Source organism: Furipterus horrens, unplaced genomic scaffold, assembly GCF_987537825.1.
Source record: "Furipterus horrens unplaced genomic scaffold, mFurHor1.1.pri manual_scaffold_11, whole genome shotgun sequence".
Classification (NCBI taxonomy): Eukaryota; Metazoa; Chordata; class Mammalia; order Chiroptera; family Furipteridae; genus Furipterus; species Furipterus horrens.
In genome coordinates, this window is record NW_028327181.1 from 44966883 (window position 1) to 45104666 (window position 137784).

General features: G+C 52.1%; 6 protein-coding genes across 14 annotated transcripts; 3 read left to right on the top strand and 3 right to left on the bottom strand.

The window, feature by feature from the left end:
• Nucleotides 1-24890: 24890 nt before the first annotated feature.
• SHMT1 (serine hydroxymethyltransferase 1) lies at nucleotides 24891-46494 on the top strand. 2 transcript variants are annotated; one of them, XM_090257886.1, is made up of 12 exons: nucleotides 24891-25016; nucleotides 29197-29326; nucleotides 30359-30504; nucleotides 34553-34668; nucleotides 35297-35457; nucleotides 38722-38803; nucleotides 39298-39510; nucleotides 40857-40973; nucleotides 42349-42471; nucleotides 44184-44300; nucleotides 44847-44957; nucleotides 45262-46494. In XM_090257886.1, exons 2-12 carry the CDS (start codon nucleotides 29231-29233, stop codon nucleotides 45432-45434), a joined length of 1455 nt encoding a protein of 484 aa, XP_090114012.1. In that variant the 5' UTR covers nucleotides 24891-25016; nucleotides 29197-29230; the 3' UTR covers nucleotides 45435-46494. The 2 variants fall into 2 exon arrangements, with proteins under 2 accessions (XP_090114012.1, XP_090114011.1); XM_090257885.1 differs by having other exon boundaries at nucleotides 29212-29326.
• A 2941-nt stretch (nucleotides 46495-49435) lies between these two features.
• Nucleotides 49436-58814, bottom strand: SMCR8 (SMCR8-C9orf72 complex subunit). Its single transcript, XM_090292546.1, has 3 exons — nucleotides 58426-58814; nucleotides 55962-58330; nucleotides 49436-51083 (listed from the first exon to the last, which is right to left on the bottom strand). Exons 2-3 carry the CDS (start codon nucleotides 58319-58321, stop codon nucleotides 50630-50632), a joined length of 2814 nt encoding a protein of 937 aa, XP_090148672.1. The 5' UTR covers nucleotides 58322-58330; nucleotides 58426-58814; the 3' UTR covers nucleotides 49436-50629.
• A 258-nt stretch (nucleotides 58815-59072) lies between these two features.
• On the top strand, nucleotides 59073-95235 carry TOP3A (DNA topoisomerase III alpha). Of its 2 annotated transcripts, none has more exons than XM_090257743.1 (19): nucleotides 59073-59507; nucleotides 68709-68768; nucleotides 69658-69731; nucleotides 70504-70579; nucleotides 71300-71408; nucleotides 73263-73406; nucleotides 73558-73728; nucleotides 74355-74455; nucleotides 76332-76406; nucleotides 77563-77645; nucleotides 78695-78902; nucleotides 81660-81845; nucleotides 82053-82182; nucleotides 88164-88277; nucleotides 88362-88527; nucleotides 89284-89427; nucleotides 91355-91477; nucleotides 92480-93159; nucleotides 93454-94536. In XM_090257743.1, exons 1-19 carry the CDS (start codon nucleotides 59328-59330, stop codon nucleotides 93510-93512), a joined length of 2883 nt encoding a protein of 960 aa, XP_090113869.1. In that variant the 5' UTR covers nucleotides 59073-59327; the 3' UTR covers nucleotides 93513-94536. The 2 variants fall into 2 exon arrangements, with proteins under 2 accessions (XP_090113869.1, XP_090113868.1); XM_090257742.1 differs by lacking the exon at nucleotides 93454-94536 and adding an exon at nucleotides 94543-95235 and having other exon boundaries at nucleotides 59074-59507.
• Nucleotides 95236-100752: 5517 nt separating this feature from the next.
• Nucleotides 100753-105827, bottom strand: MIEF2 (mitochondrial elongation factor 2). Of its 4 annotated transcripts, none has more exons than XM_090257936.1 (4): nucleotides 105625-105827; nucleotides 103627-103779; nucleotides 103252-103432; nucleotides 100753-102780 (listed from the first exon to the last, which is right to left on the bottom strand). In XM_090257936.1, the coding sequence occupies exons 1-4, from the start codon at nucleotides 105796-105798 to the stop codon at nucleotides 101654-101656; spliced, it is 1635 nt and encodes a 544-aa protein (XP_090114062.1). In that variant the 5' UTR covers nucleotides 105799-105827; the 3' UTR covers nucleotides 100753-101653. The 4 variants fall into 4 exon arrangements, with proteins under 4 accessions (XP_090114062.1, XP_090114063.1, XP_090114065.1 ...); XM_090257937.1 differs by having other exon boundaries at nucleotides 103627-103783; nucleotides 105625-105685; XM_090257939.1 differs by lacking the exon at nucleotides 105625-105827 and adding an exon at nucleotides 104676-104735.
• A 1231-nt stretch (nucleotides 105828-107058) lies between these two features.
• FLII (FLII actin remodeling protein) lies at nucleotides 107059-120111 on the top strand. Of its 2 annotated transcripts, none has more exons than XM_090257934.1 (30): nucleotides 107059-107174; nucleotides 108886-108996; nucleotides 109296-109367; nucleotides 110384-110464; nucleotides 110753-110838; nucleotides 110973-111134; nucleotides 111384-111487; nucleotides 111851-112026; nucleotides 112116-112273; nucleotides 112937-113021; nucleotides 113421-113568; nucleotides 113747-113883; nucleotides 114039-114251; nucleotides 114518-114697; nucleotides 115347-115429; nucleotides 115541-115615; nucleotides 115904-115987; nucleotides 116096-116267; nucleotides 116816-116920; nucleotides 117007-117198; nucleotides 117545-117733; nucleotides 117880-118019; nucleotides 118094-118337; nucleotides 118492-118646; nucleotides 118739-118799; nucleotides 118886-119014; nucleotides 119094-119200; nucleotides 119295-119400; nucleotides 119529-119594; nucleotides 119674-120111. In XM_090257934.1, the coding sequence occupies exons 1-30, from the start codon at nucleotides 107112-107114 to the stop codon at nucleotides 119806-119808; spliced, it is 3819 nt and encodes a 1272-aa protein (XP_090114060.1). In that variant the 5' UTR covers nucleotides 107059-107111; the 3' UTR covers nucleotides 119809-120111. The 2 variants fall into 2 exon arrangements, with proteins under 2 accessions (XP_090114060.1, XP_090114061.1); XM_090257935.1 differs by having other exon boundaries at nucleotides 113750-113883.
• Nucleotides 120112-120228: 117 nt separating this feature from the next.
• Nucleotides 120229-137305, bottom strand: LLGL1 (LLGL scribble cell polarity complex component 1). 3 transcript variants are annotated; one of them, XM_090257942.1, is made up of 23 exons: nucleotides 137108-137305; nucleotides 133517-133614; nucleotides 131460-131541; nucleotides 131238-131368; nucleotides 129955-130113; nucleotides 129713-129875; nucleotides 129495-129627; nucleotides 129106-129160; nucleotides 128800-128954; nucleotides 128486-128709; nucleotides 128206-128273; nucleotides 127080-127233; nucleotides 126901-127005; nucleotides 126009-126301; nucleotides 125531-125678; nucleotides 125166-125319; nucleotides 123311-123606; nucleotides 122549-122813; nucleotides 122224-122338; nucleotides 121915-122027; nucleotides 121581-121701; nucleotides 121345-121424; nucleotides 120229-120698 (listed from the first exon to the last, which is right to left on the bottom strand). In XM_090257942.1, the coding sequence occupies exons 1-22, from the start codon at nucleotides 137186-137188 to the stop codon at nucleotides 121346-121348; spliced, it is 3192 nt and encodes a 1063-aa protein (XP_090114068.1). In that variant the 5' UTR covers nucleotides 137189-137305; the 3' UTR covers nucleotides 120229-120698; nucleotide 121345. The 3 variants fall into 3 exon arrangements, with proteins under 3 accessions (XP_090114068.1, XP_090114069.1, XP_090114067.1); XM_090257943.1 differs by having other exon boundaries at nucleotides 128800-128933; nucleotides 129495-129630; XM_090257941.1 differs by having other exon boundaries at nucleotides 129495-129630.
• Nucleotides 137306-137784: the final 479 nt, after the last annotated feature.

The window sequence follows — 137784 nt, forward strand, 5'->3', positions numbered from 1 at the left end:
CAACAGTATGAGGTACGTATTTTTAGTATCTCCATTTTAATAGTTGTGGGAATTGAGACACTGACATTAAATAACTTGCCCAGTGACAAAGTGGACAAGAATTTCAATCCAGGATGCCTGCGCCAACTTCTGCACTAAGCTAACCCCGATACCGCATGACATTTCCAATTCCGTTTTGGGTTTTTCACAAGAATGAGGCATAAAATAATTCATCTGTGGTTGCGCAGCTAGCTAGAAGGAGCCAGTCCCCATACTCCAACCTCTTATTTTACAGTGGGGAAATACAAGCATCTCCATTTATGAATTATAAATTAGGTGATACATCATGAAATAGTCATTTGAGACCTTTCTTTTGCTAGACAACTTTACAGGGACATACCTCCGCAAAGAGCAAGGCCCACGAGCCCATGGATAAATTCGCTTCACAAAACTGAACCTCTTCCAGCATATACACTTGTTGGGTTTACTTCACTTCCGCTTCCTCTGTGCTCTGATCCAACCCGAGACCCACACAGGACCCACCGGCCCCCTCTCCAGCTTCTATGGGCGTTGGCTCGGTCCTTCCTGCCACGTGTTGGCATATGACTGACTGACCAGCCAGGGGAGCTCACGACTCTCGGCTCACTGATTCGCTGAAGCATGAGATACACAATCACCTGCTGAAGGTTGGCTCTCCTGTGTCTGCTGCCAGAATACCTGAAGGGGGACTATCCAGAGATGCTGAGAGAGGCAGAGAAGGTGCGGCAGAGAGTTACCTACAAAAAGGTGCCTATAAGACTATCAGCTGATTCTCAAAAGAAGCTTTGCAGGCAAGAAGGGACTGGCAAGAAGTATTCAAAGTGATGAAAAGTAAGGACCTACAACCAAGATTACTCTATCCAGCAAAGCCATCATTTAGAATGGAAGGGCAGATAAAGTGCTTCCCAGACAAGGTAAAGCTAAAGGAGCTCATCACTACCAAGCACTTATTACAGGAAATGTTAAAGGGACTTATTTAAGAAAAAGAAAAAGATCAAAGCTATGAACATTAAAAAGACAACAAATTCACAACTAGCAACATCTGAATCAAAAAACAAAAAACTAAGCGAACAACCAGAATAGAAACAGAATCATAGATATGGAGATCATGGAGGGTTATTAGCTGGTTTGGCTCAGTGGATTGAGCGTCGGCCTGCGAGCTAAGTGTCGCTGGTTCGATCTTCCAGTCAGGGCACATCAGAGAAGGAAAACTCTGACTCCAAAAAACCTCCGCTGCCTTGCGGCATACCTCTTCAGGGGAAAGGCTAAGGGAGTAAACCCCGACAGAAAATCCGGAGCCGGAGTCCCTAAGGCGGTTTGACGTTGTAGTCAACACCGGCAACTCCTGCGGCGCACCTGAAGCCAAGCTGTATTGACTCCGTCTTTCCCTTGGATCCCTCAGCTGCGAAGAGAGGGGGGGTCTGCTGCATGGGCAACAGCAGACCCTCCATATCACCCTGCCCAGGCTCTGTAGCTTCAGCTTCACTGGAGAGGACACTCCAGCGTCATCACAAGATGTCGATTCAACACGGGAGGAGACAGATACCGTGTCACTCCCGAGTCGGACTGCACAACCATTCTCGGCGGTGCAGATAGACTCTTAAGAAGCTACACCATCGTCTCTCGAGACGGACGGCTGCCGACGACGATTAGCTGGGAGGGGGAAGGGGCAGAAATGGGGAAAAGGTGCAGGGATCAAGAAGCATAATTGGTTGGTAAGAAATAGACAGGGGGAGTAAAGAATAATATAGAAAAGGAGAAGCCAAAGAACTTATATGCAGGACCCATGGACATGAACTAAGGGGGGGTGGGATTGCTGGAGGGAAGGGGATCCTGGGCAGAGGGGAGCAAAGGGGAAAAAAATTGGGACTACTGTAACAACATAATCAATAAAATATACTTAAAACAAGATATGGAAGGTTTTGTGGGAATTAAACATTTATTAATATTTGTTTTTGCAAGGCTTTAAAAACGTTTTGGATGTAATAAAAAAAATTTTAATTCTGAAATATAAATGAAGGCCATTGACATAGTCACAGGCCCTGGGTTTGGTGCCAAAAGAGCTTGCCAAATAAAGCAGAGCTCTTCCCGGAAGCCAGGGGCATGGACCCTGCAGAGGTTCCTCCACCTGCAAATCCCTGCAGGGCAGTCCCGTAGGAGGGAGCAACTGGCCCAGATCAGAGGCCATGGACCAAGCTGGGTTCAAGACAGAGGCTGCAGGGAAAGAGGCTCCATCTCAGCCTCAGCAAGCTGGTCAGAATTGCCAACACAAGGCCTGTCCTGTCTAGCGGGGCACCACTGTGACTGGCAATAAACTTTTCTCTATAGGTCAGGCTAGGCTGGGTTCTGCTGCAGTAAGAAATGAACCCCGAATTATTGTTGGTTTACACCAATGAAGAATTCTTTCTTACACTATGTACCCATGCTAGGTCATCTGGGAGCTCCAATCCACCGCACCCACACTCGGTGGCCCAGCCTGAAGAAGCAGCCTCTACATGGGATGCTGACCATCGTACAGCAGAGGGAAAAGAGAACTTGGCTAATCACGCCTGGACCCGTAAAGCTTCTGCTGAGTAGTAACACATGTCACTTTTGCTCACATCTGACTGAAGGCTACTCAGGGTCCTTTGAGTGCTTTTTCCCTGGACTTTGGGGCACTTGTATTCATCTCTGCAATATCTAATTTTAGCGGGGATCCTGGTAAATCAGTATAGCCAAAATCTCCCACCCTCAATATCTGATCGTCCTCTATTAACTAATTGAGTTTCTCATGTCCTGCCATCCCCCAGGTGATGTCTGATCACCCTGGCCTGCCTTCAGCAAGACTCCAGTTAGGAGAGTGACCCTGCTCTTTCCTCTCAGTGGTTTTCCATCTACTCACCCCCACTTCTCCTTGTTGTTAGAGTTGAGCCCAATCTCTCTCTCATGGCAAGACGCCATTGCAGGAGTCCCTACCCTTACCTCGAATGCCTGTCTTGAATAAAGCCAGCCTTACAGTGTTTACAGAATAAATCATTGTTCGACACAGCCATTGGCAGTAGGAAGTCACTGCCAAGCCTGCTGTGGATGAAGCAGGGAGGAGCATGCTCTCCCCTGGGGGACAAGGGTGAGTGGGGCAGCTCATGAGTCACAGCACAATCCAGTTGTCCCCAAGGGGTTAAGTCCCTCACAGACCCCACTGTGAGAGGTGTGTCCTCCCCAGGTCTCACTATTGGAGAGGGGAGTGGGCAAGTCACTTCCTGTGGTCACAGAGTCTGGCAGTGGCAGAGCTGGAGGTCTCTTCTCTCTCACCCATGTTTGATGACATCATGCCTTGGTTCGCAGAGGAATGGGATCATCTTCAGTTCACAAAGTCACCTAACTCAGTGAGGTGACTTGGGTCTCAAAATATTTCTGTTAGGGCAGCCCTTTTGTAAGAGAGGAAGGTAATCTGCCTCAGATTCAAAAGGCATTTTAAGTGTGAATCTTGATTAGTTAAAAAAAAATCACTTTTATCATGGATTTATCTGGAAAGAAACCTGCAATGGCTTCCAAGTTTCCAACCTAGAAGAGCTAGTCTGAACTCATCGTTCGCTCTCCCAGTTGTACTGAAAGGCGGTGCCAACTCCCCTTCAGGTGTGGAAACTGAGGAAGTATCAGAAGGGGTGAAAGAGAACCCATGGGCTGTTCAGTTATGAGGGGCTCGATTGCCCACTGCCGAAAAGCATAACTCCCGATACCAGAGTTTGGTGAAAATGAAAGGAATTGTTTATTTAAAGGTTATACGGGTTTAGATTACTGGCAGGTTTCTGCCGTTGTCCCACTCCCTTTAAAACACCCAAAATATATATAGTCCTGCCTCCCCCTGCCAAACCAGGCCAGTTTCAGAATACGCCACTCAGACATACCGTCTTTCAGAAAAGCAGAAGTTTACAGCTCAGCTTTCCCAGCAGCTCCCGTTCATCTGTGCCTGATTGGGGAGGTTCCACCCGTGTCGCAGTGTTTTTCAGCTTTTAATTCAGAACCGCGTGGCACCTCCTTACACACCCGACCTCACGGCCGGTTGGTGGGGTGCTTCTGCTCTCTTTCAAACCACGTGGCCCTCTCTTGCTTAATGGCTGCCGCCTTACTTTTAAATCCCTGACAGTGGCCTTTGACACGGTGGGTATGGTGACCAGTTGTGGTCACTTGCAGAATTTGGCGCAGGCCCCATAAGCTTTTCGTCACCATTTTATAGTCAAAGCCCCTCCCATCTCCTTGGCACGTGGAGCAGCCATAGCTATTTACATACTAAGAAACTAGGTATCTCTCAGGAAAATATCTGTGCTCCACTGAGCTTCATCCCCCAAATTCTGGGGCTTCTGGCCTCTCTCTTAAAGGCGAATAACAGGTACCAGGGAAATGACCAGCAATAGCCATTAATGTTCATCACTGTCTTCTGATCTTACTGCCCCTCCTGTGAACTCCTTCGATGATGACAATGGCGGGTTCAATCATACAAGTGTCCTCCTGGGCACACTGATAAATTATGTTTCCCAGTTTCCTTATAATGGAGCCATGTGACTGTGTTCTGGATAACGGCATGTAAGTGATTCACACCATTTCGAGGCTTGGCCCATGAAAATCTCCCAAGCTCACAATGTCAGTGAAAAACCAGAGCCTCAGTTAAAGTGGTAAAAACAGGTTTTCCTCAGGAATTGTTGCAACAGGGGAAAGAGACCTCAGTACAGGACTGAGTTCAACTCTGAATACAACAAGGAAAAGTGGGAATTTACAGCAAAGGAGTAGGGTGGATGGAAAATTGCTAAAAGGAAGCATCAGGGGTCAGGGACAATTGCGGCTAAACCCACTGAAATGAAGTCTTGCTAAAGGCAGGCCAGGGTGATGGACATCACTTAGGGGATGGTAAAGGATGAGGAATTTGGTTACAAATCAAGAGTAATCAGCTATGGAGGATAGGGGATTCTGGCTGAACGAATTTTGCAGGACCCTTGCTCCAGCAGGGCTCTGGGAGGACATGTCCAAGAACAGGGCACAGCTGGGCTCAGAGGAAGTTCACTAAAGTTTGGTCAAGAATAGAAGCTTTGACAACAATCTTCCATTGTGTTCTTAATTTTATTTTTTTAAAGTTTTTTATTTATTGATTTGAGAGAGAGAGAAAGAGAGGAATAGAGAGAGAAACAATTTGTTATTCCACTTATTTATGCACTCATTGGTTGTCTCGTGTATGTGCCCTGACCGGGGAACACCTGCAACCTTGGTGTATCGGGACGATGCTCTAACCAACTGAGCTATCCAGCCAGGGCCCAGCATCCTTATTTTTAAACACCAGCTATAAAGAATATTTGGGGACAGTTGAGAAAATTTGAAAATGGATGGGACGTGAGATGATATCATAGAATTTTATTTTCTTGCATGTGGTAATGCCTTTTTAGTTACGTAGGACACCTTTTTAGGAGATTCATGCTTAAGTATTCAGAGCTGACAAGTTACCACAACATCCCAGGAGTGGGATTCAGGTTAGGGCTGACCATCAAACTCACAGTATACAGTGGCTCATCCAGCACCTAATTTACTTAGCAACAGGAAGACAGCAGTAGCTGGATAGAGAACTTGGACTCCCTCATGCAGATTTCCGTGTCCTCCATCACTGCCTGCAGGCCATGTTCTAGTTGCAGGTGACTTTAGCAAAGGGAAGCCACGGATGTTAGAGGAGGTCATCGAGAGGACAGAGCACAGGGTGACCATCAAGCTGAGCCCAGGCAATTGGAGGCTCCTCACCTGCTCCCTTGTGTGTGGAATGTACGCCTCCCCCCGTCACTGTTCCCACAGCTGTTCCAAGGAGGCAGCCTCTAGAGAGGAGGGTGCCGTTGAGACAGTACACATACATGACCGATGCCACGTATGTGTACTGCCTCTATATGAACTTTTAAGATTCTGGCAGGGCAGGTACAAAGACGTACTCATCTTGCGGCACCCAAGACAAGCCACATATGTAAGTTCCCTTGCTTACTGAACATGCACCTTACCAATGTGGGCTGGACTGCCTCTTTCTATTGTCTGTCCTTGCCCTCAGTGCACAGGGACCAGTTAGTGAACCAACAATTGGTGAGTCAGCCAAGAGCCTGAAGAAATGGCCTTGGGAAAGAGGCATCTCTGGGAGAGACTCCAGTTGGGCCCTCCATCTCTGTGTAGGGCGGGGTGGTCCCTATGTTTGATGCTTGCAGACCACTGCTTGAGTACGAGGACGTCCCGAAGACACCAGTTATGTTAATGTGTTTGTTTGAGGATATGCTGCAAAGAAGGGAAACAAACGGGCTGGCCTCCACCGTGGGCAGTGTGGCTGTCCGCTGCTGCCTGGCCCCCGCCACAGATCAGCCTGCTTTGAAAACGCCACAACCTAGTGCACCTGGGAAAGGCATTGGCTCCTGGGATTTACACTGAGCTGTCCCACCAGGCGGGGTAAGTTACTTAGCACCCTGGGCAAGGGGAAGCTGCTCAGCGATTAGATGGTGGTCAACAGCTTCTGGAGCTGCCTCCTTCTAGAAGGAAAATCAGCAGCCTTTGTCCTAGCATTCTCAGCAAAAGTCCCAAGGCTTACTCTGATTGGCCAGGCTTAGTCTCATGCCCACCCCTGAGCCAATCACTCAAGCCAGGGGATGTCAGCACTGATCAGCATGCACTGAGTCACATGCTTCACATGTTAGAGGCAACATGGGCAGAGACCCAAGTAAAGGATCAGGAACTGGGTGTAGCTGGACTCTGGAGGAAGGGGTTCTGGGTTACTGTGAGAGATGAGAAAACAGAGGGAAGTGACTTGTTTGGCGGGCTAGTCCCAAACCACTCAAATGTATTACCTGGTTCTGAGGGTTTATGTGTCCTATAAATCTCCAAAGGGATATTTTGGTCACAGAAAAGGCTTGGCTGGTTGGCTGAAAGCATTAGTGAACCAGCTTCCCTCATGCCCAGCCGACCCGTGTCCACAAGAGTCAGCAGTGGTTAGGTGTTGTAGTTCACAGAGTGACTACAGGTGAAGACAGAGAGGCAAGAAACCAGTCTCCAGTCATTTAGTTTGTTAACTTTAAAATTTTTTTTATTGATTGATTTTGAGAAAGAGAGAGACATAAATCTGTTATTCCACTTGCTGATTCATTTATTGGTTGATTCCCATATGTGCCCTGACCAGGGATTGAACCTGCAACCTTGGTGCATAGGAACAAATCTCTAACCAGCCAGGACAGTCCCATATTCATTGTGCATTCTGCTGTCGATGGGCATTGGTAATTTCAGGTTTGGGGCACTGACGACTAGGGTTACTATGAACATTTTACATGGCTTTTGGTGGAGACATACACACATACACACACACGTATATACGCACACATAATTCTTGTTGGGTGTATACTGATGGCTGGGATTGTTGGGCCTACAGGTATTTGCTTAGTGTGAACAGATACTGCCAAGCCGTTCCCAATGCAGGCGAGCCAGTTCACACAGCCCAGCCCGCCAGGTATTTTCTGTCTTTTCCATTTTACCCATTCAAGTAGGTTAGATTTTGTTTGTGTGTTTTTTTTAACATCTTTATTGAAGTATAATTTACATACTTTAAAATTCACCTGTTTTGATATGTACAATGCAATGATTTTTAGTAAATTTGCAGAGTTGTTACCACCATGAATCAATTTCAGAACATTTCCATCACTCCAAAAAGCTCTCTCATGCCCGTTTTAGGTGTTTTTTTCTTTTTCTTTTGTCTTTTAATACTCGCCAGAGGACATTTTTTCTTTTTCTTTTCCCCATTGCTTTTTACAGAAAGAGGAAGGGAGAGAGAGAAATATCGATGTGAAAGAGAAACATCGATTGGTTGTCTCCCATATGTGCCCGAATAGGGGATCCCACAAGTCTGGACCGGGACCAAACCTGCAAGCCAGGCATGTGTCCTGACCAGGAATCGAGCCCACAACTCTTCAGGTACAGGATGATGTGCCAACCAATGGGGCCACACTGGCCAGGGCCATTTTAGGTTTGTTTTTAACCTCATTTTCCCCCACCACTTTTTGGGCACTTAATTGGTTCCAGGCTCTTTGCTAAGCAACATGAGTGGTTTTTAAAGATCAGTACAAACTTTTCCTTGCAGGTCAGAGGGAGACATACATGTAACCCAATTTCTGTGATTGGGGGAGGCACAGAGCAGTGTGGCCGGTGAGGTGACCCAGAAAGAGTGGAGGGTTTCTGAAGCTTTAACTGCAAATGGGGGGAGGGGGCGGTTGGGGGAAGGCAGGGGATAGCAGAGAAGAGCCTCAGCTTGGCCATCACGAGGAAAAATGTCCCTCCACAGGAGAGCTCAGTTTTCCAGGCCTTGCTTGGGCCTCCCCTTCTCTAGGAGAACTTTCATGACCACGGACAGAGTTAGGGGTCTCCCTTCTTTACCCCCTAAATCTCCTGGACTTCAGTACAAGTCTATATTCCCTCCTGGACTGAGCGCTTGTAAGGACACTGATCTTGGTTCTCTTCACTATGTCCCCTGGGCTATGGCATTGCCAGGATGTGGCACAGAGCTTAGCACATAGTAGGTGCCTGTGGCAGCTTCCTGGACTGCCACACAGAGCAAGACAAACTGGGGGGCTGAAAACAAGAGAAATCTATTCTCCCACAGTTCTGGAGGTTCGAAGTCAGAAATCAAGGTGAGGGCGGGGGCCTTCTGTCTCTCTGAAGCCTCTAAGGGAGGGTCTTTCCCTTCCTTCTGGTTCTGGCTGCCCTTGTGTTCCTTGACTCACAGCTGCATTGCCTCAGTCTCTGCCTTGTCATCCCAGGGCATTTTCGTGTGTGTGTTTCTGCATCTCTTCTCTTGGTTTAAGATGCCAAAGATGCTAGAGTTAAGGCTTTCCCTGTTCCAGGACGACTTGATCTTAACTAAGTATACCTGCAAAGACAGCATTTCCAAAGTTACGTGTTGAGGTTCCAGGTGGACATGAATCCGGGGTGAAGGGATGACACTCTTCCTTCCAGTACCATGCTCAACAGACGTTTTCAGCAAGAGCCTGCCATTTTCTGTGCTCACCCTGGGGCCTGCTGCTGGCTTCGGTGGGACTTTGACAGGAAGGAGGGGCTCCAGGAAGTCTGTGAGATCACGCCTGCTGCTCACAATGGTCCCCTGGGTGTTCAGTTTGAGTTTTGCCCTAGAATCAGCCCCCTGTGGGTGCTTCCAGACCAGTTCCCCAGGGAGGGCCAGGCCGTGGAGGTAGTAAGTTACTACACCCCAGCTTCCCTCTCCTTTTCATTTCAAACACTTCTTAAAAATACACAAATGCCCTGGCCAGGTGGCTCAGTTGGTTGGAGCATCATCTGTACACCAAAAGGTTGCAGCTTTGATCCCCGTTCGGGGCGTGTATAGAAGGCAATCGATCAACGTTTCGCTCTCATCAATGATATTTCTCTCTGTGTATCTGTCTGTCTCTCTCTCAAATCAATGAACGTATCGTTGGGTGAAGATTTTTTCTTTAATGCAAATAATACATAGTGATTTTTATAAACTTAAGAAAACATTTGTTGTTGCAAATGTTTTAAAACATTTTAAAACCTTTTTTTGGTTTTTGTTTTCATTTCAAACATCTAAAAATACACAAATAATGCCTGGTGATTCCTTCAAAACTTTTTTTAACTTATAAAATGAAGACATGTGCAAGGAAATAGCACAAAGAGATAGCTGGTTGCCTACCCCAGTGTCTGTTCTCCCAGGTCAGACCCCCTAATTCTCAGCTGTCGAGTAGTCCCCTGGAGCAGAGACTCTGTTTCCCACTCCCCAGCTTCCCTGTGGTCAGGCGACCACGTGACAAAGTTCTGGTCAATGGGATGCAACAGTGTTCCATGACAGTTTCTAGGAAGTTTTCTCAAAAGACAGCTCCTGGGGGCTCTTTGTCTTTCCAGCTACTTATGTGAGAAACGCTCACAATAAAAACTGGGACACAGGACTTGAGCAGTAAAGCGAGGCGTTTATTCAGGAGTCTGCAGAGCCGGGCGCACCCTCACAGCCAGGAGAATGTGTGCGCCAAGTAGACAAAGGAAACTGGTTCTATAGTTTTGGCTTCCCCACCCTAAAATTGCCACCCTAAAGTGAGAGCGATCAGCTCCTCACCCCTAACGCAATTAGCTCCCCCTCCCCTCCCCTCTCCTCCTTCCCCGTTTCTCCATTACTGGTTACTCCGGAGTTACAATCTAACACGGTCATCTAAATGCCCCTTCTGTGGTTTGTAGATATGCCAGTGCTGTCAACCCTCTTCTCAGAGACCCTCTAATTACATTTGCCCTTAAGACCCTTTAATTACATTTGCCCTTTGTTACTAATGACTTTCTGCTGGTTTGGGAGTCACTATGTCCTTGTTTCTAACACTTAGAAAGAGGAAGCAGTACTGAAGTGTCTCCTGGGAGCATGAGGACAGGAACACGCACTGGGAACGGGAGAGTGGAAAGCTAAGCAGCCTGAATCCTGGGCCTGCAGAGACTCCACAGCACCCCTGGACCCCCACACTCCTGTGCACGAGATACCAACTTCTCTCTGTTCAAGGCAGTTGAATGAGAGTCCTGTGGTTGCTGTAACAAAGTGCCACCGACTAGGTGACTTAGGTCAGCATACACTTACTTACTGAAATATTTCAATTCGCTGAAACGTTTTTGCATTTTTAAAATTAAGGCAACATTGCTTAATAATATTATATAAGTTTCAGCTGTACAACACTGTAATCCAATATCTGTAGTTGCGCTCATCACCAAAAGTCACGTTTTTAATCTGCCATCACATATTTGACCCCCTTTACTCATTGCACCCACCACCCACCCCACTTCCCTTTTGGTACCACCAATCTGTTGTCTGTACCTACGAGTTTGTTTGTATTTTGTTTGTCCGTCTGTTTCCTTTTTGTTTTATATTCCACATATGAGTGAAACCATATGGTTTTTGTCCTTTCCTGTTTGACTTCATTTGACATACTTCAGTTAGCACAATGCCCTCAAGATCCATCCATGTTGTCATAAATACCAGTATTTCATTTTTTGTGGCGCAGTAGTATTTCATTTTATCCATTTATTCATCCTATAGATGCAGGTTGCTGCCATATCTTGGTTATTGTAAATAATACTGCAGTGAACATAGGGGTGCATATATCTTTTCAGTTAGTGTTTTGGATTTCTTTGAATAAAAACCCACAAGTGGAATTGTTGGGTAATATATTAGTTTTATTTTTAATTGAGGAACCTCCATACTATTTTCCCTAGTCTGCACCAAGTGACAATCTTGCCAGCAGTACACGAGGGTCCCTTTTCTGCACATCCTCACCGACACTTGTTGTTGCTTGCTTTTTTATAATAACCATTCTAACGGGTGGGAGGGGACATCTCATTGTCATTTTGATTAGCATTGCCCTAATAATTAGTGATGTTGAACATCTTTTCATGTGCCTGTATGTCTTCCTTGGAAGAGTGTCTTTTCACATCCTTTGCCCATTTTTGCCACAGTTACTACCTCGCAGTTCTGGAGGCCAGAGTTTTAAGTCAGTATTGCTGGGCCAAAGTCAAGGTGTCCACGGGGCCTCATTTTCTCCAGAGGCTTTGAGGAGCACCTACTCTTGACCTTCTGTAGGTCCTGCTGGCTGCCGGCTTCCTTGGATTACGGCTGCATCACTGCAGTCTCTGCCTTGTCTTCATATTACCTTCATTGTGTTGGAAATAAGGACATAGTGACTCCTAAACCAGTAGGAAGTCATTAGTAACAAAGGGCAAATGTAATTAGAGGGTCTCTGAGAAGGGAGCTGACAGCACTGGCATATCTACAAACCACAGAAGGGGCAATTAGATAACCGTGTTAGATTGTAACTCCGGAGTAACCAGTAATGGAGAAACGGGGAAGAAGGAGAGGGGAGGGGGAGCTAATTGCGTTAGGGCGGGGAAGCTAATCGCTCTCACTTTAGGGCAAGGAAGATAATCACTTTAGGGTGGAAAAGGTAATCACTTTAGGGTGACAATTTCAGGGTGGGGAAGCTAAGACTATAAAACCAGTTTCCTTTGTCTACTTGGCAGGCACATTCTCCTGGCTGTGAGGGTGCACCCGGCTCTGCAGACTCATGAATAAAGGCCTTGCTTTACTGCTCAAGTCCTGTGTCCCAGTTTTTATTGTGAGCATTTCTCACACTTGTCTGTGCATCAAATCTCCCTCTACGTCCCCTTATGCAGACCTGTGACTGCATTTAGGGTCCACCCAGATGACCCAGGATTACCTCCTCATCACAGATCTTTAACTTAAACACTTCTTTGAAGACCCTTTTCCCAAATACAGTAATAGTTACAGGTCCCAGGGATTAGGACTTGATATCTTTGAGGGATGTTGTCCAGTCTGCTACCCCACTGTGCTCCGTGTCCCTATTACTTCACTGAGGCTGAGAGGAAATCCTAGTAAATAGAGAGGAGACATGTCAAGGAATGTTCTGACCAGCATTACTTGTTATAGCACAAAAAAATAAAAATAAAATAGGAAATGACCTCAATGATCAGTTGATATAGGAGAATAAACAAATTATGATATTGTGAGAAACACTCACAATAAAAACTGGGACACAGGACTTGAGCAGTAAAACGAGGCCTTTATTCACGAGTCTGCAGAGCCGGGCGCACCCTCACAGCCAGGAGAATGTGCGCCCCAAGTAGACAAAGGAACCTGGTTTTATAGTCTTAGCTTCCCCACCCTAACGCAACTAGTTTCCCCTCCCCTCTCCTCCTTCCCCGTTTCTCCATGACTGGATACTCCGGAGGTACAATCTAACGCGTTCATCTAAATGCCCCTATTGTGATTTGTGAATATGCTAATGTTATCCACTCCCTTCTCAGAGATCCTTTAATTATATTTGCCCTTTTGTTACCAATGACTTTGCTACTGGTTTGGGAGTCACTATGACCTTGTTTCTAACAATATGATATAATATACAGTGATAAAAATGGATAGCTACTGCTATATTTATCAACATGGATAAATCTATTGCAGAGCTATATACTGAACTCTGTGCTAAGGGTTGAGGGTCAAGAGATGAATTGGACCCAGCCCTTTCCCATAGAAGCCCCCAAACCAGTGATGGACCCAGACCAAGAACTAATCATAGCAGCACTGTGTATACACAACAGCAACTTGCCCTGGGACCTCTGGTTGCGCTGAGGAAGAAAGGTCAACTCCACCTGAGAGGTAAGAGGGAGCTTCACTGAGAAGCGTACTGAAGGATAACCAGATGGGCATGGAGGGAAGGGCTTTCCAAGAGGAGAGAAGGCCAAGTACGGAGTTCATAAAAGTAAGGGAAAGGAAGGAGTTGCAGCCAGGGTACCCTCAGGTTCATTCACCAGAAATCCTAACAATAGAAGGGATTTACTGGCTCAAGTGAAATGAATTTCAGGGATAGTTTGATCACTCTTTTTTCTCTCAGCTCTCCCTGCCCCTATGCGTCAGCCTCTTCCATAAACTGGCTTTCTTCCTGACTGTCAGCAGTGACCAGGCCAACAACTTTTCTCATTCAATCCATGGTGGAAAAAGTGTTTTGCACAACCATGCACAACAGTCCTGAGCTTAGCACAGAGCAACCACCTCCGAATTATACCTCCATGCAGCTGTGCTCTGTCTCCATCCACAGCCTCCCCAGCACAGCCCTTCGCCACGTTGCTCTGTGTCTTGGCAGCTGCACAGGCACCTGCAGAGGCCAGTACTACCACGTTTTCAGCTTGTAACTCCTCTTCTTTTTCCTACTCGATTTAAAAGAAAACTTCACAAAGCAATAGTTATAAATCTATGTGGATGAGCACACAATGTATAAAGATTATCTTGTGACAATAACAGTATAAAGGAGGGTAAGAATGGAGCTCTATAGGACCTGAGGTTTTGATAAACATTTGAAATGAACATTAATCTTGAAGACATTATGCTAAGTGGATAAATGCAGACACAATAGGAGAATGAACAATGTGATTTAATTTATGTGTATTTTCCAGAATAAGCAAATGCATAGAGACAGAAAATAGACTAGTGGTTGCCAGAGGCAGGGGTGGGATGGACGTGGGGACAGAGGAATGAGGTACAACCACTAACTTTTCTCAGCAGTGGTAAAAGTTGTGAAACTGGATGGTGGTGAAGGTAGCACAACTTTATAAATATTCTAAAAATCACTGAACTACACACTTTAAAATAATGAGTTTTATGGTAGGTAACTTATATCTCAATTTTTAAAAACTCTATCGCCCTGTGTGTAGCAACAGGAATGTAGTCAGGCGCAAGTAACAGAACAACCCAAACACCCAGAGCAGCTTCAGCCAGGGGTTGGCTCAGGCAGCCTCTCAGAGAGGCAATGGTGCTGCACCGGGTGGGATGCAGAAAAATGACCTGAAGATTACGCTGTAGTTCAGATTCCCATTCTGAGGGTCTGGCGTGGAGAATCGGAATTTTTAACACTCTTCGGGTGATGCTGTTGCTGCCGGCCCTAGGGCCGCACCCCCTGTAGTAAGGGGGTTGTGCTTGTCTGTCGCTCGGTAGCAAACCTGCACCAAGGGTAGGCGCGTAAAGCAACAAGTTTATACTATGCATCATGGTTCTGTGAATTGACTGGGCTCAGCCGGGTGGTTCTCCCGTAGAGTCTCTCATGCTGTTGCAGTTAGATGGTGGTTAGACTGGAATTTTCCAGAGGCTTCTCACCTTGGCTCACCTGTCTGACACCTGACCTGGATGGCTAAAATCACTGGGCGCTAATCAGGACTTGACTTCTCTTCATGCAGCCTTTCAGTGTGACTAGCTTGGGTTCCCTCGGGATAGTCTGACTTCTGACATTGGCAGCTAGCTTTTCCCAGGATGAGTGTTCTAAGGAATAGGAAGTGGAAGCCTCAAAGTTCTTTCTTTCTTTCTTTCTTTTTTAATTCTCACCTGAGGATATTTTTCATTATTAATTTTATTTCTTTTTAGTGAGAGGGGAAGGAAGGGAGAAAGAGAGGGGGAGAAGCATCAATGTGTGGATGTGTGACAGTTGCATTGATTGGCTCCCTCTCCCGCGCCCCCAGCTGGGGACCTGGCTTGCAACCCAGGCGTGTGCCCTGACGGGGAATCAAACTGGAAACCTTGCAGCTTGCAGGCCGGTGCTCAGTTCACTGAGCCACGCCAGCCAGGGCTCATTATTGATTTTAGAGAGAGGGAAGTTGGGAAAGAGAGAGAGCGAGAGAGAGACGCATCAATGTGAGAAAGAAACATCAATTGGTTACCTCCTATAAGCACCCCAGCTGGGGATCGAAACTGCAACCTGGGTATGTGAAACCTTTTGGTGTATGGGATGACCTCCAACCAGCTGAGCCACTAGCCAGGTCAGCTGCAAGGTTCTTAAGGCCTGAGCCCAGAAATAGGCACATTATCTCTGTCTTGGTATTCTCATGGGCAGAGCAGTCAGGGGGCACACTCGAATGCAAGGGAAGATACACACCTTGGTAGGAAAAATTGTTAAAAGATTTGGGGCTATTGTCAATCCTCTGAAAAGGTTCTGATAGCTTTCTCAGGGAGCGGTCATAGGTACTGTCAGCCTGCCTTTGCTCTAAGAAATCATCCAGAGTACAGTTTAAGATTTCACACCAGATTTATTGAAGGAAGAACGGAAAAAAGCGTTAGGATTAAGAAAAAACTCTCGAACCAACTCAAGAACCTGTAGGTGCAAGAGTGGGGGATGAAAGCCCCCCGATTCATTTTGGGAACCCATAGAAGTCCCCTGCCTTCATGCCTGTAGGTGCCATCTCCACACCTTTCTGGACTTACAAACAGTTAGAGTTTACCCATCAACACATTTGGCAGATTATTTACATCCCCCTACTTTACCCCCACCAGGCCAGTCAATATGTGGTGCTAGTTCCATCAGCATTCCTTCAGGGAAAGAGCAAAGTCCATTTTGACTTCCTATGGGAGAGGCTGGGACCAGGTTACTTTGCATACGTCAAAAGTGGGCGGGGGCAGTCCAGTTGCCGCCTATTCTGACAGGTACCCTGCTCCCTGGGTCCTCGCAGCTTCATGACAGTGTGAGTCCTTGCCACCTGGTTTTGCTGTATGTGCATCTGCTGGATTTTGGTATGCTATCCTGACTGCATGTCTTTATGTTGGAATTTGGAGATATCAAACTACTCTCACCACTGCCACCATCATCCAGGACTCTCTCCTCTGAGTTTTATTTTGGATCTGTGTATATATTTTTAATTCCTGAGATGATACAGGCCATCACCCAGTGTGAAAGCCACAGGGCTCACAGAAACCGTAGGATTGTTCTGGCCAGTCAGCCCTTGTCTGCCTCTTGGCTGCATGACCTCAAGTGACTTAAACTTTCTGAATTTCTTCATTTGTAAAAGAAAACACTCACTTTGAGAAGCGGCATTAAGGAAGAGCCGATATTGTAGAGAAGGGGAGTGGAAGGGCCCATGTGGATGCCCTTTGAGCAGGGGAAGGAAGTGCAGGAGAAGATTTAGAGGCAGCACAGCGTCTCCTCTTGGCCCCTCACTCACCTCTGACCTTTTCCACAGCTGAGGATGCCAAGGACTTCTTCAAAAGAAAATAGACTTCCCCACTAAGCAACCGGGAAAACCCAGGCAGTCCTTCAAGGGAAGCGCACCATGAAGAAGGCAGTGGTGGAGGTGGTGAACCAGAGATTCGCAGCTCACAGCCTGCGGGCAACTCAGGCTGCCCAAGAGCTTGTTTCAGAAGTGGGACAGGGGGACCCCCCCGGGGGGGCCTATGACTTTGTTGGGGGCGGTGCAGGGGGAAGAGAAGGGTTTTGTGTTAAATGCCAATAAATGTTCCATCTGGGAGGAAAAAAAAATTTTAAGAGAAAAAGAAGTAGCAGATAAAGGCATTTGGCACATATTAGACATTCAATAAAGAATAGGTATGAGAAAAAATCTAAAAATAAACTGGTTGCTGACAGATTGAAGAGAAATGTAAAAATTGGAGGTCCAGGTCAGATGGTAAGTCAGGCCCCTCTTTCTAGAACAATTGGTAATATTTAACAAGATCTGTACATCTGTTCCTTTCCTTTGGCCTGAAATTTCCCCATATGAAGACAAATTTCAAGGAAGTCATTGCCCAGGAGATAATATGCCCTTTCCCAACAGATATTTTAATACCTCTATTCATGATAGGAAGTAATATGAAACAAAACCCATGATGAGTAAAAATGAAGTCTTGAAAAACAAAGGGAGAGAGCCGGACGGCAACGGAATGGAGGTGCAGAGAGCTCCAAGGCCAGTCCCTCTGCCGAGACAGGTAAGCTGGCAAAAAACGGACACAGTCGACTATTTCTGGAACTCTAATCCAATGAAGAGTGTACAGACCCCAAGGGACTGCTTACTGAAGAAAACGCTGTTAATTTTCAATAAGAAAGGTTTGTGGCGTTTTTCCCTCCCATCTACCAGCCCCCATTTCCCGGCATGGTGGTGGCTGTGGGGCAATAGCCCATGTTCCTGGTGGGACTTTCTGGTGCCAGGGGTTGACTTTGTTCTAAACACCTGTGCTTGTGTATTTTAACCAAAGTGAGTCCTGGGGTACTAGACCAGAGTTTCGTCTTGGTTTTGCCCTGCTCAGGCTACCTCAGCATTCTAGGCAGAGACTGTAAAAGCTTTTAAAGATAGAATAGCCGCAGCCATCTGGGACAAGGGGCAGTGGACAGGAATTGCAGTAGGGGAACTGGCAGGCCTAAGGCAAAGGAGGCAGAGGAAAAAGCTATTGAGTGGAAAAGAGCTCTGAAGGACTGCAGCATATACCAGGTTATTTGGACAACAACGAGCATGCATGCACAGGGCCAGATGCACATGCAGGAGAGATCTCAGAGGACCCTGGGCTTGCACGTCTAATTGACCTTGGGCTCTGTACAAGCAGAAGATGAAGGCGAAGGCAGAGGTCCAGGTGACCTGGCTAAGGGTTATAAGAGCACCCCAGCTGAGATCTAACCTGCAAAGACTAAGAGAGTTTCTTCTTCTTCTTTTTGGTTCCAGGCATTTATAGAAATCTCTGTCCATTGAGACAAAAGAACAAAAAATTTAGTGATGACAAGTGACAAAGAATACAGTCTTTGTGAAAATAGTTTGGAAAAGTTACTAAGAAAACAAATCAACCATAAACAACAGCAAACTCTGGGGAGAGGGCAGAATTGGATTTTCAAGGTTACCACATTATAGTATTCAAAATATCTAGTTTTCAGAAAGAAAAAATAAATTACAGGGAATGTAAAGAACCAAAAATGATGACCCATCCACAGGAAGGAAAAGAAACTAACAAAAACCATCCCTGACAAAGTCCACATGTTTGACTTACTAGACAAATACTTTAAATCACTTCTTTTAAATATGCTCCAGATGTCTGAACAAATAGAGAATGTTGATAAGAAGATAGAAATTATAAAAAGGAAGTTATAGAAATGTTAGCATTGAAAAGAACAATAACTGAAATTAAACAGTTCATTAGAGAGTTTAATGGCAGATTTGAGCATGAAGGAGAAAGAATCAGCAAATTTAAAAATAAGACAATTGAAATTATGTGGCCTGAAGAACAGTGAAAAATAATGAGGAAAAATGAACAAAACCTAAAGGTGCTCTGGCTGGGTAGTTCAGCTGGTTAGAGCATCATCTCTATATGCCAAGGTGTGGGTTTGCTCTCCCATCAGGGCACATACAAGAAGCAACCAATGAATGTATAAATACATGGAACAACAAATTGGTCTCTCTCTCTCTCTCTGTCTCCCTTTCCCTTTCTCTAAAATCAATAAATAAAAATTTAAAAAATGTTTAAGGAAAAAAATAAAAATAAAAGTTAAAAAAATAAAACCTTACACCTTTTATGTTGTCATTCACTGGTTGATCTTGCCTGCAGCTAGATTGTCTAATGGTGATTTTCTTTTTTTCTTTATCCCTTCTATATTCATCAGAGTTCTTCTGCAAGGAAGAGTTGTCTCTTCTCCATTTATTTATCTATTAAATTATTTACTCATGTCAATATGGATTTGTGAATATTTATTTTATTCTTTGAATTATAATCAAACACTATTATTATTTTGTTATTCAAATTGTTCTAATTTTGGTCATTGGGAACTCTTTCAGTATGGTTCCTGTCCTTTTGACATGGTTCCTGTCCTTTTGACATGCCCCCATCCTTTAAAAACTTTTTCAGCACTTCCTTACTTATTGACACCACAAGATTCTCCAGGATCATTTTGCATTTTACTTGTTTCAGCCATGGTATCAACCACTTCTCCAAAATCCAAGAATTCAAGACCTGGGCACTAGGTGTTCATATTATTTTTAATTTGACCAAAACTTTGTTCCTTTGGTCAACAGGTCTGAGGCTTTATTCTTAAGAAGGTTTGACACTGACCAGAACCTGATGTCCTAAGATCTTAATGATTAAGGGAGTGGGTGTGCAGTATGTCATAGCGCTATTAGACTGGACAAAGCCAGCTTGAATTAATGAAAAAGTCATATTAATGAAATAAAATTCCTGTGTGGTTACACGGGCACACAGAAAATGAAGAAACATTTATTCGAGAAAATCTACTAAAATACAGTGATAAAACTAAGTCTGAGATATTTGAACCAAGATGTGCTGCAACTGGAAAAGTCGGCATTCGTGCTGCCTGTCACTACCAGAACCAATAAGTAAAGACGAAGATTGAACCTTTACGGGCGCTTTATTCAGATGCCAGAAATCTGAGAAGATGGCGGGTTATGTACCCTAAAAACCAGTTTAACATCTCATCTCAATCCAACCTTTTCATAAGAAGAAGAAGAGGGTAGGTAAGGGGTTTGGAAAAAGGTTAATCAGATAAGCGTTGCAGTCTGGTGGTGATTTTCCTAGCATTCTTTATCTATTGATCAACAACTCTTTATCTGTGTTATGGACATTCTCTCCCTGGAGCTCAATGGCTCAGATACCATCTCGATCACTTATAGACTCCCTGGGACACAAAGTTGAATTGCTTATTGACTTCCTGAAGTCACATGGGTCGTGTATTCCAGACAGCTTTCCATATGCATTAAACACTTAAGCCTATTAACTCTAACTAAAGCTAAAAGCTTTAACTCTTACGTCCCCCCTATCAGTGCTTCCGCCCTCCTCCCAGGTCAAACAGAAAATCCTACCACACACTGGCACAGCCAAAAGAACGAGACTCCCTCTCTCCCCAGCTCCCAGTCCCTGGGCTATCCTCCCAGGAGGGGCAGGACTTCAGCATGTCTCATCTTGCCCTTAACTGACAGTTGTTTAGGCTGAGTTCTGGATGAGTGCAGACAAGTGGGGGGCGGCGGGAGGGCTTTCTTCTTTCACTCAACTCCCATTTGTGAGACCAAGGCTCTACCTTGGGCCCCATGCTCATGGGGCTGGGAGTCCAAGCTGGGAGTGGCAAGCCAAGAGACATAGGACTATGACCTTTGTCAATATGAGAGCATCCAAACCTGTAGAGAATTTTAATAAGAATTTTATAAGAATTTATTTGAGCCAAAACTGATGATGATGCTGGCAAACAATTTCTCAAGTGCTCCAGAGAATAACAGCTTTGTGGTTTCTTTTATTTGTTTGAAATCAAGGGGGAAATTTAAAGAAGATAACATGAAGGTGGAAGAAAGAAAGGCAGGAATGGAACAAAGGAGAGTTAAGATTACATGCTCCTTGGAGGGTGGTTACCACTTAATTCAAAGGTGTGTTAACCTAGATGCATAAAAACAATGGAGAGGTCTTTCTTAAGGCAAAGGTAATCCTTTTACTAAGGAAGTTATATGCCTGGGCATGACTACCCACTGTGATCTGCCCAGCTGGGAATTGATGATCAGATCACTCTGTGAGGTTACTCTCTGTAGAATCTTTTTTTTTTCTTTTTTGTCCACAAGATAGTGAAAAGACAGAAGGAAATCTCATCCCCTTATATCGCTGTGGAGGTTCAGATGTGTCTCTGTCCTATGCAGATCGTTTTGAGCTAAAGGCAACCAGGACACTGTCGGCTCAAGAGAAATTTCTGCCCTCACTTAACTACCTAAAAGAACTTAAATTAGGGGACTTAAATAAGAGATTGTCAGAGATGCCTTTTTTTACCTACCTATAGGGCAGGGAAAACTTTTAATTACTGAACATCTGCTCTTCTTATCATCCTGCAAGGAACCTTAGGAGCCCCCAAGGAACCTTACCTCATCCTTAACTCAGAAAGACTACATACTATATACTATATACTACACCCTGTCTATGAGCCTCCCATGTATATGGGGTCTCTGACTATCTCATGTATGTGGGGTTCCATGCATATGTATGTATTAAATATGGCTATTTTCTCCTGTTACTCTCACACCACTACCACACTCACACACTTCAGACCCCTTGGACGCTAACCACCCTCAAGGGAGTACATAATATTGTTAAATCTCCTATAATCCAATCCCCACCTTGCTTTCTCCACCTTCATTTAATCTTCCTTATATTCACTCCTTGATTTCAAATACTGTACATAAAAGAAACTCCAAACTGTCATTCTCCAGCGCATTTGAGATCTTGCTTCTTGGCATTGTTGCCATTTTTGGCTCCAATAAATTCTTACAAAAATTCTCTACATGTTTGGACATTCTTATATCAGCATGCTCAAAGTAAAGGAAGTGGAGGGAAATTTCTTCTCTTATTTTAAACTGGGAAAATTAAACCTCTTATTTTTAATTGTATTTGTCTTTACAATTGCCAACCGATGGTTGGCACCAATTCAATGCTAACAGGAATCCAATTTAGGGTGTGGTGAAGAAGAAAACTCTATTCAGTGCCAAAGAGCTCAACTGTGACACAGCAGGGCTGTGAAACCAGCACAGCTCTGAGGCAGCCCTGGGGCCAGGCCTTCTCTGCTCTCTCTGGGGAGACATCTTTGGTGTTTCAGCTCAGCTTGGGAAATGCAGCCTTTCGTGGAAAGGGAAAGTGTGCTCCCAGAGCCACAGGGGAGCTGGCCTATATTGACAGAAGTCCCCTGATCCCTGATTGGTCTATCCTCATGCAAATAAAGGCCCCAAATCCCTGAAGTTTGATTGATTCAATGGAGCTACTCTGATTGGTTGGTGAAGATATTGCAGTGCAGCTCAAGTTGGATGGGGAAAGACTCAGTTCTTTAGTTGAAATGGGATTCCAGGAACTCCTTTACAGGGCTGGCTCCATGGCAGGAACCCAGTGCAGGCCGCAGTTCAGTGCAGGCTTCTCCCTGAAGTGCAGTTTGCATGAGAGGCCCCTGTGTAGAAATGGCTGCCAGGCTCGGTTTTTTAAAACTTGAGCCCCGTTAGCCACCAGGTGCCCTTCTTAGTAGAAACCTTTCTCCGGGTCCACACAAGCGACCTCCTGCTTGATGCTCTAAATCCCAGAGATCCACAGTGAGGTGTGGGGGTGACACGGGGAGCTGGGGAAGGGAGGGAGTTACTAGACAAAAAAGCTGTTTGACAAGATGGTTCTGAGTTTATGGTCATAGTGCTTCCTCTGCAACTTCTTATGGACCCCCTTTCTCTGTCTTTCCCAGGAATTTTCTCTACCACTTTCTAATCACATTAGCCACTTTTATTACATTTTGGAAATTGCTTGACATTGTAAGAGGTTAAGTGTTGTAGGTACACTGAGGACTGAAAGATTAGAAGCTGTAGAACAGATTCTTCAATGACACAGTAAGGAAGACTATTCAAGGGGGGACTCTTTCCATAGGTATAGGGACCACTGTGGGTGAGAGAGATGGGCTCAAGTCTGGATGTGGCTTGGGCAAGTTGGGATGTATAGCCAAGGAGCAGGGTGGGGGTCAGTGGATGGAAAATTAGATGAGGAAACACCCAGGGTAACTGGGATTCTGGCTAAACAGACCAGGCCAGGGTTATCAGACATCACCCAGATGGTGAACTGAGAAGTCCAAGCGGATATGGCAGATGGGGGTTTCTAGTCAAACTGACTTAGCAGCATCCTTGCGAAAATTGGACAATGCAGAGACTAACATGAGAGTCTAAAAGTCAGGCTGCAACGCAGTAGCTCCAAATCAGGGAGCTGCTTTAGTGTTTGTGATATTCCACGGAAAAAAACCAGCTGGTGGACTAGCAGACGTGAGCATACCATTTATTACTCACATTATAGTGGAGCGCCCCTGGCTGGTTTGGCTCAGTGGATTGAGCGTCGGCCTGCAAGCTAAGTGTCGCTGGTTCGATCTTCCAGTCAGGGCACATCAGAGAAGGAAAACTGACTCCAAAAAACCTCCGCTGCCTTGCGGCATACCTCTTCAGGGGAAAGGCTAAGGGAGTAAACCCCGACAGAAAATCCGGAGCCGGAGTCCCTAAGGCGGTTTGACGTTGTAGTCAACACCGGCAACTCCTGCGGCGCACCTGAAGCCAAGCTGTATTGACTCCGTCTTTCCCTTGGACCCTTCAGCTGCGAAGAGAGGGGGGGTCTGCTGCATGGGCAACAGCAGACCCTCCATATCACCCTGCCCAGGCTCTGTAGCTTCAGCTTCACTGGAGAGGACACTCCAGCATCATCGCAAGATGTCGATTTAACACGGGAGAAGACAGATACCGTGTCACTCCCGAGTCGGACTGCACAGCCATTCTCGGCGGTGCAGATAGACTCCTAAGAAGCTACACCATCGTCTCTCGAGACGGATGGCTGCCGACGATAGTGGAGCGCACGGAGGGCAGCTGGTGGGTGGGAGAGAGACCACACCTCCTCCAGTCTGAGGCTCGTTATAAGGGGTCCCAGACAAAGGAGGCTCCTGTCCTTAACGTGCCACCCAAACTACATTACCTCAGTGTGCACGTGCAGAAAGAAAAGGTCAAGAAGCCGTCACAGGGCAAGAAGCTCCTCCCAAAAGGAGATAGGGAGTTACAATCCATTCCCCAAACAGTACACATTCCCTCTGGCCAGGAGCCCCCTGGCCAGCCCTGTCACATGTGATGGGAGAGCCTGTATTGACTCCACACAGGCTTCATTGAAAAAGAGTTCAGGGGAGCCCTGGCCGTGGTGACTCAGTTGGTTGGAGCATCATCCCCTAAACTGAAAGGTTGTGGGTTCGATTCTGGATCAGAGCACATGCCTGGGTTGCAGGTTCTGCCTCAGGGTCTCATACTAGAGGCAATGGAGGAATGTTTCTCTCCCTCTCTCTCTCCCTCCCTCCCTTCCCCTCTCTCTGAAATCAATAAGCATGTCCCCAGGTGAAAATAAAATAAAAATTTTTTAAACAGTTCAGGAGAGCCTGAGTAGAATTTGGTCAAGGAGAGAATCTTTGTCCGCTCTTTTCCCTATAATTGTGCAGTCCCTTGGTTTTTATTATTATTATTTATATTCTAATATTTATTGAGCCCTTATTATGTGTCGGTCATAATGTTAAGTGTTTTAGATCTGTCTGTTAATCCTCCTGACAGCCATGCCAGGCAGATATAATTATCTCCAATTCAAAAATGAGACGTATGAAACTCAAAAGGTGAAGTGACTGGCATAGGATTCCACACGTACAGAGTAATGGCGTTGAAATTCAAACCCACGTTTGTCCTGTTTAAGTGACCCCTGTGCTAAACTGTAAGTAGGACAAAGAAAAAGTTAAATATAAGCAACTAAATTCACCCCCAACGCCGGGGCCTACCCAAGTTACCGGGACGGGCCCTCCGCTGCCTCCCCGGAGATCCCCGCCGCCCGGGCCTGCGGCCAGTCCAGGACCGCCCCGCAGGCCCCTCGCGAGCCCCCTCCCCAGGCCCGGGCTGCCAGGCCCGCCCACCGCCCCGCCGCAGACGGTAACGCCCCCGCACTCTGATTGGGCGCCTCCAGAGGCGGGGCGGGCTGGCGGCGCGCACCACGTGCGGAGTGGCACTCCGGCCGCTGCGGGCTATTCGCCGCTGTGCCGGCTCGGTGGGTCTCCTGGCGGGTGCGCGGCCCGGGGCGCGGTTCTGGGAGCTCCTGCAGCAGTTTGGGCCCAGGAGTCGCCAGGTGGTGCTCGGGATCCCCTTCGGTAGGTAGCCAGCTTCGGGTCCAGGGCCCGGCTGAGCGCTTTCTTCTGAGCGTCTTCTGGCTGCCCTCGCACCCGCTTGGGCTCTGAGAGGCCGGAGGGAGCGGGGAGCGCTTTGTTAGCGCCTGGGTGAGGGGCGGGCGGCGGCGCGGACGCAGCGCTCGTGCCCGGTCACACACAGATGCGTTAGGGATGGGGGCCTCAGCTTAACGCCTGCCGCTCTCCACTGAGCACTCTCGGGTGGAGCTTTTAAAATTGAAGTGCAGCCCTTCACCTCGCTACCGTCTTTACAGCAAAGCTGCGAGTCGAGTGCTATCCTGTACATGTAGCCCCTCTTACAGATGAGGGAGGAGAGACTCGGAGACAAGAGCCGATTTAGGCGCGCGCGACCCTACAGCTGGCAAAATGGCACAGCCCGCAATCGAACCGAGGCTCGCTGAAGGTCGCGCTGCGTCCGCGGCGCGCGGGCAGGTCCCCACCGGGAGGTCCGCGCCTGGCCTGTTGCCCCTGCGCGAGGAGGCGGGCGTCACACCCTGGGGTCCCTGGCCTGCGCCCCGCGCCCAGTGCTCGAGGTTCTGGATGTCAAGTGGACTCTGGTTAGACGCTTGCCATCAATCAGGCAGGTGCTCTGGAACCGCTAGTTTAGACTCTTACGGAATCCAACTTTTCGTTTTTTACTGGAGGGAACGTGCAGTGCGGGTGGCAATTATACTTTATTTAGTTCAGTGTGATGAAGAAGGAAGGGAACTAGAGGTAAAGCAGCCCAGATTCCCTTTATTATGGGACCTTAGACCACTTAGCTCTCTGAGCCTCAGTTTTCTCTTCTGTCGAGATCACAGAATCTGTGTGCGACAGGTGACATGCAACAGGGTGGTTCCACTTGTGACCAGGGCCCAGGGAAGACTGGGAAACCGACGATTTCGGTGTGTCTTCCAGCGGTTGGGGTGAGGGTCACGCCACACTGCAGTGAGCTGCACCCCTAAGCCGTCAAGTTGATGCATCCCACTCGGAGTCTTTGTCTTTCTTACTGTAATTCAGGATGCCCCAGGATATAATAGATAAAATTGACTTAACAGATATAATAGGTTGTATCTATAATTGAACTCTGAATGAAGAATTCAAACTTCTTCATGGTTAAAAAAAAGTTTAATGTGGACTTGAGGATATGGATTTAATGAGGGTATGATTTAAGTACTCCATGTGGGGCATGCCTTGATCCCCAGTGGTAACAGGAAGCAGGGGCAAAAACACAAGTGGGTGGGCAGTTAGAACGGGGCTGGTGGCCTGGGGAGGGTGTGCTGGCCACACATGCACTCTCACCCTGGAGTGAAAAAGAAACACGGTCTTAGAAATAGCATCTTTTGAATAAGGAAAAGATTTGCAACCAGCACAAAGGGCAGCAGGGTGACGCCTGGTGTGAAGTGAGTGAGTCCCAGTGGCTGGCTCACAGGAAGGCATTCCGCAGGCACTTCAGTTGCTTGGTGGTTGATGGTTATGTGCTTTTTTTTCCATTGCCATTTATCCCCCTATAGCCCCCTCTCCTCACTAGTCAATATTTAAAAGAAGCTTCTCTCTGAGATTCTGAGACCAGGGGGCCTATTTTGGCTCTGCTGCTTTTTTTGTGGGCCTACCACCTGCTGAGGTGTGTGTGTTGGCCCACACAGAGGTCTGTGGGTTGCGATGGCCATTCTTGAGTGCAGAGGTCGGCCTGAAGAAGTCATGGGCAAGGTGCCCAAACCATTCACATGCCTCTCCACCTCTGACGGAAATGCAGACCTGGCCCACCCTTGGCAAGGCGGTGCTGCTGTTGCCACAGAAGTGTCTGCTGCATTTAAGTACAAGTGCTTTTACCTTTGTTTTGCAGGGGTGGCTGCATTTCTGTTTGTGTGTGTGTGTGTGTGTGTGTGCGTGTTTAAAGATTTTATTTATTTACTCTTAGGGGGGAAGGCAGTGAGAAAGAGAGGGAGAGAAACATCAGCGTGTGAGAAATATATCGGTTGCCTCTCGCTCACCCCCAAGTGGGGACCTGGCCCACAACCCAGGCACGTGCCCTGACTGGGAATGGAACCAGCCACCTTTGGTTTGCAGGCCGGCGCTCAGTCCACTGGGTTGCAGGGGTGGCTGCATTTCTAATCTTCTTGTGCTTGTGGTAAAATAATGGCTGCTTTGAAAGCCCCAATTGGGAATTTCCTGGTTAAAGATTATTGATTGCTTCTTTTTAGTAGCTCTATCAGAGACTGAGGCGGATCACTGTAATTTGGGACTATGGGACTATTTTATTTAATGAGTATATTTGTCTAGCAAATTACAATGTGTATGAACTTGTATAGGGAAAACTACAGCCTTGGTGCTGTGTTTTTCTTTTACTCTAACTCCGCTACCACACTCAGGACACTCTGACACCAGCTGGGTGGGGGGCTTCCACAAAACCGCAGTTCTGTGACACCAGCTGGGGGTCTCCAGTTCAATTCCATTCTGATAATAACCAGAGTTCATTCAGTCCCGCAAGACCGCCCTCTTTCAGATGTCAGTCACATGGAGCAGGTCCCCAGGTTACCCACAACTTCTGTCCAACTTGGCTGCAAATCAGAAGTTCCTGTGCCCCCCTCCTTGAATTCCATCATTTGTTAGATCAGCTCATAGAACTCAGGGAAACCCTTAACATTTACCAGTTTTTTAAAAGATACAATATAGGATACAGGTAAACAGCCAGGGCAGGGTCTGGGCGAGTCCTGAGCACAGGAGCTTCTGTCCCGTGTAGTTGGGGTGTGTCACCCCGGCTTGTGGTTGTGTTCACTGACCTGGAAGCTCTGTGAGCCCCCTACTGTTGGGGTTTCACGGAGCTTCCGTGCACGGGCATGACTGATTATTAATCCATGTCCATTCCCTCTGGGAGAAGTGGGGGCGGGGGCTGAAGATCCCAAGCTTCTAATCAGGGCTCGGTCTCTGGCAACAGCCCACCCAGGAGCCACCCGGAGTCTCCGCATCAGAACAAGGTGCTCCCGTGCTCTTATCGCTCAGGAATGCACAAGGGCTTTAGGAACAGAGACCAATATGGATTTATTATTTCACAGTGCTCTTGGGAAGTGGGCTCTCTCATGATTGAATCTTTCTTAACTTCGATGTCCTCTCCTGGGAGAGGCCCCTGACAGCTGTGCCCAGCACCCAGCCCATGTCCTTCATGGCACTTTGCTCATTCCATCCTTCTGCATTTAGGGCACTTGTTTTGTTTGCTGCTCGTCTTCCCCATCAGGGAAGTCCCTTGAAGGCGGGGCCCCAGCCGGCCAAGTTCACCACTGTGTTCCCACTAGCAGTGCCGGGCAGCACGGAGAAGTCCTCGATAGTAGTTGTCGAGTGAATCCATTTTGGGTGAGAACTTACGAAATTGATGGAGAACTACAGAAAAGCTGCCAACTGTTTTGATAAGGGAGTTTGGTTCCTGTAAATATTTAAACTTTCCCACTAAGGGAGATGCCACTGATCACCAATTCTTGTTCTTCGTAGAAACATATGTTAAGAAATACACATTTTCCAATATTTTAATGGGATGCAGTTTTCTGACGAAAAATACCAACACGCAGATCTGAACTATAATTTTTATGGGGGGTTTATAGTTAAGCAGGTGCGAACTTTGACTCGCAGTTTCTGTAGGAACCCTGTGGGTACTTAGAGTGTGTGATTTGCAGTTTTGAGTCTGACCTTCATGGCCAACTTACTGTGCAGCCCTAGGCTACGATACTTTACTTCTCTGAGCCTCATTTTCATACCGGAAAAGTGGAAAAAATAACACTTGCATCAGCAATTCATTTGTTCAGGCATTTGGCAAATATTACTTCATGTCTGGCCGCACTGGATTCTGTGGGAGAGTTAAAAAAATAAAACATACAGTCCTTGCCTTCAAGGAAGTGAGATTAGTTGGAAAGATAAGCCATAAAGGCAGGCCAGAGCTTTCTGCTGGGTCAGGCTCCTCAGGAGCAGGGGCCGTTCTCATTGCTGACGGGATAAACAGGCGGAGTCCACAGTTCAGAAAGGAACCGAAAGTCCCGCACAGTGTTTTCGCAATAGAATATCTTCGTGTTTACCAAGCAGGTCTGAGGGAAAGGGTAAAAAATAGTGTCAATCCTTTAGCAACTCAGAGGACTAACAGGTTTCAACGGGCTTTGACTAAATTTCCTGTTGGAAGTTCTTCCATTTTTAGGCAACTTGGAACCCGTGCGATGGCGACTGCTGTCGGCAGGAGTAACAGGGACACCGACCTGTGGTCCTCGCACGACAAGATGCTGGCGCAGCCCCTGAAGGACAGCGACGCTGAGGTGAGCTTTGTGGGGTCTTCGTGGGTGTTCTTAAAGCAGAGTCTCTTATTTACTCTAGTTATAATCATAACGATAATCATCAGTATAAGAGTGTCAGATGTACAGGCAGCAGCTCACAAAGTGCTGAAAGCCCTTCCAGGGTACGTTTAAGTACTTCTGAGTTTCTTCAAAGTGCAGAGTGCTGTGCTGGCTGCTCTGGAGGGGGGCGGGGGGGAGGGGGGGTCACTGAGCTGGGACCCTTTTGATACAGTTCAGAGGAGTACATTTAGACACCAAAGCACATTTTATCAATTTTAAAAAAAAAATAAATTGACATTTTATTGTAAAGTTGGTTATTCACATAATCTTTTTTTTTTTTTAATTAATTTATTTTTAGAAAGAGGGGAAAGAAGAAAGAGAGGGAGAGAAACTTCACTGTGTGGTTGCCTCTCACGCGCCCCCAACTGGGGACCTGACGTGCAACCTAGTCATGTGCCCTGACTGGGAATCGAACCAGTGACACTTGGTTCATAGGCCGACGCTCAGTCCACTGAGCCACACCAGCCAGGGCTCTCAATGTATTTTTATAGCAGCTTTATACAGAAGATATCATTCAATTACCAACAAATCATCTATTTAAAGTACACAATTCAGTCGTTTCTTAGTGTCTTTACAGTCAATGTTAGAGCACTTCTGTTCTCCCACAAAGAGACCTTGACCCCATTAGCAATTGCGTGACCAGACTCCCAAACCACAGGCAACCACTGGTCTCCTTTCTGTGTTTACTTTAAGGAAGAGAAGCAAGGATTAAGGTTTGGGGAGGAAAAACTTGGTGCAATGTAGAAGTAAAGATAAGATGGCATACAATTAAAAATTAGGTGAGATACTCATTTTGAGTATATTCTGGGTTTGGTTATTTGGGTTATGGTCAGTGTCTGAGGGCAAAATATGGCTCTGTAACAGTGGCTTTTCTCTTTATTAGGTTATTGCTTTAATTAGAGTGAAATGTTGAACTAAAACATCCAAATGTTTAGTGTCTTTTTTTCTCATCAGGTTTACAACATCATTAAGAAGGAGAGTAACCGACAGAGGGTTGGATTAGAGCTGATCGCCTCTGAGAATTTCGCCAGCAGGGCAGTTTTGGAGGCCCTCGGCTCTTGCTTAAATAACAAGTACTCTGAGGGGTACCCCGGCCAGAGGTATGTGGATTTTATCAAAGGGCTGCTTCTGACTTAGTGGTGTGAGGTACAGAAGCCAAACCACATGAGGACTTCTGCTCCCTTCCTGCTCTCTGATGTGACGTTTGTCTGACGCTCAGCACGTGATAGCACGGGTACTCTGGGAGCAGCTGGACTGAAGGCCACTTTAGCAGTCCCTCTGGGGGGTTTCTAGAATAGCAGGCCAGTCCATAGAGGAGAATGGAGCTGCTGGACAGCTGTCCAGCCTCTGGAAGAAGGTCAGTAAGTGTGCAGAGTGATGTCTTGGAGGGTGGTGGTTGCTGTTTCAGGCGTGGCTTCAAGTGGCTTCCCACTTGAAGCTGTCGTACCAGAAACCGTTTCTGGGTTATTACAGATGTTGGGTTTCCATATGCAGCGATTTCAGTGAACCCTGTCACCCTGAGAACCATGGGACAGTCTGTTCCTTTTTTACTGTCACTGTCAGGCAAAGGTGATGATTACAGAATCCAATGGGTGGTTTTTGCAATTGTGTATGTGCGTGTCCCGAAGGATGCAGAGAAAGAAGGGCCACCCTCGGGGCTGAACTGGTATCGTCCCCTGAAACACCCTGAAGTTCTCTGTAGAGGGGCCGGACACCGGACTGATGCTCCAACAGCTTACCTCCCTTGTGCTGTGAATAACTACCCTTTGCACTGTGTCTTGACGAGCTCACTGGGTGTTCTCACAACTCACATCTCATTTGATCCTTGTGGCACCCCAGTAGGGAAAGTGGTGCTGTGTTCCACATTTTAAAGATGGGAAAGCTAAGGCTCACTAAAATTCAGTGACCTTTCACGTTTGCACATGGGGAGCAGGGCTGGGACTTGAATCCAGATGTTTTCAAACTGTGGTATGACCAAAAATATCTGGTCTTCATGCCTGGTTTCTGGTGCCTGAGCTCCTAAAACTCTAGGAATCTATGGTGATGGGAATGTCTTATTATTCATGACGAAAATACCTGAGTTTATGCTACCAAGGGGACTCTGGGTGAGCCCCTAGGTGGCATCAGGGTTGGGGCTGGGAGCCAGAAGGGCAAGGCGTAAGTAGAGGGCTGAGTTAATCACCAGCGGCCAATGGTTTGATCAGTCACACCTCATAATGAAACCTCTATAAAAACCCAAAACGGGGAGGTTTGGAGAGCTTCCCAGTTGGCGAACCACTGAGGTGCTGGGAGGGTGGTGTTTCTGGAGCCGGCATGGGGGCTCCGAGCCCTTTTCCCCATTCCTTGCCCCATGCATCTGACCAGCAGTAGTAAGTCAAGTGCTTTCCTGACTGAGTGGCTTAGGTGAGTCACTGAACCAGAGAAGGTGTTGTGGGAATCCCTGAGTTGTCAGACGGAAGTGGGAGCAGCCTGAGGGCCTGAGCCTGGCCCAGGAGGAGTCTGACACTCACTCCAGGTAGTGAGGTCAGAATTGAATTGAATTGTAGGAGAGTTGGTGTCAGAATTGGTTGGTGTGAGGAAAAAAACCCACGCATTTGACATCAGAAGTGTTCTTGAAAGGGACCAGGCCTGGGGTGGGTCTGCCTCAGGCTGGTCTGTACTGTGTGGGCTCCTGACTTCATGTAGGAAAGATTTCACAGCACTAGTCCAGGTGGCTATGAGGGTCCGATTATTAAAGTTGGGGACAGTGAAACAAGGACGGGCCTAGGATAGAAGAAGCAACAAGGGAGACTGGGCTGCCTGAGCTCACTGGGAAGCCAGAGAAAAGGGGCCTTGGGGACAGGTTCGGGAGGTTGGCCCGGGATGAGCTGCCACTGCCCACTGCTCCTTGGTTGCAAGTCTGTGGGGTCCCTCACAGTTTAGGAGATGCTCGCCTGTGGGGGAAGAAAAGGGGAGAGGGAAAGGTGTGGGCATGCTCCTGGAGGGAGAGAGACTGCGGGGGCACTGCGGGTTTGGAGGGCTGGGAGTCTTGGGCGGTCTTAGGGAAAGACCTCAATACAGTATTCATCAGCTTTTCTGGGTGTGTCCTTTCAGGGCTGTGGGTTCCACTGATTGGTCAGCACCAGGGCAGGGGGTCTAAACCACATGACCAGCTATATGCCAGGGAAGGAAAGGCCACTCTGGGGGCGAGGTCTGGCAGCAGTTTTGCCCGGTGCTTGGCACCCAGGACCTTTCGCCCCAACGACCTTCTATATCTGGCTGTAAATTGCTCAACCAGTTTTCTTAGCTGTTTCAGTTTCCCCATTCCAGCTGCCAAGGAATTTTCCTAGCTTCTTACTAACCAGCTTCATTGTGAGTAAAATCCTTTCATTTCCCCTTTTTCCTTATTATGGTCAAATAGGCACAAGAGAAAATTTACCCCTTTTAAGTGTACAGTTCGATGGCATTAAACACATTAACAGTGTGGTGCAACCATCGCTCCATCCATCTCCGGGACTTCTTCATTTTGCGTAAATAAAGCTCGGCACCCATTAAAGAGTTACTCCACCAACAAGCACATGAAAAAGTGCTCAACATCACTAACCATTCAGGAAATGCACATCAAAACCACAATGGGCTATCATATCACCACACACCCATTAGGACAGCCACTGTCGTAAACAAAGGAAGTGTTGGTGAGAACGGAGAGGAACTGTAACCCTCGAGCACTGCTGGTAGAAATGTAAAATGTGCAAGCCACTGTGGAAAACAATATGGAAGTCCCTAAAAATTAAAAAATATAATTTCCATATAACCCAGCAATTCCACTTCTGGGTATATATTCAACAGAATTGGGAGCAGGACCTCTAACAGATAATTGTACAACCATGTTCACAGCAGCGTTATTCACAATAGCAAACAGATGGGAGCGGCCCAGCTGTCCATGGATGGACAAGTGGATACGCAGATGTGATCTATCCATACAGTAGAATGTCCTTCAGCCTAAAAAGGAAGGAAATCCTGTCACATGCTACAAGGGTAAATCTTCAGGACATTATGCTAAATGAAATAGACTGGTCACAAAAGACACAAACTATATGATTCCACTTATATGCGGACTAAGTGTAGTCAGAATCACAGAAATGGAAAGTAGAATGATGGTCCCTGGGGGCTGGGGAGGAAGACATGGGGAGTTGTTGAGTGAGTGTAGAGTTTCAGTTTTGCAAGATGAAAAAGCCCTAGAGATCTGTTGCACAATCTGAATAGTCTTACCAATATGTGGTACTTAATACTACTTACTAAACTCTGTGCTTAAAAATGGTTAAGATGGAGCCCTGGCAGGTGTGATTCAGTTGGTTGGAGTATTGGCCTGTAACCAAAAGGTTGTAGGTTCGATTCCCGGTCAGGGGACATACCTAGGTTTAGGTCTCCGTCCCTGGTCCAGACGCGTACGAAGCATGTATGGGAGGCAACCAATTGATGTTTCTCTCACATCAGTGTTTTTTTCTCTGTCCCTTCCTCTCTCTTTAAAAGCAGTGAAAAAAGAATGTCCTTGGGTGAGGATAAAAAAAAAAAATAGTTGTGATGGTAAACTTTATGTTATTTTTTTACTATAACAAAAAATAAATATACATTTAATTTAAAAATTTTAAAGCTTTTTGTGAGCACAAGGCATAAATGTTAAAAATTTCTTTGGGACTGAGTTGACTTATTAGTATGTATACAGATAAAAACCATAAATATATGCTAAATTTTGATATATAATTATTAAATGAAAAGTACAATTTTATTAGAAATACAAAAACAAAGAAAACAGCAACTCCCTCCTCCTGTTCCTCCACCCAGCCCCAGGTCAACCGCCATCCATGACCTGTCTCTGACTGTGACTCCCCCTGGCACCTCACAGATGGGGAATCACGCCGTCGGCACCGGCTCACTTCACATTGCAGAAAGCGAGTGCAGGGTTCACCCTGCGGCCTGTTACAGTCCCCTTATAGACAAGGCACCACCTGCGCAGTGTCACAGCACCCGCCCTGAGGGAAGATGAGTGGCATGGGGTCTGCCCCCGTCTCCACTTTTCGTCCTTCTGCCCCTTTGCGCGCTTTGCTGGCCTCTGCCGAGCACAGGGCCAGGCCAGGGGGGCCTGAGTCCCCTGCTTTTCTCACGCAGGTATTACGGTGGCACTGAGTTTATCGATGAGCTGGAGACCCTCTGTCAGAAGCGAGCGCTGCAGGTCTATGGTCTGGACCCCCAGTGCTGGGGGGTCAACGTCCAGCCCTACTCTGGTAATGAGAGGGTCTGGCTGGGCTGGGCCCAGTCCCCTGGGGCAGAGGGACAGGGAGAGGGGTCCTGAGAGGGATGGTTGCCCGTGAACAGAAGTTACAAACCAGTGAAGCCTCCCCTGGGTGTGTCTTTCTCCAAGTCCTTGGCCCCTGGCCGTTCTCACCCCTCAAGGATAGCATCCTGTCCCTGACCGTCCCCCTTCCCTTCCTCTTGCGGGGGTTGGTGCAAGGGACCTGGGGCCTCGAGGAATGTGCCATTGTTATCTGTCCAAAGTCTGCGCCTCTCCTTTGAAAGGCCAGAACTCAGGGTTTGGGGTAAGAAGGTGCCAACTGAGAAGGCAAGATGGGACACCTAATCCTCAAATCCATCTTAGAAAGTGCAGTGCAGGCTCTTTTATGCGAAGGGAAGGGAAAATGGGAAGGGCTGTTCTGGTAAGAACTCCAGGCTGAAGCAGGCCTGGGAATGGCAGGGGTTCCCTAGCGGGAGTCCCAGAGGAGCAGTTCACTGTTACATAATGGTGGACACCTGGTCTGGCGGCTCTTGGTTGATTGCATAGTGGCCAAGCTTGGGGTCCTGCTGGCTGCCTCATGGGCAGAAGCAATGGTACCTCCTCTGGTCTGCCCGGCCCAGGGTCCCCTGCCAACTTCGCAGTGTACACCGCCCTGGTGGAACCCCACGGACGCATCATGGGCCTGGACCTGCCCGATGGAGGTCACCTGACCCATGGGTTCATGACAGATAAGAAGAAGATCTCTGCTACATCCATCTTTTTTGAATCTATGCCCTATAAGGTAAGAGTCTCTACATAGCTCTGTAGTCTGTCTCCTGAGAAAGCCTCCAATGTCTGTGTTTGGCTGCACCAAAGTCCTGTTCACCTGCCACTATAGGACATCTCCACTTTTCACCATGTGTAATTTCCCTGCCCTGGGGACTCCTCAGACATACAGGGGAAGCTGGGGACAGTTGGGAGGAACACAGGGAGCCAGGTTGGGGATGCAACTGCACAGGAGGGTCCAGCCACAGCAGGGATACTGACTGCTGCAGAACTAGGGGCAGTGATAGCTGGGATGACAATTCCAGCAACCAGGGCCACCGTGCCCAGGCCCCTAGTGACAGCAGCACATCCCTCGCTCCAGCTCTGGGACAGCAGCCCCACCATCAGCACCTAGACCACCCTCCTCAGCACCGTGAGAGCCAGCCCACGTGTCCATGATGAGACTGACACATGTTTCTGTGGGGACCCTTGTCATTTGTAAACAGTTTGGTCCCCAAAAAATGCATGTAAGATTCATGGGCTCATGAAGGGATAAGTCACTATGATCTATAAAGATCATTAAAGATATGGGTAGAAAAGAGGTAATTTGAAGACTTGTTTATGGTGCACCCTGTGTACAGGATGATTCTTTCTCGTGTCCAGAAAACTCTCTGCTCATGGTGTTTATTGATGATGGGCTGGCTATTCCTGGGTAGTTCCGTGTGCCCCGTCATGAGCAAAGGGACCCACGCATTGTTATGCTCGGTTGAGTATCAGACACATAATTTTATCCTCTTGTTCTTTCTTGGCGTCCTGTGGTCATTGTTGCGTATCCTTGATTGTTTGCTGACTGTTTGTCTCAGTTCTAGTATCTGCACATACACTTTTTCTGTGCAAGTGATGGTTCATTTCTTTTCATGGAAAGCTATGGTGTTTCTGGTCACAGGTATCCGCATTGGCCGGTGCTGACCTTGAAGATGGATTTTGAAACATGGCAGCAGTAACACAGCGCTCTGTCTTTGCACTTAGGACACAAAAGGCGACCCCGGCAGTCTTTTACCATGAAACTAGTGGTGGCAGTGTGATCACCAGCTTGCTTCCCACCCTTAGACAAGGCCTTTGGGGAACCTTATGCTTTTTGGCCCAGTTTCTGCTGCTACTGAAGAGCCTTCCTGGCATTAGCAGGCCCGGCGCTGCACCCCAGTTTCACACATAGCCACCCTGTCTTTGACATGCACTGTGTGGGCTGCGGCCTCGTGGACAGGGGAAGGCCCTCCCCGTTGTGGGCCTGCGGGGCTGTGGGGTGGCTGGGACCCAGACCCTGGCCAGCTTGGCCGGCTCACCCGCTGTAGGGGCTCCTGTGGGCCCCAGCCTTGGTGGTCAGGCAGCAGGACACAAACCCGCTGAGTCTCATGCAGCAAAACCGCAGCCCTCCTCTGCCCATGTGGCTGCCTCCCTGGCCTGCCCGTCAGGCCCCTGCCCACTGTGGGACTCCTTTCAGCTTCTGGGCAGCTGCCCAGCACCGCATCGCCCTGTGGGGAAACGTGGACCTTCTGTCGCTCGCCCTTGTCCTCTGTGACTAAGGAGCCCTCCTTTCTTCCTGTCGAGGCCTGTGCACCGCTCTGGCCCCAGGACAGTTTGTTACAAATGCCTGTGAATTCTTCCAGGAGCCATTTTATTGTCAAAATTTCAAGATTAAAAAAAAAACTTAAAAAATAACCCCACAAGTTTCAAAAACAAAATATGGAGAGAGAGAGAGAGAGAGTAGCAGCAGTTTGGGGTGACTATGTGTTTACAAACTTTTTTAGATTGATGTCCTTTTTTTTTTTTTTACCTGTGGATCAGCCATTGATTTTTCATCCAGGTAAGTTTCTTTATTGCGTTTAGGTGACTGAGAAAGAATCAGCTACACCCTTAAAATACAAAACCAAACCACAGCTCGTCCTTCAGCCAGCCTTTCCACATGACTTCGTGGTTCCCATAACCTGGCCACAAGCTTCTGTGATTGTGTTGACCTGAAAGTGCTTTGTTAATTTGGAAAGGGTCTCCACCGCCCCCCAGATCCTTCCCTCCATGGGGTGGGGGCTTCAGCACGGGAAGTTTCTCACACACCTCCTCCTAGAGGGCTTCCATGCCCCCCCCCCAATCTTTCCTATAGGAAGCCCTGTGATTGCTTGCGCTTTCCTGTAGCATAAATGCGTTCACATAACTTGAATACACCAAACTTACTAAGAAATATGTGGCTAGAAAAGAATAAAGTGGCTTTACCTTTCACGTGTCAATGGATCCGCAGTCCCTCTGGAATTGGGTTTCTGTGCGTGGTTGAGGTAGGGGAGCAGATCACGTTTTGTTCAGGGTGGATATCCGGGTGCCTTGTGCCTTTTGTTGGAGGCCCGCACTCTCCCTGCAGTGCCCCTGCGGTCCCTGCAGCTGTCCCTGCAGGGCCCCCGCTGTCCTCCAGCGTGGATGGCCGCCATCGACATCACGATGGGTCCTCTTCCTGGCGCTCCCTGTCAGATTGTCCTTTCACAAGCACACACATCCTTAATTATTGTCTAAGTGTTTTTAAATTTCAGTCATGTTTTGTGTAGAGGTCTTATACATCTTTTGTTAGATATTTTGTGGTTTTTGAAACTAAGGTAATGATATAATTATTAACATTTCATTTTCTTCTTTTTAACTACTTATATGTATATGGATATAACTGCTTTTTGGCTTTTGACCCTGTACCCAGTGACCTCCCTAACTCAGTTACTAATTCTAATGGTTTGCTTCTAGTCTTGGATTTTCCAGGTGCACAGTCATGGTGTCTGTGAGTTATGTCAGCTTTTTCATGCCTTCTAACCCTTTGGCCTTCACTTCTTCCGGCCTCCTTGGACCTGGACCGGGAGCGCTGCTGGCAGGACTGTGCCTCACTACTGAAGGTCACTGCGTCTCAGCAGCTGCGCGGTGTGGCGCTTGCTCACCTGCCACTCCTATCTCATTCTGCAGTGGCTTTTTGGTTCCTTCTCATCCCTGGAGAGCCCTGGGGACGGGGCTCACTTTTCCCCCTGGGACCCTTCCGGGCCTCATGGATCCGTGAGCGACACTGGATTGTCCGCCCCACTTGTGCCGGCCAAATACTCTGGTGCTCCTCTGCACCTTCAAGGCCTGGCCTGGGACAGTTTTCTGTTTTCATGGTGGAGTAGAGCAGATGGCTTTGGGCACATGGAAGAAGTCATCGTTGACAGCTGGGGCAATGGCAGGTGGGAGGGAGGCTGGAGAGGCCGCCTGAGTCTGCTGTGTCCGTCACGTCCCACAGGTGAACCCCGACACCGGCTACGTCAACTATGACCAACTGGAGGAGAGTGCCCGCCTCTTCCACCCGAAGCTGATTATTGCAGGTGATGAACAGGGCAGAAGCAGCTGTCTTAGTCACCAGTCCCAGGTCTCTTACAAAGCGAAGACGTGGCCACGTGATGACGTGCCTCACCCCGTCCTTGCTCACTGCTAGTTTCTGCCTTGGATAGCTGAGCTTCTTGGGTCTAAGTATATTCTTTTCTTTCAGGACAAATGTTTATTTTACCACCATTAGTACTAGGTGGAATAAGTATGAGGCTGTTCTCAGAGAAGCATCTAGAAATGTTAATTATTGACTATTGGGGGTGGTAATATTAGTTGGGGGCCATCCTGACCACCATGACATTGACGGAGCAGAGATCAGGGTGGTTGCCTTTGGCACAAAGATGTTGTTCAAGAATATTCTTCATTTCTTTTCTCAGATTTTAGAGTGAGAAACCTCCAAGCTTTCACACACATATATCCAGAGGCCACCTTGCAGCTGACTCTCGTTTGGCCGTAGATAGCTCTGACAATGGTCTCACCTTTGCCATCCTAGGAACCAGCTGCTACTCCCGAAACCTGGACTATGCTCGATTGCGGAAGATTGCTGATGACAATGGGGCATACCTCATGGCCGACATGGCGCACATCAGCGGACTGGTGGCAGCGGGTGTGGTGCCCTCCCCCTTCGAACACTGCCACGTGGTGTCAACCACCACCCACAAGACCCTGAGAGGCTGCCGAGCCGGCATGATCTTCTACAGGCGAGGTGTGCTCCTGAGCATGGGGTGCTGGCGTTTGCCTTTCCCCTCTGGGTGTTCACATTTAGTTTAGGAAGCTGGGATCCTTTGAAGATATTAGGATTCCTGAAAGAGCTACTTCGGAGGGGACAGGCTCCATAGAAGGGATCTAGAAAGAAACCCTGAGCACGCTGTCCAGGTCCTGGGAGAGGAGGAAGAGTATTGTGCTGGGTGTCAGCATTCATTGGCTCAGCTAATGCCCCTCGTGAGGCAGGTGTTGGAGTGAAAGGAAGGATGTGTGTGTGTACAGGAGGCCTCCCAGGACAACACTATTCTGGTGAACTTACTGTAGTCCGCCCTGTTTCTCCTAGAGGAAGACTCACACTAATCAAACTATAAGTTATTGATGTATAAATCATAGTAACCGTTTTATCATATTAGTGAGGAATTTCTCTTTTCAGTCATAGAATGCTTACAGCACACATGTATGGAGGTGTGCCCATTATTATGGGATTCCCATACATGAGAAAGCCAAAGAAGTGATCAGGCCATCATTCAGCCCGTGGCGGGACCTGTGCATGCAACTGGCATTAGCAGAGAAACCAGCCCTGTGGAGACTGGATTTCTCTTTACCCCCAAATCAGGAGCTCCTTGCCCAAGCTCCCAGACACACACATGTACCCACTGGAAGCCTCTAAACTCTTCTGAGGTCCTTCGGTTGTGTTGAGGTTTCTGCAGCAGGTAGCCATTCCCACCTGCCTCGGACATGTTTTTCTCTCTGGATGTTGTGATTTGTTTGACCCAGTCAGCTGCAGCAGAGCCTGGCTGGGCCCCTCGCGCACCGTGGCCTTGGGCCAGTTGTGCAGCCTCTCTGTGCCTCCCTTCCTCACCTCCAGAGCAGGAGTCATCCCCGCAGTACCGGCTCCTCTGGACCGCTCTCATGCTGAGAGCAATCCTGGCTCACAGGCAGCTCTATGGAGACATTCGCAGTTGCTATTACTGATTATTAACTTTCTCCGAAAGGAACCTTATTCCCCTTATCTGCCCACAAGAGTTGTCTCCCTCAAAGTAGTCATCCTAGAAGCTGCTCTTTGACCCTTCTTCGAGGAAGTATGCCCAAGGAGTATTCTTTGTTACAATCTCTTTGGAGGGAAATTTTGAGCCTTTCATTTAATCTGTGAAAGGGTGGTCTGCCCACGTTGGGAAGCAAGCCCCCCGCTGCCCTGCAGCTTTTCATTACCAGGGCTCGCCTCCAGGAGTAGACACCGGGCTTGTGCTGAGCGCCCCCATAGCCAGTCTGGGTTTGAGTCCAGGCAGGGAGAAGAAAGGGAACAGCCTATCTATTGTTCCCATTCTGATGGTTTTCTTCTTCCAGGAGTGCGCAGCGTGGATCCAAAAACTGGCGAAGAGCTTCTGTACAACCTGGAGTCGCTCATCAACTCTGCTGTGTTCCCGGGACTGCAGGGAGGTCCCCACAACCATGCCATTGCAGGTAAAGGTTCACCAGACCTAACCCCGAGCCCTCGGAGCGTGTGCCCCCGCCCACGGCAACCCCGTGCACTCAGTCTGTGGGTTCTCCCACTTTGGTTCATCTCGAGGCCCCTAACTCCCATCTCATCTGTCCACCCAAGTTTGTGCCAGGACTGCTGCGCTGGGGAGAAACTAGAGGAATACCTCCGTCTAGGCGACGCTAACAGGGGAGACAAGGGAAACTGGTGATTGGTGTAAGGCAGGGACATGTGTGGCCACCCCTAGGCAAACTGAGGGGCAGGCCGTTTTATGTACAGCTCTCTTTAAGAAATAACAGGGAAGGAATGCGAACTCTGGAAGAAGGCATAGCAAAGGGGGTGCAATTAGCAAGGACAAAATGCCTCTCCCCTGACCTCCTGGGGGTAGAGGCACCTGGGTTGGACCCCAGCCTCCTTGACTGCAGGGCCCCGCCAACAGCTCCCGGATCTGTCTGAGTCCACAACCCCCCAGCAGGCAGTCACTGACGTGTCCCTTCTTGGCACAAGTGGCTTAGAAAACCTGTGAGATCCCAAGAGTTATTCCGCTGTCTTCCTTGGAATAAAGCAATTGCTAGAGGAGCACAGGACAAAGGTGTAAGTTCTCCGTCAAGAGAAGAGCCAGTGTTTCCAAATGGGAGAGAAGGACTCGGCGACCGAGGCACGTAGGTGCCCGAGCGCGGGGCTGGGCGCCACCAGCGTGTTTCCACGTCCTCTGTTGGTCTAGGAGCTCAGCGCCTGCAGTTCCTTCAACCCTCAGGTGGTGGCATTGCCCAGCCTCCAACTACTCTAGGCCTTTTCCAGTCATTTCCACGCACACTGACTGGAGGCCTCTGTGGCGGGATTCTGGCACATGCATTTCGCAGTCTCCTCCGCTTTCTGTGCCCCACATGCAGCCCTCAGGATTGAACACAAGGTGCCAGAGAGGTCTGGGCGTGCAGGGTAGGACAGGCTCCCCTCTCACCTGGACTCTGATCTGAAAGAGCTGCGTAATTTCGCATCAAAGCATCAGCTTTTAGGGCAGTCGAGCAATCGTTTTCACATGTCAAGCTTAAAAAGGACTGTAAAATCTATGTTGCTTAAGAGCAGCTTTCCTGTGGCAATTTTATAAGCACAAAACTTCTGTGCCTGGAAGAAAGGCTACCTCAAAAGCACCTCCTCCAGCAGAAGAGGTCTGGGGGTTTAGCCAGGTAATTTTAGGGGTAAAAATATATGTCATTGTTGGGGAGGGGGGCGGTAAATGTAATCCACCCCTTCTCGTGACACTGAAAAGGAAGCCTGAGTGGAAACAAGGTGTTTTTGACTGTCAGTTTGTCTTTTGATCCCGCCCTTCCTACTTGACCCATTGTCTCTTCCTGCCAGGAGTTGCCGTGGCTCTGAAGCAAGCCATGACTCCAGAATTCAAACTTTACCAGCGCCAGGTGGTGGCCAACTGCAGGGTTCTGGCTGAGGCTTTGCTGGAGCTGGGCTACAAAGTAGTAACAGGTACCAAAAGAAACTTTGGTGGCACCCACAGACCCCAGGCCGGGACCCTGCTCCTCGTGGGTGCACGAAGCCTCACCCTGCAGTTCACCCAGTCAGCGGGCGGCTACAGGGGGTGGCCTTGGCACTGCGGCTACAGGTGGGGCAGGAGTCTGGACCAAGTCTAGAGGAGTCAGTGCTGAGCGGATGCCTTTCTGGGGGAGGGCCTTGCTCAGAGGTGCTGGCCACCTGTGGCCCGCACAGTTAGGATGGCAGTTCTCCTGGCGGACAGTGCACTGGGTTCCCTTGAAGAAGGGTAGCTTTACTCTGCTCACAAGGCTGCCAGGTATGCTAGCAGCAGGTGGTCCAGGAAGGTGGGTCCTAATCCCCTGTAGGGCAGGTGCCTGCTGCCCTTTGCAGGGGTTACAGCCCCCAGCCTGACGAGTGGGCTCCCCACCAAACCTGGCGAGCCGCACAGCTGGGGCAAACGCCGCCTTCTCAGCAGAACTGGCTGCACCTCTTTTCTGTTTCCCTTTACTCCCTCTTTGCTTTCTCCTTCATCCTCCACGTCTTCCAAACAAAGCCCCAGGAACCCCAGTCATCACAAGGACTGAGGTCATACCCCCTCTGGCTACAGGCAGCTCTGGCAGCCCTGCCTCTCGCTTGGAGCCTCCCAGCGAGCCTCTCCCTCTCCTGAGTGCCCAGGCCTGTCCTTGCCCCTCGTTTGCTCTGAAGACGCGGTGCAGGCAGCGGAAGCAGATTATGGTGACGATGACTGTAGCCAGCATTTCTGGTGCCGGCCTCATGCCTAGCACTGGTCAAGCACCCTATACAGTACCTGGTTAAAATCTCACGACAGCCTTGCATGTTGGTGGTCATATTTTATAGATAGGCGTCTGAGGTTCCAGTGTTGAGCTGCCCGACTGAATCCACATGGCTAGTAAGTGGGAGGCTGTGGGGACCGGGACCTAAGCTCTGAGCTGTGGGGTCCAGAGCTAAGCATTAACTTAGTTCACCTGCATCTTTGAACTCATCAGTGTTGCCCAAGTCACTGACTTGGTATTAATGAGAGTTCAAAGTGAAAAGATCCAGGTACTTGAAAGACTTCTGGGAGAGCTTGGGCCAGTTCCAGAATGTTCTTGTAGTCTCAATAGCTTCGTCTGCACCACTTTGATAGTATCACCCTCTTCATTCACAGGATTAGGGCTAAAATACATGACAGGCCAGCAGTGCCTGGCGCCTAACATGTGCTCACTGAAGGAGGTGGTACCCACTGTTACCATGAGACACTCTTTCCTACTCTGGCGCTGCCGCAGAGGGAGCCTTGCAAATCGATATCCGAGCTGTGTGGGAGCTTCGCAAGTGATTTGCCAAAGAAAACAGAAGCACTGAGCAAGCTGTCTCTCCCCAGACAAGCTTTCAGCCTCTACCAGCAGCCAGTGTGCTGGGTCACTGCGTGGACAGTATGGTCACTTTCCTCTCGGCCTCCCCACCTCCCACCACCCCTCATCATCAGGCACCTTCTCTACACTGCTCTGTCCTCTGCCAAACTCGTAGGTCCTGGAGCATCTTTTCTTTACAGGTGATGAAAGCCTTCCAGGACACATGGCGGGGCGCTCACCTCCCTGACCCCGTCTGCTTTAGCCCCTTCCTCCCCAACCCTGACTTAAGACGAGACATTTCTCTTGGCGTGGCATTGACTGTCTGCATTCCTGTATGTCCAACTTGGTTTCCAGGTGGTTCTGACAACCATTTGATCCTTGTGGATCTTCGTTCCAAAGGCACGGATGGTGGCAGGGCTGAGAAGGTGCTAGAAGCCTGTTCTATTGCCTGCAACAAGAACACCTGCCCAGGTAAGAATCCTCCTTGGTTTTCCCTTCCACATCTCTCCCATCTGCACTTAGAGGCAGTCACAGCTGGTGGTGATTGGCTCTGCAGACAAACCTCAGCTGATTTGGGGGGATAAGCACAGCACGCTGGGTGGGAGTGGAGTTGTGGCTCTCTCCTGGACTGCTCGCTCTGATAGGCTGTAGCCCTGCCAGGGACGGGACGTTGACAGAGTGTGCTTAGAGGTGAGAAGACTTTGGATGAGGGAGACAGGGGCCACTGGAAAACAGGCTGGATTTCTCTGTGGGCCTTTCATAAGGCATGGGTGTCACAGTGCAAACCCAGACAGAAGTTAGCCTCCCTTTTAGGAGCAAAGGCCACGTCATAGTCAAAATGTGCTCGCTGCCTGGGCCTTTGCTTCCACCTCTAGTGTGGAAATCACTTGTGCTCTTTAATCCAACCGCCATCTGCAGGCCTGTTCTTTTTGCCCAAGTGCCCCTTCGTAGTGCACAGTGGTCAGTGGTGAGCTTGGGTGCGACCCAAGTATTGCACAGAGCCTGTTTATGTTGAAGGTGACAAAAGCGCACTGAGGCCCAGTGGGCTGCGACTGGGGACCCCAGCACTGACATCCCGAGGATTTCTGGAAAAAGAGTTCCAAAAAGTAGCCCTCTTCATTCACAAAGGTAAGGACGTGGGTTTGGAAATGTGCCACATCATATTGTGTATACGGAGTCTTTGGACAGCTGTGACCTAGCCACTGAAGGACAGTTCTGAGTCAAGGCTGAGCGCTGGGGACAGGAAACAGCAGAAATCACTTAGCAAACCATCTGATCTAAGATATAAACTTGTCCTGCCCAAGGGTGCATACAAGAAATCAATTCTGGGGTGAATGTTAGTACCTATAGCTGTCACAGCCCCAGACGGGGTATTTGGGTCTATGGGGTGTAGCTCCTAGTCCCAGAGGACTCATTTGTCTCTACCACACAGGGATAGAGCTGACTCTGCAGATTCAGAACGATGTTGGTGCCAAGGCCACCCTGAAGGAGTTCAAGGAGAAACTGTCAGGGGACGAAAGGCACCTTAGGGCCATCAGAGCCCTCCGGGAGGAGGTGGAGAGCTTCGCGTCCACCTTCCCTCTGCCCGGCCTGCTTGACTCTTAGAGGAGCCACCCGGCTGCACCTGCCCCAGTGCCGGAGCATCAGGACTGCCCGAGGCACTTCCCCAAGGGCACGGTCCCACACAGGCACTGGTCAGCTTCTGCGGGCTCACTGAGGGCTTTCTTTTAGGGCTTTCCTCACGTTAGCTTCACGCATCAAAGTCTGTGCGAGCCCTACTGTTAGTAAGGCTGAGACAAATTATTAAGGAGTTTACATCTGAACCTCACTACTTTCTCACAGCTTGATCTATAATTATTCTGCAAAGATGAAATATTATGTAGCCTTAATTCATTTAAGTAGTGGGGCAGGGCACAGCCATTGGGAGGGCTGCAATTGTTTTGCTCACCCTTCTCTTCGCGTTCCTGGGCCTCCTCCAACACCTGCAGCGCACACACACCCGAGTTTGCAGCCTGTCAAGGCAGCCCGCATTTTGTTAGCCAGCAGGACACCAACGGAGAACTGAGTTATGGCCTTACAACTGGAGAGGGAAATTCTCCTAAAGCTTCTGCTATGTGCTTTCAGTCAGGATTCTAAGTTAGACACGTCTATACAAGGTGCCCCTGGTGTGTGGGTTTCTCTATCAGCAACTTGGTGCGCAGTGGAAATGGTCTTCACCATACACCCCTGGGCAGGAGGGAGGGCCTGGGGTACCTACTCCTCTCCTGCCCTCCATGAGAGAACTCCCTCCTGTAATCAGGAAGCCTAATGTTACCTTCCCGAAGAAACTTTATTTTTCATAAAGCTGAAGTGCAAAACATAAATTACCATTTTTAATAAGCACAATCATATTTTTAACCACAGAATTTCTACAAGAATTATAGCTTTAAAAAATACAACCAATTTTTTATATTTCAAAAATAACTCAAATAAATTAATTTCTTAAAAAGTACACTACTCAACTATTTGTTTGGCATTTACTCCGGTGCAGCCATACCTCCCAGCTGCTGTCACACACGACTGTCATACTTGCGCTTGCCACTGTGACAACCGCAGCCCACGTGGTGGTCAGGTTCATATTCACAAACACAAACGTGCAGTAATAAAATACTTATCAAAAAAATAACATTTCCTCACAGACTACGTTTTTCACTGCAACCTTAAAGGCAGCGTTTCTCTCAGCCCAACTTGGGTCACCAGCCAGCCAATGTCGGGCAGGCAGCGGGCGAGGAGCCCGTGGTCCAACCTGGAAGGCTCCTGTGACCTAGGGTCCAGTATGTTGGCACTTATTCCAAGTGGGGACAGCGGCTGCAGTCTCTCTGGATGTGGGTGACACCTTGGCATGCCCACATCTATGCCTCAATTTGGGGGCTCCTATGCACTGAAACAGCACTCCCTGCAAGGGCCTGACCCCTTCCCAGAGGGAGACAAAAGGACATCTCCAAGGCCCCGCGCAGCCTACCCGTCAGCCGCGCACTCACTCCCAGGGGCCTGGGGCCCCACACCAGCTGCTGCGTCCATTGCAAAGTGCTCATTCCATCCCTCCTGTGTCCTCCTTTCCATGTACGTAACTAAACCTTAACAGACAAGGCCACATGAGGTCAGTGCTCAACAGAGAAAGGGCTCCAGAAAACTTGGTGTGCTCCAACCTTATCAGCTGAGACAGTTTTTGCTTCTAGCCAGAAGTAGAAATTTGATGTTTTCCTTTTTGCAGTCCATTAACACCATCTCTTTTATTAAAGATTCCAGTTTTTTCACTATCACAGTGTCAGAGAAAAGCCAGAAAGCTGGCCGGTTTGATTCAAAGAATGAACCAAAACACTTTTTTCTGCACTCTGCAGGGAATGGGAGGTGACATCTAACTGCTGGCTGGGGTGGAGGCCAGCCACACCTACCACGGGTCCCCACCAGCTGAGTGCGACCACGTGTGCCAAGGAAACATGGCAGCAGCAGCAGGTCCAGGGAGGCGGGGCGTGCATCTGGCAGAAGTGGGTGGTCAGTGAACATGCGCAACCTTCCACTGCTCTTGGCCTCCAGACATGTCACTGAAACGCAACAGGCCTGGCATTTAGGGTAGAATCGAATGGACTCCCTTGGATTTTGAAGTGCGATTCCTTTGGGGTTGAAGTCTACTATACTTTAAATATAGTAACAACTTGAAATAAAGTTAAAAGCTAGATGGGAAATGACAGGCAAGCTATCATGGCCCATTTCCAGATTCTGGTATAATGTGTATCACTTCAGCCACAGTAGTCAATTGTGGAAAAGCCACAATTTCTAAAACCCAAAGACTCCACTAAAGGAGCAAGGCCCCTGGGAAGCAGGTGTGAGGCAGCCGCTCAGGCTGGGTGCCCAGCACCACAGGCGCAGTGAGAGGCTGTAGCTGTTCTCTCAACCGGAGCCGCTGGAAATCACTCCTGCAGAACTGCCGGCCCAGCCAGGCTCAGCCAGCACGGACAGCTTTTCCAGAGGAAGGGAGGCCAGAAATTGGAAGTCAAGAAACCTCCGCATTTCAGTGCCTGGGCCTTCACAGGAAGGAATAATAAGGGGCATTGATGTCCTTTCTTTGTGGGAAGTGTTTTCAATGTTTTATTAACACTTACTAACCTATTACTAGAAGAGAACCTCAAACGCAAATTGTTGAAGAGAAAATTACCCCACTGCAGGGGCTCCCCACAATTAAGATTATGGGTGCAGCTGAGACTCCAGTAGGTCCTTGTTCTCCAAAGCAGAGGGGCAGCTTCAGTCTGCTGCCTCAGTCCCAACGGGCTCAGTCCAAGTGCCACTTTCATCCCTTTGAGGAGAAACATACTTGGGGTCAAGCCATCCTTTGAAACAGTCACACTGAAAAGTTAAGATTTTAACCAAAATTGAAATCCTAGAGTTCACGCACTAGACAGGGAAGTCAACTTGCCTTCATGAAGAAACAACTCTGAAAGAAAATGACTACAGGGGTGCTTTGTGTGAAAGGTGAGCAATTAAGTATCTGTTCAAAAAAGAAAACAAAACGAACCAACTCCAGTGGGGTGCTAGCAGTTTGCTCTTTCTGTGGTGGCCCTGCAGTGTTCTGTTTACACCTGACTGGTCTCGCCTTCGAGTCCTTGGCCTTCGGAACCATCCTGGAGGCAGAGCTGCTGAGCAAACACCCTCCAAAGCAGACGTCTGTGTAGTGTGTGGCCTTCGCTCCGAGGAGGCCAAGTCTGGCTGACCTGCCTGCATCAGTTTCCCAACTGCGGAGTCCACGTCAGTGAGAGACAGAACAGAACAACGGTGGTGCCAATGGTCACTTCCCATCTTGTCAGTGGGGCCCCACAGAATTTCCTTTCCTTAGAGATAAAATGTCACAAGCTCATGTCCCTGGAGGCCTAAGGAGACAGCAATCAGCCACCCAGTTAGAAAACAAAGCAGCATCCTGAACACGAGGGAGGGGAAACAGTAATAGACAGGAGCTCGCGGAGAGATGTGGGCCTCCTACGCAGCCCTCCCCACAGGCCACCGCACTGCACGTTTCAAAGCTGCCACTCCATTCTTGGAGAGTCGTCTGTGTGAACATGCAACAGACATGGGCACAAGGAAAACCGAGGAGATGAAAGCAGCACCATTTGCCATAAAAGGTTCTGTCACAGCTTCAGCGGCAAAACGCACTCACGAAGACAGCCACACAAGCCTTCCTGTTTTTTGGAGGAAATCCCTGCCATGACAGGACTGGGGACCCTCCCCAGCAGCTGATGGGTGGGAACCAACAGGCCCTCTCTTTCAGAGGCCCTGGGCAAGGAACGGACCAAAGCAGTGATGTGAGGGGAGCCATCCTCAGTCACCAGAGGTCTCTGTGACTTGAGTGGTGTGCCACAAAGCTGCAGGACCCCAACCACACAGTGCATGGCCCTGACACGCACACGTGTGCTCGGGAGCACCACTTGTCACTGGCTGAGGTGTTTTATCACAACTTTCTGGGAACAGATTAAAAAGCAGTAATACCAAGAGTTTTCTCTACTTAGGGGGAAAAACTGCTCTAAAAAAAAGGCAGAAAATTTTCAAAGGTTGCAATAAACCCTCCACTCTACATACCAGTGGCCTTTGTGTAAGCCCAGGGAGGCTGTGGTGGGGAAACCTGGGAGCATCAGCTGATGAGGTGCGAACAGTCACATGATGGTGGAAGTAAGGTGAGCATACCTGGGGGGCTGTGGGGACAGGCGTGAGCTGCTGTAAGGTGCCCGGACTCCAGGCCTGGGAAACCACCCCGGGCAGATCCATGAAGACTGCCACACCAGAAAGCTTTCCTCGTTCCTGGGGGAAACCCCTGCCACGAGTGAGCGCCACCTGGGCTGTCCACGTATGCCAACCAGCTGAATCCAACTCTGCTGTCACCGTGCCCTTGAGACCCACAAGAGGTAGTGAAGTGATTGCAAAGGTTTGCTTTGGGTGAGGGGACAGTGCTAACTCACCCTGGCCCAAAAAACTGGACCAGGCCCCAAGGAGCCTGCTGGCCCTTCATTGCTTGCACAGTGGTCACGGCTTCACAGCACCTTGGCCCTGCCTGTCTCCTGGGTGCTCTACCTCCAAGGGCAGGGCTCACTGACATCGGTGACTGCTCTGGTCTCTCCTGCTGACCTGTGGGAACGACTTCTAAGATGAGGACACAAGGATGGTGACAGGGTGCTGTCACCCCCCTGCAGCACTGGGGCCTGACGAGTGTGTATTCCCCACCCCACAGCTGGGGCAGGGCTTTCTCCCCTCCGCCTCACTTGTTCCGGGGCCTCGCCTGAGATGATGGGCTCGAGCAGGCCATTCGGCCGTGGTCTGAACGAGGCAATGGGTGTTCCATCATCCTCCCGTCCACCAAATCATTTCAGGTAACAGGCTGCTGCTTCACTTGGCTTTGCCGCTACTGTGTTCAGCAGAGATGAACGTGGCCACCATGTTCCTCCCATCAGGGCTTTGCCTTCCTGTCCCTCATCCCACTGCATCGAGGCTTTCCTCTGCCCTGACTACCAGTCCTTGGTCCTGGGACCACTCCTTAACCAAGGAGACGAGAGCTGTTACTTTCCTTCCCAACACCTTCAGAGAGCCAGGCTGCCCCTCCGCCCAAGTCCCTCTGGCAAGCTGCCTAGAGCCACCTGGGAACCATAGCTGCCACCTTGGTTTCCTCCCCACTTATGATGCCAGAAGTCTAAAAATCTCAGAAGACTGCTTGGTCATGCCAATCCTTCCCTTCCCTGTGCCCTGAGTCACAGCGTTGGTCACAGTGGCTGGGACTGGCCTCAGATTTTATACAAAAAACTGGGGACATAGTCAAATCTAAGCATGGGGTGGCTGGTCCCAGGAGACTCCTGCATATAGTGCAGCTTCAACAGCTCAGCCAGGTACTTAACCACCTTGACATCTTCATTCACTAGACCCAGGTTGAGCTTCAAAAAGCTTGCCTGCCGGCTGGCAACCAACTCCCCTATCTCCTTGTTGTGCGCAGGCAGGTGCAGGTGGTGGCAGAAGGTGTAGAGGAAGGCCTTGGAGCAGAGCTGGGTGAGCATGCTCTGGACATGCAGGTAGTAGGTGCTGCCCCGCTTGATTTGAGTACGGTGGTCTGCCAGCCGTGGCACGAGGGTGCCTCTGTAGAGGGGGCAGCGCAGGGTTTTGTTGTCCAGGTCCAGGATGCTCGTGTAGCGGCTGTAGCGGCTCAGAACGTGGAGGGTGCTGGCACTGGCAGGGGACGCCACTCTGAAACACACAGGCCAAGGTCAGGAGGAAGGGCAAGGGCCAGGAAGATGGAGGCAAATTCTTGGGAGTGGGGCTTCCTGTCTCTAGGCCAGCTCCCACCCAGCCAACACTCCAGCTCTTTCTAGAGGGTAAATCTGATCATCATGATCTTCAAAGGGTTGCTCACCACCCTCATGATCAAATTCAAGTGCCCTGGCATGGCCAACAAGGCCCTATATGACCTGCTTCCTGCTGACCTCTGAGGCTTCATCTGTTACTTCCCCAATGACTTTCCCTTGCAACCATGCCAAGCTTTCGGTCGGGCCTCAAAATCACAGGCCTATTTGCTCTGCCTTCCCTCCCTTTTGTACATGGCTTATGTCAAGTGAAACCTTCTTCAGCCTTCACTGAGCTCCTCCTCTACTCTCCTGCTGTGACCTTGGTCAAGCTCCTTAACCTTTCTGAGATTTATCTGTAAGACAGAGTAATAGTTTCTACCCCTGGAGCCATTGTGGACACACAATGAGTCATGCTTAGGAGACTGTCTGTCCCTCAGCATCACCAGATGAACAGTGTGGGGACAGCTGTCTGTCCTCTTGTCCCACCCACTGGACAAGAGTTTCTGCAGATCCAGGACTGTCCCTGATTTGCCCTCCTGTCCTCATTGCTCCGTACATCAGGGGCAGCCAGGCAGGGTCTGCCCAATGAGGGAAGGTCGCAGTGGTCAATCTTAGTAAGCAGCTCCTTAAAACCCTTCCCTACATCAGTTTTCCCAGAGGAACCAGGATTACCCTGCAAAGTATGACAAAGACTGACTGATCAGAGATTTCAGACTGACATACTCTGGTATGTGAAATGGACTGACTGTCACTTGGGACCAAGGTAATCTCATAATATTTTTTCCTTCCTGAATGTTATCTTGCATAATTAACACATTTACTGAGCATCTACTATACTCCAAGTAGTGACCCAGGCGCTGAGCAGGCAACAAACAAGCCTGGCCTGGTTGGGAAGAAAAGCCAAGTACACTGATTGAAGGAGGATGTGGTCTCCCTCTCCACAGGAGAGGCTCGGGGCCAAAAGGTCTCGGAGGAGTGGCCTTGGAACTGGGTCTTGAAACAAAGGTGGGCCCTGGGAACTGGAGAAGGCATACAGATGACAGTGAGAGCAAGGTCAAAGAGCTGGCCAAGCAGGCAGTCACATGGGCCATGCATTCTGAGAACTATAAGGAGAGCAGTGGGTTGTGGCCTGCACCCCACAGGCGAAGGGAAATCAGACTGGTAGGCAGCTCCTTGGCTTCTCAGGGAGGCAGGCCGTTTCCCATACATTCCCAGAGTGCTAGTTCACTCCTGAGACAGCGGCCCAAGGAGGCCAGGCCACGAGCCAAACTCCTCCACAGGCTTGGCACCCCCAGCCCACCAAGGCTCTGCCGCAGCAACACAGCCAGGCCTTGCCTTACCTTCCTGCTCCTCCTTTCCAGCCACCTGTCCTCAGGGAACATCCTGGCCTCAGGCCCAGCCTCTCCCGCACCTGCTCCCACCTACGGCAGCACCATCTCTTTGAGAAGATTCTGCTCCTAACATCTGTTTCCCTCAAAACTCTCCATCAGGAGGCCAGACGACATGGAAAGAAGCAAGCCCCAGGCCTGTCCTTCAGCTACACAACAGGGGCCCCTGAGAGCCTCACCCTTCACCTCTCACACCTGTTTAGATTCATCACGGTCTATCCCAAAGCCAGGGAGGCAAACTCCGTACAGACGAGCACACTGAGGACCACAGAGGGGCCATCACTCGTCCAAGGTCACCCAGCTCGAAACTGACTGAACCAGGTCTCAACGCAGGGCCTCTGACCCTCCCTAGCACTGTTACCCACCAGAACTGAGCTGTTTTTTCAAACAGTCCAGGGATTGTTACGGCTGCTTAGTAATACAATAACCCCTGGTTTGAGCTTAAAATAACGAGACTGATTTGATTGTCTATCTCTTGTACTCTGTGGACAGCGAGGCCCTACCTCAGTAGGAAAAAAAAAAAATCAAACGGCCAATAAGACTGGCAGTTCTGGGGTGGGAGTCCTTAAAAACAGTTCATCAGCTGAGCTGGTTTTAGCTGGACACAAAGCACCTGAGGGGGGAGTGACTCTCCTAAGTCACACAATTCTGATTCCAGATTAACTCAGCACACAGGACCAACCCTCTTACTGAGCACCCCCCTAGAGAGGAACAAAGGCAACTCTTCTACTCATACTCTTGAAGCCAGGCCTCAGCTGGGCCTCAGTCTGCCTCTGTCCCAGTGCTGGGTCTGCCTGTGGGGTGACTCACTGTCCACCCACAACTCCAGCAGTTCTGAGGGCTGCCAGGCACGGCAGGAGGGTGGCACACACAGCCCAGCTGCGCCTGCCTCCAGCTCCATGTGGGGACTGCTGTAAGCCCTGTGCACAGACGGGCTCAGAAAGGTTTGCTGAGTGAATGAAGAGATAACGGGTCCAAATTCACACAGCCAGTAGGGTTAACACCAGGACCTGGACTCAGCACACCCACTGCCTCGCTCCAACAGCCACGGACCACAACGCCACAGATTTTCATCTCTTGGTACTTTCACATCCTGTCTACCATTCACCTCGCAGAATTTTTTCAGGTGATTTATAGCAAATCCAGTCCCCACTCCACTTCTAGCCCCTCAGCTGACCTTCTAGTGACAGGTCCCCTAGGGAACAAAGCCTCCTACCCCCATCTACCATTCCACATGGCTGAGCAGGACCCCTGCAGGCAGATGCTCCCAATGCCCAGCACATGTGCACACTCAGGTCTGAGCAGAGCTTTGCAGGAGAAGTAATCACTTCCCTACTTGGGAAAAGATCTCCATTGTTACTCTGACAGGACCCTCGCTTTTGGGGAGAGCTGCTTCAAGGCTCTGAAGTCTGGTGGAGTGGGCCACATGCCACCCCGCTGCCCTGGCCTGCCGTCCTCAGCCTGTCTGTGCCTGGCCAGGTCGCAGAGGAGCGCTCACACTGCTCAGGCACAGATCAGATGTGATGGGCCTTCGGCTTCTGCAGTCACAAGGCAGGCCCTGTCAGCAACCTCTGCAGATGGGAACAGCCTTGGAGAGAGGTCAAGCTGACAGTGGTGACAGCAGGGGCTGAAGTGAGGGTTGACTGACAAGGCCACTGCTCACCCTGTCCTGGGATGCACCACGGCTGCTGACTCACCTTATAATTCTGGCACTGGGCCCAACAGCTGGCACATAACCCTCAGTAAGTATTTGGCAAATGATCATTCAGTGATCCAACCCTCTTTATTTTCTCAGAAGGACACAAAACCTCGAGTGAAGGAGACAACCTTACACCTCCTCTCCCATTCCAGGGTGCCAAATATACTGCCAGCTACCCTCTCCTGCACCCATGGAAACATCATTAATCAAGGCAGCAGGATTTCCAATGCAGCCCAGACTAGGCCTCTAGAGTCCTTCTCAACAGAGCCCTTCAGTCAGGCACCAAGTAGAGCGGAGCTGGTGAAAGAAATGAGCTTGCCCTGGAGTCTCAGGCACCTCACACCAAGTCCCCATGTTGTCACTCTTCCCCAACAAGAGCAACCCCACCCTCTAGGTCATTCAAGCCGAAGACCTCAGGCCATCCCCAGTCTCCCTTCCTCTTTCCCATCCGTCGCTAAATTACTGTTTTCTTAGAACACACAGAGCACCTGCTCTTAGAACTCTCATCTCCCTGTATGGCAAGGCTCTGGTCAGCTGTCTGCCCTTTCTCCTAAACTACGAATTCTTCCAGAGCAGTGGCCTGGCTCGGGTACCTCCAGCTGGTACCCCAGCACCTGCCAGCATAGCCTGTAGATTCTCAACAAGTGAATCAAGTCATGACAGGGAAGCGGTACTTGCTTGAATCCCACCACCATTACCCTGGGGAAAGCCTAACACAGCAAGGGTTAGTAAGTCTGGGTGACTTCTGTACAAAAGGTGAACACGGGGAGACTCGGGATGGTGACCTCATTGCTATTAGCCATGTAAAGGGGAAGTCGGAAAACTAGGAAAACAGTGGCTGACTGCAGTGTGGAAGAAACTCCTTTTACCCTTCCTATGTGGTATGGGAAGCACAGACTGTGTCAGCAGGGACTCCCATGATCACCTAGCTCAAAACCTTTGTTTTACAGATGAGCAAAGTAGGGTGCAGAGAAGGGAATGAGGAACCTGAACATAGTGCATACACTGACAGAAAGCCCTTTGAGCCAGACAACTTGTCAAGCAGTTTTTGGAAAAACAAAAAGAATCTACTACAGCACAAGTGAGTAACAGAGGGACATGAAACAGAAAGCATTGCGAGAAGAAGGAACTGGCTTTGCCTTTCCTTATTAAAACAGCCTTCAAAGGCAAACAGGACAATGGAGTGAGCGCCATAGAAGTCCCTCTCACCAGTGATGGCTGCCCTCTCCTCTTATTACCACAGCCCTTTCTCAGAAGCAGATCTCTCATCAGTCATCTACACCGTAGCGTGAATTTGAGGATCAGCAAGAACCTGAGATCTAAAAGTCCAGTCTTTTCCCAAACCACACTGTACACCTCACCCCAGACCAACTGAATCAGTCCCTGCAAGTGGGGCCTAGGAATCGTGATTTTTAAAACTCTCCCATAATTCTGGCACAGCAGGGTGCTGACCAGGATCAGCAACCATTTAGGAACTACAATTCCCTCTTGTGACTGACAGACAAGGAAATATAAGGCCAGAGAAGGGGAATGAGTTGACAAAAGTAACAGAGTTGGTGCTGGGCATCTGGAAGCCAGGCCTCCTGATTTGGGGTCCACCACACCAACTTTTAACCTCACCCAGAGAGATGTACATTTGAAGCCTCATCTCTTAACTAGACAAGACCGTTCCCCACTACCCGTAACCAATTACCTCTGCAGGCCAATTAGCTTCCACTTCTGAAAATCCGTAATGTGCAAAGGGGAGGAGACCCAGTGCTTCACAGGTTTGGCATAGTGGCTGTAGTTGGGGACGAAGATGGACAATGCTGTCACAAGCTTCCTGACTATGGCCTCGTCCTCCCCCAGGATTACAAGTGTCCTCCCACTGAGCAGGGAGTAGATGGCTGGGTGGGCAAAGGGGTACTGGCGGATGAATTTTAAGGCATTCTGGCCAGCCCTCTTTTTATGCCTCTCAGAAGAGGGGCCAGTGAGATGAGAAGAGGAGGGAGTCCTGTCCAAGCTGGTGGAGGCTCCACTGCTCACATAGCTGGTGGTGTCTGAGTAGTTGTCTAGGCTGGTCTTACTGACGTCCCGGCTAGCCAGCAGGTGGCTTGGGTCCAGCTCATAAGCAGGAAAGCCTTCAGAACTGTTGTCTCGGGAAGAAGGGCTGGCATTTTCCACTGCAAAGTCCACATGGAACCCCTGGTCTTTCTGCCTGTAGCGCTGTGGGGGAATTCTCACTACTCCATCCTTGTCAGAGAGTATGTGGACTGGGGTAGAGGGTGGCACCAGCAGACTGTCACTCTCCTTCCCAATGCAGCAGGAGTCTGCTTGTGATGAGGTGTTTTCTAAGCTGCCCTGCTCTGGCTCACCCAACTCAGCTGGGCTGATGCTTGCCTGGAAGTGGATGGCTCCCTCACTATCATCTGCATATGATTCTTCTTCATTAATAGCACTTGGGTAGCTGGCCTTAAACTCATCAGGAATGAGGGCCTCAGAGGGGCAGGTGCTGAGGACTTCAATACTGTCCTCACTGATGGTCCTGTGGCTAACTGCTTTGCTCCGGATCACCTGGGGGCTCAGTGGCACCATGAGGCTGGCCTGGCTGTCAGACTTATACAGCACAGAGGTAGACTTCTCCGTGCCTAGAACCTCAATGCTTTCACCACTGCTGATACTGCCTTTCATATCCATATCCAGGTAGTCCAAGTTTTCCTGGAGGTCAAAACTGCTCAATTGTGTCGCCTCCACTTCCTTATAGTCCTCATCTCCAAGTTCCTGTTCCATCTTGATCAGCACAGATTCCACACTGGACTTGTAAGATCCAACACTAATTAATACTTGAGGAACTGGGCATTCTTCTAGAGATCTGGAAGGCGGCCTGTCTTGACTGAGCTTAGAGGGTATGCTTTCGTGTGTCTCTACTGCCCTGTCATAGACATCCACAAAGTCTTCAAAGATGAAGTTTGTTATGTGCTGTTGCTTTAGTAGTGTTCTGTCAATCTGGCTAGTGAGGAGATAGCACAGGTCTCCTCTGAACATGTGCTCAATGTGGCTGAGTTGAGCTAGGGTCTTGGTGAAATACTCAGTATCACAAAGCTCTTCCATGGTCTTCAATTTCTTGTCAAAACACTTGGTAGACTTTGCTTTGATGAGTTTCGGGGTATAGGCAGGTCTGCAGGTATAAAGGTCTGTGTCAGCACACTCATCAGGGTTAGAAGTAGTGGCTGCCTCGTCAGGCTGATCCTGAGTATGCTCCATCTCCCCAGAACACACATCAGACCCCTTCAACTTCCGATGAGGGTATGAACGGATCTGCTTCAGCAGGTCTTGATGTTCAATGATAGACTTCTCTACACTAGCCAGTTCATTGGCTTTCTCAATTGCTTGAGATGAGTAAAAGCCTTTGTCATTGGCTTTCTTCTGGATCTCTGTTTCAGTGTGCAGCACGGTCCTGGTGTAATCCAAATCTTTCAGTTTTTTTTCAAGTTCCACAGCAAAGGCCTTCCTGTTCCCTGTCTTCAAGTACTCAGAAGCTTTGGAAAATTCAGCTGAAAGCTCCTGGAACTGCTGCATGATTTTGTGCTGGTCTGCTGAGATATAAGCCATGCAAAAGGGTCTCACAAAGCCACGGGCCTCCAAGTCATACAGGGTAAGGTGGTGCACATAAGCAAAAGCTCCCTCTTTGGAGTCTCCCAGCACCACCTTGGAGTCCTCCACGAAATTCAGCTTGGGATAGGGAGAACCAGGGGGATGGCCCACAAAGGAAGCCTGGTAATCTACAGACATTATCCGCAAGGAGAAGTAATTGAGATCAAAAGTACCGAAAACTTTGGTGTCATTGGGGATGGTCAGCAAGGGTTGGGGGCCCACCTGCTCTGAGAACTCAGAAATAAGGATGAAGTCCCGAGAGAACTTGGCTCCGGACAGTTTAGACCAAGGGTTAGCTCCTTGGCTTGTGAAGGGGAAGAGCGGCACCGAGTACTCTTCCGGTAGGGCGGGCTCATTGTAAGGTTCCTCCTCGTACTCGTCCTCTTTGGTGAAGGCCACCACGTCAGGGGCGCTGATCATTATTTCCAGCTATACGGAGAGAACATTGAGAGGAAGTGAAAAAGAGGGCTGGGGTAATCAACGCAGGGAAGCCCAACCTCTGGAGGAGAAAGCAAAGTGCTTACAGTCTTCTTTGCACCTTCAGGGGTACTTGGCTGCCTCTCACACTCCCGCGACCTCCGACTGCCACAGCCCCTCAGAGGTGTAATCTCCTCCGGGTCCTCCAGGCCTCATGAACTCCGCAGGTCCAGAAGCCAGGGGAAGCCGGCTGCCCTCCTGCTTCTCCTCCTCTGGCGAGGGCGGCCGGCGCAGAGTACCTGCAGCGAGGTCACCGACTTCTCCAAACCCACCGGTGATAGCAACAGCCTCGGCCCTGAACCGGTGCCTAACGTGGGGCTTCAGGCCGCTGCAGAGACCAGCCGAGCATTGTTGTCCCCACAAGCCGAGGAAAAAACCGTCGCGGTTCCTTGAACGCCACAAGCAAAAGGCAGCTACAGCTGGGCCGCCATCTTGGTGTCACATGACTCGCGACTTCGGTGCCGCGTGACCCGGAAACGTCCGCGTAGACTTCCGAGCAGGAGCAAAAAAAAAAAAAAAAAAAAAAAAAAAAGATTGTGACTAAGAAGGAGGGGCTTGGGCGGGACTGTGGGGTGGCCTCCTCCAAGCACCAATCCGTGAAGCTAATTACTGTCCGGAAGGAAAGGAAATGCGGGGGAGCGGAAACGTGCTGGGACGAGATGTCGGGAGCGCGGGGCCGTGTGGGAGTTGTAGTTCGTGATGCGGTGGATTCGCGCTTAGCGGAAGTGGCCCGAGAAGGCGGGCGGGAGTGGAGTGTAGCGGTGCGGGTTTTGGCGCGGCAGTGGTGAGGCAAAGGCAAAGTGGTCGCAACTCCGAAGCCCGGTGGGCCGATGGGAGGTGACCGGAACGGTTTCCGCGGCACTGGCGGCTCCCGGAGGTTCTAAGTCCCTTAGGGTGGGCGCGTGGTGGCCCTCACCTCTGATTCGCCCAGCATGCGCGGGGATCCGGGATGATCTTCCCCGTCGTCTGCCGCGCGCTCCGCTGTCTGCGTTGGTCCGGAGGCCGATACTTGTCTGCCTCCGCTATGGAGGTGGCCTTCCGCGGCGTGCGGAAAGTCCTCTGTGTGGCCGAGAAAAACGACGCGGCCAAGGGGATCGCCGACCTGCTCTCCAACGGTCGCATGAGGCGGGTAAGGAGACGCATTTGCGATCAGCTGTACTTGCTGCGGCCCCCCGAGCGGGACCTGGTGGTGGGCGCCGGGAACAGGGATGAAGGTGACTTCTCTCACCTGTGGGTCTTCACCGTCTCTCGGAGACCAGTGCAGTGCCTCCTGTCTTCTCCTGTTTGCTGCCATATGCCCTGCAGTTGTGCAGCCCTGCCGACTTCACAGTCTGCAAGGGCACGCTGACAGGGCAGCGCTCTGCAATGTTGGGACGTTAGGGGCAGATGTCAACCCTTCTCTTCCGGTCAGCCGTGGTCGTTGGCCACCGAGTCAACACAGGAATCCCCCGTTTGGGGTGCGGTGGAGAAGGAAACTATTCAGTGCGAAACAGCCATGGGTCTTTCAGCTTCAGCTGGGGACCACATCGTTGGGTGGACAGGGAAAGGTTGCTCCGAGGGGAAGCTGGTTTATATAGACATAAGTCCCCACCCCAGGCCCCTGAGTAGTCCTTCCTCATGCAAGCGAGGACTCCACATCCTTGCAGTTTGGTCCAAAAGACACTATGCCGATGATCACAACGGAGTCACTCTGGTTGGTGGAGGATATAACTGGACAACTCAGATTGGATGGGGATAGCCTCGGTCCTGTGGGTTGGAATGGGATTCCAGGAAGTCCTTTACAGGGCTGGCTCCATGGTGGGAGCACAGTGCAGGCGGCAGTTCAGTGCAGGCGTCTCCTTTAAATGCAGTTTATGTGAGAGGCCCCTGTGTAGAAATGGTTGCTATGCTCTGTTTCCTAAAAATTTGAGTCCCATTAGCCACCAGGTGCCCTTCTTAGTAGACGTCTTCTTTCACCGGGTCCACAGTCTCATACGAAGTAATTCTGAGAGACAGGCAAGTAAGGGGTAAGATGTATTCTAGACACACTGGGGCACAGAGGAAGGGGAGAGTGAGAAAGGGTTTCAAAAGGGAAGTCACGGGAAGGCCTTAGGAGCAACTCAGGAAAGTCTCTGCAACAACAGAAGTGGATCCTGAAGTGGTTTTCTGGAGAGCATTTCTGAGAGCAGGCATAGAAGTTCCCTGCTCCGTTTTCTCTCAAATCCCAGGGTCCTTAGAGCTGTTTCTGTGTGTGGCTGGTGGGAGTAGGAGCCATGGTTGTGTGGGTGCCAGCCGAGAGCTTCACCTGTTTCCAGGGCCAAGAGTCCTGGTGACCATTCCCAAGGTTTGTCCACTTAGAGAGGTCTGGGCCTCTTGAAAATGACCCGTCTACACCTAACTTACTTCTGTATTCTTCCGGGCTCTGTTTAAATGTTTCTTCAAGGAACTTTTTCCTCAGGTTCTCTCCCCTCATCTGGGAGAGGGACACTTTATGGTGTGCTGGCATGGTACCCTGTTCTGTTTGGAAGACACCTACCAATTACAGTTGAATAATGCACTGTACAGTTGTTCAGTTGATGCCCCTCAACCCCCTCCTTGGCCTCTAAGCTCCAAAGGAAAGGGGCTGTGTCTACTTTGTTCATTGCTGTATTCCTAGTGCCTAATATGGTGCCTGGAATACAGAGACTTTCAGTCAATACTTGTGGTTGAATGTTTGAGCTGAGACTTGAAAGTCTTACCAGGCAGTGGAAACAGAATGTGTAAAGAACACCCAGTAATTTGAAACAGGTTGGAGGGTTCAGAAACGGAGAAGTTACACGTAACATTTACCATTTAAACTATATTGAAGCAGCACTTAGTATATTCACAATGTTGTGCGACCATCACCTCTATCTAGTTCCAGATTTTTTATCACACCGAAAGGAAGCCCCATAGCCAGTAAGCAGTCACTCCCCATTCTCTGCTTCTCAGAGTCCATGGCAACCACTAGTCTGCTTTCTGTCCCCAAGAATTTGCTTATTCTGGATATTTCATATAAAAAGGATCATATAATATGTGGCCCTTTGTGTCAGGCTTCTTTTACTTCGCATGATGTTTCTGAAACTATCCATGTTGGAGCATGTATTAGTACTGTGTTCAAAAAAGACCTAATAATAGTCCATTTATAGATAGATCACAATTTGTTATTCATTCATTAGTTGGTGACAATTGAGTTGATTCTACCTTTGGCTATAGGTAGCGCTGCTATAAGTGGTCGTGTACAAGTTTTTGTCTGAATACCTGTTTTCAGTTCTTTGCAGTAACTTCCTAGGAGTGGAATTGCTGGGTCATAACATCACTCTATGTTGAACTTTTTGAGGAACTGCCGAATAATTTTCACAGTGGCTGAAACATTTTACATTCTCACCAGCCATGTTCCCAATTTCTCCACTTCCTCACTAACACTTGCTGTTTTTTCATTTCGTTTGATTATATCGTGGTTTTGATTTGCATTTCCCAAATGACTAATGACAGTGAGCATGTTTTCATGAGGTTATTGGTCACTGTGTATCTTCTTTGGAGAAATGTCTTCCTCTTGTTTTTGAATTGAGTCGTTTTGTCTTTCGTTGATTTGTGAGAATTCTTTACGTATACGGGATTCTGGATCCTTCTTAGATATACAATTCGAAAATATTTTATCCCATTCAGTGGATTGTCTTTTCACTTTCTTGATAGTGTTCTTTGATGCACAAAAGGTTTTAATTTGTATGAACTCCATATACCTGATTTTTCTTCTTTTGTGGATTATACTTTTAGTGTTGTATCTAAGAAATTACTGCCAAATCTAAGGTCATGAAAATTTTCCCCTATGTTTTTGTCTAAGAGTTTTGGCTCTTATATTTAGGTCATTGATCCATTTTGACTTACTTTTTCCATATAGTGTAAAGTAAGAATCCAGCTTTATTCTTTTGCATGTGGATATCCAGTTTTTCCCAGCACCATTTGGTGAAAGGACTGTCCTTTTTGCCTTGACTGGCATGGCTCAGGTGGTTGAGCATAGTCCTGCAAAGCAGAGTCTCTGGCTCAGTTCCCAGTCAGGCACATGCCTAGGTTGTGGCCAGGTCCCTGGTTGGTCCACGTGTGAGAGGCAACCTGTCAATGTTTCTCTCCCTCTCTTCCTCCCTTCCCCCACTCTAAAAATAAGTAAAATATATTTTTTAAAAAGACGAAGACTTTCCTTTTTCCATTGGGTGGTCTTGAAACCCTTGTCAAAAATCAATTGACCATAGATGTTTGGGTTTATTTCTGGACTTTCAGTTCTATTCCATTGTTTTGTATATCTGTTCTTATACCAGTGCCACACTGTTTTGATTACTGTAGCTTGGTAGTAAGTTTTGAAAATGGGCAGTGTGAGTCCTCCAACTTTGTTCTTCTCTTTTTTCAAAAATGATGTTTTGGTTAGTTGGGGCCCCTTGAAATTCCAGAGGAATTTTAGGATCGGCTTTTGAATTTCTTGTGCAAAAAAGACTATTGGGATTTCTGTAAGGATTGCACTGAATCTGTAGATCACTTTAGGAAGTATTGCCATCTTAATAGTGTCTTCAGTCTGTGAACACAGTCTTTCTATTTATTTAGCTCTTTAACCCTTTGAGTGCCATGCGTAATTGCTAAAATTCGTGTGAGAAATGCCAGGATATTTTGCTGAGAAATGCAAAGTTTATGAAAAATGTCTATAAAAACATTATTATTCATAATAATTTGCTGAAAATTTCACGACTTATAGTAAATATACTCTTCTTTTGTAAGCATTGTTCTTTGACACAATTTAGCAAAAAATTTATTGCATTAAAATTATTTTATTATAACAATTATTTTAGAAAAAATAAATTCTTTCCTTCAATATGACTTTTGAAATATAATATATGGCATAATATAAAACCTATGATCATCAGGAGTGGGGATTTTGGAATTGTCTACAAGGTGAAAAAACCTCAGCAATAACTGAAATCAGTTACGAGAGAACTTGTGCTGGAACCAAGGAGTTGACAAAGATTTCTTTTTTGGCCAGTAGCTGTACATGCTTGGTTTAGTCACTATCCCCATGTTCAGTATACAAGCTATAAAAGCTTTTATTTCTGCAACTGTTGTTGGTTTCCAAGAACTCACTCTAGAATTAGGGGACAAGTTTTTGTGTGACTGAAGATGCTATTGTGCGTATCTGTTGGTTTCGGTGACCACCAGCCTCAGCAGCACTTCAGCGAAGGAGAGATGAAAATAAGCAATTGACTTAGAATCAGTTGGTGGGGCTGCTTCAGACCTGGAAGCTCTGCGACCTGATGCTGACACTGTGCTGTGCCCTGCCCGTCTGCGTCCCTCTCAGCCCAACAGCTTTCCCTGGCATCAGTCTCAGTTTCATCATCACTCACTTCATCTTCAGATGCACTGCTCTCAAGATCACTTATCACAAAGTTGCTGTCAATCGATTCATCGCTGATCAATTTAGAAATTTCTTCTTCATGCAGAGTTTCCATTCTCTTCATTGGGGCACTCATTTTCAGTTTTTCTATAAATGTCTTTCCAATATAAAAAAGCATGGGCACAAAATGAATGAATACTGGAGGTAAGAATCATATAAGATCACCCCCTGGCTAAAGTTCAACTGAATCCTTTTCTTCATCTACAACTCTTCAAAGTAGTCTTGCTCTTGCAGCACAGAAGAATGATCTACTCTAGTATAAGAATATTGCTTCACCCAGAGGATACCAACTTTTGATACTTTTTATTCAAAGCAGAAGAAAGTGCGCGTTTAACACCGTCGGGGAGTGGTGACATCTGAATCTGCCCCAACGCAGAAAAAGACCAACTTTTGTTGTGTTTACAACCTACTAGAGGGATACCCTGAGAGCCAATGCAGGACTTCGCATTTCCTCAGTAAACAGTGTCCCCTCATCGGAAAGACTGACTCATTGTAAGATGATATAAGGTCCCCCACTACTATATCCATCTGAGGTGGTCAAATGTCTCAAGGACTCTCCACGTTTTCATCGCGAGAGCAATAAACCTACTCTGCTGAGACACTGGAAAAAATGCTAACGCTATACCGCGAAGCAATGAAAATGTCCATTAGCAAAAGCTCCCTTATCATGCACACTGCATAGAGTTTCGACAATTATTGCAAAGATAAATGAAATTAAAAGGACCGTTTAAAAGTAAGTAAAAATTATAACAATTAATATGTCAGCATTTGAAAATAAGTGTAAAAATTCAAAATTTGGATCAACATGAGAAAAAGTTATATCAATGTATAACCTGAGGTACAAAAAAAGGGAACAAAACATAAAATACAGATTATTCTACTGTTATTTACATTTGTAGCCATTGAAACAAAGAGTTGCATGACTCAGTCTTGTTGCAGCCAGGGTACCTCAACCTTGTTATGTGTCAGGGTCTTTAACTGTCCTTCAAATCTAAATGGTAGCTTTGCTGGGTAGAGCAATGTTGACTGTAGGTCCCTGCTTTTCATGACTTTGAATATTTCTTGCCAATTCCTTCTTACCTACAAAGTTTCTTTTGGAAAATCAGCTGGCAGTTATGGGAACTCCCCTGTAGGCAACTGACTGCTTTTCCCTTGCTACTTTTAAGATTCTCTCTTTATATTTAACCTTTGGCATTTTAATTATGGTGTGTCTTGGAGTGGGCCTCTTTGCATCCATCTTGTTTGGGACTCTCAGTGCTTCCTGGACTTGAATGTCTGTTTCCTTTACTAAATTAGGAAAGAAAACCAGGGATCAAATCAACAAATCGGAACATAGGGAAGGAACAGTCAACCAGTGCAGAAAGAGGAAACAAAAGGTGAGGAAAATGAGGAGAAGCTCAGAAACCTATGGGACAGCTGTAAGTGGGCCAACATCCGAATCATAGGGCTGCCAGAAGGTGAAGAAGAACTAGAAATAGAAAAATTATGTTGAAAAATAATGAAGCAGAACTTCTCTAACTTGGGGAAGGAAATAGACTTACAGGTCCAGGAAGCACTGAGTTCCAAAAACACTGGACCCAGGGAGAACCACACTGAGACATGTTATAATCAAAATGTTGAAACTTAAGGGTAAAGAGAGAATCTTAAAAGCAGCAAGAGAGAAGAGAATTACATACAAAGGGGTCCCAATAAGACTTTCAGCTGATTTCTCAAAAGAAACTCTTAAGGCAAGAAGGGACTGGCAAGAAGTATTCAAAGTAATGAAAAGCAAGAACCTACAGCCACGATTACTCTATCCAGCGAAGCTGTCATTCAGAATAGAAGGGCAGAGAAAGTGCTTCCAGAACAAAGTAAAACTGAAGGAGTTCATCAGATCCAAACCACTGTTATATGAGATATTAATGGGAGTTGTTTAGGAGAAAGAGGATCAAAACTATGAACATTAAAATGAAAACTATCACAACAACCAACAACAGAAGCTAGGGAACCGAAACAAAGGCAGACTAAGTAGGCAACGAGAATGGAAAAAGGATTATAGGTATGGGGAACATTATGGGGGCAGGTCAGCAGGGAGGGCGAAGTGGGGGAAAGGGATGGAGATGGTACAGGACTTAGAAGCATAGTAGGAGGGAGTGGAGTAGACAGGAAGATGTTGAGAAGAACTATATGCACAACCAATGGGCATGGACTAAGAGGGCGGACAACTAGAGGGAGGGGGGGTCATTGGGTGGAGGGGAACAAAGGGAAAAGAAACTGGGACAACTGTAACAGCATAATCAATAAAGCATATTAAAAAAAAGAGAGAGTTATGCCCTAATCCTTTCTCTGCTGTTAATTTGTCTTTTGACCTTAGACGAGTCTATTCCCATCTATAAAAAGATGAGTATTAGTTGATCTCATTGTTACCTTCCAGAATAAAAACTGCGTGGACTTTATCAAGTAGGTGCTTATAACTATTTTTAAAATATTCTCTATTGATTTTTGAGAGGGGTTTGAAGGGAAAGAAACATCAGTTTGTTGTTACAATCATTTATGTATCTATTGCAGTGGTTCTCAACCTTCCTAATGTTGTGACCCTTTAATACAGTTCCTCATGTTGTGGTGACCCCCAACCATAAAATTATTTTTGTTGCTACTTCATAACTATAATTTTTCTGCTGTTGTGAATAGTCATGTAAATATCTGATATGCAGGATGTGTTTTCATTGTTACAAATTGAACATAATTAAAGCATAGTGATTAATCACAAAAACAATATATAATTATATGTATGTTTTCTGATGGTCTTAGGCGACCCCTGTGAAAGGGTCGTTCGACCCCCAAAGGGGTCGCGAACCACAGGTTGAGAACCACTGATCTATTGGTTGATTCTTATATGTACCCTGACCAGGAATCAAACCCACATCCTTGGCATATCTGGATGATGCTCTAAACAACTGAGCTAACCGTATTTTTAACTCTGTTTTGATGGACCACTTAATAAATGGTGTTAGACTTCCGGCCAAGATGGAGGCTTAGACTGACACTCTTGGTCTCCCTCTACAACTAGAAGGGAATTCAACTACCTCAAAACAAAAGATAACCAGAAATTCCAGAAAATAAAACTACATGGAAGCCCAACGTATGAAGTTATAAACGAGCACTGCTCATCTGGACAGTTGGACCCCCGCCCCCACACAAAGCACCACAGTGCGGCAAAAGAGGTCGCTGATCGCTGCCCTCACCGAGTAGTGAGGAATGCATGGGACTCCGCCCTCTACAGCCTGCCCAGGAAGCAAAGCTAAACACAAATCTGTCAGAATGAAGCAGACGATTGAAATCCCGGTGATGCAACTCACCAGGCAGCAGATGACGGACCTGACAGACGAACAAATAGGAAATCTTTCTGAGGCTTAGTTCAGAGCTATAGTTATAAGGTGGCTTACAGACTTAACAAAAGATTTGGAACAAGACAGGGAAGGAATGAAAGCTACTCATACTGAAACAAATGAAAACACATATGAGACAAGTGGTGAGAATATAAAATCCAGAGATCAAATCAACAAACCGGAACATAGGGAAGGAACAAACAGTCAACCAGTGCAGAAAGAGGAAACAAAAAGTGAGGAAAGTGAGGAGAGGCTCAGAAACCTGGGACAGCTATCAGTGAACGAACATTCGAATAATAGGATTGCCAGAGGGCGAAGAAGAACTAGAAATAGAAAAATTATGTGAAAAAATAATGAAGCAGAACTTCCCGAAGTTGGGGAAGGAAATAGACTTACAGGTCCAGGAAGCACAGAGAGTTCCAGAAAAACTGGACCCAGGGAGAACCACTCCAAGACACATTATAATCAAAATATCAAAAATTAAAGATGAAGAGAGAATCTTAAAAGTAGCAAGAGAGAAGAAAAGAATCATGTACAAAGGGGTCCCAATTAGACTATCAGCTGATTTTTCAAAGGAGACCCTGCAGGCAAGAAGGGACTGGCAAGAAATATTCAAAGTAATGAAAAGCAAGAACCTACAGCCACGAATACTCTATCCAGCGAAACTGTCATTCAGAATGGAAGGGCAGAGAAAGTGCTTCCAGGACAAAGTAAAACTGAAGGAGTTCATTAGATCCAAACCACTGTTATATGAGATGTTAAAGGGACTGGTTGAGAAGAAGGACGATCAAAACTATGAACATTAAAATGAAAACTGCATCACAAGAATCAACAACAGAAGCTAGGGAATTGAAACAAAGGCAAACTAAGTAGGCAACGAGAGTGGAAAAACTATAAGGATGGGGAACATACTGGGGGGAGGTCAGCAGGGAGGGGGCAGGGGGGAAAGGGAGGGAGATGGTACAGGAATTAAGAAGCATAGTAGGAGGGAGTGGAGTAGACAGGAAGATGTTGAGAAGAACTATATGCACAACCAATGGACATGGACTGGGGGGGGCAACTGGAGGGGGGGGCCACCGGGTGCAGGGGAGCAGAGAGAAAAAAATTGGAACAACTGTAACAGCATAATTAATAAAACATTTTTTTAAAAAATGGTGTTAGTTATTTAGCCTCCTTTTTATCTTTAGGAAATACTGTTACTTTTTAAAAAATATTTTGTTTATTTTTAGAGAGAGGGGAACGGAGGGAGACCTAGAGGGAGAGAAAGGGACATCATTGTGTGAGAGATCAGCTGCCTCTCACACGCCCCCAACTGGGGACCTGGCCCGCAACCCAGGCGTGTGCCCTGACGGGGAATTGAACCAGCAACCCTTCAGTTCACAGGCCGGCGCTCCGTCCACAGAGCCACACCAGCCAGGACTGTTTCACTTTTAATATTTCCAGTTAGAAGGGTTTTGCTTGATCTTTAGGCTGAGAAATATTTCTTATGTAGTTTATGTGTTTTCTTTATTTCTGTTTTGTTTTACAGAGGGAAGGACTTTCGAAATTCAACAAGATCTATGAATTTGATTATCATCTGTATGGCCAGGTACCCATCACAGCATTTCCGTCACACAGTGAAGCATGCTTTCAGTTCCTGTACCATTGTGGTGTACATTCATTGAGTTTTTAATTATGGCTAAAAAGAGCAGCTATTTAGTACAAGTCCTCCTTAAATTACTTGTATTTTAGAATTATTAAATCAAGAAGAGTTAGCCAGCCTGGCCATTGTAGAATATGTTACTTTTTTAAGAGTAGCTATTGTTATGAACTAAAGATCCCTTGTTACAGTTGATAATTTTAGTAAAATATGGTTCTGTCTCAGCCCTTTATAACAAGAAAAAAGCCGATATACAATAGTTTGAGGAAATTTAAAATGCTACAGAAAGCAGCATAGTGCTAGAATTAGAATGGTGATTGTATTTTATTACTATGGCTTTTGGCTTCAAAGAGCTATAATTGTGTTTGTTTCTTCCCAATCAGTTGGATTTTGTTTTGTTTTGTTTCTTATAAACTTTATTTTTTTAGAGAAATTTCAGGTTCACAGCAAAATTGAGGGGAAGGTACAGAGAGTTCCCCCATACCTTCTGCTGCCCCCCACACACACAGCCTCCCCCATTGTCAACATCCCTCATCAGGGTACAGTTATTGTAATTAATGAACCTACCTTGACACATTGTCACCTGGAGTCCATAGTTTACACTGAGGTTCACTCCGTGTCGCACGGCATGTGCGTTTGGACAGTGTATGTGTAACCGTGTTATTATCACATGCAGGGTGGTTTCACTGCCCCAAGGCTCCTCTGTGCCCCGCCGGTTCGTCCCTCCCCTCCCCCGCAACCCCTCTTTTTTTCTTCACTAGACGGTTCTCACTTTTATTTGAACGATTTGGCAAAATATAGTCACTAAAAGACTAACTCAAATTTTGTTATCATTTAGAATGTTACCATGATAATGACTTCGGTTTCTGGACATTTGCTGGCTCATGATTTCCAGATGCAGTTTCGCAAATGGTCAGTACAATTCCTGGGGGAGGAACTTTCAGATTCTTGCAGTAAGCTGTAAAGTGCCCCAGGGTTTTGAGGCATGCTGGCCTTACTGAGTAACTTACGGTGCTGTGGTGGCTGTCCGAGTCAAGTCAGGCCGCTGTCACGAGCCGCCACAGACTGGTTCATACGCAACTGCTGTACCCCTCCCAGTTCTGGCAGCTGGAAGTTGGAGATCGGAGTGCCAGCGTGGGCGGATGAGGGCCTTCCCATTGCAGACTGCTGCCCTCTCCCTGCGCCCTTACCTGTTGGAAGGTCTAGGGAGCTTTGTGGGGTCTTTTATAAACCCACTGCTCCCACTCGTGAGCCTCCATCCCTGTGACTCACTCGCCTTCCAAAGGCCCCACCCTCTACATCGCCTGGTGTTAGGGTCCCACCGTATGAATTCTGGGCGGGGAGACAAACTAGAGACCATAGCAGTGACCTGGGGTTAACTGATCCACTATGAGTTTTTACCATATGTTTACAGTACGGCCGCTTTTATTTGTGTTCCCCAGAATAGCCAGAGCTGCTTCTTGCAGTCATTGGATTGCATTTATCCTGTTGCAGATATGCATGAAAGCATTCTAGAATTTCTTCTAGCAGCTAGCCATGAGGGTCAGAGTCTTTTAATCCTCTGGCATTTTCACGTGGGACTTTGGCTGTTAGGGATTACCCATGAGTGCACTGGAGCAGATTTTCCTCATCAAAACAGAGGACCTTCCTTTTGTGTCTGTTTGTGTTTTCCTCTCTTCCCTAGGCAGAGCTGCAATCCCCTTGTACTTTTTGAAGCAGAAATTGAAAAGTATTGCCCAGAGAACTTTGTAGACATCAAGGTAGGATCTTTTGGAAGATATGTGGCACTGGAGTTGAATGACCGCAAAATAATTGAGCTGAGTGACTTCTGTATTTTGAATGCATTAGAATTTAGAGATAAGATTTTCCACCAAATTAAGTACCATGACTTTAAAAATTATTCCCCCTCATTTTATAAATGAGGCCATTCAAACCAAGTGGCCAAGGGACTGAGGTAAGCTTTTTTATGAAGAGTAGTTGTTTAAGTGAACTCTGAGAATAAGTATTGTTAAATTATTAATTCGAGCTCCCACCCCATCTCTAGTTAGAATGAAGGAACTACAAAGTAATATAAATAAGTGGTCATTTACAGTAAATTGTGAGTTTTCAAGCAGTTCGTTACTTCATGGTAATTGGCAGCCCTTGGAATAAAACTCAATGAGTTTTTTTGTTCTTCTTTTAAAACCAGAACATAACCAGACCCACTAGAGCCACACGTGTTTGTCAGAGCTGAGCTTTAGGCTTCTTCATGCTGGTATAGTTACATCCGGCCCTCAGTCTCCTTAGCAGCTCACGAATGGGTCTGTGGTTCTAAGCTGGAGGATTGCACTACCTTCTTCACCAGCCTTAGAACTGGTAGAAATAGTTTTCCCTGGTTTCTTTTTCTCACCAAGTTCAGTCAGATCTGTTTAGTGCAGAGGGGTAAAGTAACTGCTCTGTGGGCTGGGCTCTCACTGGTCGTTTCCCATCCGGAACTTTAGAAAACTCTGGAACGAGAGACTCGGCAGTGTCAGGCCCTGGTGATCTGGACTGACTGTGACAGAGAAGGTGAAAATATCGGGTTTGAGATTATCCACGTATGCAAGGCTGGTAAGTGGGGCTACTTGAGTTTCTGTGCTTCGGGACCACATAAAGAGATGACTCTCCCGCTTGTATGTGCGGGGTCTGTGCCTCGGTTCCTCCCTGTGTGCTCCTCCTCCTGGACACACCTGCCATTCTCACTGGCGTGTGTCCTGAGCAAGTCTCTGACCCCTTGGGCACCTTGGCTTCCTGTCTGGCAGTTTCTCGAGCAGCGTGAGGACTGAATGAGCCCACAGGTAGCACAGGCCCTGACGCTCGAGCCTGTCCTGTTAGCACCAGCAGATGGCCAGCTCCTTGAGAACAGGGACTTAAGTCCTTTTTTTTTTTTTTAATTATATATGTATTGAATGTTTACAAAAGAATGAACACCATATGTAAAGTATGAAGATAATTCTAGAATATTTCATTTGGCCCTGTTGTGGCTCTGTTGGTTGGAGTGCCATCCTGTGCACCAAAAGGTCGCAGGTTTAATTCCCAGTCAGAGCACATACCCAGGTTGCAGGTTTGATCCCGCAGGGATGTGTATGGGAGGCAACCAATCGATGTTTCTCTCTCTGTCGCTCAAATCAATACATGTATCCTTGGGTGAGGATTTTAAAAAAAAGAATATTTTATTTGTTTTGTTAATTTTATTCGTTTTTCCTTTCTTTTTCTTTTTAAAAAAAATTAACTTTATTGTTAATAACAATTTTTAGGTGTGCAAGATTAGATTTTTTAATCTATATTAATTTATTTTTAAATTTTTACTTATAGACTTGAGAGGGAGAAAGAAGCATCGATTTGTTGTTCCGCCCATTTAGGCACTCATTCGTTGCCTCTTTTTTTTAAGTATATTTTATTGATTATGCTGTTATAGTGTCCCAATTTTTCCTCCTTTGCTTCCCTGTGCCCAGTACCTCCCTTCCCCTAGCAATTCCACCCCCCTTAGTTCATGTCCATGGGTCGTGCATGTAAGTTCTTTGGCTTCACCCTTTCCTATACTATTCTTAACTTCCCCCTGTCTATTTTGTACCAACCGATTATGCTTCTTAGTCCCTGCACCATCCCCCCCTGCTGATAACCCTCATAATGATCCCCACACCTATGATTCTGTTCCTGTTCTGGTTTGCTTAGTTGGATTTTGTTTTTATTTTTTAGATTCAGTTGTTGATAGCTGTGAGCTTCTCGTCATTTTAGTGTTCATAGTTTTGATCCTCTTTTTCTTGGACATGCCCTGACCCAGGATTAAACCACAGCCCTGGCACATTGGGAGTAGGCTCTAACCAACTGAGCTACCCAGCCAGGGCAATCTACTATATTAATTTCATCTCCTAAACATTAATAAGTAATTGTTGAAGTGAACTGAAATGACGCTCCCAGCGCTAATGATGCCAGAGAACCTAGAGGAAGTGATGTGCAGGCCATTCTTGGGCTTCACAGACTGGGGCTGTTGCTGTTCTCCCTAAGCTGACGCTGTAATGACTCCTGCGATTTAAATACATTAACTTTTAGGGACAGCGTATATGTCCTATGTTGCTTCTGTGACAGGGCATGAAATTCCCCCATAGGACCTTTAAATCACATTTTTCTTTTCCTGAAAGGTCCAAGAGAGCAAGTAAGGTTAAAGTCCTGAAAGGCTCACCCAGAGAATTTTAGTTAAAAGCTAAATTCAGCTCACTTTTATTTCTGACAACACTCAGTTTGGCAGTTATAATGAAATTTACCCTTTAGCATATTATCAATTTAACCTAATCAGTAAAATTGGATGCCTTGCTGCTCCTTGAACCATTTGCCTTTCGTTCAAGGTGGTTTAAGAAAAGCGAGCCCTTTATGATGGGGGCAATGTGACTAGACTTTGACTCAGAGAGTCTGTCTCTTCTGCAGTGAAGCCCACTCTGCAGGTGTTGAGAGCCCGTTTCTCTGAGATCACTCCCCGGGCCATCAGGACGGCCTGCGAAAACCTCACCAAGCCCGATCAGAGGGTGAGCGATGCTGTGGACGTGAGGCAGGAGCTGGACCTCAGGATCGGTGAGGAGCCGTGCGGACACCTCTGCGGGCCCTCATGGCCACTGGGTATTGGGTTAGGGAACCCAAAGTGAGGTTTGTGTGTAAACATGTGCAGCTAGCCCTGGCCTTGCTGTCGGTCATTTTCTTGTTTCTCCTCGTTCCTCGAGTCCAGGAGCTGCCTTCACTAGGTTTCAGACCCTGCGGCTTCAGAAGATCTTTCCCGAGGTGTTGGCGGAGCAGCTCATCAGTTATGGCAGCTGCCAGTTCCCAACTCTGGGGTTTGTGGTGGAGAGGTTCAAAGCCATCCAGGCGTTTGTGCCAGAAATCTTCCACAGAATTAAAGGTAGGGCTGGGGGAGTTGTTTATGACGTGGACCCTGTTATGCAAAGAGCCGAGGTCCTTGAGAACCTCAGCGTGTTGTCAGCCCGAGAACTGGCTGTGTTAGACATGGGTTTATTAGGACTTACGTGTGTACTGGTGGCACCCAACTTGTGAAATTGTACCACCCCCCAGACGTTCCCAGTACCAGGTCATAGAGAGCACAGAGAACAAAGCGAGGAGGGCATGCGGGGGCGGGGGCAGGGGTGTGTGCTCCCGCTCATGCATAAGCTGCATGAGACCAGAACACAAGCTGTTTCTCTGTAGTTGTTTCCAGTCCAGGCTCACGTCTGAGAATAGTTTCTCTTCAGCCGTTTCTTGACCAAGGAGCTGACAACCTCCCAAAGTCAGTCCCACAGTCGCTTTCTGATGGCCTGTATCATACTCCCACTGGGAGGGAGGGGCAGCTGGAGCTTGGGAAGGGGCCTGTGCTCCCATTTACCAAATGGAACCTAAGGGCCCAGGAGTGACCGGGGCACCATGGACCAGCAGCGGCACCCCCCACCCTCCTGTGACAGCACTCGGGATCCACTTCAGATTTCAGTTCTGTGGCTCTGAGTCACGGCCTTCCTGTCTGTTTCTCCCCAATAGTAACTCACGACCACAGGGACGGCGTGGTCGAGTTCAGCTGGAAAAGGCACCGTCTCTTTAACCACACGGCGTGTCTCGTCCTCTACCACCTGTGCATGGAGGTAGGCGGTGGTCTGGCCTCAGTGACCTGGGACAGCGGGTCTGCAGTTTCCTGGACCCACCTTTGTGCTGGCAGGGGGGTCCTGTCCCACTTTCCCAAAGAGCTTTCGCCTTCTCAGTTTGCATCTCAGGAGATCACTTTTTGGGGACCAGTAAGAGTAGAACCCCATGAAAACAGCACTAAAAACTATGGAAGAAAAGGATGTGTGGACCTTTTAGGTAAAATCAAAATTTTAGGAAATATATAGCTGAAATTCTCCCCTGAAGCAGAGCACTGCCACTAGCAATTACTAAGGATCAGCTGGCTTGTCCGCTACACCGAGCTTGCAGGTCCGATCCCCCGTCACAGTGCACACAAGAAGCAACCAGTGAGTGCGTGGGTGGGTGGCACAAAGAACTGATGTGTCTCTCTCTCTCTTTCTCTCTTTAAAAATCAGTAAATAAAAATTAAAAAATAACAGTAAGGCTCAGTCAGACCAGTCCAGGCCGTAGATTCCCGGAGCTGGAAGGAGTTTGGGCAGCACCTGGCCCAGCTCTCTGCCATTGGTCAGATGAAATCTAAAGAGAAGGAAGTCACAGAGGAGTGAATGAGTTAATTTTATACACTGATAAATAACTGGGGAACAGGAAAGGGGCTATTCTAGGCCTGGTGGTCATGAAAGGCATCTCAGGGTTGACATATGACTGAAGGCCAGAGTGATTAGCAGGAGGCAGCCACAGGAGGACCTGGGGAAAGTGTGTCAGGAGTGAGCAGCACATGGGAAGGACCACGGGCAGCTCAGGCCACGGGCCAGGCAGTGGCCCCGCTGCCTCCTGCACACTGGTGGCCCACCTTGCAATGCTGCTTCCTGTTGGTCAGCACACGACTGCTGTATTAACCCAGGGGCTTCCCACAGTGGTGCCTAAATAAAGCTTGGCACTCTCTAGTTTTGATGAGTCAGCTCTGCTTCTTGGCTGCAGCACATTGGGAGGTTTAATGTTGATTTGCTAAGGGGGTAATGACTAGCAAGCACCTACTACGTTTCAGACTCCCGTGCGTTTCCGTGCTTTGTTCTTCAGTCCTGGTAGTGCCTGTGCAGGTGGGGTTGCTCTCCCCACGTTACAGATGAGGATGCTAGAGAAAGTGAAGGAACTGCACACAGACACACTCGGGCTAGTGAGTGGCAGGGCCAGACCGGCTCCCAGTGTGCCTGCCTCCAGCTCCCCGGACCACACTGCCTCCCAGGGTCACCGTCTGTCCACGCCTTCACCCTGTGCCCTGAAAGCCACACAGCCGCCCTGGATGTTTGTCTGCTCAGTAAAGAAGACCTGCCCTTTCCTGTGCTTTACTGGGATGTGCAGAAAGAAAGCTGGCGGGATACTTGGAGCTCCTTGTCAAGAGCACCTGGTCCCAGTCTATTTGGAAAGAGCAATTTGGATTTTGATACACAAATATTCTCATTAACAAATCACTTAAGCTGAGTTCTTTGTCCATCTGAAGCCTCTTAAAAGTGTGAAGTTGATCTTAAGATTAGAGTTCTTCAGGTTGTATTATGTAATTTCTCCTATTTCTAACTGTATTATCAAGAATTTTTTTTAAAGAAAAGTAACACCATGCACGTGAGATAGGAAACCACACTTAGGAACTGCACAGGCTGTTGTATTTCACAGGCTGCAGAGGACGCCATGACGTTGCCCCTCGGAGTCCTGGTCTGGGTGGGAAGGTGGCGCCGGCCCCACTGTGGGTGCAGGCCAGCGTCACACGGGGGTTTTCACAGGGCAGCGCGGGGGCCTCTGCAGGAGGTGCTTGGGACCCAGAATGAGCAGGGGCTGTTGCTGGGAAGCTGGGGGAGGTGCCCGAGCAGTTTAGAGTGGCCTCTGCTTTTCTTGGCTTTCTAGGATCCCACAGCAACCGTGGTGGAGGTCAGTTTTAAGGCAAAGAGCAAGTGGAGGCCTCAGGCGCTGGACACTGTGGTATGTTCTGGAGGGATTGCCTCAGCCCCTCACTTCCTGTTTTGGGGACCAGGTTTCTGCTGTAGGCGATGGCCCAGTGACATCACTCCACAGCGCTACACAGGAAAGCACTTGGAAAGAACAGAAACTCCAAACCACGGGCCTGCTTGGCCTCGTGCCTTTTTTAGATTAGTGCGATATGGCTGCTTTATGTGGGGTTTGGGAAACAGCAAGGAGGAGGGTAAGGCACCCGCCACCACGCCATTCTTGTGGAATCACTGAAATAACCTTGGTGTCTTCTCCCTATTATTTATGTGCTTATTTTTTAGAGTTGAAGTATGTTTTTTCCAGCTAAGCATTTTTCTTTTCATGTTTCTGCATCACCTGTGTAAACATTTAAGTACCTGCTTTATGAGCCTACCCTAGAACAGAGCTTCTCAGATATTTTGACACTAAGCAGAGCCACCCCCATGGGACGCAAGTCCGGGTGAAGCGCAGCAGGCAGGGCGCCCCTCTAGTCAGCACTCCGTGGGGCAGCTCAGAGCGTGGTTCCTGTGGGGCTGGCTCTAGAGGCTGGACGTGCAGAGCGCGTGGGCTCAGACATGCGGGGCTGGCGGGCAGGGCCTCCGCCGTGGGTGTGACACACGTGCACATGTGCTGAGGGTGATTTCACACGGTAGACGTAGTGTCTTATTCCTCTCTGGTGGGTATTCTTTGACACGTAGCCAATCATTGCTGGAATGTCCCCAAGGGGAAAGGGCAGTCGATTACCTCCCAGGAGGCCTGGGAGATGACATTCATCGTTCAGGGGAATTGACTGGGTCTCGGACGGTGTTCCCAAGGGGTGGTCCTCATGCTGCCTGTGTTAGCATCACTGTATTAGATGCTCGTTAAGGACGCAGATTTCCGGCCTCTTTCCCGGCCCTCCTGTCCAAATCCCTAGTGCCCAGGGCCCAGGAATCTGCTCACTTCTTAGGTGAGTCTTGCTTTGTAAATCAGGGTCTGAGAAGCACTGGAGCAGGATCTGGCTCTGCCTGGCAGGCCCGGAAGCCTTTCCTTGGCAGCCTTCTCCCTCTGTGTGACAGGCGGCAGCTGGAGGGACGGGGCCAGGCGGTCTGAAGATGGGTGTGTGCTTTGGTCTGCCCTTTGAGTCCCGCACTGTTGACACATTTTACAGGAGCTTGAGAAGCTGGCTTCTCGGAAGTTGAGGATAAATGCTAAGGAAACGATGAGGATTGCCGAAAAGCTCTACACCCAAGGGTAAGCATTCCACATTTGAAATAGCGTTTGGTGTATGAAATACTTTAGAAATGGACGTTATGGGAAAGCACGGACTGTCTAGATCTCACCTAAGCTCTGAAGTAGAAGAATTTTGACACTAATTTCTCTTTTCTGATCATGGAAAAGTAATTTCAAAATCATTTCTAAAACAAGGGCCCACAGAGTAAATTCAGGTCCCAGTCTTGCTTCCCCAGCAACTCCGCCGGGGGCCCTGTCAGGCGGGGAAGCACCGTTAGGAGTTGTCTGCCTGTCGTAAATCATGCCGCCTCGGGGCGTGAGCGCCGCAGCACCGTCCAGCGGCAGCAGGGCCCTCACAGACCGGCGCAGCAGCCACGTGCTTTAGCTGACCATTGAGAACTTGAAATTTAGGTTTTCCGAATTGGGATGTGCTTAAGTGTGAAATGTATCCTGGGTTTCAAAGACTTGTATGAAAAAAGAACACAAACAATGTCAATGTTTACGTGGCCGACAGAAAACTTTCCATTACATGTGGGGCCCGCATTATAGTTTGCTGGGAGGCACTGTTGCTATACTTCAGGAAAGGTGGTACAGGGGTGAGAACTGCAAACTGAAAGGTCGCCGGTCCAATTCTTGCTCAGGGCACATGCCTGGGTCGCAGGCCAGGTCCCCGGTTGGAGGCATGCAAGAGGCAACCTGTCAGTGTTTCTCTCCCTTCTCCTCGCTCTAAGAAATAAATGAAAGAAGAAAAGAAAAAGCTGGTGGAAGCATACACTGTTGCAATGTCAGTGCTGTGGGGCTCACCCAGGTTGTGCCATCCTGTCGTTGATCCCGGCTTCTCTGCGGATCCTAGCAGGAGAGCCTGCTGCCTCTCGCCTCTATGCGGGGAGCGCGGCGGGGTGACCGGGGTGGATAGAGACACCTCTCAGAACTTCCCTCAGTGCGGTAACGAGGTTGACTTCGCTTGAGTTGTCTGGGTCCGCTGGGTTATTGCAGGGTCACCAGGTGTTTCAGTCTAATCCAGTTGATTATAGACCAGTTTCTTGTTCTGTTTGTTTCCTGCGTGTTAGGTACATCAGCTATCCCCGCACCGAAACAAACATCTTCCCCAGAGACTTAAACCTGGCGGCGCTGGTGGAGCAGCAGACCCCGGATCCACGCTGGGGGTCTTTTGCTCAGAGCATTCTAGAGCGGGGTGGCCCCACCCCACGCAACGGGAACAAGTCTGACCAAGCTCACCCTCCCATCCACCCCACCAAATACACCAGCAGCTTGCAGGTGGGTTTGCCTGACTGCGGCCCACAGCAGCCCAGAGGGAGGCGAGGGGTCAGTGGTGGGATTTGGATTTACTCTGTGGGCTCTTTAGGAACTAAGTGATTTTGAAATATCTGTTCCACTTCAGAAAAGAGATGTCAGTGCCATAGTGTTACAGAACCCCTGGGCTGCTCCAGTTGAAAACAAACCCACGGGCTCTTTAGTTAGGGGCCCGATTGCCCGCCGCCAAAATTATAACTCTCAATACCAGAGTTTGGTGAAAAGAAAAAGAATTGTTTATTTAACAGTTATATAGATTTAGTTATTTGCGGATTTCCGTTGTTAAGTCTTATGCTCTTTAAAACACCCACAAACACATATCCTTGCCTCCCCCCCTTCCAAACCAGGCTGGTTTTAGGGAAGTCAGAGAAACCGTTTCCCTACTTTCCAAACACAGTTCAGCTTTACCAGCAGCTGCCAATCATTCAATCCTGATTGGGGAGGTCCTTTCTGTGCTGTGGTGCCCTCCAGCTCTCAATGCAGAACCACCTGGATTCTCAGCCTCCTTGCAAACTGCCTTCTTTCTGCAAACCGCGTGGATCTTCTCTCCTTCTCAAAACTGCATGGCGAGAGCCTCTTAAAGCAGCCTGGAGACCCCTTCTCCAAGCCACATGGAGAAGGCCCCTTCACCAAGCCACGTGGAGGGAGCACGCGAGAGAGCGAGAGCGAGCGCGCGAGCGCACCAGAGAGAGTCTGAGCGCCAGAGCCAGAGCGCGAGAGCGAGAGCCACAGCGCCAGTGAGAGCCAGAGCCCGAACGAGAGCTTGAGAGAGTCTCAGAGCCAGAGCCAGAGAGAGTCTGAGAGCGAGAGTCCCAGAGAGTCTCAGAGTGAGAGCCCGAGCGAGAGCCAGAGCCCGAACCAGAGCTTGAGAGAGTCCCAGAGTGAGAGCACAAGCGAGAGTCAGAGCGCCAGAGCCAGAGCCAGAGTGCCAGTGAGAGCCAGAGCCGGAACGAGAGCTTGAGAGTCTCAGAGAGCGTCTCCGCTAAAATGTCTGCAGCTGCTTATATATCCCTGACTGCGTCATCTGACGCAGTGGGCGTTGCAAACAGTTCTGACCATTCACAGACCCTTACGTAGGCTCTGTGTGCTTTCCATACTGTCCCCTGGTTCAAGACTCCTCCCATCTGCCTGAGGCTTTGGATGCATTAAATCCATTTGCATAAGAAAGACAGTAGCCACCAGCCTCAGGCATGTGGAAGCATTTGAAAAGCTGCTTACTTCTCCCCATCCCCCAGCAGCAAACTCTGGGGATTTTTGGACTCCCCTGTTTCTGTAACAATAGTTCTACTAGCTTCCATGAAAGACCCCCACGGTGGGTTCTGCTCTCCATCCAGCCCCACCCATGGCCCTGCTCTGTCAGCTCCCTCTGCTGCTTCCCAGACCTGTTCCCACCCACCCCCGCGCAGAGCGCCTAGTCCTCTGATCCCCCTAAGGCAGGATTGGTATCTGTAGCCTTACGGCACCCTGCGGTCACACCCATCACAGCGGGACTGCCACAAGTAGCGTTTCCTCAGCTGCAGAGGACGCTCTGTGAGGCCCAAGCTAGTCAGGCTTAGTTGACATCTGCAGGTTAGTAAATTCTGGTCTTTTTTTTATTTTTTATCATCTTCTTTTAATAGCATAGTATTCTTTCTGATTTTAAAAGTAATACATGTTCATTTTAGACAATTCAGAAAATAAAAACAATTGTAAGGAGTAAAAATTGCCCCTAATCTTACCTCCTACTGAGAACCACCTTTTTTCTATGCATGTATATAATATTCCTACATTAAAATTGTAGCCTTAGTTTCATAAACTACTTTTTTTCACTTTCTCTTCCCCCATATGCTGAACTATTTTAAAATACATTTAAGGATTGCATAGATGTACCATAATTTATTTTGCCAAATCTGTTTTTGAAGAATTAAGTTGTTTTCCAACTTTTGATACATGATATACTAAAATTAACATTTGTATACATAGATATTAGTGTGGATCTCTCACATTTTTAGAAAGAGAATTAATAGAAATAAGTATGAGCATCTTATGTGCTTTTGATAGATTGAGCCTCACCAACTGCTTGATTACTGAATTGGCAGAAAATCACTGTGACCCCTGTGCTCGTGAAGTTGGTCTAAGGCTGCTGGATGCATATTTACTGTATTTCTCTTAAGTACAGTGGTGTCTTACTAACTTCTTATGCTTTCACCTTGTTTTCTGCTTAGGTTTGGTTTACGTCAGAAGAATCACTTCTCAGCCCTGGCCAGGTGGCTCAGTTGGTTGGAGCATTGTCCAATAGACCAAAAGGTTGCGGGTTTGATCCCCAGTCAGGGCACATACCCAGGTTATGAGTTCAGTCCCCAGTCAGGGCACGTACAGGAGGCAACATATCAACATCTTTCCTCTGTCTATAAAATCAATAAATATATCCTCAGGTGAGAATTGTAAAAAATTTAAAAAATAACTAAATAAAAAGGATCGCTACCCAGTCTTGAGGGCAACATGACTCCCTTGCTTACCTTTGCCTGAGGAGAGCTCTGAAGTTTATCAGCCTAAACCATATGCACGCAATGGCATCGCCTGGCACTCCCCTTCAGTGCAGGGGCAGCAGCAACTGTGTGCGCTGTTCTGTGTGGATCTTGGGACTGAAAGGCGGCGTAAAGCGGGAGAAACTACAACTGATGCTGAGGCCCTTGAGCGCTGTTACTCTGCGGGGAGATTCAGACTTTCTTTTCTTCACAGGGAGATGAACAGCGACTGTATGAGTTCATCGTTCGCCATTTCCTAGCTTGCTGCTCCCAGGATGCCCAGGGACAGGAGACTACCGTGGAGATTGACATCGCTCAGGAGCGCTTTGTGGCCCATGGTCTCATGATTCTGGCTCGAAACTATCTGGACGTGTACCCGTATGATCGCTGGAGTGACAAGGTGATGAGTCATAGGTTCAGTCAGAGGTCGGAACCCATGTCTCACCCCACGGGCCTCAGGGAGGTGGGGGCGACAGCCGTGTTCCCACCCCAGGGTCATTGGATGGACATGGTGGGCGTGTTGTTTGAACTGCAAGAACTGCAAGTTGTCCTTTGCCCGAGTGCCATGGCAGAGTGATTTGACTGATGCTTCTGCTGCTCCCTGTAGACCCTCCCTGTCTATGAGAGAGGCTCCCGCTTTCAGCCCAGCACCGTGCAGATGGTGGACGGGGAGACCAGCCCTCCCCAGCTGCTCACCGAGGCTGACCTCATTGCCCTCATGGAGAAGCACGGCATCGGTCAGTAGCTCCTCATCGTGGAGACCAGCGGCTCTGCAGTGCAGCCGCTCTGCTGTGGGGGTTATGTCCTGGGCCTGCTTTAGAGCTGTTAAGGACTTAACCTAGGGTCACAGAGTGTGTGAGTTATTAAAATAGGTCTAAATATTTCCGCAGTCAGTGTGCTTAACCACTGCCCTGCATCACCCACATGCAGGTTCCTCAGGGCTACTAGGCGTTGGATTCTGAGCCACCGCAGTAAAGGGAATCTCACAAAGTTTTTGGTTTTCCAGCACATACAAAAGTTAGGTTTACATTATACTGTAGTCTGTTAAGTGTGCAATAGCATTATGTCTAAAAAAACATGTATATACATTAACTTAAAAATACTTCATTGCTAAAAACTGCTAGCCATCATCTGAGACTCCAGAGAGTTACAATGTTTTTATTGATGGAACGTCTTGCCTGGCTGGTTATGTAAACATAGGACCTGTGAAGTGCGGTCAGGTGAGGCCCGCCGGGGAAGGCAGACACTTCCCCTGACCTGGAGGTCTCAGCTGGGAGCAGGGGCTGCCCATAAAACTCTGTATGTTTGGCCCATGCTGGCATTTGTTTGTTTCAATAAGGTACCAACACATAAAACTTGGGAAATTCCACATAAAAATCTGTCTCTTCCATCTTTTGTGAATTATCAGGTCTGGCAGCCTGCGCCTTTGCTCCCACACGGACAGTTTGGAGCTGAGCAGCAGCCACTGCCCCCAGATGTCACAGCCCGTTGTACACAGCGGGCTTCCCTCCACTCGTAACATGCTGGGCCCCAGGGGGCCTCAGTTTGCCAGCCTGCTATTAGCCATGGGGGGGGGGGGCAATACTCGTAGATTTTTGTTAAAGCATTTCCCATAATTGTTTAGGAATCAGAAAGTAGGTTATGTGGTGGCAGATGTGTGCTAGATTTATTGGAGTGATCATTTCATAAGTTCTATAAATGTTTGATCACTGGGTAGTATGCCCAAAACTAATATAATATTGTGCATCAACTGTAATTAAAGAATAAAAAATATCTTAAAAAAAAAGATTTTGCTTATTTTTAGAGAGGGGAGGGTAGACAGAGGAAGAGAAACGTCACTGTGTGGTTGCCTCATGCACGCCCCCAACTGCAGACCTGGCCCGCAACCCGGGCATGTGCCCTGACTGGGAATTGAACCAGCGACCCTTTGGTTAGTAGGCTGGAGCTCAATATGCTGAGCCACATTAGCCAGGGCCAAAAATATATATATATTTTTTATATATATTTTTTAAGAAATTAGGTTTAAAAATAAAGCTAGGCCAGAATGGTTCTTTCCAGTAAGTCCTGTAGCCTACCCGCTTCCCGTCGGCAGTTCTCCCCATGACTCTGAGGACTCTCTCTGAGCCTCGTCCCGAAGGGCCAGTGTCTGCTGGAGACGGAGTTGGGGGAGAGAAGGGGAGCTCCCTGGGCGTGTTATGGAAGCAGGCTATTGCCTCGCAGCTGCAGCTCCTCCCTACAAAGTGAATTTCGTAGCTCTGTGGCTCAGGAAGATGTGCTCTGACCTGGAGTCTACTTGTCAGCACCGGAGTATCCAGAGCCCATACATTTCAGTAAAATTAGAGGTAGTACATTCCCCATGATTTATTCATTAAAAATGTATGAGGCCTGCCCTGGCTGGTGTGGCTCAGTGGGTTGAGTGTTGTCCTGCAGTCCAGAAGATCGCCAGTTAGGTTCCTGGTTGGGGCACATGCCTGGGCTGCAGGCCAGGTTCCCCGCTGGGGGAGTGCGAGAGGCAGCTGATTGATGTTTCTCTTATACGTTGGTGTTTCTCTCCCTCTCCCTCCTCCCCTTCCCCTCTATCTAAAGGTAAATAAATAAAAAATATATATATTTTTAAAAGGTGTACACCACCCAGTGGATTGAGCATCGGCCTGCAAGCCAAGTGTTGCTGGTTCGATACCCAGTCAGGGCACACGACTAGGTTGCATGTCAGGTCCCCAGTTGGGGATGCAAGTGAGAGACAACCACACAGTGATGTTTCTCTCCCTCTCTTTCTCCTTTCCCCTCTCTCTAAAAATAAAATAAATGAACAAACTAATTAATTATTTTTTAAAAAAAGATGTACAATTAAGTGCAATCCTGTCCAGAAAATATCCAGCCATGTAATATGAAAAATAGAGGTATTTATTGAAGAAGATTCAAGAAACATTGTATATAGGATATTGACTCCTCAGTCCCCTTCAAAGTAGACACCTTGGGACCTCATACAGATCTCCCAGTGTCTGTTCCACTGTTCAAAACACTGCAAAATGTTTTGTTGGAATCGCCATCAGCTTCCCTGTTGGATTTTCCTGAATCTCATTAACGGTCTGAAATCTCTTTCCTTTCAAAGGTGATTTTAGTTTTGGGAAAAGCCAGAAGTCACAGGGCACCAAATCTGGGCTGTAAGGGGCTGAGTCACTTGGGTGATTTGGTATTTCAGAGGAAACTGCATGAGATGTGATTTGAGTGGGCGCATTGTCGTGATGAAGCTGCCAATCACCAGTTGCCTACAGCTGCAGCCATTGTTGTCATATTGTATCTTTCAACCAACAGAGAACACTGAGGTGGTACTCCTTATTAATTGTTTGGCCTAGAGGGGCTTACTCATTATGAACAGTACCTTCCCAATCCAGAAATACAGTTAACATGGTCTTGATCTTGCTGTGACTTTGCCACTCCTTTCTCGGATGTGGAGAACCAGGCAACTTCCATTGGGACGACTGGGCCTTCACTTCAGGATCATAGCTAGAGACCCATGATTCATCTCTGGTTATGACCTTGAGGAAATCTGGTTCATTGGTGGTAGTTTTTTTTTTTTTAAGTATATTTTATTGATTATGTTGTTACAGTAGTTCCAGTTTTTTCCCCTTGCTCCCCTCTGCCCAGTACCCCGCTTCCCTCCAGCAATCCCTCTCCCTTAGTTCATGTCCATGGGTCGTGCATATAAGTTCTTTGGCTTCACCCTTTCCTATATTATTCTTAACTTCCCCCTGTCTATTTTGTACCAAACCCCTCCCAGCTGATAACCCTCCAAATGATCCCCACACCTATTATTCTGTTCTTCTGGTTTCCTTAGTTGGATTTTGTTTTTACTTTTTAGATTCAGTTGTTGATAGTTGTGAGTTTGTTGTCATTTTAGTATTCATAGTTTTGATCTTCTTTTTCTTAAGTCCCTTTGACATTCCATATAATAATGGCTTGGTGATAATGATCTCCTTTACCTTTACCTTGTCTGGGAAGCACTTCATCTGCCCTTCCATTCTAAATGATAGCTTTGCTGGATAGAGTAAGTTGCCTTTCATCACATTGAATACTGCTTGCCAGTCCCTTCCTGCCTGCAAAATGTCCTCTGAGAAATCAGCTGATAGTCCTATAGGCACCCCTCTGTAGGCAACTCTCCGCCTCTCTCTTGCTGCCCCCAGGACTGTCTTTATCTCTCACCTTTGGCATCTCAGTCATGATGTGTCCTGGTGAGGTCCCCTCTGGGTCCAGCTTGCCCGGTCCCTCCGTGCTTCCCGGACCTGTATGTCCATCTCCTTCGCAAAATTTGGGAAGTTTTTCTCATTTTTTTTCAATTCTTGCTTCCTTATTCTGCACTGGTTGACTGTGTTTTTCTTCCTTATGTTCCAAATCATTGATTTGAACCCCGGTTTCCTTCCCTTCACCATTGGTTTTGTGTGGATTTTCCTTCGTTTCACTTAGCACAGCCTTCACTTCTCTTATGTGTTTGCCGTACTCAAGCATATCTATCAAGCCCATGAGCATCTTTATCACCAGTGTTCTGAATTCTGCATCTGTTAGGTTGTCTATCTCCTCATGTGTTAGGTTGTCTCCCTCCTCGTCGCTTAGTTCTCCCACTGGAACCTTCATCTGTTTCCCCTTTTGGGCCATACTTCTCTCTCTCCTCTTTCTGACAGGCTCCTGTGTTTGTTTGCTTCCGTGTCCCAAGGAGAGCTGTCACTCCTACTACGTTGTATGGGGTGGAGCCTTAGGGATTCGTCAGTACAGGGCGACCTGTTTCACCACATTGTGGCGCTGTATGTGGGGGTGGGGTCTGAGAGGGAACAATGCCGCCTGCCCAGCACTCGTCCCCTTTCCCAGGCACCTCTCCCACTTCTGCACAGGACTGGTGTCCCTCTAGCTGCTGCCCTGGCTGTCGTTCCCAGAGTGGGTGGGTCTGCGGACGTTCTAGGACCGTGGGGGCCCTTTAAACAAGCGGACTCTGCTGAGACCGGCAGTTTCTGCCTCTGCCCCAACCCCCACTGGTTTGTACAGTCAGAACCAATGAAGCTTGATTTTCCCCGGTGCTGGGACCGTGGGCTGCGAGGTCCGTTGAGGAGCTGGGAACGCTCCCCAGGTGTCCCTCCTGACTTTAAAACATGGGACTGTGAATTCTGCTGGCCTGTCACTCCTGCCACCACCACACCGTGTCCTCTCCGCCCCGGCTCCGCCCCTCCTACCTGTCTGGATGAGTATTTCTTCTTTATATCTTTGTTTGCTGGACTTACATGCAGTTCGATTTTCTGAAACTTCTGGTTGTTTCTAGTTTTTTTTGTTTGTTTGTTTTTTAAAGGGGGGCGCAGGGAGGGAGAAAGAGGCAGAGAAACATCCATGTGCAAGAGAAACATCAATGTGTGGTTACCTCCCACGCCCCACCAATTGGGGGCCTGGCCTGCAACCCAGGCATGCGCCCTGAGTGGGAATCGAACCAGCAACCCTTTGGTTCATAGGATGGCACTCAATTCACTGAGCCACACCATCCAGGACTGGTTGTTTCTAGTTTTGAGGTAGTTGTGTTCCTTCTTAGTTGTGGAGGGAGATGCAGCATCTCTGTCTAGCCCTCCATGTCTGGTAGCAATTTGAATCACGTCATGAGCAACTGCAGCACGATGCTCCTTCTGCTCTAATAGCAGAAGCCGCGGAACAAATTTTGCCATGACACCTTTCATGCCAAGATCCTGTGTCAAAATATCAGACACAGTAATTTTAGAATCCCCAGATCAGCTTCTAGTTCTCACATTGATGTTTCTCTCCCTCTTTCTTCTCTCTAAAAATTAATAAAATCTTTTTTAAAAAAGAGAAGAAAGAAACTCCATACCCAGCCACTCCCCATTTCCTGTTCTCTCCAATTTCCCCAGCCCTAGGCAACCACTAATTTTTCTGACTCAATAGATTTGCCTATTTTAGACATTTCTTATAAATGGAATTATACAGTATATGTTCTTTTGTAACTTGCTTCGTTTACTTAGCATGTTTTCAAGGTTCATCCATGTTGTAGCATGTATGAGCACTTGGTTCCTTTGTATTACCGAATACTAGTCTGCATTTTTTCAGTTGGTGGACAAGTTCTTGTGTAGATATGTTTTCGGCTCTCTTGAGTATACAATCTAGGATCAGAATTGCTGGGTAATGGTGACTGTCCAGCCCTCTGAGGAAGCCCGGGCCTTTCCGCAGCAGCTGCACCGTGTTATGCCCCTCCAGCAGGGCATGAGGTTCCCGGTGTCTCCACGTCCTCACCAACACTCATTGTTATCTGCTTTTCATGGTACCGAGCCATGTGTACATGAAGTCATACTCCTTTGTGGGTTTGGTTTGCACTTCCCTGGTGGCAGAGCTATGTTTTCAAAGGCCCTCTCAGCCACAGTGCGAAGAATGGGGTGGGTGCAGGAAGAGACCAGAAACAAGACTGGGGGTTTGGAGTTGTAGATGAGGCAGTATGGGCTCTGGCTGTAGCTCTGACATGTGGAGTTGAGGAGAAAGACAGAGAAGGACTCCAAAGCTGGCGCTGACAGCTTTAGTGAGGGAGAGGTGAGGGGGCCGTTGTGTTTTCTGAGTGGGCCAGAGGTGAATGGAGGTGTCCTACCGAGAAGAGGAAATGCAGACTGGAAGGGGGCCCCCGGGACCCCAGGGAGGAAGGAGGTCTGGATTAGCCTGAGTAACGTGGAGTGGCTTTCAGGTACTGACGCCACGCATGCGGAGCATATCGAGACGATCAAAGCCCGGATGTACGTCGGGCTCACCCCAGACAAGCGGTTTCTCCCCGGGCATCTGGGCATGGGCCTTGTGGAAGGTGAGGAGGCGGGCGGGGCTGGGTCACCGGAGTGCCAAAGTCGGGTTGTCTGGGCTGTACGGGATGCTACGCTCTTCCCTGCAGGTTATGATGCCATGGGCTACGAGATGTCCAAGCCTGACCTCCGGGCTGAGCTGGAAGCTGATCTGAAGCTGATCTGTGAGGGGAAGAAGGACAAGCTGGTGGTTCTAAGGCAGCAGGTCCAGAAGTACAAGCAGGTTTTCATTGAAGCTGTGGCTAAAGCTAAGAAGTGCGTGCCCAGCCCCGCTCTTCTGCTCACAGGGTGCTTAGCGCTGAGGCCTGGGCCCTGACAGCTCCTCAGAAACGGGGGCTCTGGAGGCGGAGCCACGGGTGCCAGGTGCTCTCGTAGCCCCGCCCTCCAGCTGGTTAAGCCCCCCAAGCCCGTTACCTTGGCCAGTGGCCTTGTTCCCTGGCTCCTCCCCTTTGGGGTTTCCTCCTGAGTTTGGTTTGTTCCTTTCTATAGAGCTGTCCATATAGAAACAGTAAACAGAAGGACCTGGTCCAGTTATTCTGGGCTGTTGGCTTTAGAAATGCCATTCTCTTGATTTCAGCTCTGCCTTAAATTAGTATAGGCAGCACAGTTATATATTAATAAATCCAAGTGCTGGTGTGTGACCCGTTCTCTGGAGTGTGGGGAGGTGGCCATTTAGCAAGCAGCATATGTACTTGGTTAGAAATGTTTCCTACCCCACACCAGTTTTGAAAACTGCTTGAGCAAGTTTAAACTGAAACGCAGACAGGCACTTCAGGAGCGTTGCATGGGCCTGTGCAGGTGCATGGCGAGGCAGAGGCAGCCGCCCTGTAGCTGGGTCCGTCCCAGGAACTGCCCGCAGGCATGGGAGCCGGGGCTGCTCAGGCAGAGCGCCTCTCCGTTGGCCTCCGTTCTTTGCATCGGGCCTGTGGCTGACCAGCCTGCTGCCTCCCCAGGTCACACACATGTTGTATGCACATAAGGACATTTGCACATGCTTTGCTGTTTCTTCAGATTGGACGAGGCCTTGTCCCAGTACTTCGGGGAAGGGGCAGAGGTGGCCCAGCAAGAAGCCATCTACCCAGCCGTGCCAGAACCTATCAGGAAGTGTCCTCAGTGCAACAAGGACATGGTCCTCAAAACCAAGAAGAGCGGCGGGTCAGTGGCCAACTTCTGCCCCATCCACCATCCCCCACCACACTCACCTAGCACCCGCCGGGTTGGCCAGACAGCTTGTGCTAGGCCCTGACGTTTCGTTTGTGTCGTTACTTAAAGGCAGCTTGCTCTCACCAGCCCCAGATTAGGCATTGGAGATAGAAAGGTGGCTGGCGGGGAGCTGGTGTGAAGTGCGGTGGGATTCAGAGGAGGTGGGGGCCTAAGCGGTGGTGGGGCTTGTGTCATCTGTGGATGGTGCCTACCTCATCCAGTGTGTAGAGAAGGGTGGAGAGGCGTGAGCTTCACACCCAGGTGGGTCTGGGTTCAAATCCCCCTTCTACCACTTACCAGCTTTGTGCCCTGAAGCAGGTTACTTTACTCTGAGCCCCAACTTTCTTTTCCATAAACTCTGGACAGTGAAGTCTAGTCCACCTCACAAAGTTGTGGGAAGGGTGAGGATTCCATGGAGAGAGTCAGGGGTCTAACACAGCTGGATTTCTTTAGAGGTACTCACCAACAGTGATCTGCTTCTCTTGTTGTGGCCCCGAATTGGGTCTGAGCATCTTAAATCCCTCTTCATTTCCAACGCACTCATTCAGAGTGGGCAGGTACCCCAAGGCCCAGGCTGCCGGCCTGGCCTCGCTGCACACACCACCCTGGTGCAGGGACGTCCACAGAAGAAGTGGCGGGCATGGCTGTAGCCATCATTTGTCTCACGCCATCCCTGTGGCTGCGCGATACAAGGTGCTCAACAGACGTTCTTATTCAACTCCATCAGCACCCTACAGGGCAGGCGTTTTTACTCCAGCTTTCCAAGGAGTGGCAACCAAAGCTTAGCAGGTTGAGGGCTCGTCTACAGTAGGCAGCCCTGGGGAGCAGGGAAGGCAAGGCTTGACCCAGGTCTTCACGGCCCTTGGCCGCCCTGCCGGCCCCTCCGGCTGCGGTGCTATTCGCCTCTGTGCTGCGTGAGCAGGTGGTTTCCGGCTCAGAGACCAGGGCCTGGGGGCCGGCCCTGGCAGCCCATGGCGGGACACGCACTGTCCACAGGCGTATAAGCCAGTGCCGCTGTAGGCTTAGCCTGGTGCCCGGCGGCCATGTGTCAGCGCTTCAGAAGTGCTATCAATGCTTTTGTTCTTTGCCATCAGTGGGGGAATGGATTGGTAATCATTGGGATATAAAGGGAAAGAATCCTTGCTTTTGTATTAGTTCTGAGTGTGCTAAGTCCTTGAGTCACCCAGGTAGGGCTGGAGGCTCTTGTGAGATTTACCACTCCAGGCTTAATCTGATCACTCTCATTTCTGGGATTTTGGATTTGCTCTTTGAATAATTGGGGTTTTGGATTTGTTGGTTTGTTTTTCCTGGTCGGGGCATACCCAGGGGCATTCAGAGACTCTTATCAGTTGTGTGCGTGTAGGCTAGTCCAGCCCTGGAGTTTCACGACTGGAAGGCGTCGAGAAATGGCCAAAAAAAGATGTGGTGCAGGTGTTAAGAGTAAAGGCTCCCTCCTCAGACAGGGCGGGCTCTAGTCCTGGCTCCCTAGCCCTCATCACAGGCATCCTGGGGCGACCGCCACGTTGCCCCTCGCCGCCCCACGCTCCCGTGGAGGCTGACACTGGTCGTGGGGGCAGGGTGAGCGTGCTCGGCATGGGGCCTAAGCAGAGCCCTCGGGACTCAGGGCTGTGGCCTGAGGGCTGGTAGGTGGGTTGTGGCCGTTTCTCAGCAGAGAACAGAGTCAGCTGTAGCTGTTGGGTTTTTTTAGGGAGGTGGGAAGTAAACACAGGTTAGTGTTTCTAAGCCATTGTGTTACCGGTGTCTGTATCCATTTAAGTGTTCTCCAGACAAATGCGTGTCTTTAATCTGCTGAAGAAAAGTTTCCCCTGTTCCCTGTGGTCTGGTGGCTCCTGCCTAATCTGGGTCTCCATGCCCCCAGGTTCTACCTCAGCTGCACAGGTTTCCCAGCATGTCGATCGGTCGTGTGGTTCCCCAACTCCGTGCTGGAGGCCAGCAGGGATGGCAGTGTGTGTCCAGTGTGTCAGCCACACCCCGTTTACAGGTGAGCAGGGCGCCTGCACAGGTGGGGACACTCAGGGACGTGGGATCTGGGTGCCTCAAGGAGTGTGTTCTGTGCTCTGCAGCAGCCCGGTCAGCAGGCCTGCCTCGGTCCAGGTCCCACCGATGCCTGTGCAGGTTTGGAAGCCAGCCTTGCGGGCGGGCTCCCAGGCTGTCTTGGGAGGGAGGACCATGAGGGGCCCCCTTTCCTGCCCTCTCCTGCTGGATTGCCCAAGTATACGTGTATAAAAGGCCTTTTCCAGACTCTTCCAAAATGCCCAGAGTCCTCAAACCTATTGGTCCTAGGACCCCTTACATTTGTAAAAATCGTCAAGGAAGCTAAAGAGCTTTTATTGTGGGTTGTGTTTATTGATATTTACCATATTCTAAATTAAAATTTAGCTTATTAATTTTTCTATAACAGGCATTGCACACTAACATAGATAACATATTTTTAGGCTAAAATGCCTATTTTTCAGCGTAAAAAATAATAAGATTGCATGGGTTTCCATTTTTGCAAGTCTGATGTCTGGCTTCGTAAGAGACAGTTAGATTCTCTTATCTGCTTCCACAGCCAGTCTCCTGAGCTTATTGCATGTGTTGTAGCCTCTGGAAAACTACTGCACACACTGGGAAGAATAAGAGCACACCAGACTTACCTTCTTAAGCATTGTCACAAACTATTTTTGACCTCACCTTGAAAGGGCCCAGGATCCCCAGATGCCGCTGGAGCACACTCTGAGAACAGCTGGTACAGGGGAATGAACTTTCAGAGGCTTCTGTACTGTGATTCACGGGGGCCTTAGGTTTCATCTGCCTCCCGTTCTGCAACTCCTGCAGAGACCGGAGGGGCTGGGGGTTGGCTGGTGCGTTACTTGAGCTTCCCAGGGCCTGAGAATGCCAAGGGGAGACCCAGGGCTGGTGCGGCCCTCTGAACCGAGAAGACTCTTGCACCTGGTAGTAAATGTTTTTTGTTTTGTTTTGTTTTACCTTTTGGCCCTATTAGGTTGAAGTTCAAGTTTAAACGTGGTAGCCTTCCCCCAACTATGCCTCTGGAATTCGTAGGCTGCGTCGGTGGATGCGATGAGACCCTGAGGGAAATCTTGGACCTAAGGTTTTTTCGGGGCCCCCCCAGAGCTGACCAGGCAGCCAGCCAGCCCTCAGGCTACCTGCAGGCTAGCCAGTCCTCGAACAGAATGGACAGCAGCCAGCGCGGCCACCCCCGGCCTCCTGACACCAGGCAGACCAGGCCCTCGAAGGCTCCGGCCCAGAACCTCCCTGCACTCACCGCTGCTGCTGAGAGCAACTCCGTGACTTGCAACTGCGGCCAGGAGGCCGCGCTGCTCACCGTCCGGAAGGAGGGGCCCAACCAGGGCCGGCAGTTCTACAAGTGCCACAGCGGCAGCTGCAGCTTCTTCCTGTGGGCCAGCAGCAGCCGCCCGGGAGCAGGAGGGCCTCCTTCCTCCACAGCAAGACACCCAGGCGGCTCAGCAAACCACCCGCGCGGGTCTGGTAGCCCTGCTGGTGACTCTGGTGCTGGCACACCCTGCCTCTGTAGTCAGGCCGCTATCACATGGACTGTGCAGAAGGACGGGCCCAACAAGGGCCGCCAGTTCCACACGTGTGCCAAGCCAAGAGAGCAGCAGTGTGGCTTCTTCCAGTGGGTGGACGAGAATGCAGCCCCAGGTGAGGAGCACGCCTTTGCCACAGCAGCACCGCAGGAAGCGGCTCCGGGGCTATGTGGGGTGGGGCAGGGCCCTGCCTGGGACCAAGGGCAGGGTGAGGCGGTGGTGGGCGCGTGAGGGCCACTGGGTCCTCCCGCTCCTCTGCCTTCCCACACGCTCACTTGCAGCAAGGCAGTGAATGGCACCGTCTTCATTCCAAACCATAGGGTGTCTACCGGGAGGGTAGTGGCTTGCTGTGTGCCTGGCACTACGCTAAGTAGCCTGTGCTAAGATAGGCATCCTCCATCTTCACCAGGTAAGCGTGCGATCGCATTTTTACAAATGAGGAAGGCGAGGCCCCAACAAACACAGTGACTTTGCTCAGGGTCTCACAGCAACCCAAGACCCGATGCTCCTGGAGCCTTTATAAACCCTAGGACATCGTTGTCATCAGCCCCATTTATTCAGATGAAGAAAGTGGCCCTTGGGACGTCTAGGAACCTACCCAAGGCGACATCCACAGCTTGGGTCTGGCTCCTGGACATTGCATCGAGGTAGATGAGGTATTGAGGGTACTTTGAAATGGTCCCTGCCTGCTCTGGTACACAGCAGAAGCTTAATTAAATATCAGAATGACCAAAGGCCTAGTGGGGGCTGTCACAGAGAGCTGGTTCCAAAGCCCAGCTGTCTAGCCTTGAACAAATGACTTGGCCTCTCAGCCTATGTCCTCAGTAAGATGGGCACTTGCCTGTCTTTATCACAGTTCCGTCTCGGACCATGGTCCTAGCACACATGTCCTCGGCTCTGCACGCACAGGAGGAGCCCAGGAGGTGCAGTACAAGCGTAGGGCTAGCTGCCAGGTCAGAGGGCCTGGACGCAGCCCTGCTGGGATGGTCTCACTGGGAGTGTGGGAGCTAGTGCAGCCAGGCAGGGGCCGCTCATCTCCCCCATTGGAAGGGAGTGCGTAGCATCCAGCCTCCAGCCCAGCTGAGCAGTTGATGCTGGGTCATCAGGTGGTTGATAGTAAGAGGCCTGTGGGAGGATCCAGGACTTGGGTTTCTTTGCATGGAAGGTGGGAGCAGCTGGTTGGTCACTGGCCCATTGGCTTTGCTGCCCTACTCGTGACCTTAGGCCCGCTGCTGCTTGCTTTCCACTTTGGTAACATGTACAGAGTGACGCGGGGCCCTCATTACAAGAACAGTGTGCGGGGGCCAAAGCCTTTTAAGAGCAGGGGTTCAGGTAGTGACCCAAGGCGCGCTGATGCAGAGTGAGGGGAGCCTGGCCTGTGGGGAGGGGGTGATTGCGTACAGGTTTGGAAGACACCCTTCACCCAACACAATGTCCTGTACTTCCTTCCACTTCATGTGTCTTTCTGAACTTGGACTTGCCCTGACTCTTCCCACAGGGACTTTGGGGGCCCCACCCTGGCTGGGAGGCAGAGGAGGAACCCACGGACTAGAGTCCAGAAGCAAAAGAGCCCGGGCCAGTTCCTCAGACCCCGGGTCCACGGCCAAGAAACAGCGAAAATGCAGCCTTTGCCACCAGCCTGGACACACCCGTCCCTTCTGCCCTCAGAACAGATGAGGGCACGGGAGAAAGGGCCACTTCCTCAGAGCTGTCCCTGTATCTCAAGAATGAGCTGTGTTCAGGAGGACCCGGCAGCCCTTCACTGCCCAGAGGTGGGAGCATGGGGCTGCTTTTGGCATCTGGCCTGCCTTTGTGAAGGAGTCAAGATCCAAAGTGTTCTCTCAAGAACTCCTCCTCTGTTGGACAGTGACCCTCTGCCTGGGACTCCAGAGTGACCATGGCCACTGCTGAGAAGTCAGAGAAGCTGTTCTGAGACCCTGCAGGGGTTGTTGCTGTTAGCGCCGTGGAGAAGCAGGCGGCTAAAGCACTTAGCGTTAGAGCTGGCATGTCCCGCAGCTGTGGCCTCTAGGGCTTCCTCAGCCTCCTTGAGAGACCCAACACTCCCCGTGCAGGCTCTGAGAGGCCAGGAAGGAGCTGCTCCACAGACAGAAGATTTATTCCTCTTTATCTAGAACCATTGTGGCTGGGACACTCCCAGCTAATGTGCCTTAATAAAGAATTTTACCCTTTACTCAGTGCATGTGATGCAGTGTCTGGTGAATGATGGCAGGAGCAGTGGGTGGAGACCAGCCAGTGCCTGAGGAACCCCTTGCCAGCCCCAGGCCCTCTTGGTCTTCCCTCCTGGCCCCTACCCTTCCTCGCCATCCACGTTGCAAATGGCCAGCCCACTTCCTGCAGCTCCACACACAGCTGGTCCTACAGGGAAGATAGCGGGTGCAAGATTCACAGCACCCTCTCTGCCACGCCTCCAAAGGTTGCCACATTCCTTATTGCCTTTACGAGAAGCTTGTGAATAATATGGAACCGTGTTGGCTCTGTTGTCTGGTTTAGAAGGTAAGCAGAAATGGGGTGTGAGTCGTCCATTCACATCGCTAGCTGGTGAACAAATGGACTTTCCTTAGGTCTTGGGACTCCCGGTGTCATACCCTTCAGGTAGACCACTAGCTCTGCTCTGGCTGGATAGCAGGGTGGAGGAGTTTTTTAAGTGCAGATAAAGGCCTGGAATCATCCCTGGAGCACCTGATCAGTGGGTATGTGTCATGACCTGACATTTTGTGGGGTTTTGGGCTCCCCTCAGCCCTGGAAACCACCAGCCCACTTTCTGTTTCTGGTTTTACCCATTCTGAACATTTCATATAAATGGGATCATACGGAATGTCACCTTCTGTGCTTAGCATCTTTCACTTAACATAGTGTTTTGCAAGGCTCATCCATGTAGAAGCATGTCGGGCCTTCATTCCTTTTTTATGACAATGCTATTCCGTGTGTGGATGGACTGTTCATTCATCAGCGGATGGACATTTGGGTTGTTAATTACTTTTTGGCTATTGTGAATAGTGCTGCTACGAACATTCATGTAAAGTATTGGAACACCTGTTAATTCTTTTGGGTATACATGTAGGAATGGAGTTGTGGGTCATGTTAATTCTATTGAATCACCAAACGATTTTCCACAGCTGCTATACCATTTTATATGCCCATCAACAACACAAGAGGGTTTTACTTCTCTACATTCTTACCAATGCTTGATATATATATATATATATATATATATATATATATATATATATATATATATATATATATTTAATTATGGCTACCCTAATGTGTGTGAAGTGAAATCTCACTGTGGTTTTGACTTGCATTTCCCAAATGACCACTGACATTGAGCATCTTTTTTTGTGCTTGTTGCCCATTTGTGTATCTTTAGTCATTTATCTGTTCAAGTCTTTTGCCCACTTTTCAACTGGGTGGTTTATCTTTGTTGTTGAGTTGTGGCTCTTTATGGATTCTGGATACTACATGTATTTGTGGGTTACAGTCTTTCTATAAGTATCTAGGCCACCAGCTCAGGTCCCGACGCCCCACCGACCTCAGTGTCTTTCCCACTGAGCCCTCGTGGTCTCATCTGGAAGAACACACTGTTCGTGGACCAGAGGCTTCCGGGTGGCGGGTGACAGGCCCGCCTGCAGTGCAGTCTTCCCAAACAAGAGCCTGGGAGGGAACATCCACGTTGCCCGATGGGTCAGTCAGGCCAGCAGCATTCAGTGCACCGAGAAGCTGATCCTCCAATGGTGACCGGAGAGGTCTGAGCCCACCTCCTGTGGCCTGCACAATGAGGGCTGAGGGTAAAATGAGCCCCCTTTCCTAAGCCTGGCCCCAGCCGCAACTAGGATCCAGGCCATGTCATTGACACTCCATGTTTCCCAGCCACCCTGCTCCCCTGAGGGAAATGAAGGCTCTGATGAGTAAATGCCTTTCCCGGCCAGCAGCTCAATGGGAACAGAAACAGTCTCTGCCTCCACCCTACACCTCAGAGCTCTTGGTGCATCCGCACTGCTCTCCACACCAAGGAGAGAGCCACCTGCTGTCCCTCAGAGCGGGGGAAACCTGGCTACTACCTCTCGGGCATCCCATGGCCCCTCTGCCTGCCCCAGTCTGGAACGCAGCAAGAGCAGCCGCCCCGCACCACTGCTGTTGCTGGAGGGAACCTGCCTCCGCTGCTCACTGCGCCGGGAGCAGTGGGAGCTGAAAGCTAAGCCCCACCCGCCCTGCAGCCGGCCACTCTCCGGGCACTGACATCAGCCACCAGCTCTGGGGCGCTGGGAGGAGACTGCTACCCCTTGGGGTGAATTCACAGCCACCTTTCCTTTGGGGTCTGTTGCAGCCCACAACTTCAGCTGTTCAGAACCAAGGATCTCTGACTAGAATACAAAGCTCAACTAGCGAGCCAGGGGGTGTGCCACTCACTTCCAGTGGTCATCCCTGCTAGGGACATACGTACACTCCACCCCTGCCTCAGGCCACCCGTGTCTACACTGGGAGGTGGTGCTGGGGGCAGCCTAAGAGTCTGGCCTTCCTGCCCATGTGAGGCCCCAGACAATTAAACTGTTGTCTTGGGACCTTGGCAGCAGCGCAGAGATGGCCCAAAACGCCATCCTGAGTCGTTTGTGTTGGCCTTTGGAAGACACTGGGTCTCATCCACCACACCCTTAGTTTCCTCATTGAATTAGATGCAGCCAAATTGTAATGTTACTGGGGTTTTGTGTTTTCTTTTTATTTTTTAAGATTTTATTTACTTATTCTCAGAGGGGAAGGGAGGGAGAGAAACATCAATGAGCGAGAAAAGCATGGATCAGTTGCCTCTCACATACCCCCAGCTGGGGACCTGGCTTCCAACCCAGGCATGTGCCCTGACCAGAAAACTGGTGACCTTTCACTTTGCAGGATGACACCCAACCCACGCAGCCACACTGGTGAGTCAGGGTGGGCGGTTTTTAAACCTATTTTTCTGATTAGAAAAGAAAAATATACTTTTGAAAAAGGCAAGTGTGTCATGTATGAGGGTGAAGGCCCCTTGTTTTAGAACAGGGCAGAGGTGGAGCAGTGGCTGGGATTATGGGCTTCAGGGTGAGCTGTGCCTGCCCCTGCCCCTGCGCCCAGCACCCTTCCCACACCTGGAGGAGCTGATGTCTGCTCTCCGGGGCTCCAAGCCTGGCCCAACAGTTGGCTGAGTCCCAGGTCTTCAGGGGAAAGGCCTGTTTGAAACCAAAAGTCAGGAAGCACTTTCCTTGTGTGGCTTGTATGCTTGCTCCAAGGCAGTTATTCTGGAGGTAGATTCTGGCTCGTGAAGGTCCTCAAACCAGGTGGCTCCAGAGCAGACACTGAATTGGCTTCATTTTTCCTCAGCGTGCACCAGGGCACAGGCATCGCAGTGGGGAGTAGATGCTGCACTTCCATTTCCACTCCAAGTAGTAAGATGTCATGAAAGGAGATGAGACTGCACGATGGGACAGTGAGGCTTGCTGCTAGGTGGAGCGGAGGGCCACATGCCTCCCTGCTGAACTCAGCAGTTTTCCCCTTTCCACTGCAGTTGGCCAGTCCCTTCAGAATGCAGTTTGGCCGGATGATTCGGGATCTGAACGTTTGGATGCTCTCTGTTCTCAGGAATCCCTAATGAGAAGTTTGTGTGTACAGAGACTTCCTTCAGGGCTTAAGACTGAAACAACTGGACAGACCAGCTCTAGGATGACTGACTGGTTCTGCCACTTGATAGAATATTGTGCAGCTGTTTTCTATTTTTTGTGTGAGCAGCTAAGTATTTCTTATGAATGAATTTACAAAAAGGATATGTTTAATCTATGGTAAGAAGTATTCTTGAGTTATGTGGGTGATGTTTTAAATTTGTAAGTTCCTGTTTCCCATTTTTTTAAAGATTTTATTTATCTTTAGAGAGAGGGGAAGGGAGGGAGAAACAGGGTGAGAACATCAATGTGTGGTTGCCTCTTGCGCACCAACTGGGGACCTGGCCTGCAACCCAGGCATGTGCCCTGATTGGGAATTGAACTGGAGACCCTTCGGTTCGCAGGCTGGTGCTGAGTCCACTGAGCCACACGAGCCAGGGCCTGTTTGCCATTTGTGTAGTGTTATTTTGTATTGACTCTGGCATTCCTGTCTTTCTGAGCAGGTGACATTGCTGCTGCACCACAGTCGTCATAACTCCAGGCCTTGGGTCACTTGGTAAAGTTAAACCAAGGGCGTGGATTGCCAGGTTTTGGCACCACAGCTGAGGGGTCTCGGTATTAAGATGTTTAGACCCTGGGCTGAGACCGCACCCAGCTTAGAGCTGGAATCGTCCTTGCGTCCAAAGGGAGGGAGGGAGCTCTGCACACAGTGGGCACGGAGCGGAACTGAGCTGGTCAGACACAGGCTCCTCCTGCAAAGACTCCTAGCAAAGCGGTGATTTGTTTCTGGTTCTCCAGCTAGGAACTGAAGTCCCAACACTGCCATGCACCAGTGGTGTGACCATAACTACCTCACTCCTCTCCCTTTTCATTCATCCCAGTGTTTTTCTTACTGAAATGATGGTGTATGAGGGGACACTCAGAGCTGCCTAAGCATGAGGCTGCCCTGAGGGGACCACGTGCAGTTTCCTCAGCTAAGAAGGGATCTGGCCCAGCTCACTTCCCAGCCAGCCTTCCCCAGGTCACCTGCTGTCCCGAGGAGCATGGCCAGGGCCAGATGCAGGCCTGACAGTGCAGGCCTCTGCTTGGGTTCTGTGCTCTTGGTCCAGCAGGTCTCTCGGGTTTAGGGGGCACTCCGCTTTGGGCCAGGCTCTGGGCTAATGCTCCCACAAGCAGTTACTGCTCACAGCCACCCTAGAAAATAGGTATCATGTAATCCCTGCTCTCTAGATGAGGATACCGTGCATAGCCCCTGCCTTCTGCCTATTCCCTTGCCAACCCGCAGCTGCTTGAGGCTGTCTACACACCAGCCTTGACACAAGTCACCTAAATGGCCCTCCGCTAAGCCAGCCTCCTGCCCTTTGACCCCCGCCAGAGCCTCAGTGCAGGCCCCTAGCTATCTGAGTGCCGCAGAGGCCTCCGGACCTCGAGGCAGCCCAGGATCCTGCACCCAGAGGTGCACACAAGCATCTCCTCTGTCCCATGTAATCGTCCCTCAGATAAGAAAGGACTCAAATTCTGTCCCCACTCCTTGTCACACAGTCACAGTTGGAAGGGAGGTGGTCACCTTAGGAAGTACAATGGATGGGAAGGAGAAGCACGTGGGAACAGCATAGCCATGGCGCCCACATCGCACGTACACACGGCCTCGTCTGTCATGTGGTGACGAAGTAAGCCCAGCTTTGGCTTTTGTGGGGATGCCAACACACTTGTTTCCCTGCCTGTTCAAGGGGGTGCTGCCCCCCATTTGTGAGGCCACAAGGAGAAACAAGGGAGGTGCAGAAATCACATTTCTCTGATGATACTAACTGAAGGGCTTGGGGCAGCTCCAGACATCCCAGAGGTCACAGGGGCTTTGAACTCCAAAATTGAGGCTCTGGGAAACAGCAAAACCCAGCTGGTTCCCATTACAAAAGCAAGACATTGCACTAGGACTCCTGTAAGTCTCCCTCCATATAACCTTTACCAGGTAAATCGTACCACCTCCAGGCGGATTCCAAGACCCTCTGGCCAAGATTCCAGAACCCCAACCAGCTGCTTATGAGAGCCCAGCATGAGTCACATGAAGTCTGAATCTTGCCTTTTATTATTGTTCACATTCTTTGAGGCAAAGGTCTACTTCAGCAGGAAAGATACCAAAGACCGGAGGAACACCTGGGAGGGGAGGCGGGCACTCCCCTCCTGTTCCCCTGCCTCTGCCCGGCTTCAGTGAAAACTCAGGCGTCAGCTGAGGGCAGTTTGTGTTGGCACTGCAGTGGCCAGCCTGCAGGCCAGGCCTTCCCAGGGGGCCCAGCCTCTGCTCTCTAGCCGGGCCCGGTAGTGGCCAGTGGGACACCCTCGGCTCTGGGCAAGGCAGGCAGCACAGACCCTCTCGGCTCCCCCGGTGGGCAGGAGGCTCTTCCAGGGGCCTCCACATCCCGAAAACTCGCCTGGTGGGCGGGAGAAGGGCCTTCCGCGAAGTATGAGGGGGCAGCTCATCAGGCCAAGCCCCCACTCCAGGCTGGAGGAGAGCTCGGCAAGCAAACTAGACCAAGACGAAAACACCAGCCTTTAAGTCAGCCAAAAAGCTGCATCCTGCAGGTACCAGGTGACACTGGCCTGTGGGGGATGAACAAACACATGGTATTTGCCATCCTACACCAGAAGCCTACAGGTGCCTGGAGCTGGCACCCGAGGAAAACACCAAACTCCCCTCTCAGCAGGAAAACAGCTGGCCTTATCCGCTGCTTAGGACGGCAGAAGCCATTTTCTGTCAGCGGACTCACTGCTGGTGATGACGGACCAAGCCCCAGTGCTGGGGTCGGTCCAGAGGATTCCGGGCGTGCGTGAGCGGCTGGCACCCAGGCTGCCGGAGAGGCAGCACAGCCACACTCCCGGGCAGCTCTCTGCGCTCCGGGGTTCCCGCGCTTGCCTATGCGCATGCTAATCCTGTGGGCTTAGGTAATGCACCCTCTTCTATTCTGGCTAAAAGCGAAAGAAAAACTGCTCTCCAAATCCCTGGAGAGAGGCGCGTGCTGCCTGCCCTGCCCCACCCACCCACAGCAGCCGCTCGGGGGCCTGCAGGCCGAGGTACAGCGCGCAGCCCAGGTCCTCAACCTCCCGCTGGCGCAGGCTGGCGAAGAGGTTCACGGCGGGGTTGAAACAGCAGGGCAGGCTGGCCTGCTCCAGGCTGCTGAGGAGCAGCTCCACAGCCTGCAGGAAGCGTGCCCCCAAAGCCCCCTCAGCCCAGTCCGCCTCCTCCTCTCCCAGACGGAGAACCACCTGGGTCAGGTGGCCCCGGCTCAGCCGCCCCAGGGCCGGATGGCCTCGGCACACACTGCACAGCAGCAGCAGCAGCCGCCGCCGGGTCCCCAAGTCACGGTCATCCAGGGCTCGCAGCCTCGCAGCTTCCGCCAGGTACAAGTCCTGCAGCCAGAAGTTCCCAGCCAACCCTTCCAAAGGCCAGGCCAGAAGGAGACTGTCCTCAGTGTCGGCGCCGGCGACCGCCAGGAGCACAGACACAGTGAGCTCCAGGCGCTCATGCTGCACCTCAAGCAGCAGCTCCTCCGAGGCCATGCTGGGCCGGATCAAGCAGCCAAGAAGGCTGCCGATAGCCGGCCAGTTGACGGAGGCGGCCAGGGCCTTGCGGAGCAGTTCCAGCAGGACACGGGAAGAGAGATAGCCACCCACCAGGAAGCGGTCCCAGGGGCTGTTTCCGCGGGGACAGAATTCAAGCCGAGTCCTGCGCACAGCCCAGCAGCGAGGGTCCCTGGCCACAGTGTCCATGCCAGGCACCAGGCTCCACAGGCCCGGCTCCAGCACCAGGGGTACCAGGAGACGCACATCGTCGGCAGCCCCTGCCTGCAGGCCATCATAAAGCGGCCCCCCAGGCACAAGTGCCCCAAAAGGCAGTTCTGGGAACTTGGTCCGCAAGTAGGCCTGCAGCTCCAGGGCAATGTCGCCGGCCAACTGTTTGGCCAGAGCCACGTGAGACACTGGGATGCTCACATGGTCTTGCTCGTACGCCAACAGCTTTTCCTGGAACGTCAGGCACAGTGGTGCTGAGGAGCTAAGCTGAGGAGCCGGCTGAGGGTCAGCAGCTGCGGGCCCCTCTGCAGAGTGAAAGGGCCAGGGGACATGTCAGAAGCCCTGTGGCGAGCCAAGAGAATGCTAAAGAACTACTAGCTGTGTGCCGGCCCTGGGCCTCATTTTCCTCACCTGTAAAATGACCGCCTGGGAAAGCTTAGCTCAGGTCCTCACATACAAAGAGCACTTTGAAAACAAATTCTCTGGAGCCAAAACAGCTTCATGCAGAGTGGGGAGTCTGGTCCTGGACCTTAGTTTCCCGATCTGAGGCCCCCCACTGTCTTAATGCTACTGCCCTGCTCTAGTACCACCCTCAAAGTCCACATGTCCCCGTGGTTGGCAGGAGGGCAAAAAACACGCCACTATTAAACATGCAGGAGCCTGCAGCCCTGGGGGAGGAGCGACTCACAGAGGTCGCAGTCAGTCAGTGGCAGCATCTCCTAAACGTGACCACCAAGGAGACCCACCCAGGTTAGAGGGGAAGGGGACCCATTCACCTGGGGCCAAGAGGGGGGGGGCTGAGAGAAGCACAGGCTGCCTGAGGGCAGCAGGTGAGGACCCGGCCTGTGGGCGTGGCGTGGCCTTGAGCAGGCTCAGCTCCTTCCAACTGTCCTCCAGGCACGTGGCATCTCCCTTGGCGTCATCCTCGTCCGGAGGGCTGGTAGCCCTGTCAATGAGCTGCAGGCAGAGTGGCACAGGTCAGAGCACCTGAAGCCTGGACAGCGTGGCAAAGCCCCAGGGCACAGCACGCAAGGTTGCTGGGGGCCAGCCTTGGGCAGTCCCCACCCACCCTCCCAGGGCCCCACTGCAGGCTCCAGCCCTGTGATGCTCTTTTGAGAGCCCCAGGTGAAGGTGACCCTGCCTGGCCTTACCCGCTTCACAGCCAGGGTGGCGATGCCCAGCACGGCAGCCGCGCCCACACCCAGCACCAGGCGGGCGTTGGCCAGGAGGAAGTCCACAGCGCTGCCCAACATGTCCTCATCATGCCGCTTCCCCCGGTTCTGGGAGAACGCTGCCATGCCCGTCTGCCTGGAAAAGAGCCGGGGTGCAGCAACCCATGAGTGTGAGGGAAGCCAGGCTGACAAGGGGCAGGCGTGGGCAGGCCCTCCGGCTGCCACCAAGCTGGGGTCACTGCCTCAGGCCCACGGAGGGTTCCAGAGAATTTCATGACCAAAAGGCTGCTTGCAAGGATTCTTGTGAGAAGGGGAACTGCCTGAGCCCCCTTCCCCAAATCTGCAAACCACCCACCCACCCACCCCGGACAAGAGGGCTCACACAGAAAGGCCCTAAGGCAGGTGGGGCCTACCCTTCAGGATTCCTGACATCACCGAAGAGCCATGAGGAGGGTCTTACCATCACCCCAGTCTTACAGGGAAACAGGCTGCTGAACCACACTGTGAACAGTGGGAACCTGGACCCACGCCTGCAGGCCTCCGGGCTCTCGCCCACCCCAGAGTCCCTGGAGGCTGCCTCACCTTAGTTCTTAACCAGGGCTGGGCACAGCAGGAGGAAACAAGGCCCCAGGAAAACCACAACTTGGGGCCCTAGAGAGCCTGCCCTGGAGGGCCTCTCAGACCTCTGGGGGATCTCAATGAAGCCATAATTACCTCCAGATCTCACCAGGGTAGCCCCCAAAGGCAGAGCTATCTAGTCAAAGGACAGAACCCGTGAGATGGCCCAGGCTGCCCAGGCAGGCCACCGGCTGCCTGTCGATGGGTATGTGCCAGTCAAGGCCAAAGGCCCTGCCGTGCAGACAGCAAACGAAGCAGCTCTGCTCGCGAAGACTGCAACAGAGGGCTGGCCTGGGACTGGCACTGGGCCTCTTGGGCTTGGGACAGTGGGGAGGGGGAGCTGTCCTCAGTGCAGGGTGCCCAAGCAACAGAGGGCAGCTGAGGGCCTGAGGCCCCAGCTATCTGCTCACCTGCACAGTGGCACAGACAGCAGTGAGGAGCCCAGAAGCTGGAAAGGGGAGGCGGAGGCCTCTCCCTGGATTGTCCACCAAGCCCCGACCTCAGGTTCTTCCAGAGGGATTCCTGCCCTGAGGCCTGAGAGCTGAGGGGCAGCGTGACCAGGAGTCAGACACGGGGCAGAACTGTCTCCCTGAGGGCACCTGCGCAGATGACCCTGAGCTCCTAGCCAGCGCGGCGGCACCAGGCCTTGGGCCGCCCTGCTCGCTGCGGGTGCCCACACTGCTGCCAGGTGGCGAGATGCCGGCAACAGCGGAGGCCCGAGTCACTCCGGAACTCAGCCCCCGCCCCCGTGCCCCCAGACTGAAAAACAGGCTCTAGGGCCTGGGCTGGCCAGAGGCCGACGGGTGCGCACCACGGCCGAACTGCCACCGCCTCCAGCGGAACCAGGAGTGCACCTCACAGACTGAAAAGAGCGTTCGCTACCCGCCGCCGGGCTAACCTGGACTCAGCTCGGCCGCTGGCGGGGTCACGCGGGCCCCAGCCCACAGCCTTCCAACCCTGGGAAGGAGGAGAGGGAGCAGGTGGTTAAAAATAACCCGACTTTGCGCAGCCGGCCCACAAAGCCCTGGAGTGCCACCTGTTCTACCCCCCCTCCGCCACACCCAGGGTCGGGGGCCCCGCAGAAGCAATGACGGCCAGTCAAGGCCTGGGTCACAGGGGAGAGCATCGAGGCCCCGAGAAACTTAGCGATGTCCCCAGTTGGGCCTCGACCTCCGGTCTGGAGGTCCAAAGCCAGGGCCTCCCTTCACCGCCGCGACCGCGGGCCCCGGCGGAGGCCACGCCCCCCGACCTGCGCTGGGCACGCTCCACGCCCGAGGCTGTGCGACCCTGACCTCCGCCGGGGCCCGCTCCACGCCCGAGGCTGGGTGACCCTGACGGGCCGCCGCGCTCCGGCCGTACCTGCCTCGAGGCTTCAGTGCAGCGACCCGCGGACGCAGCGGGCCTCCTCGGGTGCCAGACCCCGAACCCACCAGAGAATGGAATGTGAAGAACTCGGGACGCAAACGCTCTGGCCCGGGAAGCGGCCGTTGACCCCGAAATACATGCAGATTGGCAGGCCCTATCTCCAATCATAAAGCTAAAGGGCCGCGCCTCTGCCAAACTACTGCACGGTTCAGCCAGCGGCAGGAAGACCACGCCCCCTACGGGTTGCCACTCCTTCAGGGGCGGGACTTTCCGAAGCACTCCGAATTTAAAGGTGCAGGGTTGTGTTCCGAGCCGGCGGTGGGGCGGTGTGGTGCCAGTCCCTCGGTTTGTGGAATGAGCCGGCCCCCGGAACTCATTATGACGCATGTGCACTTGTAATATGAGCCTCTGGTGTGGAGAAAGCTGTCTGAGCCCACGTTCCTCCCAGGGGTTAAGCAGACAGGCAGCACCAGGGCCCGCGCTGCAGGCTGTCAGGCGGACCCTTTAGGTCACCTCTGCGAGTGTGCTTGGTGGCCTCGCTATTCTTAGCTATCGGCCTGCGGGGCGGACAGTGAAACTCAGGAACCTACCCCTGCTGCCGGCTCCTTGTGACCTTGTGCGGGCCCCTTCTCCCCCCGGGCCTCAGTTTTCTCTCTTGTGAAACGGGAACACCAGACCCCCTCCACCGTTGAGAAGGATGGTTGTGCATAAACCTGTGGTTTAATTGGCATTTATTTATGGGGGCGCCTACCATGTGCTGGTCGGGGGCGGGGGCGGCGAGTAAGCAAGTTAATTGACGGGGTTTGTGTGGAGGTGGGGAATGTCGACTGGAAGGGGGAGTAACAATAACGTGCTACTTACTGAGGGCCTGTCTTATCCCATGAGCTACACCTGCCTTTGTTCATTTGTTTCTAGCGACAACTGGAAGCGTGTCACAGATGAGGGAACAGGCCAGGAGCTGGGCAGGTCTTGCCCAGAGCTCTGGGACCTAGGGCCCAAGCACCCCACTACCCGTGGTGGCCACGCAGGCCCTGCGTGCGGACGGAGACTCAGGCAGCTGTGTCCCTGGGCCTGGGTGCCCGAATCCCTCTCGAGGCCAACCTCAGCTGCTGCAGCCGCGCAGGAGACGGGTGCTGCAGAGCCCGGGATACACCACTGCCTGGGGCGCAGGGGCCTAGCTTGGAGGTGATGACGCCTCCTGCGCGAGCACAGGGGAAGCCCGGACTCCTCGAAGCCCCTCCAATCCCGAACAGACGGGGAAACTGAGGCCGGGGCTTGCCGAAAGCCTTCGGGGAGAGGGGGCCAGGCTTCCCGCTGTGTCCGTGGGCGCTAGGGCGAGAGAGGCTGGGCCCGGGCCGGGGCTCCGCCTTCGCGCCGGTGGGGCGGGGATGGGTTAAAGGGGCGGGGTCGGCGGTGGCCCAGCCCGCGGCTCTCCCCGCCACACCCCGCGCCCCGCCGGGCCCGGTAGTGAGACCGGCGCCATGGAGGCTACTGGAGTGCTGCCGTTCGTGCGCGGCGTGGACCTCAGCGGCAACGACTTCAAGGTGAGCCGGACGCGAGGCGGGCCCGGCTCCCCTCCAGGACGTCTCTTCGGCTCCAGCTCGCTCGGGCCTCCGCTTCCTGTCTTGCCCGCCTCCGGGCCCAGCGCTGCTGGGGCCGAGGGCGGGGCCGGGTGGGGCTCTCCCGGGGCTCAGATCCCCACCCCGAACGTTCAGCTCAGGGCCCACACAGGAAGACCTGTGGGGTGGGGGTGGGGGGGGTGGCTGATTCCGAAGCTCGGGCTTGGAGTCACGCTAGGGGGTTGGCTGCGAGTACCTACCCCTTGTCCGCGTCCTGGCGTCTGGGCAGGGGTCAGCGAGTTCTGCTCCCCCTTCCCCAGCCTTCCTTCCCAGTCCCGCTGAGGTCACACACCCAAGCCAGGCCCTGACTCACTGTCGCGCCGCCGGCAGTCCGACTGTCCGAGCTGGGGCTGGAGCTCATCACCGCCACTGCCTTGTTCTTGCCACCCCTCTCCTGTGTGGTGTTGTTGGGCAAGTCTCTGCCCCTCACAGAGCGGCGGTTTCCTTGTTCTGTGGAAGGACTTAAAAATTACCCTCTTGGAGACATGGATTAGTAGTTGGTTTGGAGAGTGTGTCAGGCAGGTGTGGGAGGCCCTGGGGTGGCAGATGGACCAGGGCCACCAAGAGCCTGAGCCCAGCCTTCCAGCCATTAGTGGGTGGGGTCTCTGGAGAGTCAAGGATGAGGTGGGCATGGCAGCAGTGAGGGAGGTGAGAAATGGGCTGGTACTAGGAGGCTGAAGGATGGGCGTGCAGGCTGAAGGAGGATGAGCAGGCCGACTCAGGCTGCAGTCAGTTTAATGCTGGCCTGGGTGCAGGATTGGGGAGCTGAGACTTCAGCTGGAGTCAGGGTTGGTTGGGCCAGGGCTGAGGAGGTGGGCAGGTTATTCCTGCATTTATCTTCTTGTGCATGCACCTTTGACCCACATACAGGTGACCACACCACTTTCCTCTACCTTCGTCCCCACCATCCTCACCTAGGGTCTCCATGTGTCTGTCCTCTCCAGACTGAAAGTCTGAGTCATGGCCAGGAATGTGGCTGTAGGGGGAAGGGGACACCAGCCAAGGGCACTGAAGGCACACACTACCCCAGACTCCCTGCCATGAAGTTCTGGGGTTCCTGAGGTGGCCATTCATTCGAATGTGGGAATTGAACAAATGAGCAAGGCAGTACCTGTGCAGGGTGGGGAGCTGGGGCCTGGCACCAGGGCTCTGGACCTTGTCACACATGGTTTGTATGCTGATGATGAAGGGCACAGGCAGGACTGTGGCTAAGGCCCAGGGGGTACCCCCACAGCAGATGGCGCAGGCAGAGCCTGGAATGCCGGGCAAAGGCATTTAAGCCAAGCTGACTGGCCAGGCAGCTGGATGCTGGGGATGTCACCTGGATCAGTTCCATCCTGACCCTCCTGGGGCTCAGAATCCAGCAAGGGAGACAGATCTTAGACCAACAGCCATCCTGATGATTAGTTGGTCCTCACAACACTTCTGTCAGGAGGGGCTTTTATTATCCCCATTTTATGGTGAGGAAATCCAGGCACAGCATGACAAAGTGACTTGCCCAGGGTCACACAACTGGTGAATGTTGGCTCTGCTGCTCCCCACGGGCTTCCATGGGCCATTGGGAACCGTAGAGGGTGGCAGAGCAGGGACATGCCTCTCCCAGACCAGTCTCACCATCACCATGACTACCCCCCAGGGCGGCTACTTCCCTGAGAATGTCAAGGCCATGACCAGTCTGCGATGGCTGAAACTGAACCGCACCGGCCTCTGCTACCTCCCAGAGGAGTTGGCCGCCCTGCAGAAGCTGGTAAGGGGCTTTCAGAGGGCCGGGTGGGTGCCTGTGGATGGGGCTGCACCAGGTCCCAAAGGCAAATGACAGAGGAAGATGTCGATGGCCCTAAGCAGAGCTGGCGGAGAGGGAGGAAGCACCCTGTCCCGTGAAGCATGCAAGGAGAGGCTGGGTCTGGGAGGGAGGGGTGTTGCAGAGGCAGGCTGGGCCTGTGTGGTGGAGGGACTTCCAAATGGTGCCACATCGTGGTGGTAGACAGGGACTCCATAGATGCTCCGCTCACCCCACTGAGCCTCTGCGCCCTTGTCCCGGCCCAGGAGCACTTGTCTGTGAGCCACAACCACCTCGCCACGCTTCACGGGGAGCTGTCGAGCCTGCCGTCTCTTCGGGTGAGTGTTGCTAGGGGCCACACCACATTTGGGGTGGGGCCAGACCCCAGGCTGCACCGACACCTCTGCCTATCCTGGCGTCAGGCTCGGGCTCGTTCCTAAAGGGGGGAGGATATAATGATGCCCTGTGTTCAGGAATCCATGGGGCGGAGAGGGGGAAACCCAAACTCCCACCTATTTTGGGCAATAGCTACAGTGATAATAACTGATAGTGGTTAAGCACTGTTCCACCTATTCCATGTGGAATGTTTTCTTATAATCTTGACCTTCACCAAGTTCACAGATGAGGACATTTGACCAAAGAGGTCACGTAGCCAGGCATGATAGATCTAAGGTAGGTGGAGTTTGGCCAGAAGGGGGAGGGGTCAGTGTGGCCTGCTCACACTTCTGCTCTTCACAGACCTGATATTCCAGAACCTCAGGCCCCTGCTGAGACCCTTCAGGCCTCGGCTGAAGGTCATTCCCATCCAACGCCGAAGTCCTGAGATGTTAAGGACTCAGGCTGCTTGAGTTCAAATCATCTCTGCCACTTTCTGCCTGCTGACCTCAGACAAGTCCTGCTTTCTGGGGACCTTTTGGTGGGGGGCCACCATGAAGCAGTGCGGCCCCACACAGACATAGGGCTGAAGGAGAGGCGGCGGCAGCCCTGGCCCTGCTCGGGCCACACTGACTTCCCTCTGGACCAGCCTGTCCCTCTGTTCTAGGAGCCCTGATTCAGAGCTCCATCCCTGTCTTGCCCTCTGGAAAGGAGAAGAGGGATTGTTCGATCAGCAAAGGTTCCCCGAGGGTGCTGTGCTGGGTTCTAGGGCTCATTTGAGCTGGGCTTTGAGATGTGAATCGGAGCTCATAGCAAGACTAGGAAGAAATTGCCAGGCGGAGGGACTGTAAGCAAAGGCCAGGGTGGGAGACCGTTCAGGCCTGACCTCCAGCGAACTTCTGAGGAGGTGTCCTTCCCTGATCTTTTTGCTTCTGGGGGAGAAAGCCACGAATCACAGACTTGCATGGTTTATCCCCAGGCCATCGTGGCTCGAGCCAACAACCTGAAGAATTCTGGAGTACCTGATGACATCTTCAAGCTGGATGACCTCTCAGTCCTGGTCAGTGGTTACCCACCCACTACGAGAGTCTTTGGGGCCATTGTTACCTTCATTTTACAGATGGGGAAAACTGAGGCTTAGAGGGGGCAGTGCCTCGCCCAGGGTTCCTTGTGGAGTCAGATCCTTAGCCTAGGCACCCTTACTGCCAGGGTCCTGGCTATCTCCCCCGGCCCTAAAAACCCTTACCTGCTCCCTTCTCAGTGCCCCGCCTGACCCCCCAGCGTGGCAGAGGACTGGCGAGGTGGGGCCCGTACTGACCCCTGACCTAGCCTTACTCCTCCTACCCAGGACTTGAGCTACAACCAGCTGACGGAGTGCCCTCGGGAGCTGGAGAACGCCAAGAACATGCTGGTGCTGAACCTCAGCCATAATAGGTGCCTGTCAGGCCAAGAGGGTGAACCAGGCAGGGCCTCAACACAGTGGGGCCAGCTGGGTCCCAGAGGGGGCCATGTGGCACTGACTGGGCGGCCCCTGCTGGCCTGGCTTCGTTTCTCCCTCCTATCCACAGCATTGACACCATCCCCAACCAGCTCTTCATCAACCTCACTGACCTGCTATACCTGGACCTCAGCGAGAACCTCCTGGAGAGCTTACCTCCACAGATGCGCCGCCTGGTGCACCTGCAGACGCTAGTGCTCAACGGGAACCCGCTGCAGCACGCACAGCTCCGGTTAGCACTGCTCGGGCCCCACCCCCCAGGCCCCGGCCCTGGGGAGTCCAGCCTGGTCCCTCAGCTCCCCTGCAGCCCTGACCCTTCTCATCTTGGGTTCAGTGTGGGCTGTGCCCATCCACCAGGTCCCACCTCAGTCCCCTGTCCTGTCCACCTCACCCTACAGCTGTCCTTGGCCTTGTCCCCTTATGCTTTCTCAGCCCCATGCTCTGGGCCTCCCCCTGGCCTGACCGCCCACATCTCCTGTAGGCAGCTCCCAGCTCTGACAGCGCTGCAGACCCTGCACCTGAGGAACACCCAGCGCACCCAGAGCAACCTGCCCACCAGCCTGGAGAGCCTGAGCAACCTCACAGGTCGGCAGTCCCTGGGCAACCCTTCTGCTTCTGGTCCCCTCAGGCCCCTCACTTCCTATGGAGGAAGTGGTTGAACACTGCTTCCCTGACCCCCTCCCAGAAGGAGAGGACAGGGTGAGGTTGTACTCTGCTTGTCTCGGCCACTAGTGTGGTGACCAGTAGTGACACCCAGTTGTGAGCACCCACTTCACTGTGCTTAGACCCCCACTGGGAGGGACTCTCCTGAGACTCAGGGAGGTTAAGTCACTTGCTGGAGGCCACGGAGACTGGAGGTGGCGGAGCTGGGTTTCCAGCAAGGACTGGCCACCCCTGGAACTGTGTGGGGGCTCCACTGATGAGCCCCAACCCCCCTCCGTGCCCCAGATGTGGACCTGTCCTGCAATGACCTGACGCGGGTGCCTGAGTGCCTGTACACCCTCTCCAGCCTGAGACGCCTTAACCTCAGCAGCAACCAGATCACAGAGCTGTCCCTGTGCATCGACCAGTGGGTGCACGTGGAGACCTTGAACATGTCCCGAAATCAGCTCACCTCACTGCCTGTGAGTCCAGGCCTGGGGAGGGGACAGGGAGGCCACTGGGCCATCTGGCTGCTACCCCTGACTCCTGCTCCTGCCTGCTTTACTTCCAGTCGGCCATTTGCAAGCTGACCAAGCTGAAGAAGCTGTACCTGAACTCCAACCATCTGGACTTTGACGGGCTACCCTCAGGCATTGGCAAGCTGGCCATCCTGGAAGAGTTCATGGCCGCCAATAACAACCTGGAGCTGATCCCCGAAAGCCTCTGCAGGTGGTGGGGCGAGGCTGGGCATGTGGGGCTGGGGAGCCACGCATAGAAAACCCTAGAACGATGGCCGGAACACCCCTTGTGGTCTTGTGCGTCACACAGAATGGACGCATTAGTTTGGCTTTGTGCGTAAAGACCACCCAGGCCTGTGCCAGAGATTCCCCATCTGGGCCCCCCAGAGCACCGCTTGGGAGGACACTGATTGGGACGAGGCCAGAGGGGTCTCAGTGCCATGTGAGTTTGGGACACAGTGCTCTTTCCATATCCCTTTCTGGAGGTTATGGTGTCCACTTGCATGGTTTCCTGGCTCTGAGAAATCTCAGGCAGAGAACAGAGCACCCCCACCCCAGCAGCTTCCGAACTAATCTGAGCACAGAGCACATCCTCTGGTGTTTACCTCCAGGGGCCCCTCATCTGCAGAAGGTCCCCTGCACAAATTTTGTTCCGTCCAAGTCACAAAAAGAACTTCCCAGGCAGTTAGCTGTGAGGAGGCCCCAGTTCCATGCACTCCAGCCCTCCCTGCCTTTCAGCATGGTCAAGCTCACTGGTCTGTCAGCTAGTCAGACCACTCAGTCCTCTGGCCCTGCTTGCCCACCTCCCCCAGGACTGGAAGCCTCCCTGCCCCTCATCTGTCACCTCTCTGAGGCCCTGGCTGTGTTCTCACAGGTGCATGAAGCTGAGGAAACTTGTCCTGAACAAGAACCGCCTGGTGACCTTGCCAGAGGCCATCCACTTCCTGACAGAGATCCAGGTCGGGGCACGCCTGGGCTACGCCGAGATTGGGAGGTGGGGAGGGCAGAGGTGAGAGACCCTCGGGAAAGACCAAGCACAGGGGTGTCACTGGAGTGAGGAGGACCCAGCAGAGGCCTGGAGGGCGGCAATTTTCAGCGTGCTTTTGGGGAGGTGAGCCACACCCCTGTGTCTGTCCTGGCCAGCATCACTTAAAGCCCCACAGCCAGCCTGCAAGGTCACGGTTCAGAGAAGGGAAAACCGAAGCCCAGGGTGGGGCATTCGCTGAGCTGGGAGGAGAGCACAGGCCCCTGGCCCCTGGCCTCAGCCCTTGTGGCTGCAAAGAGCAAGACACAGCGTTTGGGGTGGCAGAGAGGTGGGACTCAGGCTCAGACCCATATCTGCTCAACCCGTGAGGTAGGTCCTGGACGTTCGGGAGAACCCCAACCTGGTCATGCCTCCCAAGCCCGCTGACCGTACTGCCGAGTGGTACAACATCGACTTCTCGCTGCAGAACCAGCTCCGGCTGGCAGGTGCTTCCCCTGCCACAGTGGCTGCTGCAGCGGCTGGTAAGCAGGGCAAGGCCTGGCCTGAGAGTGGGGGGCTCCTCTCTGGGCCTCCACACACCCATCAGTCAGTTGGGTTGGACCCCGCGCTCTGGACACGGGTGGACAGGTTGGCTCCTGGTTGGCTGGGTGCCCCAGGGGCAGGCCAGGCCAGGGCTTAGCTGTTTGCCCCTTCCCTAAGTAGGGGGCGGGACCAAGGACCCCCTGGCTCGAAAGATGCGACTACGGAGGCGCAAGGACTCCGCCCAGGATGACCAGGCCAAGCAGGTGCTGAAGGGCATGTCCGATGTGGCCCAGGAAAAGAACAAAAAGCAGGCAGTAAGTCAGGTCGTGGGCTGGGACAGGGCAAGACGTCTCTGGTCAAGATGGACTGTGTGACCCAGGCCAAGAAGGAGAGGGGACCCTGGGAAAGGTCCTGAGGTGGGTGCTGAGTAGAGAGACCAGCCTCAGTGGCTGCCTGTGTCTGCCCCCAGGAGAGCGGTGACGGCCAAGCCCCTGGGGGCAGGGCGCGGCGCTGGGACCAGGGCCTGGAGAAGCCGCGCCTCGACTACTCAGAGTTCTTCACAGAGGACGTGGGCCAGCTGCCTGGCCTGACCATCTGGCAGATCGAGAACTTCGTGCCTGTGCTGGTGGAGGAAGCCTTCCACGGCAAGTTTTACGAGGCCGACTGCTACATTGTGCTCAAGGTGAGAGTCGGGTGCCCTGCTGGGGACTGCACGGCCCCAGTGACCTTCTCTTAGGTAGCTCAGAATCACCAGGTCCACAGTTTGGTTTATTGAGGCAAGGTGGGAGGGGAAGGCTTTGCAAAGGCCAGGAGAGCTGGCCCAGGCAGAACTGTGGCAGTGCGCCGCATCCTGGGCCAGGGAGCCGGTGCCCCTCAGAGCAGCATCTCTTGGGGGGAGTTCCCAGGGCTGCCTGGTGAGGGCTGACAGAACCGCGACCTGGCCCCCAGACCTTTCTGGATGACAGCGGCTCTCTGAACTGGGAGATCTACTACTGGATCGGTGGGGAGGCCACCCTGGACAAGAAGGCTTGCTCTGCCATCCACGCGGTGAACCTGCGCAACTACCTGGGTGCGGAGTGCCGCACTGTGCGGGAGGAGATGGGCGATGAAAGTGAGGAGTTCCTGCAGGTGCGTGGGCTGGGGCGGCCTCGAGCGGGATCGAGCGGGAGTTCCTGCAGGAGCGGGGCAGGACTGGAGGGGCGGGGCAAGGGTGGTGGGCACGGCTAAGGGGGCAGGGCAGGGAGCTGAGACCAAAGGTTTCTGGGTTAGGATCTAAAGCAGAAGGTGGACAAAAAAGGTGAAGTCAGGAGAGCGAGATGAGGCCGAAGGTGGGGAGCCTGGGTCATTGGAGGTCAAGGGAGATGGGGATCTGGAACCACCATGGCTAGGGGGCAGGGCTGCCAGGTACCAAGGAGGCAAGGCCAAGGGCTGGGCCGAGTCCAGTGAGCAGGTTAGGGAGTTGTGCTGACCCTCCTTCCAGCTGGTTCCATGTAGGTGAGGCCACACACAAGATTTTACCCAGATTCACCCAAGAGTGCTTTCTACTGCACCCTGATGCATGCATATAACATGCTTTCATGTCTGAGCTGGTACAGGAGTGAACACATTCATGTATTTTCACATCTTAGCACTCGATGTGTCTGTGTTTGTGTGTTTGTGTGTTTATAGACACAGACCTCATTCTTCCTTTTCAACTGCACCACGGGTTTGCACATGGGGGTATTTGGTGGCAGGTGGTGTCAGCTCAGTGATAAAGGACAGCCCCTCGCACACACAGGTGTTTGACGGTGACATCGCCTACATTGAGGGTGGAACAGCAAGTGGCTTCTACACTGTAGAGGACACACACTACGTCACCAGGTGAGGGGGTGGCACTGACCTGGACTCAGTTTGGAAGGACTGAGGGGAGTGTGTTAGGGTTAAATTTGTCCCTTGGTGTCCGTTCCAAGCCACTGTTGCTCTGGCCTCTAGGATGTACCGTGTGTATGGGAAGAAGAACATCAAGTTGGAGCCTGTGCCACTGAAGGGAGCCTCTCTGGATCCCAGGTGAGTATCCATGAGGTGAGATGGGGCTGCTTGACCCTGAACTTCCACCCCTCCTGCCAGTGAAGGACAGATGTAGACCTTAGAAGAAGAAGCCTTCCAGCAACCTTTTTTGTTAAATTTTATTAAATGTATCCAGGCGATGTAAGCAATTCTTTTAGCTCCATGTAAGCAATTCTTTTAGCCCCGTTATGGGCTAAAACCCCTTAATGAGGGACTTGGGGTGGGGTTGGGGCCTGGAGGCAGTCAGTGCCTGGACTTGTCACAACCCCTTCTGCCCCTCTTGTCCAGGTTTGTTTTCCTGCTAGACGGAGGGCTGGACCTCTATGTGTGGCGGGGGGCCCAGGCGACGCTGAGTAGCACTACCAAGGCCAGGTATGAGGACTACGCCCTGCTCAGGCATGGTGGGGGGCTTTGTGCGAAGAAAAATTGTCACCTAAGAAGGGATTTGGCCTTTACTAAGGGGTTTGCACCCACCCTCAGGCTCTTTGCAGAAAAAATTAACAAGAATGAGCGGAAAGGGAAGGCAGAGATCACACTGCTGGTACAGGGCCAGGAGCCCCCAGAGTTCTGGGAGGTACTCGGTGGTGCGCCCTCTGAGATCAAGAAGCACGTGCCTGATGACTTCTGGCCACCCCAGCCCAAGCTGTACAAGGTGAGCTGGGCACAGAGTGGGCCTGACTCCACCAGTGATCAGGTTTTGGGGGGATGGGCCTTCGGCCGCTGTGGTGACTGGTCTTCACCTGGACTTGAGTGTGAAGAGGGTGCCCCCTTCTTGACAGGTAATAGGCTGAGCAAAGGTCTGGAGGCTGGCTCTCAGTTAGGCTATAAGGAGTGTTAGTGTGTTTCCTGGAAGGGGGGCTTCAAAGGGAGGCTGCACAGTGCCTGAGAACCTAGCCTTAATTCTGCAGGTGACCCTAAGCCATGGGACACTATATGCAAGAAAAGGACAAGTTAGAGAATTAGAAACAATAGTGAGTTCTGGGGAGGGCAGGCAGAGGAAGCACCGTTTAAAAGTCCTTCTACTGATAGGATGTCCCTAAAATGATCTTGGAGTGGAGGCGGGAAGCGAAAGCCCAGCGAGGAGCGGCAGTGGATCAAATGCGCACAGCAGGCCAGAGCTAGGCTCCAAATCAGGAGCTGTTGTGGGTGAGGCTCATGTCACCAGATCTCTCCCCACCATGCTCACCTTTCTCCTGCTAGGTGGGCCTGGGCCTGGGTTACCTGGAGCTGCCCCAGATCAACTACAAGCTGTCAGTAGAACATAAGACGCCCCCCAAGGTGGAACTGATGCCTAGGATGCGGCTGGTGAGACACAGAGGGAGGAGGGTGAGGAGGCGAGATCCTTCTCAGATAGCCTCGCACTGGCTGATCTCCAGCCTCTGGCCCTGCAGCTGCAGAGCCTTCTGGACACGCGCTGCGTGTACATCCTGGACTGTTGGTCCGACGTGTTCATCTGGCTTGGCCGCAAGTCCCCACGCCTTGTGCGTGCTGCTGCCCTCAAGCTGGGCCAGGAGCTCTGTGGGATGTTGCATCGGCCACGTCATGCCATGGTCAGCCGCAGCCTCGAGGGCACGGAGGCACAGGTAGACAGCGAGGTCGAGCTGCACAGGCCTCGCCCCTGAGGCCCCCTCCCCAAGGTCCTGCGGACCCTTCAAGCCCTGACCCTTCTGTGAATGGATACTGCTCCTACGGAGCTAAGCCCACGCCCACCACTTCCCCTCGATTGCCTGGGCCCGCCGCTCTAATCTCCCCCTCTGACTCCCATTCCCAGGTGGCTTCCTTGGACTCCACCCCTGTGTAACATGCCCCTCCCATTCCTGGGTCCCCGTCCCCACCGCCCCCAACCCCCATCCCCAGCCTCCCTGCCATCCTCCCACCCCAACCCTAACTGCTGACCGGCTCCAGCTGGTGTTTTCTCCCTTTTGGCAGGTGTTCAAGGCCAAGTTCAAGAATTGGGACGACGTGTTGACGGTGGACTACACACGCAACGCAGAGGCCGTGCTGCAGGGCCAGGGACTTGCTGGGAAGGTGAAGCGCGACTCGGAGAGGAAAGATGAGATGAAGGCTGACCTCACCGCGCTCTTCCTGCCCAGGCAGCCGCCCATGGCGCTAGCTGAGGTGGGGCAGGGCGGGGCCTGGGCGGTGGGCGGGCCGCCCGCTGACTGGGGTGCAGCTGTCCTGGTCCTTGTCCTGGGAAGAGGCTGCGTGGGTCCCTGCCCAGGGAGAGGGGCCCACCCCGGCCCACTAGCGGGGCTCCCCCGCAGGCTGAGCAGCTCATGGAGGAGTGGAATGAGGACCTGGACGGCATGGAGGGCTTCGTGCTCGAGGGTAAGAAGTTCGCACGGCTGCCTGAGGAGGAATTCGGTCACTTCTACACTCAGGACTGCTACGTCTTCCTCTGCAGGTGCTGCTCCGAGTGCCTCCCTTGCCCATCCCTCCCCGTTCTGGGGCCCCTGCTCACTGCCCTCTGGCCTACAGGTACTGGGTCCCCGTGGAGTACGAGGAAGAGGAGAAGAAGGAAGAGAAAGAGGAGGAGAAAGCCGGGACCGAGGGCAAAGAAGGCGAGGAGGCAGCGGCTGAGGTGGAGGAGAAGCAGCCCGAAGAGGATTTCCAGTGTATCGTGTACTTCTGGCAGGGCCGGGAAGCCTCCAATATGGGCTGGCTCACCTTCACCTTCAGCCTGCAAAAGAAGTTCGAAAGCCTCTTCCCGGGCAAACTCGAGGTGCGCCTGCCACGCCCCCGAGGCTCAATGTCACGGCCCCATAGCCTCTGGATGGGGGTGCTCCGGGGGTGGGACTCACATCCAGGGAAGGCTGGGCGCACCAGGGGCAGGGTGGGTGTCCAGGGAGCTGCCCCTGACACTTCCACACATCCAGGTGGTGCGCATGACGCAGCAGCAGGAGAACCCCAAGTTCCTGTCCCATTTCAAGAGGAAGTTTATCATCCACCGGGGCAGGCGGAAGGCAGCTCAGGGTGTCCTGCAGCCCAGCCTCTACCAGATTCGCACGAACGGCAGCGCCCTCTGTACCCGGTGCCTGGCTGGGGAAGGGGCACTGGTGGGCAGGTGGGGTCAGTGAGCCACGCTCACTCCTTGCTGACACATCCCCCCTCCCGCCGCCCCAGGTGCATCCAGATCAACACCGACTGCAGCCTTCTGAACTCCGAGTTCTGCTTCATCCTCAAGGTGGGGTCATGGGAATGACGGGGACTGTGGGTCAGTGTGGGGGGTTGTAGGGTAGACCTGACCTGAACCCTCTGCACTCTCTCCAGGTTCCCTTTGAGAGTGAGGACAACCAGGGCATCGTGTATGCGTGGGTGGGCCGGGCGTCGGACCCTGAGGAGGCCAAGCTGGCAGAAGATATACTGAACACCATGTTTGATGCCTCCTACAGCAAGCAGGTGACTGGAGCAGACAGTGGCCAAGTAGGCAAGCAAGGGCAGACAGGGACCCTGGGCTGGACCAACCTTTTACCCACAGGTCATCAACGAAGGTGAAGAGCCAGAGAACTTCTTCTGGGTGGGCATAGGCACACAGAAGCCTTACGATGATGATGCCGAGTACATGAAGCACACCCGGCTCTTCCGGTGAGGCTGGGCCCAGACCCCCGCCCACCTTCCTCCAGAGTCCTGGTGCTGCTGCTGCTGACCGTTAAGTCTCTCCCTGGCCCTTGACCCCCAGGTGTTCCAATGAGAAGGGCTACTTTGCAGTGACTGAGAAATGTTCTGACTTTTGCCAAGATGACCTGGCAGACGATGACATCATGTTGTTAGACAATGGCCAAGAGGTGAGACCCCTGCTGACCCTGCCCACTTGAGGAGCCCACCCACTTGTAAATGGGGGTTCTGAGGCCAGAAGTTGGGGTGGGGGGTTCCTGAGTGCCCCATGATACCACTTCCCCTGTCATGCCCACAGGTCTATATGTGGGTGGGGACCCAGACCAGCCAGGTGGAGATCAAGCTGAGTCTGAAAGCCTGCCAGGTGAGACGGGCGGAGGGGAGGACAGAGGCCAGCCCGGTGGTCCAGGGGGCTGGCGGCTCACACACACCCTGCCCACCAGGTGTACATCCAGCACCTGCGCGCCAAAGAGCATGAGCGTCCCCGCCGCCTACGCCTGGTCCGCAAGGGTAACGAGCAGCACGCCTTTACCCGCTGCTTCCATGCTTGGAGCACCTTCCGCAAGGCCCTGGTCTAGGGCAACTGCCACCCCGCTGCAGTGCCCCCAAGGGAGAAGGGCCTCTCTCTTCGTCCACCACCTGCCAGCAGAGGCTACATGCAGGTGGCAGCCCCTGCTATGGTTCCCCAGTGCCACGGTCCCCAGCTGCACAGCCCAAGTGCCACCAGTAGGGGTAGCATTTCCTCATGCCCTAAAGGGACTAGGAAATTACACTCCCTCTGGTGTTGCTCACATGTGATACCGCCTTCCTTGCCAGGGATAAAGCAGATGTGGTTGCCCTTTAAGAGATATTAAATGCTTTTATTTTCAATATTACAAAAATCAGCATTTTAATGTTAAAACAGTACTAATGTTAACAAAATGACAGAAAAAAACCCCAAGTACAATCTGCAGGGAAAACCCATTCTGACCCCCACACTCCTGGCAGGCCTGTCCGGGATGCCCAGGCTGCTCCCACTCAGTCTCAGTCTCTCTCTCACACACACACACACACACACACACACACACACACGCTTCATGTACAGACTGCGCAGGAGGGGGACACTAGCCCAGGAGCAAGTACCAAAATAGTTTTAGAAATGACTGTCCAATGTGGCACTGTCCAGTCAAGGTATTAGAAAAATATTCTTTGCAAAAGGGAGGGGGGGTGTGGAGTGGAAGGTGGCATGGTGTGTCAGCCCCAGCCCTCCTCCCTTGCGGCACCTGGCCTCCAGGGTACTGTCGATAGGCGGGACCAGTCCCAATCCACCCCACAGTCCAGGCCCACACACCCTGCGGCCAGAGTGGGCAGGTGTTACTGGAGCCCACAGGTTAGCAGGTATAGGTATACATGAAGGACTGGGAAGAACCAGGAGTCTTGGATCCCAGCTCCAAGCAAGGCAGGTGGTGGCCACATGGTTCTGGCCTTCCTGGTAGAGGAAGAAAAGGGTCAGAGAAGACCAGGGAACCAGAGGGGGCTACTCAGATCCACCACTCAGCCTCCTCTCCAGGGCAGACCGAAGGCTATCCCACCCACCTGGGACAGGGGCCCTGCAGTAACAGCTTGAGGAAGGCTGGCCAGCTCCAAGCACTAACTGTATCTGGCCCACGGAGGCCAGGTTGTGGCCAGTGGTGTCCCCAGCAGGAGTGCACTGGGGTGTCTGTCTGGTTGTGTGGGTGGAGACCCTCAGTAGCAAATAGGCTGGGCTGACTTAGGGGCCAGGCCCCACTCTCAAGGTCCACCGAACAGGGCCCAACATTGTGCCTGGGTGACCCCATCTGCTAGAATGACCTGGCCAAACCAGCCTGAGCCCCAAGCTGACCCACCTCTTGTTCCAAACACCACCTATGACATCTGAGGGCTAATGGGCTGGCTCCGTTAATACCAGACTATGGAAATCACGTCTGTGTGGGCCCCCAGAGTCCCCATCTGGAAAGCAGCCAGGTCTCCCTCAGGAGTACCATCAACATAGGGGCCTGCTAAGCTTTCAGGTGTGAAACCAGGGCAGAAGGCAGGTGGGGGTGGAGGTAGAGGCTGAGAACCAGGTAGAACCAGATTCCCTAGACTTGCAGCACCTCATTTAATCAGAATGGCGCAGGCTCGAGCCTCATCTTCCACTAGGTTCCTCAGGTTCTTCTCAGATTCCTCTGAAGAGCTAGGGAAAGGGGGTGGTGATCAGGGTCTAGAGTGTGGCCCCCTCCTCGGTCCGGCATGCCCAGTTGGACATTAGGTTGGCCGTGGTTGGGGAATGAGGCAAGGGAGGCAGGGAAGCCAGGGCAGACCCGCTGTGGATCCTGCCCGCCCACCTCACCCCAGGAAGTCCTTCACATCCTCCACTGTGATGTCCCCCACTGTGTCCAGAGTGGTATCAGCACTGGTGGCTGAGTCGATGGACATTGGTGAAAGTGTGGCCTCAGGCAGCTCTGGGGTATCTGCAGGGAGGAATGATCGGGCCTGTTATGGCCCCTGGACACCCTCTGCATCTGGGGACCCAGCTCAGCAACGACAGACCCCCACCCCTCTCCTGCCTGGCACACCGCTCCTCCCCACCCCCCAGACCTCCAGCCTTGGCCCAGCTGTTGCCCCTCGCAGAGGCCTGCCCTCACATCTGAGCTGTGTTGTGTGCTGCCGTCCCAGTCCCTTACCAGCTGCCTTGCTGCCAACAGGATTAGGGCTGCCATCGCAGCTCTGTGGGGCCAGGATGATGCCCGGGGTTCCATTGGCCTGGCTCAGCTTGGCCGACTCTTGGAGGCTATAGCTGCAGAGACAGGGCCATGACGGGGTCACAGGCAAGCACCTTAAGGGCCAAACCCCTGTCCTCCCATTCCCGAGAGCTGGAACCACAGAGGGGTGACACCAGGGAGGGCCACCCTTGCTCCATAGAGTCTGGGGGTGGAAATGACACAGGCCTTGGTTGAAGGCCTGCTGGGCCAGGGGCTACCCCCTCCCTGCACCTGGCATGGGCAGCATCATGGGGCCAGCTGATGTCCAGAGAGCAGAGCGGCTCTGTGATGTTCCGGGCACTCAAGGAGAAGCGTTCAAACTCCGACGGAGAAATAAGGTAAAAACCTGGGTAGGGTGGGAGAGGAGGGTGCACTTAGGAGACACAATTCCAGCCACAGTCCCACAGTTGGTCTCGGCCCTGCACATGCTGCCCAGCCCTCTCCGACCCTGGCCAGTGCTATGCACCCCCAGCCTGGATCACCCCTTCTGCTGACACTCCCTGGGAGTTCTCCTGGACCCACCTGGGTCCCCTGCCCCAGAAAGCCTTTGTCTTACCCTGTCCATGGCGCGTGAAGACACAGGAGGCGATGCCACTGATGTCCTCCTTCCGTATACAGGAATAATGTACCTGGGGCCTCAGGCCCGGCACAGAGAAGACATGCACATCACCCAGGTTGGTGAGGCAGGCCAGGCAGGTCTCAGAATAATCCTCACAGGCCACGCTGGCAAATGTGGCCAGTGCCACTTTGCGCACGCGACAGCCCTCATGGGCTGTCAGCTTGAACTTGGTCTTGGCGCTCACCTTGGGCAGTGTGAACACCTGGCAATGGCAGGTGGTCAGTGGGCACAGCCTGGTCCTATCCATGCCCCCGGCCCCTACTTGGAACCCAGTTTGCCACACAGGCCTGTGCCCTTGGCCACACTAACACCCTCCCACCCTGAGCTGCCACCCTCAGACTTGACCTGGGCCTCACTCTGCTTCCAGAGACCTCCCCAGGCCCTGCCTATGAGAACCTGGAAAAACTGGGCACACTGAGTTGTAAGGGAGCGATGGCTGGTGTCCCCTGACACCACGACTTCCTGCCAGACAGAACCCTGCAGAGTAGTCAAGGGGTCCTGGTGGGGACTTGGTGAGGGGGGAGGGCCCTGCAGGAATACAGCAAACTGAGGGAGCCATTGTGGTTCTCCAGGGACACCTCTGCTGGCTGGGTGTGGTCTTGGGGGTTCTCAGCAGGCAGGGGGTGTAGGCAGGGCAGGCGTTCGAGGGTCCAGCAGTACCTCGGAGGTGGGAGCCGGGAGGTCCCCACAGCAGCTCACCTTGAACTGCTCCTCAGACGCGATGAGCACTGCATGGCCACCCTGCATGTCCGGCGCCTGTGCCAGGTCCTGAGAGGCCTCGTAGGGCTCGGGCAGCGGGCGGCCACGCCCATCCAGCACGGCAATGGCCACCACGGGCGCACGATGCATCAGCTGCACCTCCTTGCCCAGCACAGCCTCCACCACCCGCTCGGGCCGCTTCTCGCTGCCTGCCGCTGCCGCGGGCACCTCCAGCGCATAGGCAAACACAGAGCCTGAGTTGGTGCCTGCCCACATGGTGGGTCCATGGTGGGCCGCTGTGGGGCAACAGGCGTGTGAGGTAGGTGTCTGCCCATACACTGCAGGCTCCTCCGCTCCTCTCCTGACACTTGGGGACACAGGACTGGCTCTCTCCTGTCCCCCTTCTCCATGGTGACCTCAGCCAACCTTGTGGCTTTAGGCACCTTCTCTATAGTGCTGACCACAATCGAGCCACAGATGCAGCTCACTCTCCCAAAAGGCAGGCGGGAATGGCCTCTCAGGTCTCTCCAGGGGATGTCAAGAGCCCACTAACTGGACCTTGATCTCTCAGCCCCATTCCACTGCACCCTCAGCCCCACCCCAAAGCCCCAACTCTCCCATCCTCCATGTCCCATCACCAGTCCTGTGAGCACACTCAGAACAGCCACCTCAGAGGTGCATCAGGGTCCCGACCGCACCCCTGCTTCACCCCCACCCCTTTCAGTGTGTCCTCCATGCCGCAGTCAGACACGGAGTCCCAGGCCTGGGCTGCAATGAACTGAGCCTTCTCGCGTGCCTCCCTGTGTGAGCTAAACCTCTGGAGAATAAAAACCCAGGCGCCAAGGTGGGCCTGAGCAGTCACGGCTGCGTCCCCTGGGTGAACAGATGGCCTCAGCAACAACCATCAGGGGCAGCCAAATCCCCGCAACAAGCGAGTGAGCGACTCTTGCAGCTGACACCCCAGTGCCCGGCCAGTGGGGAGCTGAGCTCCGTGGGCTTTCTCGTGCAGACTGGGCAGCATGGAATAAGGCACAGACTCCCAGGGCGGCCACTACCAACAGTGGGAAGATCCACTGGATGAAGGACCCGTGACAAATAAACAATATCAAAGCGGGGGATTCCCCTCTCAGACTCGGAGACTAAAAGACACATCAGTGAGATGCCACGTGTGCTGACCCAGCACCAATAATAACAAGGCATTCTTGAGATGAATGGAGAGAGCTGCCTGTGCACCAAGTGGGACAAGAGACTCTGGGATCAGCGTCAGCTCCGTGGGGAGCAATGCAGGCACCCTGGCTGTAGGCTACAGCTGTCACACAAACTGCAGGACTCCCACTGGGTGTTCAGTTAAAATACTCCACAAGGTCAACAATGCGCAGTGATAGTGGCACCAGCTGCGGTATAGATGTGAGTACTCTATTTTTGTGTATGGTCGAAAGTCTTCAAGTTAAAAATCAATCAATGAATTACTCCATAAACCTGACCACTTGGAGTCAAAGCCAGCTCCTTAACAAGGCAGATGCAGCAGCACCTCCCGGCACCCTCGCCTTCCACTGGGGACAGACCATGCAGGCAGGCTCCCACACGCACCCACCTAGGGCCTTGGCTGGCAGATTCCACACTCTCCTCTCCCCAGTCCTGAGCTCTCAGGTCTCAGCGGTCCTGCTGGCCCACTCCCCAGCTCTGTGTCATCAGAAGCTACAGGGGAACTTTCTGGGTGGCCGGGCACAGAGGAGGCACCCAGTAATGCTCTCCAACCCCTGGACGATGCTGTCCCACCCCTCCCCCATCGCTGCCCATTTCCTGGACGCCAACTGAGGCCCTTTTCTCCAACCCGTCTCTTCCCCGGACTCACCATCTCGAAGAAACGTGTCAGCAAAGTAGAGGCAGCGCACTACGCCCGAGAGGGAGTCATCGGCTGAGCGAGGCTCAATGCGGCGCTGCACCGGGGCCATTTCCACGTCGTGAGGGCAGGCCTGCTCGGCCAACTGCGCGTTGGCCTCCTGCAACTGGAGGAGCGTGGGGCTCCAGAGCACTGTCTTCTTCCTTGCATGCAGCCCAGCACCCCATCACCCTCCCCAGCTCACCCCAATCATCCAGGGGCTGGGGAGAGCTGAGGGGTGGACAAAGGTGAGCAGGCACAGGGCTCTGGGTCAGGGCCCAGGCCTGGCTCCACCACAGCCGGGGGAAGTGCTGCCTGGCAGCCGGGCCTCAACTCACCTTGCTGTTTGTATTAGCAGCCCGCTTCTTTCCAGAGACTCGGCTCTTGCGGATGCGGCGGAAAGACTGGCGCAGTGACTTCTTGAGCGACTTCACCCGGGAGAGGGGCCCCTCCATGGCCAGGGAGTCATTGGGATGAAGAGTGCACCTGCAGGCAGACAGGTGCCAGCTACACTATGAAGCAGCCTCCTGAAGGAGCCACCGTGCTCCTGCGGGCCCGGGGGCGTGAAGGGTCCCAAGCCAAGCCCTTCTCTGCTGCCCTGCCAAGGCAGCAGTTAGGGGGCTTAGAGCTCTACCAGCAGCACTTCACGTAAGGCTGAAGCTGCCAAAAGCCACAGAGCCCCCTTCATCACACCCAGCCTTTCAGGAAAAACTGAGGCCTGGGTGGGAGTGGGTGAACAACAGGGGTCCCCCAGGATCGTGCGTCTGGGTGGAGGTGCAGCTCCTACCTCACCTGTTCCAGCCCGCCCCTACACACCTGGCCAGCACAGGGCTCTTGCGCTGGTAGTCAAAGAGGCCAAAGCCATGACTGGTGCCAAAGGCCACGAGGCTCCACTCTGTGTGCAGGGTGACAGCAGTGACAGCAGCGGGCGGCAGGCACTGAACGAGCATCCGAGGCTGGAAGCCTGCAGGCCAGGGCAGGGGCCCTGTGCGCGGGCTCAGCCGCTCGTGGCCCTTCCACGTGAAGCCTTCTCGGTCCTGGAGGAGGTCCACGCTGGCCACACCGACTGCCTGCTCTGACGGCACATCGCTGAGCTCCAGCACCAGCACCTAAGCCCACAGCCAGGGCAGAGGAGGGGTGAGCACAGAGGATGGGCAACCCGTGCCCCACCTGAGCCTGCAAAGTCACTGCCAGGGAGGCCCCAGAACTGTCTCCAGTTTACCCACTGAACAAGCACTTACTGACTGCCTACTGCATACCAGAGCCGACCCCAAGGAACACAGTGGTGACCAAGACCCGCTGGCCCCTGCCCTGATGGAGCAAAGCACCCCCCCGCCACCGCACCTGTCTCCCATGTAGAATAAGCACACACTGAGCACCTTCTGTATACTCCATGAGTGCCGGGAGAACAGCACAGACCCAGACTTGCTGGTCCCTGCCCTCCCAGGGCCCATCCAATGCCTGCGCTCCAGCCCTGGCCCTAACCCTAACGGTTCCCTACAGCCAGAGCCTGGACTTAAGGCCCCAACAACAGGCCCACCTCCTTGGCTGGCCTCACCCCACCCAGCAGCCCAACCTGGTACCCCACTCCCACCCCTGGCCTTTTGCCATGCCAGTCCCTCTACCACTTTACCAGACCCTCCAGTTCAGTCCCACCTTTTCCAAAAACCCCTCCAATCCCCCAGCCCTGGAAACATCCCAGGCTTACCTGGCCTGCAGTGCCAGCCACCACCATCTGGGCTGTGTACTTGCAGAGTGCCACCTTCTGAACCCCGAGCCGCGGATCGTCACTGTAGGGGTCAAAGCAGCCCACCTGGGGAGCAGGATGGAGTGATGACCCAGGGCAGAGCCAGGGCCAGGCTCCTTGGGAGAGGGGGAGGGGCCCACCTTGCGGAAGGGTGGCCAGTCATCCTCAGCAGCCTGGGCGAGACTGTCGGCGTGCTCACAGTCTGTCTGGAAGAGGCCAGCTGTGCTCAGCTTGTAGAGTGGCCGCAGCGCCACGCCAGAGGCATCCCAGAACCGCACAGTGCCATCCTCGTGGCTGCAGGGGGAGACATCAGGCCCACACCAGGTCCCTGCACATTTCTTCATCTACTCAGCCAGCAACCACTCGCTGAGCACCTACTGTGTAAGCCGAACACTGACCAAACTCCTGCTGTGTACGGCAAATAGGCAGCACTACCGATGAGGGCAAAGACCTACTGAGTGCCTATCATACACCAGGCCACAAGCACCTGGGCCCGTCAAACAGGGTTAGAGTTGTGGAATTAACCACCAGTGTGATGAGCAAGAAATGGGAGAGGGGGTCACCCAGGGAATAAAGGACTAGGGGTTCTGCGCCCATGGGTCATCTAGAAAAGGCGATCAGGGACTAGCTAGTCACAGAGCAAAGGGATCGGCTGGGGCATGAGGCAGCAGCAGGAAGAGGAAGGGGAGAGGAGCAGGTACTTCTGGGGGCCGCCTCAGATGGGAACCCCAGCATGAGGAGCGTGAGTCTGTGGGGCTGGGAGGGAAGCCTCCAGCAGCCCTGAAAGCCACGGTTACGTTTTTAAGCAGGAGAGGGAAGGCCATCAGAGGCCCAAGAGCCAGCACAAGCAAGCAGCAGGGACAGGGCAGGAAGTTAGGGCCTGAGTCATCGGGCACGTCAGCACCCGCCAGGCGCGGGCCAGGCCCTCCAGCACCTGCCCTGGGCAGCTCAGCCTGGGCCAGCCCAGATTTTCCGGTCCCAAGGCAGGCTGGGCGGGTGGAGCTCAGTTCCAGGCCCAAAGGCAAAGCAGGGAGAGGCTTGAACCAGGGTCAAGGGAAGCTATGAGCCCAACCCACCCTACTGGAGGGGGCGACCAGGTCCCACCAGGGGCCAGGTCTGAGTCACTGGGCAGGTCAGCACCCGCCTGGCCCGGGCTGAGCTCTCCTGCACCCGCGTGGGCTGTAGTGGGCCCCACTTACTCACAAAAACACGCACACATACATGTCACAACTATGCTTGGCCATGGGACTTGAAGGTCTACCCTACCCAGTGAGCAGCAGCCCTCGTTGAGATGGCTCCTGGGCCAGGTTCCGGCCCCCGGTGATGGGCCAGCTCTGGGAGAGGGAGGTGGAGATGTCAGTAGAAGGTCAGGACAAATGTCTTTTCCCTCTCACCCTGACCTTGGCATCCAGGACCCAAATTGCTTCTGAGTCCTCAATGTATAAATGTCACATTCCCACCCCCAGGCCTGTGCCTGGGCAGTGCCCATCACAGAGAACACCGTCCCTCCCCAAGGTACTACCCTGCAAGACACTCAAGCACACACCGAGGCGCTGGAGGCAGGCCGGGGGCTCTGCTGCTCGCCCGCGCTCACGATGCGGGCCCACAGCTTGGCAGGGACGTTGGCGATGTGAGCAGAGCAGGTGATAGCAGACGAGTGCAGGGGGGCCAGGTATGGGGCAGGCACGACTGGCCAGCCGGGCAACTGCAGGTCTAGCACCACCAGCTCTTCCTCAAGCAGCACCGCCAGGGCCTGGGGCTCGTCGAACTCTGCAGAGCAGGGGTGGGGCGGGTGAGGAGCATGGCCACAGGCAGCACCCAAGACAGGGTTGGTGGGGGGGGGGGGGGGGGGCAACACACCGTCCTCGGGTTGCGTGCTGTGCACCGTGAAGAAGTCGATGATGCGGGAGGTGAAGTCCAGTGTCACCAGAGTCTCCGCCCGGAGCACACTCACACAGTGGCGGTCACCGTAGCTGGCACGGGGCATGCCGCCGCTGAAGATGATGAAGTGGCCCCTACACAGGGGCAGGGGTGCCATATGAGCCACCTGGGCCTGGAGCGCACACTTGCCCACCCCAGGGAGAAAGCACAGGCCATCCCTCAGCCCCGGAACCCACCCTCCACCCCCAGCCAGAGGCAGCCCCTGAGGCCCAGCTTCCAACCTACCCAGATTCACAGCTTCGCCACAGAATCTTATTGATGGCTTTGCAAGGGAAGGGCCCTGGAGGGATGGGACAGTGTCAGGCTCATTTGCTTGCCAGGACCCAAAGAGCCGTGGTCAAATTCCTCACCCTTTCCCCGATCCTGCCCATATCACTCCCCACCTCAAAGCTGCTTCCTGCCTCCCCAAGGGGAAGCACACTGCTCCTAATCACACATCCTCCCAGGGAGGAGGGGGGCTCGCCTTTGCAGATTTGGCCTGGCTCTGCCACCTTCCACAACTCCTCTCGGATGCCCCCACAAAGGCGAGGAGGCCCTAAGTGCCTGAGCTTGGGATCACCTGTCAACACCTGTGCTCAGGTGGCAGGGCTGCCCTCACTCTGGCCGGCACTCACCGTAGGGCACGGCAGCCACCGTCGGCTGCACTACTGGGGAGCTGCCCGCGTCCGCAGACCAGACGGCGTAGCTGCCGTCGCTGTGTGAGCTGACCAGTGTGCTCCCGCTGCGCGCCCAGCACAGGCTCTCCAGCTGCTGTGGGGCAGGGCGGACAGGCATGAGCAAGGCAGTCTCGCGCAGAGGGCCCTGGCTATGGACAGTGGCCTCCCACACAGACCTGGGTGCCCAGGAAGACGCAGTCCGCACACTGTGCGACCTGGTTCCAGATGACCAGCAGGCCCCGGCTGTAGCCAATGAGGATCTTGGTGGGGTCCCGCAGGTGTCCCTGAAGGGACTCCACGGGGCCCAGCGCCTTCCCACACCGGTAGTCATCTGGCAAACTGCAGAGGGAGCACAAGTGAGCCGGCAGGAGTGCTGCCCCGGGACAGAATGGGGGTGGGAAGTCCGCCTGCCTCTCACCTTCGCAGAACCTCGTCGGGGCCAAGGGTTTGACCCTCGATCAGCATTAGGGCAGAAACATCCAGGAAGAAGACACTGCCACCCTCAGTGCCCAGGGCTGCCATGTTGCTAGCAGCCACCAGCAGGACCACTGTGACGTGGGCAAGGGGGGGCGGACCACTGTGAGAGACGAGGGGAAGTGGGTGAGGGTGAGCACCCATCCACCTGCTGAGGGGGGACAAAGGGTGCCAACGAACTGCTGTTAGCTCACTAAGGGCCCTCTGCACTCGCTGGGGCCTGGTTACCTACCCAGTGGGCTAGCACCTGGGAAAGCAACAGTAGTGGCATCTCATTAACGCGCTCAATTATTCATCAGGATATCAGTGGGGAGATGGATAAACAGGCTCCCAGGTCTTGGAGAAGGGCTCCTAGGCTCCTCCTACCCACCAGGAGGAAAAGGCAGGAACCAGGCTACTTACTGCCCGTGCCAGGCCCCGGAGGCATAGGACATACAATTCTCAGGAGCCCTGTCCAGGAACCCGCCAGCCCTCTGGATGCCTCCCTGACCACCCCTGCCTGCAGAGGCTGGGAAACCTAGTGACCCACCCCTGGGCTAGGGCTAGATGGGGCTGTCTCCCAGCCCTCAGCAGGCACAATCAAGCCTCTCACTGAGCTAGGGACATGCATTCTGCAGCATGAAGAACTCACCTACTCCGGCCATCTCAGCAAAGGCCAGCAGGGCCAGGGACCGTGGGGCTCCTTACACTGTCACCAGAGGCCTAGGACACTCCCTTGTCCCCTGGACCATCCTGTCAGCATCTCATACAGTACAGCATGGCAGGATCCTCCTTACCCCGGAACTTGCCCTTTCACTGTGCACACTACGGGCCTGTCGCCCCACCCCCAACTAGGATCGTTGCTAATGTCAGCTCAGCTTGTACCTGCCCCAGACACCTCCACCATCACAGGAACTGAAGGGCCACCCGCCAGGTATGAGAAGTCTGGGACGCAATGCACACTCTCCCAGCCTGCACCTCCAGGCGTTCCAGCGGTTCTGCAGCACCAACCCCACCTGCTCACCTCTGGCTCAGTTGGACCCTCCCTTCTAACACCCACCAAGTCCATGCAGCACATCTCATTGAAGAGGGGGCCAAATGCTGCCTTCCGGGACCCAGGCTAAGCTCAACATACCCCACCAGCCTGAACCCCAGCCCCCAAAGCATCTTCCCACCCCCACCCCCATGCCTTGCCGGGGCTGGCTCCCCCATGTACAGCAGCTGGGCCATGGCCAAGTCCATCAGTACCTGGCACCATCAAAGCCCAGCCGACTGGGCAGCTGAAAGCTGAGTGCTTCCTCCAGGTGGGCACAGCCATTCTGATGGACAACCTCCCAGAGATGCAGGCTGCTGTCATCCAGCAGGGTCAGGAGACGGCCCTGGTGGGTGAGCAGAGACCAAGACTGGGCTAGTGGGACTGAGAGGGGGTACCCGGGTGCCACGAGCCACCCAGCAGGGGCAGAGGCTCACCTGGCCAGGCAGGAAGTGCATCTGGGTGACTGTGGCCATGTCTCGGTGCAGGCCCGTGAATTCCACACCGGGTGCACCATAGCTGAGGGCAGGTCAAGGGCAGAAAGCAGCAGATATAGGCTCAGATACCCAAGCCTCCTTCTCCAGGACCATTTTGATGGGTCCCAGTCAGGCCTGCCTACCGGGAGCCCTCTAATGGCCAGGTGGGTGCCCTCCCTGAAGAAACACTGTCTGGCACCTCCAAGTTATCCTCAAGCTCAGAATGCAGACTCCACTCAGCTCCTGCAAGTCCTACTGTGGTACGAACCTCACTCCTTCATCTATAACATGGGGTAGTGACTCCCACCTTATAGGGCTGACACAGGGCAAGGGAAAACAAAACGCTCAGCACACTTGGCTCCGGTCTGGCACACAGCCAGGGCTCCACTCCGTGCGCACAGGAGCTGGCCCCGGAGGCCACCCAGCACAGGTGGAGATGCCGGGCCAGGACTGGGCAGGGAAGCCCAAGGCAGAAGAGAGTCCAGGCTGCCTCTCTGGACAGATCCAAACCCAACTCCAGCCACGGGCAAGGAAACAAACTGCCCCGCTGGCCCCCACCAAGAGAGGCAGAGGCCTATGCCTTTTAAAAACCAGGACACAGAGGCTTGGCTGGCAAGGTCAGGTGACCTGCCTCAAGTGCCTGGCGTCAGTACCGAAGTCCCAGCAACTCCAGCTCTGACAGTGGACAGGCAAGGCCTAGGGGGCCCCTGGAGGGAGGGCGAGGGAGGGGTCAGCGGTGTTGCCTAGGGAGAACGCAGGAGCTGAGCCGTTGCTTGGAGCTGGAGTTGGGATTCCCTGCAGGAGCTGGGAGAACACAGAAGAGGGGACAAAGGAGGGGGCAGAAGTGCTGGGCAAGAACCAGTCACCAAGGAGACGGGGGAGGGGCAGCTACTGTGTCTCAGGCGTTCTTCTCAAGCCTCAGTTTCCCAGCCCAGTGGTGGTTTGGGGAAAGGAGGGAGGGGGCAGGGGAGAGCTCTGGCCTCCTCTGAGGCTCTCCTGGTCTGTACAACAGGTTCTTTGTAAGCACGAGGAGCCAGCGCCCAAGACCAGAACCCCAGGAAGGCCAGCTCAGGAGGCTGACAGAGACGCATGGAATGAGGCCCTGCGCGACACCAGCTACAGCAGCACAATGCATGTGTGGGGCAGGACGGAACCTCGAGGGGCGGGAGCAGCAGGCCAGGCAGTGGGTGTCCTAGGTGGTCGATGGTCCTGGGGGGAGGGCACATCCAGCCAGCCCAGCCACACCCCCTAGTGCAGGAAATCTCACCAACTGCACATCTAGATGCCCACCCCTTCCTTTCCCTTCCCTCCCCTTTACAGGCATTTACTCATTTTGTGGCATCCAGTGTTCCTGATGAGGATATTGAGCCCCAGAGGGTCACACGGGGAGGGCTGGAGGGGGGCACCCCACACCAAGCAGCCATTAGACACTCTGTACCTCAGTTTCCCCGAGTGGGAGGGGGGCTTCACTGCAGGCAGTGGAGGTAGGATGCTTCAAGCCAGGCAAGAAGGCATTCAGCTGTCTGCTTGCCCCACCCCACCCCGCGTTTACAGAGAAAATGCCCGCTTTGTGCAGCACACACAGCCTATTGTGCGACCGCCAGCATCCAGGTGGGGGCCGAGCTGCGCTCACCATGCCCAGCCTGGCACTGCCCCCAGTCCCCAGGCTGAACACGTGTCTCACATTCGTACACATATGTGTGCCCAGGCACCAGGGAAAGGCCCATTGTGTGACCCTGGCACACCCACCAATCCTGACAGGTCCAAAGGCTGGCCTGCCCGCTGCCACCCTGGCTGGCTCAAGTGCAGCAAGGGACAGCTGTGGCCACTTGAAGCAGAGCCTCACCCCTTCATCTCTGTGAGGAGGTATCTCAGGGCAGAAGCTGTGCTAGCCTCCACCACGATCCAGAAACCTCACATGGCTTCCCAGACTGGGCCCTGCCCAAGGAGCCCAGCATGTAGGGAGCTGCACACAGGTGGTCCTCACAGCCCCAAAGGCTGCGAACCACAAAGGATACATCTTGACGGCCCCAGACCTCGTGCCAATGGCCATGATGCGAAGCTCAGGATCGTAGGCCAGGGCGCTGGGCTGGTTGGGGAAGCCATGCTCCACGGTCTGTGGGGGAGGGGAGGGCACTTGCACAGGCACGGCTGTCCCTGGCCCACCCTGAGGCCCACCCCAAGGCAGCCTTCAGGCTCTACTGCTGCTGTGCATCGAGACTCAAGCTGGGTCCGCCTGCGCTGTGTCTGTGTCCTCCACTGCGGAACGGGCAATCACACCTCCAGTCGGTACGGAAGGGTCAAAGCTCCTGGGCCCTCCTGAGGCCCTGCCCAGGTCAAGCCCCCAACCCTTACCACACCCATTTGCCCCACTGTGTGCAGGGCTCTCACTCAAACAGGAAGAACAAGGTTCAGAAGTGGACCTCACCTGCCCCGGGGGGGCTCTGCACCCCATTCCCAGAGGCAGACTGAAGTTTGGCGAGGCGCCATGCTATCTGGGGTCCCCTGGGAAGTCCATGGCAGTCCCCAAACACAGTCCCCCATGTGGCAGTCAGAGGCCAATACCCAAGGTCACCTACACAGAGGCTCTTGACAACCCCTCCCCTGAAAGGGCACCCTCGTCCCAACCCAGAGTCAGGGAGACAGAGGCCCAGTCCGTGGAGGTGTCACCCACCTCCCAGACTTGGGTTCCCCAGGTGGAAATTGAGCAACACACTTCCCACCCCCATCCGTGGGGGGTACTTTACGAAGGGGTCCGTGCACTGGTGGTATTAATGCAATGGCTTCCACCCGGTCCTCCACTCCTGGCAGGGCCAGTCCCAGTGTGGACCACTCCCGGCCCCACCAGCCCAGCTTGGGCTTTCCTCTGTTGCCCACCACCCAGAAAGGTCATACTTACACCCCCAAAGCCTAGCTGGGAGGCCCCTTCCTGAGAAGCCTACAGCCCCACGTCCACAACACTATGGTGTACCCCCTGTGTACCACAGGTGCCTCCTGACCACTGCCTCAGCAATACACACACTTCATAAGAAACCCCGACTCCCCAGTCTTGTCACCCAGGCTCCCCCCTGCCTCTGCCCATGCAGACAGGGACTGAGTCCTCTGGACAGCTGGCATGGCCTTAGGACAGTCACAGCAATCTTCAAGCCTCAGTCTCCTGTGTGGGCACTGAGGGAAGTGAGTCCACCTGAAGGCACAGCTGCCCATTTGGCTAAGGATGGGGGGCAGCTTCCCTTCCACACCAGCACTGCCATGCCCATGCTGGGCCTGACGGTGACAGTGTCTGGCCAGTCCCCTCCTCTGCTCAGGAGCCTCCCCCATCCCCTGGGGCTCACAGCCAACTCTGAGGCAAAGCCAAGTGCTCACATCTGTCCTCTGGCCTCCTCTTCCTCCTCCTCCTCCTCCTCCTCTCTCAGCAGCTCACTTGACTACAGGGCCAGTGGCCTTTTGATCGCCTCCAATTTACTAGGCAGGTTCCTGCCTCAGGGCCTTTGTATCTGCTATCCCTCTACCTGGAAGGTGCTTCACCAGTCCTCCCTGTGGCAGGCTTCTGCCCACCATTCAAGTCTCAGTCCATCAGTCAACTACATGGAGGGCCCCTAAGCCGCCCTGGCTACAGCAGCACCCCCTGCCCACCTGGCTAGGACCTCACCCTATTTAATGTTATCCACAGCACTGGCCACCCCCAAAACTGCTGCATATCTTACTCCTTTGTTTTCACTTTTCACTGTCTCCCCCACTAGGACACTGGCCCCCAGTGATGTGTTGGTCCCTGTCGGTCATTGCAGTGTTCCCAGCACCTAGAGAACTCACACACAGTAGGACCTCAGGATTTGCTGACACAGGCAGCTTGCAGACAGGGCTGGGAGGTGGACCCAAGACCGAGTCCAAAGTTGATGTTTGCCCCTGACTCATCCTCCACCCTCACTAAGGAACCTGGGGTCTATTCATTCTCTCTCTCTCTTTTATATTATTTTGGGGTCTAGTCTCTAGTGATCACATACTACTCCCGCTGGTGAGCAAGATGCCTGCCTAAGACCCCCACCCCCACCACCACTGTTGCCCATGCAGAACAGGGCCTCACACTCCTTAATGGGGAGCCCTCGCCTTTTGCTACACTAGGGCCTGCCACGGGGAGCTGAGCCTCAGACCCTTCCCACCATCTGTCACAGGTCCCCGCTTCACACCCCAACTCAATGACTGAGAAAGTGACACCACAGCACAGCGCCCACCCCCACTGGCCTTCTGCTCCCACCTCATAGGGGCTCTTAGCCACCAGCACAGGAAGGGGGTCATCAGGGAACACCTCACCACCACCTCAAAAATCCTGCTTGCCCCAAGAACTGTCTTGGTGCCTTAGTCACTCCAGGCCCAGTCATCCCAGAGCCTCCTCCTGGCCGAGTCTCCTCTTGGACCAGAGCAGCCCCTCAAAACTAAAGTCAAATCCCTACCAACAAGGGGAAGCAAGGACAAAGAGCCCCCACTCCGCCTGTGACTTAGGGCAAGTCATGGCCCCTGTCTGAACCTCTGTTTCCTTACCTGTGTGACAGGGGGAACAATTCGGATCCACCCGGGGTGTGAGGGACCCACCGTGCTCTAAGGCTACAAGTGACACCCCAGGAGGACTTGGCCAGGGGCATGCTGGGGGCTCCAGCTACCGCACAGCAGTGCAGAGGGAGGTGGGGGCTGAAGGCAGCTCTCTTCCCCAGGCTGCTCTTTTCATACCCGGAGAAAGAAAGGAGGAGCAGCTCTCCTCTCACACCTCTGTCTAGGCTGCATGACCCAAGTGACACAGAAAGCCAGAGTCCGTGGCAGGCAGGAAAGTGGCTCTGTTTCAAGAGAAACTGAGGCCCCATAATTTGATGTGCAGTTGGGTGGGTACACAGCCAGGCATTTCCCCTGGAGACCCCGCCGGGCAGGGCAAGGAGTCTAAAGCCCTGGGAGAGGGAGGAGAGGAACAGGAAGGGGTTTTCCAGCCCCACCCCCCAACATCTGCCTCCTCTCCTCACCCCCCACCCCCCACCCCCGGCCCGACCTGGGTGCGAAAGCAAAACAAACCCCAGCCCTGGGCTGCCCCAAGGGCTGCCAGGGATGTGAAGAAGCCCCCAAAGATGGATAAAAAGAAGAGTGAGAGACAGTGACAATTCGAGAGACCCACACAGAGACACACAGAGACTCAAAGACTCAGATGCAGAGGCAGAAAGACAACTAAAGAGGCAGAGAGATGAAAGGAAACAGGAGATACACAGAGATACACAGGGACGGAGGCAGGGACACCCCCTCCCCAGACACAAGGGCGAAGACTGAGCATAGGGAGGTGGTCGGGGTGACACAGATGGGAAGAGCCCCAGAGAAACGCAGTCTCAGAGAGACACCGAGACCTGCAGAGACAGGGCCGGTGAGGCCCACAGAGCCCCGGTGAAGCAGACTCGGAAAGTCAGCGAGAGACCCAGAGCCACCCAGAGATCGGGGCAGGGGCGGAGGCACGAGGTGGAGTCCGTCGAGAAGCGCCCGGCCCCCGCGCCGAGCTCTAGCCGGGTGCGTCCTCCCCGCGGGCCCCCAGCCCCGGCCCGCACCCTTCCGCCCAGCCCGGGCCGCCACCGCCGCACCTTGTTGAAGGCGAAGAGCTCCTGCTTGAGCTTCTCGCGCTGCGGGTCAGCGCCCTGCCGCCGGAACCGAAACTTCATCATCTTGGGTTCAACTGCAGGCGTCGCACCCGCTGCCGCCGCCGCCCGCAGGATGAGCCGCACGGCCCCGCTTGTCCTGAGGCGCGGGCGGGGCGCCAGGAGGTGCGCCAGGCGGCCCAGGCGCGGTCGCGCGGGGCGGAGCCTTCATGGGGGTGGGGAACGGAATGTGACTGATGCACCACCTGGCCAATAGGTACGCCGGTATGCCACCCGCCCCGCCCCTGCCGGCCAGACAGTGGGGCAAGATAGAGCCCGGGCGCTCCGCCGGACTCGCGAAGGGACGCCCGTCGAGCTTGCGCGACGGCGCGAGGTCAGTCGGGACATGTAGTCCGCAAACCAAGGCTCCAGCATGGGCAGTTGGGGACGAACTTTGGGAGGGGCTGGCGTGTGCTGCCGAAACTGGAGAACGCCTTTTCCCACTTCCAAAGAGCGAGCGACATGCATATTCAGCTAATGAGGCGACCCTATCCCGAAAGCCGGAAGGGTTCTGACTGGTGCGACTCCCTGGCCTCCTCAGCCTCAGTTTCCCCATCCATGCCATTGGCCCAATGTTTACCAGTTTCCCGGGACACGACTTTGACTGCTCTCCAGTGTGCCAG

Bases quoted from the DNA above. Each gene is read 5' to 3' on its own strand.
- SHMT1 (XM_090257886.1), top strand. From the start codon at position 29,231: ATGGCGACTGCTGTCGGCAGGAGTAACAGGGACACCGACCTGTGGTCC. The intron at 30,505-34,552 runs GTATGTGGATTT...TTTCTCACGCAG, and splicing joins GAGGGGTACCCCGGCCAGAG to GTATTACGGTGGCACTGAGT. The intron at 35,458-38,721 runs GTAAGAGTCTCT...CACGTCCCACAG, and splicing joins TTGAATCTATGCCCTATAAG to GTGAACCCCGACACCGGCTA.
- SMCR8 (XM_090292546.1), bottom strand. From the start codon at position 58,321: ATGATCAGCGCCCCTGACGTGGTGGCCTTCACCAAAGAGGACGAGTAC. The intron at 51,084-55,961 runs GTAATTGGTTAC...TGTGTGTTTCAG, and splicing joins AAGCTAATTGGCCTGCAGAG to AGTGGCGTCCCCTGCCAGTG.
- TOP3A (XM_090257742.1), top strand. From the start codon at position 59,328: ATGATCTTCCCCGTCGTCTGCCGCGCGCTCCGCTGTCTGCGTTGGTCC. The intron at 82,183-88,163 runs GTCAGTAGCTCC...AGTGGCTTTCAG, and splicing joins CATGGAGAAGCACGGCATCG to GTACTGACGCCACGCATGCG. The intron at 91,478-92,479 runs GTGAGCAGGGCG...TGGCCCTATTAG, and splicing joins CAGCCACACCCCGTTTACAG to GTTGAAGTTCAAGTTTAAAC.
- MIEF2 (XM_090257936.1), bottom strand. From the start codon at position 105,798: ATGATTGGAGATAGGGCCTGCCAATCTGCATGTATTTCGGGGTCAACG. The intron at 103,433-103,626 runs GTAAGGCCAGGC...CTCTGCCTGCAG, and splicing joins CCACCCTGGCTGTGAAGCGG to CTCATTGACAGGGCTACCAG. The intron at 102,781-103,251 runs GTGAATGGGTCC...TTCACTCTGCAG, and splicing joins CCCCCCCCTCTTGGCCCCAG to AGGGGCCCGCAGCTGCTGAC.
- FLII (XM_090257934.1), top strand. From the start codon at position 107,112: ATGGAGGCTACTGGAGTGCTGCCGTTCGTGCGCGGCGTGGACCTCAGC. The intron at 118,020-118,093 runs GTGCTGCTCCGA...TCTGGCCTACAG, and splicing joins TGCTACGTCTTCCTCTGCAG to GTACTGGGTCCCCGTGGAGT. The intron at 118,338-118,491 runs GTGCGCCTGCCA...CCACACATCCAG, and splicing joins TCTTCCCGGGCAAACTCGAG to GTGGTGCGCATGACGCAGCA.
- LLGL1 (XM_090257941.1), bottom strand. From the start codon at position 137,188: ATGATGAAGTTTCGGTTCCGGCGGCAGGGCGCTGACCCGCAGCGCGAG. The intron at 128,710-128,799 runs GTGTGTTGCCCC...CCTGCTCTGCAG, and splicing joins CAGCACGCAACCCGAGGACG to AGTTCGACGAGCCCCAGGCC. The intron at 122,339-122,548 runs GTAAGACAAAGG...CACCCTACCCAG, and splicing joins CTTCACGCGCCATGGACAGG to GTTTTTACCTTATTTCTCCG.